This window comes from Corvus moneduloides, chromosome 11 (assembly GCF_009650955.1).
Source record: "Corvus moneduloides isolate bCorMon1 chromosome 11, bCorMon1.pri, whole genome shotgun sequence".
NCBI classification, from domain to species: domain Eukaryota; kingdom Metazoa; phylum Chordata; class Aves; order Passeriformes; family Corvidae; genus Corvus; species Corvus moneduloides.
Genome location: NC_045486.1, coordinates 21,321,066 through 21,424,961, shown reverse-complemented (window position 1 = coordinate 21,424,961; position 103,896 = coordinate 21,321,066). Strand labels below are relative to the sequence as shown.

General features: G+C 45.6%; 1 protein-coding gene across 15 annotated transcripts; it reads left to right on the top strand.

Moving 5' to 3' along the window:
- Positions 1 to 588: 588 nt before the first annotated feature.
- Positions 589 to 103,525, top strand: WNK2 (WNK lysine deficient protein kinase 2). 15 transcript variants are annotated; one of them, XM_032120542.1, is made up of 28 exons: positions 590 to 1,383; positions 38,629 to 38,801; positions 39,767 to 39,987; positions 44,353 to 44,510; positions 52,677 to 52,765; positions 53,004 to 53,223; positions 55,697 to 55,985; positions 59,043 to 59,239; positions 60,031 to 60,174; positions 63,636 to 63,827; positions 64,868 to 65,410; positions 68,354 to 68,668; positions 71,484 to 71,533; positions 72,120 to 72,285; positions 72,366 to 72,482; positions 72,635 to 72,802; positions 73,007 to 73,052; positions 73,229 to 73,345; positions 73,771 to 74,792; positions 76,254 to 76,326; positions 77,618 to 77,673; positions 77,747 to 78,438; positions 78,923 to 79,137; positions 80,593 to 80,808; positions 81,722 to 81,820; positions 87,290 to 87,334; positions 88,820 to 89,018; positions 102,374 to 102,464. In XM_032120542.1, exons 1-28 carry the CDS (start codon positions 673 to 675, stop codon positions 102,378 to 102,380), a joined length of 6,540 nt encoding a protein of 2,179 aa, XP_031976433.1. In that variant the 5' UTR covers positions 590 to 672; the 3' UTR covers positions 102,381 to 102,464. The 15 variants fall into 15 exon arrangements, with proteins under 15 accessions (XP_031976432.1, XP_031976433.1, XP_031976421.1 ...); XM_032120530.1 differs by lacking the exon at positions 102,374 to 102,464 and adding an exon at positions 94,697 to 96,886 and having other exon boundaries at positions 63,639 to 63,827; positions 88,820 to 89,073; XM_032120533.1 differs by lacking the exon at positions 102,374 to 102,464 and adding an exon at positions 94,697 to 96,886 and having other exon boundaries at positions 73,771 to 74,726; positions 76,254 to 76,305; positions 88,820 to 89,073.
- The last annotated feature ends 371 nt before the right edge of the window (positions 103,526 to 103,896 follow it).

The following is a 103,896-nucleotide window of genomic DNA, read 5'->3' as shown; positions in this document are numbered from 1 at the left end:
CCGGTGCCTTAAATGGGCGCTGCCCGGGAGCGCTCCCATTGACAAAAAAAGCGGCGGCGGCGGGGCGGGGGCTGCGGGCGGGGGGCGCGGCGGGGCTGCCGCAGGGTGCCCGCGGGCAGGGGCGCGGAGCCGCCGGGCGCGGAGCGGGAGGCGCGGCCGGGCCGGCGCTGCGGCGGGGGCGGGCTGCGGCGCAGGGGCGGGCCGAGCCGAGCCGCGCCGCGGAGCCCCGCACCGACAACGGCTCCCCCGGCCCCGCCGCGCACCCGGGCAGGCGCACGCTCGGCGGAGCCGCCCCTCCTCCGCCGCACGCCTTCCCCCGCGCATGGCGCTGAGCGCGGCAGCCGCCGGCTCCGCACGTAAGTAACGGCCCCGCCGCGCCTTTGTGCGCGGGCCCGCCGCAGGTGAGCCGCAGCCCGGGGCTGCACCGGCCGTCCGGCGCTCTCGGCCGCGCCCCTGCCGGGGACAGGGAGGGAGCCCGGTCTGAGCGGTCGGGGCCCGGCCCGGGGGCCCGGCTCGTCGGAGCCCCGGGGCCGGGGGAGGTGCCTGGGGGCCGGGCCGGGCCGTGGCGGCGCTTCAGGGCTGCGCTCTGCCCCGCGCAGGTGGCGGCGCGGGCGCGGCTCGCGGTGACTCCCCCGGGCCGGGGCGGCGGCGGGCGCTGACACCTCGGACCGGATGGAAACTGGGGGCGATGCCAGAGCGGCACCTCGGCGGGGCGGAGGCGGCGGCCGTGCCGGGGTTCCAGCGACTGCCGAGCCCGGCGCTCCCCCGGCTGCGGAGACTGGCGTGAACATGGATGGGCCCGGCGGCGGGGGGAGCGGGGCGGCCACGGCCACGGACGCTGCTGCAGCGCCGGGAGCCCCCGGGGCCCCCGCGCCGCCGCCCCGCGGCCCCGGCTCCAGGGACCCCAAGCTGGTCCATCAGCGGTTCCTGCGAAGGAGCGTGGTGGACTCGGACCAGGAGGAGCCCGCCTTCGACCTGCCCGAGGCGGAGCACCAGCGGAGAATCATCCTGCTCCCCAAAACCAGGAGGATAATCGCGGAGCGGGCGAAGGCGGGGCAGGGGTCGGCGGAGGCGGCGGGCCGGGAGGCCGAGTGCTCCGGGGAGCCGCGGGCAACGCCGGCCTCGGGCAGCGCTGCGGGCGCCGAGGAGCAGAAGGAGCCAGGCAAGGACGCGGAGCGGAGAGAGGCGCAGGATGCTGCCAAGGACCAGGGCAAGGCTAAGAAAGAGGAGCCCGAGGAGGAGGCTGATATGAAAGCGGTTGCCACCTCGCCGGATGGCAGATTCCTAAAGTTTGATATTGAACTCGGGCGGGGATCCTTCAAAACGGTCTACAAGGGTCTGGACACGGAGACGTGGGTGGAAGTCGCGTGGTGTGAACTGCAGGTAAGCCCAGCTGATCCTCCAGTGCTTTTTTTTTTTTTTTTTCCCGCCTTATAAGCCGGGAACTAAAGGCACCGTGCCGGTGTCATCCAGAGCAGCTCAGCCCTGAACAGCCTTTATGGTCACCATCGCTTAGGATCCAGTGTCTAACTATAGCGCAATATCCCCATTGGCTCCGGATCCACCACCTTATGTACACTCCTCCCACGCTTAACCCCCTCGGCCCGGCGCTGCTCCAGCCGCGGATGCCGCGCAGGACCCGCCTGGCGCAGCGAAGGTCACGCGTGGCTCCCGCGGCCGTGGGAAAGGGCGGAGCGGAGCGGGGCTGCTTGGCCCCGGCCCCAGCCCCTTCTCGGGGCAGCAGCTCTGGGTTAAAGTGACACCGACCGCCAATGATTTCGAGTGCGTTTGCAGGAGCAAAATTTCCTTTTGTGTTATGGCCTCATAAAGGCTGAGGAGCTGCTCCCCCCCCGACCTTCCCTCTCCCTTGCCATGGAATTGTCACTGTCCTAGTGAATCAAACCTCCCAATACGCCCCAGTGCTTGCCTTTTTTTAGGCATCATGTGTGCAGTGCTTTGGTTAGGTCAAAGACCTAGCTGTCCAAATACCTTTTAAAAAGGCAGATTTTTACATTAAAGTTCTAGATGTTGAGAATGAAGTAATATCATCCAGTAATAGTTGAAGCCATCCAGTAATATGTAAAGAGAATGAAGGCTTAGATGCTGTCTTTCCTTGCTACCCTGTTCTTGGTGGGTTTTGTAGCCTTTAGTAAAAATCATAGTAGTACATGCTTAATTTTTCTTTTGCTTATAGTGCCTGTTACCTCACTTTCGTTGGCATCCATTGGAATGAGACCTAAGAGAAAAACCTAGTAAAAATATTTTTTTATTTTCAGCGTGAGCTACTCTGTAACTTAGGTGAAACGAGGTTTAACCCTTCATTATAATTTGGGGTCTTTAAACTCCCACTGGGTGGCTGAGCTTTATGGCCTGCAAGAGTATTTGAAACTGACATGGAAATAACGTGTTATTATAAGACTGAGCTCCTGGGTTTTTGTTTATATTTTAATGTTGGCCCAATCTTTTTGTAAATTACTCCTGGCTGCCTGGGATAGCTGTGGATGGATGTGCAGTCACATCTTTATTCGCTGATGATTTCATTACACAACATAATCATAATTCACTGCAGCACTGCTCCCTTAATAAGAATTATGGGGAACACTTCTCTCTTCATAGTCATGCATTCCCTGGCTTTTATGGGACAGGGATGCACAATGGGAGACACAGCAGCCAGGCAAGGTATGGTGGGCTGGTGGTGAGGGGCTGAACCCCTCTCTCCTCCAGCCCGGGAGGTCTTGGAGGGTTTGTGGGGAAATGGGGGAGCCTGGGGGATTGCCAAGGGGATTTAAAAGAGGGCTGCTGGAGGGAAGCCTGGGGGCAGGCCTGGGCTTCGTCTGGCTTTGCTGGGAACTGAATCCTGAATATGTAAGGCTTCTACTTCAGCAGACTGAAATCCATGAGGGATGGTGACTGGGATGCTGTTGGAAGGCAGGTTGTCCGAAGGAAAAGGCTGATGCTGCTCCTGTCAGGCTAGCTCCATCACTGCAGAGCCATCGCACAGACCCAGAATTCAGCACGATGCCAGGTTTTCACAGAGTGCTCTGGCAGGGGGATTGACATAGATGTATTTTCCACATATTTTCTGTAATAGAACGTCTTTAATGACCAAAGACTGCCAAATGTATTGGAGACGCGGCATGGAAGTGCAAGACTCTGGGTCATGTACACCTAAGGAAGAGACTGGGAAGGCAAAACTGCAGTGTGAAAGCTTTCTTACCTGGTGAATGGCCTTCTTGTTCTTAATTACACTTGCTTAGGAATTCTTGAACTGACTGCATGTGAAGAAATCTGTATAATGCTCGAATTCCCATTAGTTTTCACTATATGTGCATCAGCCCAAATCAGATCTTATTGCTAGATATTTTCAATTTAATAAAGGATTTGCTTTAGGCCTCTAATCGTGGAAGGAAAACTATTGTTTGGCTGCTATAGAGAAATTGGTGTGAATCCCTAGGAGGCAGGGGCTGCTGGGTCTCCTTAAACTCTGCTGTGTGCAGACCAGAGGTAATGTGAGATGGTATGTGACTCTGGAAACCAATACTTTGGTCTGGATTGGGAAAGCCTCATTGAATGACAAAAGCCTTTAACGACTACAGGATTAAAGCCTGTGCCTCTGGGCTGGATTTGCATGGAGGAGGCGATGGGAGAAGGTGTGAATGGCTATGTTGTCTCCAGCTTTTTGACTTGTAGAATACTCTCTCAGTTCAGCTGGGGAATTTTAGGGAAAACATTCAGAGGGTGCTTTCAAGTAAATCACTTTATTAATGTCTTTTTTTTTTTTTTTTGTGAGCTGTGCCAGTTAGATCTGCCCCGATTTGTCTTTCTCCGCACAAATTTGAAGTTCCCTATAGGTAGCAGAAGACTGAGTGGAAGCCATCATATCACTATGCTGCTGGAGACAAAATGCCTTCCTCTGCAGCCTCACACCATCAGAACCCAGCCCAGAGCCTTTTTGTGGAAAAATTGCTGCAACCTGTAGTTTTTTTCTTCTGGAGATGCGCTTGTGCTTGTTACAGTTGGAGCGGGGAAGTTAAAGCGAGCAGCGTTGAGGTTCCATGCAGGCATTAATCCTCTGCCCTGGCTCAGCGTTTTTTCAGCCCGGTTGTGCTGTTGCCTGTGTGTCTGTCTTTGTCCATCTGTACAAAGGCCTCGCGAGCCATTCTCGTTCAGTGGCTTTATTTCATTGAAAAGATGGCTTTAGGGTTCAGAACTGAAATCATGGCTCTGATTAGGGCAGGATCCAAGCGCTAACCAAATGATCTGGGCTTTAGACCTGTCTGAAGAGGTGAAAGCTATGGCTGAATTCTAGCTAGAAAATAAGGCTATTGTTCCTTCGTGAAGCTGAAGTGCCAGAGCAGGATTAGTGTGCCCTTGCAGTTTTGGAAGGGTTTGCGTTCCAAGGTTTTCAGCAGCTGTAATTAATATTAATTGATGGCATACAATCGCTGTGTGGTGAGGCTTTGGCAAAACACTATTGAAGTGTTGCACTCCTAAGTAAAATGTTGGGTCATGAATAAGGAATACAGGCTTTGCCACTCCCCTGCTTACAAGCCAAATACTCCTTTTAGTTAGATGAATGGTTTCAGAATGCCCATCATGTTTCCCTTTGGGAATATATAGGGACTCTGCAAAGAGTACTATGGTACTATGAAATGCAGGGGCCTCATTGTACTTTATAGTTCTTGCTTTGACTGTGAATACTGACACTGTATTTAATTTTAATTTTTTTTGTTAAGAAATGAGGAAAGGTTGGGCTGTCTTATACTGCTGTTGCAGGAAGGTGGGAAATGCCTGGTGATCACCCCAGGTAAGCCAGGCTTTCTCCAGTGCATAAGGGTGCTTAGATGGATGCAGGACACTTGGTGCCCAGGTGCTCCGTGCTCTGAGAATGTGTGGGAGTCCTGAACTGGGCTCAGTCCCAAGATGCATCAAGATGTTGGATGTTGGAGGTATTTGGGCAGCTGTGTAAGAGCAAAGGATGAGCAGAGGTCAGTTCTCCTTCCACACCCAGATAGCTGAAGTGAGAAATCCTGGGTATTAGAATAGTTCTGACAGCATTTTCCAATGGCCACCGAACCGTGTGTCTGCAATGGTAAAACAGCCAGGAATAGCCATGCTGCCCTAGTGGCAGTGTTCTGCTTCCCACGCTCACAGATTTGCTGTGGGCTTCTGGTAGTTCCGCTATAGTTATGTCGGGAAAAACTTAAATATCTTTAAAATAAGTGTTTTAATTCATGGTTTCATAGCACTTTTCTGCTTTAATGTCACTACCAATCTCTTCAAACTGCTTGAACCAAAGGAAAAAATGTGGAATTACGCTGTATATTACACAATATATTTGAAGTGACTCAGTTATTTGGGAGCTTCAGGTTTTTGGAGGGCATGGATCTTAATTTTCAGTGAAGTTCAAATGTGGATGTGTTTCTGGATGTCTTAAATTATCTCTTCCCATATTAATACTGCATACGAATCAAACGAATTTTCTTGATCTCAGTTTTTGTCCCTCTACACGAGAAGCTCACCCAGACTGGCTGCCCAATTTTCATATGGCATGAATGGTCTAAAAGATGAAATTAGACTTGGTTTTGATGCAAGGTGAATAAAAGGGACATTTAAAATCATTAATGCTGAACCTGAGTGAACTTGCCTATGTTTGTTTCTAAGGCCAATAACCTTTCCTTGAAGCAAGATTTAAAGTTTGAGCAGGGAAGGGAGGAAAAGCTATTTATTTCTAAGTGTGCTATGAGAGCATGCTATGATCCCTGTATAACTATTTTCTTAACATTTTAAGCAGTGTTTTCATTCTTATGTTCATTTAGAAGATGTGCAATAGTAAGAGACATCGAGGACTATAGCTCAGATGTTTTGATGTAAGCAGCTATGTTTGCATGCTTACAAATGGGAGCCAGTGCAATGGACAGTGTTAAAGCACGTTTGCTTTGCTTTAGCTGGCAAGTCACTGCTGGCAGAAATAATGATGTGGAAGAGGGAAGATGTCTTATGCCCCTGTATGGAAATTCCAGGGTGGTTCTTCCTGAAAAGGGTAGTAACTCCAGGATTTCCACAGGTGTGGTAGTTTGGCTTTTAGTGTCCTTGCTGGCTGGCAGCATTCATCTGATGTTGAAATAGTAGCAGGTTACTATCTGTGCTGGTAATTTATTGGCCAGGTAAACTTTGTAGCGTAAATGAACAGAATAATTTAGAAAATCTGGGAGAAGAAAGGAGAGAGAGATTGTACCTGAAAGCTTGAATCTGGTATTGCTGTCTGCTCACAGTAAGTAAATTCCAAGACCAATTTTGTCTGTTTCCAGTTAATTCTTGTGAAGGTGTCGTCTGTTTAAATTGAAACAATTGGTTTAGCTGTGCTTTACAGTGTCAGTATGCAAGTGTGTGCCTGTATCACTGGTGTTTGTTAGCAGAGCTGTTGCCCTGGCATGGAGAAGCAGGGCAGGGATATGGTAGTGAACTATTAATAGATGGCTTCTCAAATTCAGTAAATGAAATAGAGCTGGGTCAGGCTTCACATTCTACTTGTGAATCACACAAAACTCCTTTCTTTTGCTTTCGAGCACATTGTGCCTAAAGGTTGGTTGTGTGCTCTTTTAATTCTGGGGAAACTCTTCATACTAAATGTGTGGATCCAGTTGCCATAAGCAGAAATGACTTCAAATCAAAACTCGGTGTAAAGGATATTTCTGGTCCCTTTGGTCATCTCATATCCACAGCTGATGGGGGGTGGAAAAAGTTGATGTTGCAAGCGGTCACCGTGGTGACCCTTGCAATTGATATGCAGCCTGACGTGAGTAACGTTTGCACTGACGGTATTGTTTTGTGGTGTACCACAGGTTTAAAAGTTCAGAGGCAATGGTAATGATGTGCTAAAAGATGCTGGCTACTGGAGTTAATGTGTTTTGATAGTCTGAATGATTAGAGATGCTGCCGAGGTTTGAAAAAGTGTCTTCTGGAAGGGTAGGTGGAAGGTAGAAGCCCTGCTGTAAGGGTTGGGTGCGAAGGCATTGTTGAGGAGAGGAGGTAGGGCTAAATCTCTCCTGCCTCAGGAGCCTACTGAAGTGGTTCCTGTGGGTTCGGGTGCTAAGTTTGGGTTTTAGATTTGCCATTGTATGGCTGTTGATGGCCAGCAGCAGGACACTTACCTGTGTGTGCATTAAGCTCTGGGCTAGGTCTGCTGGCCAGAAGACATAAATATAAGCTAAGTGCTGATGTGTTGTGATCCTTGGACAGGCTGTAGGTGTGAGGAAAGGGCAGCCAAAGGTGTGTCATGCGAGATGTGTGACACTTGGCACTCCTGCTGGAAGAGACATCTTCATTGCACTGCAACAGGAGGGGCTTGCAAACAGCAGCTGGAGAATATCCAGAAGGGTCATGTGGAAGCAGGACTGTTTTTCTTCATGTTTAAGTTTATATATGTGATATTGAAGTTGTGTTTGGAAATGTATCTTTTCCCTGAAGTGACACTGGTGGACAGCATGGGTGCTATCCCAGTGTTGATTTTGGTGTGCCTGAAACTGACGTTGGCCAAGAAGAGCAGCCTAGGATTTTCCTTGTGGGGTTGAGAAGTCGACTGGAAACAACCTTCAATCCAGTACCTTGCTATTCCTATGTAGCTCTGAAAGGAGGGAACCAGCTCCCTGCTTCCTGCTGCCCTCCTGCCTCCTTGGAAGGAGAGGTCAGCCTTCCTGCAGGAGGGGTTCACAGCCGCGTTCTTCGCAGCACTGCCTGGAGTCTGCACCAGTACAAGAGTACCTGTAGATCCTTCTAAATCCAGTTTCCACATAAACCACAAAATAGAGCCCCTTTTATGTGACTAATCTTCAAACCATAGGAACTTCCCATATCCCTGATCAAAATCTTATTGTCCTCCAAAGGAATCGGGTCTATATCTGCTTCTGGCATTATGCTTACCCAAACTCTGCTAGTTAGGAATTTAGTCCATTCAGAATTAGCTGCATAGCTTCTTAGTGGTTCTTTTGACATGCAAATGCCCATGCCCTGTAAAAGACACTGCGAGTTTGGGACAAGGAGTGGATCACAAGTCCTGCTTGTTCTACCTGTCCCCTGCCATCACCTGTGTTGTGGATACAAGTTGTCACATGCCACTGAACACCTCTAAGCCTTAGGAAACATCTTATTTCCCAGTTAGTTGTCTGTAGGAATTGGTGAACCTAGACTGAGTTTTAAATCAGCTGGTAATAAATGTGCACTGAAAACTTTCAGGAGTGACTCTTATGTGACATGCAGGTAGTGCGGGGTGATGATGTCTCTTCTACTCAATCCCTTAAAGAAATATAAGTAAACTCATACCTGTACTCAATATATATTGAGTTTTATTTTTTGGGAGATGCTCCATCTTGGTCTTGAATGGTATTACCTGTTCTTTCAGTTCGTCATCATCCCCAAAATGCTTAAAAAAAAAAAAAAAAAAAAATTACACCCTCTGGAAAATAATTGGTTGTATAGTGTTAGTGCAGTAATATGGCTGTGTGATACAGTGGTTAAATATGCAGTGGGGGTAATGGGCAAAATGAAAGGCCACATTCTGGGAATGTCCTTCTGGTTTAAACTGTCAAGGAAGGAGTCACTGAAGACTTAATACCATCTGTTCCTCAGTTGTTTGCTACAGAGGGCTACAAACCACTTATTCATGAACTCTGAGGAAAACAGATAGGAGAAGGCAGGGTCAAGTAACACTAGGGGAGTTCTAACTTGGCCATTTTATGTGAATTCAATCTGATCTTCATTCTTGACCTTTTTAACGGAAAATTAGATGCTCTTGGAATGGTATTTGATCCTGTGATGAATCTCAGCACCACCTTACTAAAGTTAATGTGAGTTTTAATGTAATTTTTGGTTAGATAAGTAAACTTAATGTCTTTGATTCATATTTTTTCTAGAAAAATGAAAACCTAAAAGGAAATGAGCATGTTTTTGTTACACACCAGTCTTGTTTTGTAATGCTTTTTTGGGGGAGGAGGCTGTACAGTAGCTGGTTACTAAAACTATTAATAAATCTTTTTCAGATTCTGAAAGTCCTGATATAGTCCATCTCTCTATTTTAAAGGCCTTTTGTTTCATCATAATTCAGAGATTTTGAATGTAAATCTGTATGGATGATGGCTGCCTTATTGTTTGTTTGGGGATTTTTTTGTTTTTAATTTATGTATTTACGTGGATTTGGGGAACTGTCAGGTATTTTCCATTAACTTTGAGCAAAGTGTGAGCCTTGATAAACCGTGGTTCTGAACTGAGCGTGGTAATGTGATGTTCTGTATTCCTGAATTAACAGGGCTTGTCCAAAGGTAGTGTCAGTGTATCTCAAATGCTTAAAACTGCCTGAAACCCAGTCAGACTAAACAGATGGAGGAAGGGATTTTTTTCTTTAGCTGAATAATAAAATTTTGTCTATATTCTATAAAAAGAGGCTTTATTAAAAAGAGCAGACGACAGTTGGTCACCTCATGTATTGAGAACTGAGTATTGATTTTACAGAAGCAGCATAAACCAGGCATTGCCTCTGTCTGCTTCTGAAGTGGATGTTCCTTTCTCTCACCAGCGTGTGCTCGAAGGATTAAAATTATGGTGTTTATTCCAGATTTTTATACAATAAGCAGCTTTTTCACGTTGCCTGTCCAGATGCTGGATTGTTTCAGTTAGAGGAGCATTTCAGGTGCCCCATTGTGCTGGCTGGAGCTGGAACAGCTGTGGTGCTTGACTGAGCAGAATCAATCCTGCTGTTCAAATAGAATCCTGGGGAGAGTGGGGGGTGGGAAAATCACAAAGTTTCCAGTGGATGTAGCTCATTGCTGCAGGCCTGTGCAGCACTCTGCTGAAACACTGGAATCAGTTTTACAAGAGCCAGATATTACCAAAATAGGTTTGTTTTGTTCCAGGCTTTGCTGATTAATTAAGGAAAACAGGCATGGTTGTGTGCATCTGAACTTGTTTTGTTTCTCTTTCGTATCACTGTGTGTTTGGAGAGCTGTTGTAGATAATAAAGCGAGTGTTACACGAATGAAATGGACTTGCTTTTATCTCAATTATGATAACACTTATATTGCCTTTGATTGCTAGTGCAGGATGAGGATATAGAATCCCAGCATGGTTTGGGTTGGAAAGGACCTTAAAGCTCATCTTGTTCCAACCTCCTGCTGTGGTTGTGACATCTTCTACAAGCCCAGGGTGCTCCAAGCCCTGTCTCATATCTTGTGGCAAACAGCACAGTTGTGACTGACATGGATGGATCTGCATGTACTTGATGCTGTTTGTGCATATAGAAAATTAGAAAAATACAAAGCCACTTGTTTTATGTCGCAGGATACAGGGCAAAATGAGTTGGGAAGAGTGACCTAGAATGGCTGTTCACATCCTGTGATGCTGCTTCTTGGATTGTGTTCTTCTGGGGATGCAGCAGCAGTCCCACTGCCCTCCAGGCTTCTAACATTTTTTTTCCTTGCATGAGTTGTGATACCTTGTGTAACATCTTTCACTGACCTTAATGAATGTAAAAATCATTGTGGCAGTTCAGCCTAACTGGAGCCCGTGATTTCCAGGAACATCCAACACAGGCAGAGGGGAGTGAGTGAAAAGGGAACATAAAGCAATATTTGGGAGTTGTTTGTATTGTAAGGGCCCTGTTGAAGCTCATGTAGTACCATTCCAGGAAACAAATGAGGATTTTTGTGTAACTTTCCTTTAGAAACAATGAGAGGAAAGCTTCTGCTGATAATCTGCTCATCCCTGAATGTATGGCAGACTCCTGAACTGGACAAAAGTCACAGAAAGCAAGTTTGAACTATAAATTCTTTTAGTCTGCTGGGATCTCAGAGCCCCATGGGTGTCAAGTAGCAGTGATTGCTTGGTCTTTAAATAGAAAACTCACTTTGGAGTCTCCATTTAAGACTTGGGCCCACATCAGGCAGTTGGAGATAAATGTGGGCATCCAGGGCAGGATCCTAAGAAGGTGGGCAGTGCCCCCTGTACCCTGCTGTTAGGCAGGGTAAGCCAGAATTTGCCTGCTGTATTAGCTCTGAGCAGGGGCCTGAGGGAGCAGATGCTGGGGGGAAGGCTCCATGCAACAGCCGGTTGCCCCGTCTTTGGACGTGTGAACTGCCTTCAAGAGAGGTCAGACCTGTGGTGAAACACTGCTGTCTGTCCAACAGCTCCAGCATTTCCTCCTGGGATACCCTTTCCTAAGAACAGAAGAATCTTGTGTCTTGAAAGCATGAAGTTGCAGGAGGTGTGCTCCTCATTCTTTCCTTCGCTGCCAGGGTGGTAGTTTAGGGGGTTTGGTAAAGGCTCCAGTGACCCTTGCACATGTGAGAGGAGCTGGGAATGAATCTCCCCTCTTGGTGTAAGTTCTTTAGCCTACGTTTGGGTGTTGTGGCAGGGGAGATGGGCAGGACCTCTTCCAGGTATAAGAGAAGAGTAGGTGCCACCACTCGGCTTTCTCTATGGGATAGGTGTGCAATTTGAGGAATGGCTGCGGAGTTAATTTCTGGGTCCCAGCTGTGTTTGCACACAGGGGGCACATACCGAGGCTGAGACGTGTGCTGCAGGCTGGAGCTGTCGCAGGCACCTCACCTTGAGGAAAGGCACAGAGCCTTCAGCGTGCTGGCAGCTGCAGGACTGGCTGTCAGAGCCCCAAGTGCCTTCAGGAGAGTGCATTTGGACCCAGATCAATTTTATGCCTTATTTTTACAGTCTCATGTTAAATTAAGCCAGCTGGATGGATTCCCACGTGATACAAGATGCTATGGAGGCACGCTGCGGCTTCCTCTGGGCTGTAGACAGCTCTCTGAACCCCTCTCTGTGGAAGAGGATCAAGCCTTCTTTTCAAAGTATAGAAGGAAGAAACTTGTAGCAAATAACTGTGGTTGGGAGAGGGAAGTGAAATGTCTTTTTAACTCAATGGAATAATTGGTGCTTTTTGGGACTTGACTGCTTGAATTTCTGTCCCCACTTGTGACCACTCTGCCAGAGCCCATTCTCCTGCCATGCAATAAGTACATGACATCCCCACAGGGGCTGCTGACAGGGAGGGCTTTGGTGAGAGGCTGACATCCCTTACCACGAGAAACAGTTAATGCTTAAAACGTGTGTGATTAAGATGTGTGTGTATCTGTTCACTTAGATGAATCTAACATGGCAAGTTTTTAACCACTAAAGCTACCAAACTATTAGAAACAGCAATTCTTCCTCTAAGTAACACACAGGCATTAAATACAGCTTCATTTACTGAAGTGTGGATATCCTTTTTTTTTTAGTTATCTCCCAGGTAGTTTGAGGGAAGGAGATAAGCTCAGGCTTATTCACCTGTGGGCTTCAAAGGAAGTTTTGCTCCATAGCTTTGTTTTCAGGCTTTTCTGTGTGAAATGAGACACTTGGTATGATGAAGCCTGGGTATTCAAAAGCAACTGCCACAAAGAGGGGACTGGGTATTTGATTTTAGCCACACAAATTAGCTATCTGGACTTTTTCTTCTTTTATTTGTGATGTTGCTGGATAACAACCCCATTTATAACAAACACTGCTAGGGGTTGTAGTCCATGGTGGGAGGGCATCTCTCAGCATGGAGCTGTTGATGGAGAGCAACTGAAATGGGGAGGTCTGTGCCTGGGGCAGTTGGCTTTGTCCAAGCAGGACACCACAGAAAATACACACTTTACTGACTTGGGACCTGCAAATTGAATCCAGCGTTGCTGCTGAACCCCACATTCTCTGTGTGTGGTGGGTGTGGCTGATGCTGGTCTGGCTTTGTTACAGGTTAGGGAAGGGTTACAGGGTGCTTCATCAGCCCCTTCCTGCCTGCCTTTGACAATTTTAGTATCACAGAAGGGTTTGGCTTATAACGGAACTTAAAGACCATTTCATTTCAATCCCCTGCCATGGGATCAGACAATTTCCACTGCACCAGGTTGCTCCAAGCTCCATCCAACCTGTCCTTGAACATGTCTAAGGATGGGGCACCCACAGCTTCTCTCAGCAACCTGTGTCAGTGCCTCATCACCCTCACTGCCTTTTCAGGAAGGCTTTATTAGTAAAATGGATGCTACTTCACAGAAACTTCCCAGTAGGCTTTTAAAAAATGGTTTAAATGACTTTTTTCCTTCTCATTCCTGCTCTTTCCTGTCTTCTGCCACCCCTCTGAAAGTTACAAGGACATGGTTCTGCTCTTAACAGCTTCTGCACTGCCATAGGGTATATGCCTTTATCCTTTTCTCACATCCCTTATTTTTCTTTAGAGGGTCATCTTCACAATTGCATGAAATTATCTCCTGTGATTAATCCAATGAGATGCCATTTCACCTGTCAGCCTCCCAGATGTGCAGGGTGTTTGTGCAGCCTTGGGACCATCAGTCGGTGACAGCTGGGACAGCATCTGGTGTCTCTGAACATCCTGATGAACCTGAGATGGAAATCAGGATTTGCAGAGAAACAAAGGAAAAGGGGGTGGCACCTAGTCTGACAAGATGCAAAGGCAATTTGTAACCTCTTGTGCAATAGTTGTTTCTGATTCTTAGCAATGACTGATAGTTGTGATCTTTCTGCCTGCCTTTTTGATGCTTTGGTACTGCAGTTCTGCTCCTGCAATTACAATCCACGTGCTGGAAATGCTTTTCTTAAAAACAAGCTTTGATAAAACTTATGTATTGTGCATTTTTGGTATGCTTTATGCTGTTTGCTATATCTCTGATTTTTACAGTTGAAATTGTAATTTATGATTTCTGTTAGAGAAAGAAAGTCATTTAAACATTTCCACAAAGCTTAATTTTTGTGTGCAAAAAGAGAGAACAATGCAATGTTTTATGAACTGTGACCTTTGTGCCTTGAAAGATGTATAGGGCATATTTCCAGATGGCTTTCTGTCAGCAGGGTAACTAATGAAATCCCCTGGCAGTGGGAGTCCTTGGTGCCTAATAGGATGTGAACTCCCTGTATGGCAGCTTCAACAGTTTGGTTATTTCTGAAAGTGCCCTTTTTTTGGGTTTTACAGCTACTAGGGTGGGGCTTTTGCTGCAGTTTTGTATTCAGTGGGTCCAACTGGAGAATTTCTCCTTCCCTTTTCTATCAAGTTTGCTGAAAATTGAAAAGTGCTTTTGTTGCCACGTGTTGCTACCCTGATTTACTCACTAAATGTATTGTGGAACATATTTTCCTCAGGAAACAAAGGCTGCAAATCAACCTTTGAATGTGTTTTTGACAACCACTAGAAATAACAAGAATGTAAGAGTAAGAAAACTCACCCTATCACACAGTGGTTAGTGTTAGAAGGGACCTTGGAGCTCACCCAGTTGCAAACCCGTCCCATAGGCAGGGGCACCTTCCACTGTCCCAGGCTGCTCCAAGCCCCATCCAGCTGGGCTTGGACACTGCCAGGGATCCAGGGGCAGCCCCAGCTGCTCTGGGCACCCTGTGCCAGGGCCTGCCTACCCTCACAGGGAACAATTTGTCCCATAAAGGAATTCTTGCTCTTCCTAAGTTCGTTAAGTTGGTGCCAGATACCAAACTCCCCGTAGTTTTGTGTGTATTTTTCTTGGAGGATACATATTTCAATAATCTATAATCTGTGACACAGGAGAGTGTTTAAGTGTGTGACTGAAAAAATTGAGAGACTGGTTTAACTGGAAGATCTTACACATGCTGGAATGTTAATTAGTCATAGAGGTCAAAGACAGCCAGATGAATAATTAGTTATGAAAACCTGTTTACCTGTTTTTAACATGATCAGTTAAAAAAAAAAAGTTAGAAAAGAAATATACTGCTTCTAAGGTGCTTGTGTACCAAAGTTTTAGCCCCCCAAAGTTTTAGCCCCACTGAGGCAGGGTTTATGCATGTTTCAATAAGCGTTCTGTCTAGCCTGTTCTTTAAGGATGTGACAGATTTTGAATTGTAGTAGCATTCCCAGAGCAGAAGCTTTTATTCTTAGGTTGCCCAAAATTCCCATGCAAATTTATCTGCTTTAAAAATAATTGCGTGCAGTGGTCGTGCTGGGATGATGGCAGGTCTTGAGAATCTGGCACCATCAGAGTGAACGCAGAGTTTTCTTTAACCGATGGGAGATATCGAAAGCATCTCTGTAGCTGGGTGGAGTATGCAGCGGGGTGTGAGCCTGGGCTGGGGCTGGAACCCCCACGAGGAAACCTCAGGGCAAAATCAGTATATTTGCAAATAGATGTATTTTTATAACATTAGGTAGAGAGTTCAGGGGGTTGACTTCTCCTTAACCTTAGATATGGAGGTGAAAATATAGGCTTGAGTGCTTCCTTTGCTTTTCAGAGAATATTCTGGTAATGCTACCTTTCTTTATGAAACTGATTTAAGGAACATTGTAGCTGCTCTCTGGCTTCATTTTTTAGTGTTGCACCTTGTTCAGTAGCTGATGTGGGATAAACCTGGGAACAACACTGTGAGTGGAGCGGGGCGGGGGGGAGGAATCCCTAAGAAGTGCCTGTGGGGGGATTTGACTGGATTTAGGTTGCTTTGGTCTCACTGTTGGGTTGCTGTTTTCTTCCATATTCATGGCAAGTGTTTGCTTTTTGTTTTCTTGGGCTTTGCTTAAGGCTTGTCCGTAAGATGGATGTGAGCATTCCTTTAGAAGAGCACACACATTTGCAGTAGTTACCGTAATAAAGTGTTTGGACAGGTGACACAAATACAAGACTCTAAATTTGTCAGTGTCCTCCTAAATATAAGAACTAATAAATGAGTTTATGGCAATGAGTGCTATTCTTTCTTAAAAGTTGTTTTGAAGTATGTGGGGTTTGAAAATTAATTGCAGTATGTGGCATTCATGGTGGAATAGGTAATGTGCTTCTGGTAGGTTGAATGATTTAAAAAAAAGTATTAAATCTTCTTTAGCTTGTGAGTTCTCAAGTGCTTTCTTTAAAAAGGACCTGGAGTCATTTAGGTGGGCTGTGAACTGGTTAGGTAGTTCTACCTAAGGCTTTTACAAACACGTGAAAGTTTACTCTGTGACTGATAGTCAGCTCTCCCTTGAGCACTGTGTGTGACGTGCTGATCATTCTCATACTCTAAGGTGCTAGAAAGTTAAGAAATTTGGGTTTTAAAATGGAATTGTAGCTGCAATGAAGGCTGTGCTGAAACTTTTGTTTCATTGCAGTCAATAAATTTTTCATGACAGTTCTAATTTTGAAAGCTCATGAAAACAAAGCTTTAAAATATTTTAAGTGAATTACTTTATGACTCATAAGTTTTTTTCCCATCTTGAAAATGTCTGGGGCTTTGTATGGGATGGTAATCCATGTCTAGATCTTAATGTTTTATTATTATTATTTTTGTGATATTGAAACCATTGACTTTCATGGAAATCAGCTGAATCTGCTGGCAAGACTAATCCAGCCTCCTGCTGCAAGAAGTCCTTTGCTGAATCCCTCTGATCATCCTTTCCTGAGAGATCTAGAATTCAACTACAGCTACTTGGAACCTCTTAGAGCTCCAACCTGTACATTTTTCATCTTGTAGACTAAAATAATCTACAAGAGTTGGAGTATTTAGTGTATTTTTAATCTTGTAGACTAAAATAGGGATACCAAATACAAACCCCTGTTGTAAAGGGATCCCAGTTTACTGATGCCACAGGTAATATTTTAAAATACTCTACCTGAATTTTAGTCTTGCAGACTAAAAATACATGCTTTAGAAAAAGACTGCTATTTGCAGTAAATCGTATTCTGTTTGTTTCAAGAGTGCTAACACAAACTGAGTGTTGTCTGAGAACTTTCTCATCTAGAGCTTGATGAAAACCAAGCTTTTGTCCAGATGAAAGGCTCAGGATGGTGTACTGCTGATACTGAATCCCCAGGGAGGCTGCCCACTGCTCTAGTTCTTTGCACTGCAGCAGAGAAATGCCACAGATTATTTCTATAATCAGGTTAATTGAAAGAGTGGAAAGGATAAGGAGAGATTTTCTGGATTTATAGTTGAGGGAGAGTGGGAAGGACTGATGTGGCCCATGCTGTGTCTCTGTAGCCAGCAGCTGGGCGTGCATGCTCGGGGCCAGTGCCTGGAATGCTCTTTTAATAACATATTTTTTACGTGTACATTATTGCAGTGGGAATTAATGTGTTTTTGTCCCATAGAAATGTCTTGGGAGAAAGGTGTGATAAGAAAAATCTCTTTAGCCAGCCTTGTCTCAGTTTCAGGGAGAAAACTTCCAGACTCTCTCACTTGAATTTCTCCCACTCTAGGTAAGGTGATGGGAATTAAACACAAAAAAGAAAGTACCCTGGGGTTGTTCAGTTTTTTTCTTTGAAAGTTCAGTAGGTAAGGGCATTTATTTTTCACTCTGTATTTCCTGGTTTCTTTTAGAAGCTGCAGATCGGGACTGGTGTTTTATCTTTATCACCTGCCCAGTTGAAAGTTGGAAATACTGAATCCTATTCCAGGCTGAGCTCACGAGATTTTTAGAAGAAATTGGTTGTGCATGTTTATTAAGTTGCAAAATCTTATTTTCATGTGAAGTGTCTTAGTTTTGTGGTGCATGGTCTTGGTGTTTGGTTCTTGTAGGGCTCCAGGTCTATCATAGCAAGGCCAAAGACTCCCCTTGGTTGTCCACAGGGTGCATATCTGGGAGATTTGTCAGTTGAATCACAGCCCAAACCTCTGTTGATGTATTTGTTTACTATCCTATTTTTTTTCTGTTTCATTTGAAACCATTTTTATTCAGGGTAATGTTCTGGAGGACCTAATGCGTAGTTAATAGATTAAAAAAAAAAAAGAAAAACCAACTAAAATGCCCCATTGGGAATGAGGGGTCATCACAGAGCTTTTAATTTCATATCCAACCAAGCAGCCGTGGTATTTAATCCATCCTTGGAACAGCAGCCAACATATAAAAGCCATAATAAGAAAATTATTAGTTATATCCTCTTCTCAGTTTAATGGGATGTCCTCTAAACTAACCTGTATGGGCCTATGGTGGCTTCCTTTAAATATGGTTTGGTTTTTTCCTCTAAGTTTTTAGTAACTAATGAGAAGCTGTCTGGGCTTTGCAGGATAATTCATTGTGCTTCCTCTGTTTATTTCCAGATAATTATTCTTCACAATGGGTATCCCTATTGTAAGGGATTCCAATTACTAATGCCACAGAAAATATTTAGTTATTCTGAACAGACCTATTCCTCTAGTTTCTTCAAAGTCCCATTTTAAGTTAGTTAAGTTCTGCTGAGTTGAATTAAGAGGTGTTTTTTATTCTGGTTTTAAGTGCACACCTATTTTTTGTAAGAGATCGTTTATATTCTTTCCATCTGTTTTGCATAATTTTTTGGTTGAAGTATTCCTGAATTTCTTTTTCAAGAGTCTGCAAATTAAATTGAGTGAGGAAATCTTTTCCTCACTTTACATAACAATTTAAATAAACTGTTACGTCTCAAATCAAACTTTTATTTTAATGAATGCAGGGTGCATCATAAGATGTGGCTGTGCCGTATAATACACTGCAGTTAATGAAAAATCTTCTGTCTGAAGTTAAAAATATGAAAAAAAATCAAGCAGGTTCTTCTATGACAGACAGTAGCTCTTCGGAGCATTGAAACCATCTTCGGAGGAATGTATTCAGATATCTTTTTTAATCATCAGAAATGAAACATTGGCAGAGGTGGCTGCAAATGTCTCTGGTGTGCAGGGTGGGCTGGGCCAGGAGCGTGGGGGGCATCTGCATGGGACTGAGCTCTGTCTGCAGGGCAGCAGGCTCAAGGAGAGGGGTCTGGGAAAGCATGGGGCATGGAGCAGAGCAGGAAAGCAAGGATTAGTTGGGTTCCCTGCTGTGAAATCTGTTGGTTTAGCAGCATGTGTGTAGGTATTCTGGGGATGGGAGATAAACCGTGGTGGGATCAGTGGGTCCTGCTGGGGCTGGGTACGTGGTGATGGCCGCGAGGCTCCAGGTGGCCCCGTGGGCACTGCCCTCCTTCTCTGTTCAACTGGCATGGGCAAACAGAATCATAGACATATAAGGTTGGAAAAGATCTCTTAAGATCATCAAGTCCAACCATCCCCAGCACCACCACCATGTTCACCACTAGACTATGTCCCCAGGTGCCAAATCCACACATTTTTTGGGCACTTCTAGGGATGGTGACTCCACCACTGCCCTGGGCAACCTGTGCCAGGGCTGAACAACCATTTCTGTGAAGAGTTTGTTCCTAATATCTAACCTAAACCTCCCTTAATGCAACCGTAGGCTGTTTCCTTTTGTCCTCTCACTTGTTGCCTGGCTTGTTACCTGCATAACTCGTTGCATGAATAACTTGACCTGTTTGGAAACATGGAATTGTAACAGAGCCTCTTTTAAAGCATAGCTGCAGGTCAGGCTGCCATTAGGGCCTTTTCTTCCCATGCACAAGTTGTTCCTACACGGGCTGTTTCTCAGTTGCCTGTGCTATTGAGGAAGAGGATGATTCATAGGAGAGAGTTCCTAGTGTTCCTTCTTCTCAAAACTGCTGTGAATGTGCATGGGGAAATGCAGTCAAAGCCGGTCGTGGAGAGCTCTGTCCACATGCAAAGGCACAGTTACATAATGTGGGCATGAAGAACAACAAGAGCTGTTGTCTGCAGCGAATTGTAGGACAGCGAAACTGTGAGTAGTTGGGAACAGCAAGCTTGGCATTCCACACCAACACACAGGGCAAAGGGAGTGGGATTATCCCAGACACCGATTGGTTTGCTTGATCCCAAGCGTTTGCATAATATTCAGTACTCTTTGGACACAGCAGAGGGAAAATGCAGTGCAGGAAAGAGTTAATCAAGGTCTTAAGATGAGTGAGCTGTGCACTGCCTCTGCCTTGTCAGGCACGCCAGGGCTTTCTGCCCAGCTGGTTTGCCATGAGCGGGTTATCCTTAGAGCTCTGCAGTAGCCTGGGACCTGACACACACCCAGCTGGTGTCAGGTTGAATTTGGGTTGCTGCTGGAAATCATGTTGCACTGACTGGCTGTTTGGTTTTGGGGTTTTTTTTCTGGGAGGTAAGGAATCAAGTAACGTCAGTGCAGCGGAAAATTGAGATGGAACTCCAAGTGTTTTTCCAGGGAAGATATGGTAAATGAATGAATGCTTGCAGGAAGGGTGACTCAGGGACTCAGGATGACTGAGGGAGGAGAGGAAGGAGGAGTTGGATGTATTGGGATGGATGGTTGTGGAAAGGGACAAGCTCACAGGTCAGGAGCTGCCAGCAGCATGCGGTCAGAGCAGGGATGCCTTCTTATCCCCCTCTCTCCTGGGATGTCTGAATCCTCTCCTGGTTCCTTCACCTAAGTGGAGCTGGCTTGAGTCTTCAGTGTAAGATGGGGCTTGGAGGATTTCTTCCCTCTGGGTAGGATTTTGCCTGAATTACCTTCTCCTTTTGCATTACATTTGCAGTGAGTTGTGGAGAAAGTCCTTGCCCTTTCTCTGCCTTTCAGGTGGGATGCAGGATCGATGCTGCCCTTCAGCTGCTGCTCTGAGCAGCACCTTTTGTGTCTGCCTGGCCACTTGCCTTGCCACGGTGGTCAGGAACAACAGGCACCACATGAATAGAGCAGTGGGGCTGGAGGGAGATGCACACGAGTGGGCTGGCCCAGGTGGCTTGGATGTGAACACAGTTGCTGGGAGAGGAGGATGCAGAACCTCCTCTGAGGTGTTGGTTTAGGAGGGATGTATCTAATTGGGATGTATGAGCCTCCTCAGGCCTTTCTGAAAAGCTGTTTCTGTTGAAAGATTAATATCCCAAATGCTGCAGTGCCTGTAGCCTTTCCTGCATTTTCCCTCTAATTGGAGTGCCTTGTCCTGTGGTTCTAAGGCAGAGTGAGTGCACCAGGAAATGAGTTAGAGCTGTATTGTGTACCTGGTCCCACAGGTGAACTAAACCTGTGCCTCGAAGTCTGAGCACTCACATTAACCTCAGCTGGTGCTGAGTGTTGCAATGCAATGTCTGCTTTTCAGATTACTTTTAATTAAGAATCTGTTGAACACCTGCTGGGGCTCTGCTCTTCCCAAAGCTGGTATATGTATCAGTAGGGGAGTTGTGAACCATGAACTCTGCTCTCAAAAGATGTTCCCCAACCTTATTGTACAAAATGTTGGGCACTTCCCTTGGGTAGCTGGCCACGTGCTATCTGGTGCAAACCACTGCATCTCACTTGAAGAAAGATATGGACTGGTCCTTCAGAATCCAGCATGTGATTATGACAGCACAGAGAGATCTCAGGTATGTGGCTGGTAGTGAGAGATGGTTTGTCCATTTGAAGAATAGTATCTGAAAAAAACCACAAATACTTTCTTAAAGGAGGAGTTGAGTGAATGGCCACCATGTAGAGGCAAATAATTAATGGGCTCAAAATGAAACTAAGGACATGTAGGTTAGAGAGCAGGGAGACCTTTCTAACTAAGAGCAGTTAGGCATTGACAAATACTCCTTAGGCAGGCTCACTGGAGCTGTGTGCAGGTCTGTCAGGAATAGTTTAAAAATCATGGCTCCTATCTTGGAGCAAGGGAGCAGACTGGTGATATTTCCTGGTGACTTCCAGATCCACTTGCTGCAATTCTCTTACTCTACCCTGTGGCATTGGTCACACACTCAGTGTCACAAGGTTTGCATTGACATTGATATGGCCAGTCCTGTGAGCACTGTTATTTCAACCAGCACATGGGTAACATAAGTTTGGTTTAGTTTGGTAAGGAGCCAACCTAAACTGAATAGCCAGCTCATCTTTAAACTGAGATATTGGCAAGTTCTGTTTACATTTATTTCATAAAGAGTGGGTTGAACTGGTTTGAGATCATGTAGGGCTTATGCTGCATAACTGCAAATAACAGCCAGTCAAAAAAACTGTCCCTGTTCTGCTCCGGAGGAATCAAGCACCTGAGAGCAGCAGGGACTTGTCTGGGTGCATGGACTGCCCTGACAGTTGTCTTCAAAAAGGAAGAACGTATCATGAAGGGCCACCAGAGTGAGTAAATGAAAGGAGAATCTTGCTTCTAAAGCAAGGCTGGACCTCAGCTCAGTTAGCCTGGCAAGCCAAGAGGTCTGTAATAACTCTCTAGAAAGGCCAAGGGAGGGAAAAGTCACTATAAGGAAGAGAGCTGTGAAGGCTAGAGGATGAAGTTGGCTCAAAGGACTGTATCTCAGCTGACTTCCAGCAAACTAAACAAGGAGGAGGAATAAAGGTTTAGCACAGCAAGAATTCTTAATGTTTTAATATGAAGATTGCTAAGTTTATGAACAAGATTGATTATCTGGCATGTCCTGCACTTGACCTTGGTTGTTCTCATGTAGGAGGCTTCCACAAGAAGAATCTCTTTCTTCTAAGACCTTGAGCTACTGCTTGTCTCTTTTGTCAAATGTCAGGAGCATATTGTCACGATTTTTAGGTTTCATCCAACACCTTGTACTAGTGCAAGGTGGAAACTTCAGAAAGAGAAAGATTAAAACCCCCCCACTTTAATTTGTAAATATCTTTTTTAAGTGCTCATATTGCTTCTGAATTGCGAGGTTTTGCCTTTTTTTTTTTTTTAAGATCTGTAGTATCTTGAAGTCATGCCAAGTTTGCAACTGCATGAACCCTTGAGTTTTGAACGTACCTGTAAAAATAAAGATTTCTGTTTTCCAGATGGTGCTTCCTATTTAAAAAGAAACAGCAGAAAAGGCTCTTTTTCTGCTCATGAGCCTTGGTGCCTCTTGGGTTGTTCATTTACACTCTTGTTTATAGGTTTGATTTTTGTTGGAGTTGTTGGTGACAGCTGGAGGCTCAGAATCAGAAAACTCACCCAAGTGTCTGATGCCGGTGGAGCCTTGAACCTGAAAGCAGAGATAAACTGGTGTGACCTGATAGTGGTTTATCCAGCATGGAAGATCTGGGCAGTTTTTAAGCAGAATATTGCTCTGCACAGGTAGAGGGTGTGACTTGTCCGGTATGCAGAGATGGTCACGGTGCCTCGTCAGCTGAGGCACTGAAGCCTCGGGACAAGGGGGGGCAGCATCAGTGCTTGGCCCTGGCTCTTGGGGTCTTGCCATTCCTCTGGGATTTGCCTTCCAGCCCAAAGTGATGGTGTCATCTGTGAACTAATTTTGTCATCTTTACTTGTTCAAGCTTCATTGTTATAGCTGTGGAAGTGATGTTAGGGTGTTCCTAGATGCTGATGTTTCATCCTGTCTTTCTGATCTTTTTTAAATGGCCTAGTAGTGGTGATTCTTTTTTCCTTTTCTTTTTTTTTTTTTTTTTTTAGTGACAGGGTTGATAAAGGTTTTCAGCCAGTGTTTCTATGACTTAATTTGCCAGGGTAACTGCACATCATACAGAATCCTGCAGAATGAAGGAGCCTTATCTTGATACCTTCTAGAAATGCTGTGTCTGGGAGCATCTGCCAAGGTCACTCTTGGTAAGAACACAATCTTCCCAAGGAGGCCGTATCGAATGTCTTGCTACTTTCTGCTCAGCGTAATCTGAAAGTGTTGAGCTAGTGTGGATACTGTCAGAACATACGTGGTGGGGTTTGGTCATAGCAGAGGAAAAATGCAACACTTAAAATCTCAAAAGCAGTGAAGCATTAATGTGTCATTTTTGGCTGTGGCTGAAACACTGAGGTTAATGCTTGTTTTTCCGCAAAACCTCATCTCTTGAGAGCAGGTCTGTTCCTGGCTCAGTGCGTATTTAGTGAAGCAACCAAGTAAATAGACTAGAAGAAATCGTTGGTTATTAACTTAAGGCTGGTAAAGAGAGACAGTAGTAATAACAAAAGAGGAGCTAATCTGATTTGTTGTAGTGGTAAATCAGCTCTAAATTGGTTACTGTAGTATCATTATGTTGAAGGGGTCTTTTTGTGAAATAATAACACTTTATTGGAAAGATTATTCAATTATTACGGTTTTTACTAGGCATTATTTTAACACACAGTATGGTTTCTGTAAGGACACAGAATGAGTGTGTGTTTGCCCTCCTCCCATCCTGACTTTCTGTTACAGTAATATAATTGCTTTTCTTTCTTTTTGATATAGCCTGAAATGAAATGGAAATGGTGTTGCTGTTGTGGCCAAGGTTTACAGTTGTGAACCATCTCATCAATCACACCTGCTTTCCTTCCAAATGTTTCCTTTGGCAAGAACATCTGTTGAGGGAGAATACCATCATTCCCTAGGGCACCATTTTCCATATGCTCCCATTTCAGGATAAAATTAAACCAGTGGACCTTGACAGTGTTTTCTTAACCAGAAATGGGTCCTTGTGCTTCTGTTAGCAGAACACAGACAATATTATTTAATAATGGCATGAATCACTTCCACTGGTGGTCTTCTGGAGAGCAGTGCTGGCTGGCTGTGAGTGGAATTGCTCTTCGGCACACGAAGCAGATGGTGTTTAGTCACAGAAGTGTCATGTGTCCAATCTGGTGCTGCGTGGCTCACTGACAGGGTAGTGATTTGTAGAATGAAGAGCTTGGAGGTATGGTTACCACCAGGAGGAAGAAAACAGGGCTCCTGTAGACTTCCTGCAAGGCTAGTAGAGCTGTCAAATGCCCAAATTTCCATGGGCATTTCCTTTCGGTGAGTCTGTACATATTGTCCAGGAAATTGAGGGCTCCCTGCGTGATTGGCAGGGATCTGAGGCGAGTGGGCAGGCTGTGCTCAGCCCAGCTCTCGAGTGTGGGTGTGTTAGTTTACTGTACATGCACAGCAAGTCCAGCCTGTTCTGGGCGATGACGCTCGCAGGGTGGGCTCAGGCTGACATCTCTGCCTGTGTGGGATAGACCTGTATGGAAGCCATGTGGAAAGGCACAGCCCAAGTGGGTTCAGGCTGCTGGTCATTCCTCACTGCATCTCTCTCCTCCTGCAAAACCGTGACCCGGCAAAATCAGCATCTGTGAAACCCCTAGTGATCCTGGTGTGGATGTGAAGTGAACACTAAGGCAGTGCACAGGATCTGTAATAAGGCTTTTGTTTGGAAAGGAGTGTGAAGGCCCAGAAATCCCTGGCAGCTTTCAGGGAGTGAAGCCCATTGAGAGAGTGTGCACACGAGGATAAACAGCTGCCACATTGCACTGTGATTTTTTTCTTTTTTTTAAAAACAAACAAATCCCCCTTTCATTTAAACTGTGCTTTCTGAACTTTCTCAGTACCTCCCCCACAACTACACATCAGCATGAGCTGTGAAGAAAAGCACAAACTGCTATTCCTGACTTCAGCTGGACTTCAAGGTGGACTGAAACCTGTGTGTGCTTCGCACTTGGGTACAGTCCATGGCAAGTGAGGGTGTGGCCTTGGGTTTTAATGTGTCAGTGAGTTTTAAAGACAGCCCTGCCCTCTTATGTAAGCTTTTAAGGCATTCTCATGCCTTATTTGTGCTATTTATCATGGTGTCTTACCTGCATTTCCTCTGCAATATACAAAAAGGGAGAGTGTGGAAGGCATTGAGCAAACTATTGGGTGAGAATTGATGACAAGACACTTCTGATGATGAGTTGAATTAGACTCTAAAATTAAATTAATTCATCCTTTCTCTCTGCTGTATCTTGTATTAATACAGGTCTTGCTGAAATTTCTATAGGAAATGTGTAAAGAAATAAACTATAAAAGAATTAATACAAAGATAAAGTGGGATTTTAAATATCTAATTTAAAGGGCTGAAAATATGGAAGGCTGTGAATGCCCATGCAGTGATGCTAGACAGTGTCCCTCCAGAGATTCTGAACAAAAGCATTTAATGCAAAACACACACTTCACCAGCGGGAGTTTACCTAAGTGAGAGGGATCCTGTGCGAGACAGCACTGAAAGCATTACTGAAATCCAGAAAGATTTCGTCTGCTGGCTTCCCCTGATCAGCTAGGAGGGTCACCGCATTATAAAAGGAAATGAGGTGTGACAATCCTCAGCCTAGCCCTCGTGTTTTGCACCTGTGGCTGCTGAGGACCTGCCCTGCCACAGGAGCGTGGGCACCACGGGCTGGACGTGGGGGCAGCTGGGGCTGGGTGGGGGGAAGGCAAAGCTGAGTTCAGCTTACAGAAACAGTGACTATTGAGAGTGAGGGAAATAGAATCATTTGAGGGTATCTCTTTTGCTTTTAATTTCAGTAACTGTCTTGACCACTTCCCTGCAAGGTTCTATCCTGCGTTTTTTTCCCAGGGTGATGCGGTTACAAGTGGAACGTGGTTAATGCACTGCTTGCTTTTGTTTCAGCCCACGCTGCAGACGTCTGCGCCTTTGTTTTCCTGTACAAGTACCGTTTTCCCCAAGACTGCACAATAACTTGTTGACTGATGAAGGCCTTTCATGTACTCACCTGTCACTTATCCTGGGGACTGTGGGAAGCACAGTCCCAGGATTTTCATTCTGTACAGTGCGCGTCCATTACTGCTGGTGATTAAAAAAGTCCTACTCCAACTGCTGGTTCTCTTTCACTGGTAATTAGGCTGTTGTTTCACAGTAGGAAAAAGCTTTTATTCTGTGCAATCACAGGGACCTCAGAGAGACCAGCCTTTGCAATCTTAAATGGGCATAATTATTGGTCTTTATTAATAGAAAAGCCTCTAAGGAGAGATGAAGTATGTGAGTTTTGTACAGTTAAAAAAATAATTACAAAGCCTTTTAAAGTCACATGAAAGCTAGGCATAGTTCCCAGGTCATTTTTCCAAACTGCTAGTCATGTTTTTCGTGATGCTATTTTTGTGATGTATTTTAAAAGTTTTACTGAGCAAAGAGATCCATCATCAGAGAAACACTACCAGTAGTGTTATTTATGGATTGAATATGGAACCATTTTAAGGTGCACTGAACCAATGGTTTTTCAATCCTACATTTTGCTGGCAATGCAATTTTCTTAAAAAAACCAAAGAACCAAATACAAGCAATCAAATGAAGTGCTGTTCATTCCAATTAATATGATATGTATTTGCACTACTGGTTTTTTTCTTCAGCTGTTTAATTTTAAGAGATTTTAGTCCTTTTATTTACTGAAATTGATAGAGAAGGGCAAATCCTTCTGTTGGGCTGTTTCTCTGGGGGTGGGTTCTTCAGTTCCACAGTGCCTTGTTGGTGTGCCTGAAGTCAAACACCAGCCAGATGGGAAGGATTTTTTATTTGCTTTGCATAGGTACACACCAAGGCAGCCAAGAGCAACGTCATCTTTATAGATCCCCTCTTAAGGGAGTTGGTAAAGTCAGTTTTTGCATTTTCTTCCTCTCAGCTGAGTGTTTTGTGGGAGAGAGAGAGAGAACAGAGAGTGGAAGGTTTCTGTATGCTTTTCTAACTAGTATTGGGTTTTATGAGTGTAGGAAACAATATGTGATTAAACATACAACAAACCTTTTTTGGTAAATAGTCTCTGTAAATATTATCTTCTTGCACTACTCCATGAAATCTGAGTGTGAAGCTCAAGCTACCAGGCAGTTCTTTTCCATAACCTTTCCATAACCTAGTTTTCCCATTTGGAAGTCTTTTGAGTATTCTTAAGCCATCTGAATCTTGGGCTGTATCACCAGCAGGTCGAGGGAGAAGTTTCTCTGGTCTACTCTGGTGGGACCTGGAGCACTGCACCCAGCTCTGGGGCCTCCACATGAGAACAATGTGGAGCTTTGGGAGCCAGTCCAGAGGAGGCCACAGGACTGCTCCCGGGGCTGGAGCCCCTCTGCTCTGGAGCCAGGCTGGGAGAGCTGGGGGTGTTCCCCTGGAGAGGAGAAGGCTCCAGGGAGATCTCAGAGCCCCTTGCAGGGCCTAAAGGAGAGCTGGAGAGGGACTTGGGACAAGGGCTGGAGGGACAGGAGCCAGGGAATGGCTTCCCACTACCAAAGGGCAGGGATAGATGGGATATTGGGGAGGAATTGTCTGCTGTGAGGCCCTGGCACAGGGTGCCCAGAGCAGCTGTGGCTGCCCCTGGATCCCTGGCAGTGTCCCAAGGCCAGGCTGGACATTGGGGCTTGGAGCAGCCTGGGATAGTGGAAGTGTCCTGCTCATGGTGGGGGAACAAGATGATCTTTAAGGTCCCTTCCAACCCAAACTATTCTGTGATTCTGTTCTTGAAATCTTTCAGAAAATTATATGTAGTGTTTCCTGATTTTTGGGGCTTTCTGTAGCATCTCTGTCTGATGTTGTTTGTTAAATACAGTCCATGTAATAATTCTTGCATGACATTATAAAATCCATACTGCTGTCGGCCACAGATTTTAAATTACCAAACAGCTGTGACTGAGGAGTTTGAACACACCAACTCATAAGGAATGTGTCTGTGCCCACCAGTTGGGAATCTGAGAGTACAAGACGAGGGTTGTTTTGGTTGGGGTTCTTTTGCTTATCCAGTTTTCAAATTCTTGTCATGATGGGCTGCAGGGACTCCTATCACTGAGCATCACTCATGTTTGTTTGGATTTGGGGCTGCTGACTTTATGTTTTCATAGGTCCTGTTTAGCCAAGGTTTGAACTTTCTTGTTTGCATTTGTTAATGGCCATTTGAATCAGTATTTTGGGCCTGTAGCCAAGGTCATGTGTCTGGTAACATAACTGGGGCTGTAACAGAATGGTTTCACGGACTTCCAAGTCACAAAGTACCACTGTGGCCGTCTGGTCGAGTCTCCTCTATGTGCCTTGCTTTGTAAGAGTTTCTTCAATGGATCTGGTAATCCCTGGCACTCTCAGATAAACTGTGCAGCCCGAACTCCTTAGGCATGGACAGCATGGGCCAATGCTTCACTGGCTCTCACAGCCCATCCTTAAAGGCTGGGTCCATGCTAAGGGGCACAATGCTCTCTGCACTGGGAGGTGCCCTCCTCAGCAGGAGGGGACCTCAGGCTCTGCTGGTCTCCCCAGCTCTGTTGGGATCAGGCCACGGCCAGGCATGGTCCAGCCCCAGCATCGTTGGGCTGCTCACATGCAGTTTACACAAGAAGCTCAGTCCCTGTTTGTGACCTGTCACTTTTATGCTGCAACACTCTCCTAATTCTTTCTAAAGTGTAGCATTTGTTACTAATGATGGGCTTTTTTTCACAATTCTTTGTAAAAATGCAAATCACTTTGTTAGCATAAAACCTGAGCCCTGCAAAACCTCATGAAAATCCTCAAGGATGTGTATTTTTATTGCTTACCCAATTTTTAATTAATTTATGTAAACAGATATTTTCTGTTTCATTACAATTCTTAATGTGAAGCAAATGCATTGCAGAAATATGAGTTTATTATGTCAATGTTATTATCTTTATCAGCCCAAACATATAATCTCCTTGGAAAATGGCCCAGATCTGTTTCTCACATACCCATGTTGATGTTACTCTCTCATGCCTTGCTGTCCCAGGGATGGGGACTTCAATTTTTAACTCTTAGTGTGTTTTAGTTAACGAGCTCCCGTTACTCTTTTGAGCAGGGCTACAGAATGTCAAGCTTTGCAGGAGGGAAAAGGAAGAAAAAGGAACTATTTTGTTACAATGTGATGCTTTCAGCTTAATTCCTACCTATTATGGGAGACTGCGATGAATGTATCCTGTCCGGGAGTGCAGCATTTGCCTTGGAGTGTTTCCTAACAGGTTGTCAAGTGGTGTTAGGAATGCACCAGAAGTGACAGCTCCTTTCAGCACTTAGAAAGGTTCCCAGGAAGGCATTTCCAAACTCCAGACACATGGCTCTGTTAAATGTTTAGGAGCTGGGATACCCCAATCTGAAGAGTGGCTTTGTGACAGTGAAAAGTCCCTCTCCTCACTTTCCCAGAGCTTTGCAAACATTGCTGCAAGGAATGCTTGTCCAGTCTCTTGAGTTGTTATAGCAGAAAGAATGGGCTACTGGCTTTTTCCTTCATCTCCACGCTATATTCTTCCCACACATCTTTTCTTTTGAATTTTACCTCCAGCAGCAGCAGTGAGCAGTTGGTCCTTTCTTGGGTGCTGCATGCTGTGGAGCAGGGCTGGAACCAGAGCAGAGTGTTCCTGGAGCAGCTTCAGGGCCTCTGAGGCTCAGGACTTTCCGGGTGTTTATAGGAATCACAAGATGGTTTGGGTTAGAAGGGACCTTAAAGCTCATCCTGTTCCACCCCTTGCCATAGGCAGGGAGATCTTCCATTAGACCAGGTCACTCCAAGACCTGTCCTGCCTGGTCTTGGACATTTCCCGGGGAGTTGGATATTTGCAATTATCTGGCCCCCTGCAAAGATGTCTTTTTAAAAGCAGAAAGAGCAAATTATGTTAAAAGAATATTTTCCAGTATTTTCCCCCCAAAGGTCCCTAGCTAAAACTAGAAGTAGGTTGGGATGAGAAGAGCTCTTGATACTGCTGGTTAGGGTGCTGCTCTTCCATAGATCTCCAGGGTGCACCGAGGAACTCCTCATCCTTTTTCTGTGTGCGTTAGAAATGCAAACCGTGGGCACAGAAGCATTAAATGACTTGGTGTAGGAGGCTCAGCAGGCCACAGTGTGAGGGAAGAGCTGAGAAAGTTTCTCTCCAGGATCCATTAAGCCACTCTTAGAGTTTAATTTAAGATCTGTGCAAGGACACATCACTTTTCTGTTTTCTAGCTATTTTACATTCCTATCCCTCAGTGTAATTAAGTCCAGCATGACTGTATAAAGGCACATATGAACTTGGTCAGTCTTACATGTTTTGTGGAAACAAGGGTGTGAAAAGTTCTGAGATGTTGAACTGAAGGCTGTGTGGGCAAGTTTTCCATGCTTGCCTGGCACCAGGACAACTCTTCACTGGGAGCAAGATAAAATATGTCCAGCTCAGTAAGGCTGCAGTCATTGGGGTGATAAAAGACATGGATGGTACAAGATGTTCTCCTGCACAGGGAGCTGGAGGTATCTGCTGCAGCTCTGCCCAGCGAGGCTGATGATGGTGATGATAATGGTGATGATGAGAGACCTCATTGTGGTCTGCACCTTCCTCCGGAGGAGCAGGAAAGGGGGCAGGCACTGATCTCTTCCCTCTGCTGATCATTGATAGGACCTGAGTGAACCAGCATGGAGCTGGGCCAGGGAGGGTTAGGGTGGATATCAGGGAAAGGTTCTTCCCCCAGAGGGTGCTGGGCACTGCCCAGGCTCCCCAGGGAATGGGCACGGCCCCGAGGCTGCCAGAGCTCCAGGAGCGTTTGGACAGCGCTGCCAGGGATGCCCAGGCTGGGGTTGCTGGGGGGTCTGTGCAGGGCAGGGGTTGGATTCAGTGATCCTTAGGGGTTCTTCCCAATGCAGGGGATTCTATGGTTCTGTGACCAAGAGGATCTCTATGCTCAGTGCTCTCCTGGGCTCAGCACAGAAGCAAGTGAGAAATGGCTTTTGAGTGCTGCTTTTATGTGACACGTGGTGATTTTGTGAGACGAGTGATCACATTAGAGGTACATTCACTGTGTGTAGGAGCAATGATTTGAGGAACTCTGAAAATCTCGCCTACAGTTTACTCCATATGTCTGGTTTGGTGGGGAATCTTGGGGTGTCTTGTGGGTTTGTGGTGGTTTTCTTACTAATTTGAACTTCTTTGAGGTAGTTTCCTAAAATAAGTGTAATTTAGATTAATTAGTCTATAATTGAAGACTGTGACGACCCACCCTTAAGGGGATGCCATTACAAAGTCTGAAGGGGCTGTTCCATGGGTATCTTCTAGGACTGGTAAGGCTGCCTAACTTTGGGTTCACTGACAAATGCAACACAGTCCAAGGGCTTTATTTGAGAGGCAGAAAACACATCTTCTACTCTTCATCCCGCCACAGAGGGTAGGGGGAAACAGGGGAGTGAGAGAAAGCAGCTTGGAGAGTCCCTGTGGAGGAACCAAACCGGGAAGTACCATTCCTGAACCACAATCTCAGACCAACTGAGCATCCTGTTCCCTGCTTAGGGTTGCTGGTGAATTGTGATTAATTCACTGGTAAGAATATTTAAGGGTGTTTCGCAGGCTGAAGTATGCAATTTCTAGGTTATAACAAGATGGGAAATGGTAGCAATAATAGGATGAAAATGCTGTTTGCTTGTTAGAAAGGCAGGATTGAATGCTACCTCAAGATTAAATTTGCCAGAGCAAAGCTAAATCAAACTCTGCTTGTTCTGCTAATTCTTTGTACTGTGTTAATTTTGGTTGGTGAAGCTCATTGGCCAAGGGAGAATTAATGTTTGAACACTGTTTGATAACAGAGCATGGTTTGGGTGCCTCCTGGCAGGCTGCAGAGGGTGGTAGGAGCTTCTCTGGCAGGGTCTCTGGTGGGCAAGGGGTGGCATTCTCTTCTTTAGGAAAAATACCGTATCTGTGTAGCAAACACACAGAAAAGAGAGTCACAGAATCCTTGAATGGTTTGAGTTGGAAGGGACCTCAGAGATTATCTTCCAACCCCCATGACCTTCCACCAGACCAGAAAATTTAAGGGGATTTCATACCTATAAAATAAGTTAATTTGAAAACTGCCCTAGAGTAAGGAGGTAAGATGGAAGAAGCACAAAGGGGATAGCTCCTCTCAGCGTGCAAGTCCCTGCTGCTGGACTGGTGCTGGGACAGGTTTTGATGGTCACAGCACACTGGGAAGCACAGCCCTTCAAAGGCAATGGAATCTCTCTGGCTCTTGTCCCCCCTTTCCACCTCTCTGAAGGTGATTTTTTTAGGCAGCAGCACTGAAATGTCTCCCTCCACTCCTGCTGTGGGCCAGTCCAGGATTGAGCCTCCAAGGGATGGCTGGAGCATCCCTCCTGTGCTGACAAGTCCAGCACTGGAATGAGGGTAATTTTCCTGCCCAGTTACTGCGTTTATGGGTTACAGGAAGTAGGTGAAGCAAAACGCTTGTTTTTTAAAACACAATTAATTGCTGCTTAAACTTCAGTGAATGTTGGGCTCAGAAGGGATTCCAGAAAATACTGAAACACCAGGTTCTCATGACATGCCTGGAGTGGTTTTTTTGTGGTGAGGGCTTTTTCCTTTCAGAGGGGATCTGGTGTCACAGTTTGTCCAGATTTTTTCACACACTGATTTCTGAGTTTCCTTTGAAAAAGGTGTTTTGTGAGGCAAGTCAGAACTGTTTTGGTATTTCATATGCAGTCACAAGCTTAAGTGAAGCCTGTGAAGCGCTGGTAATTAAGGAAGTTAAGGAGGTGCTACCTGAAATTAATTCAATTGCTCATGACAAAGAACTTCTTTTGTTTAAGCATTGGTTGTCATGGTGTGGTTATGCTGGGAGGTTTTCACCTGTAAAACACACTCTGCCCATGTTGTTGGGAGGTTTTCATCTATAAAAAGCATGCTCTGTCTGTGGTGTTGGGTTTCTTGGGTGTTTTTGTGGTGCTTGAGTTGGGATTGGAGATTTGGGATATTGACTCCCATTCTTCCTGCCCTTGCAGGATGAGCTGCTGAAGTTCAGTAGAAGATGTGAATCCCAGCATTACTCTGCTGTAGGGCTTTGACATGTGCCTTAATCAATTTAGAAAACAACAAGGTATGATTGCATCCAGCAAAAAAGCATGCTCAGCCTTTTCTACCTTGCCAAATTTAGCCATAAAGGTCTGAATTGAACTCCTAATTTTCCATAGATTTCTAGCAATGACTCAGGCAAATAAGTAAATCTTCCTCAGCCTGTTCCATAGCTCCTGTTCACTGAATTGTGAGTATCCATGGGGACAAGGACTGCTTTTATGCCTTTGGAAAATGAGTTCCCCCGGGAAATCTCCCTGCGCTTCACTAGCGCCGCTGACAAATAGCAGGTTGTAACTTCGCTGAGGGTGACTTAGTGGAGAGGAATGTTGGCTGGATTCTGATACGGAATGAAGCTGTAAAATTTTTTTTCTTGATTTGCAAGTTGTCTGATGGCATCTGCTGTTTGTTCACAGAGAGGGGATTTTATCCTTTAGGATTGCTCCAAGTGATAAGTGCTTATAACTGAGTGTACAGGGTGTGGGAATGAAAGGTCCTGGATGCTATAAAACATGTATTGCATAGGCAGGATAACACTAAAGACACAGAGCTGGTGCATGGGAGCAGAACTGTGCTCCTGTCCGTAAATCCATGGACAGGCAGCTCCACAGCTGGCAGTGGGTCCCGTGACTGATTTCGTACTCGAGGCCATCTCTGATTAGAAGTGTAGCTGTGGTACATGAGCAAAAGTACGTACTTGGAATGTAGATGTGAAAATGTAACGATCTGAACAGATGTTCGTTCTGCTGATGTAGGTATTTGATTTCTGTCTCTGGGTCAGAAGTGCCTCTGGTTTTTCTTTCTTCATCACTGATGTGGGTCAGGGATGTTAGAGCTTCTGTGTGATGGAGGTGAGCCCTGGCCTCATTTGCTGACCTAATGCTCCTACTTGCCCTACAGACAGGCCTTCATCTGTTCAAAATGAGATAAAATTAAATAACCATCAGTAAATGCAGCTATTTAAGAATTTTAAAACAAAACAAAACTCTCAAGAAAACAGTATTTGTTGGCTAGCTAGACACAGAAGCCCTTAGGCCAGGAAGTAGGTAAGATATCCAAGTGTTTAAAGTAGTTTAAATTTTTTTAACATTAGTGAAAATTCAAGACTTTAAAAGGAGAATATTTTAAAAATTCTGAGAAACTACAAAGCAGCTTTTAGTTGGCAACAGCTGTGCTCCAGACCCTGCTCCTACAGGGTTCTATGCATTGATTGTGAAAAATTTGTGTAGTCTTGTTTGAAAGAACCCCTTTCTTCATGGGGGGGGAATGGAGTTGATTCCCAAATCTGTTTGCCCCTCACAAGGAATTAGGCAAGAAACTTGACCTCGTTTGTTAATCTTGGAAATCTTCTGAAGGCTCAGGTGAAAGCCAATCTCCTGCTTGTATAATTTTCAGATCCTTAGTCAGAGCCCATATGTTACAACCTGGAGGAAATGATGCTTGGGGATGACTAACTGAACATGTTCCTGCTGTTAATTTGGGTGCCATTCCAGAAATTTAATTTGTAAGTTTTCCCTTTCCTTTTGTTAACACATTTTCTTAACTAATTCCTGTCTTTGCTGGTGTTCCCCACTAAGGAACTTAATGAAGGGATAAATTTTATATTAGCAGAGAGAGGCATTTTTTTTTGTCCTGCCTGTGATGAGTAGGGAGAAGCAGAGAACATACATGTGTTGGATTAGCAGAACTTTGATTATAGATACAAATAAGTGAATATCCTGTCTTCCTGTGGCAAACATCATGTTAATCCAGTTTGAATGGTTGTGGGATTTACAGAGATTGAGGCTGTAAAGTGCTATTCAGAAATTCATGGAATCACAGAATGGTTTGAGTTGGAAGAGACCTTAAATCCCATCTTGTCCACCCCTTGCTATGGGCAGGAACACCTTGCACTGTCCCACGCTGCTCCAAGCCCTGTCCAGCCTGGCCTTGGACACTGCCAGGGATCCAGGGGCAGCCACAGCTGCTCTGGGCACCCTGTGCCAGCACCTCCCCACTCTCACAGAACAAACATGTTACTGTGAGGTTGGTGAGGCCCTGGCACAGGTTGCCCAGCTGTGGCTGCATCTTATCTTGTTGCTGAGTAGTAGACTTGAGCAGCTTTCAGTTCTTTGAAATGGAATTACAATGTCACCTCTGGAGTCTGGACTCTGTGTCCCAGCAAGGAGGGAAAAAGCCAAGAGATGTGAATGTCTTAAAATGAGGGACAGTGTGTCAGTACCTGCAAAGTGATACTGGTATCACCTGAATCACACTGAGAAGAATGTTTTCCTCCAGCTCATGTCTGGAGGAAGGCCAGGGTAGCAGTAGTGCCCTGAATGCAGTGTAGCAGACAGAGCACTGAACTGGTTTGTCACTCCCTGTGATGCCACTGTTAGATGTGGGAAACCAAGGAGGACCAGGGCTGTTGTGTATAACTTGGCATCCCCAAGATTCCTGTCCAGCAGCGGAAAACATCTGCTGCATCAGAGAGCACGGAGATTGTGACTCCTTGGATGAATCTGGAAACTCAATTTATTCGTCCAAATTTTGATAAATTTGAGTTATGCAAAGGATGCCTTAAATCCAGTTGAGTGGATTTAAGCCAGGATGTATGGGGCTGGAAGCAACCTGGTCTAGTGGAAGGTATCCCTGCCTGTGGCAGGGAGTTGGAATCAGATGATCTTTAGGGTCCCTTCCAACCCAAACTGTTCAATGAGTCTATTTTTACCTTTCTTTGTCATGACCTTTCCAAACAATCCTGTTCTCTATCTTAAAATGTAATGCCTGGAGGTTGTTTCAGGCTTACACTCTTAGCTTCGGGATGAGGACATTTTACCTTGTGTGGATTATATGATGGGGAATAAATGTCTGTGACCCCAGTGAAGGTTTCTTGGGTTTGGATTAAACCCTGAGTGAGTCATGCAGTTAAACAGGTGTTTCTGCTGCTTCAGAGTAGAAAACACTTCAACCCTTAAGCCTTTTTGGAATCAGCTTATGTTTTCGCCAGCGACTCGTGTCAGGTTCAGCCTGGAGGAATTTAGAGGAGGCTGATTGAGCCCTGATGGCACCAGAGACCCCTCCCGTGGTGGAGGCTGCAGCCGCAGGCGTGGCAGCTCTGTCCTGGCCCTTGCCTTGCCTCTCCAGCTGGAAAACAATGCTCAGATATCAGTCTGAGGAAAAAAATCCGGATTTTATTCTACTGTAATTACAAATAAAACACACATTTGTCTTCCAGAATCACTTTGTTGCAGTTGCCAAAATGACCCTTGCTCATAATATGGAGACTATACAGAATATATAGTCTATATAGTCTGCTGAAGGATAGTTTTAAAAGTTACCAATAAAGTAGCAGTGGAAAAGTTCTCACAGTGCTCAGAAACCTGGAAGTGAGAGTCAAGGACTGTGGTAATCTTTTTTTTTCTTTTTTTTACTTGGAAAGTTTTTGCAAATCTGCTGGATCTGTGTGGCCACCTTTCCTTTTCTCTGCCAGCTCCCACTCTGCTCTTCCTGCCTTACACAGGGACTTGCTCCCTCTCCCTAATAGCAGTGTGTCTGATTTATTCTACAGGTTTTAAATTAGATGGAAACTCAGCAGTAGGGAAGAAGTGGTGGATTTGAGAGCAATTCTGTGGCTCTTCTTGCCTGACTCGTTAGACAGCCTGGTTTTTTTTCTTTAGGGAAAAGGCAGCTGGTGCAGAGCAGCAGGGGTGCTGCCTGGCTCGGCTGTGGGCATTCTGTGTGCCGCTGTCCCTGTGGGGCATGGGGTGCTCCTGGCTGCCCTGGGACCCAGGCCTGGTCACCACAGGGCACCCTACACTGCCCATCCCGAGGGCTGCTGCTGCTGCTTGGGCAGGGTTTGCTCTGATGCTGCTCCACGGATTGCAAAGGGAACGGAGAAACCCCTCAACAGCCCCAGTACCAGGGGAAAAACTCCCCCCAGGCACACAGAGCACCGTGGCAGGGTTTTGTCATCCACCAAGAGCCTCATCACGGTTCCAAGCCTGTGTTTCCTCTGACGAAGTCTCTGTGTGAGGCTGACTTGTTTGTAGCTGTGGGAATTCTCGTTCCCATCTTGAGCTGTCTGGGGTCGTGGGTGAGGGCAGCTGTAGAAATGGCGGTGGCTGATCCTTTTGCATCTTGGCTACAAGTCAGCTGTGTTCCCACTTAATTCACTCCGTGTACATAGGAGTGCAGCTCCTGTAGATGTGCCTAAGTGACTTGAGAAAAGGAAGATGTCTGAGGTTAAAATATGAACTAAATAATCTTGGTGATTGGCGAGGGTTTGGTTCTCTGAGTAAGAGTACCTTCTAAAGATCCCAAAAGCTCCATTTCTAGGGCAGGGGTGGGCAACGCTTTGGCCAAGGGGAGCAAACCAGGCAGGCACGATTGTGGGGACTGGGGTGGAACTCCCCTGCTGCTCTGTTTCGTCATCCTAAGAGGTCGGAGGGAGTGTCTGAGCTGCCTGTTGGAGGTTTCCATGTGCTGGTGAGGTCCAGGCAGCCCTGGAGCTTCTGTGGAGCCGTGGGAGGGGCAGAGAGGCTCTGCACACGCTGGGCAGGGTCACGGCACAGCCCGGAGCTTATGGCAAATGCCCTGAAATTTCTCTAGGAAAACCAGAGTAGTAGAGCATGACATTTCACATTTCCAATCTAAAGAATTTCCATGCATATGCAGCCTGTGGAAGAAGCTGAAGGACAGCTGGAAACACTTCCTTTACCAAAAAGGAGAAAGTCTGTAAAATGAAGCAGAACAGCAAACACATAGAAAAATGGATGTGTTTGGGTATTTTTGGAAGGTGATATGGTCTTAATTTATCCTGAGGTAAACGGGATGGGCTGTAGAGCCCAGTGTGGTGAGCAGGGACCTCAGCTGGTGGTCTGTGCCAGAGCATCCCAGGAGCAGCTGTGGGCAGTGGGAGCTGTCCTGGCTGTGAGAACATTTGTACCTGGAAATGACATTCTGTGGGTATTAATACCTTGGATAATGAGTCTCAGAACACCCAAACATGAAGAAATAGCTGAGGGTTGATCCATCATGCCACGGGTGTGTTCATGGTGCCTGAAATATTAGTGCTGTCACGAGCATGGCGTAGCACAGGCATCTCTTTGTCTTCTCAATGCTGGATTTAGGCCGAGTGCCCTAGTTCATGCATGCTGCTGCTCTCTTACATAAAAGATTTTATAATTGCTCTTGACACAAGCATAAAACAAATCTAAAATTCTGAATACCCTGGCAATGCAGAGCCTTTATTTTTGTCCATCACTAATAATAATGTCTCATTTTGGCTTATAGGACAGAAAACTCACAAAAGTAGAGAGGCAGAGATTTAAAGAGGAAGCAGAAATGTTGAAAGGTCTGCAGCACCCAAACATTGTGAGGTTTTATGACTTCTGGGAATCCTGTGCAAAAGGCAAAAGATGCATCGTGCTGGTTACCGAGCTGATGACCTCTGGAACGCTGAAGACGTAAGTACTGCGCTCCCGGCAAGGGGGCTAAGAATAGCAGCAGAAATTTATAGCAAAATCCTACTTTCATATGCTGAAAAAAGCCATCTCCAGATAAAAGCAAAAAATGGAGCTGTTCTCTGGTGTCTGTCATTTGTCCCCGCATTTGAACTGCAGTGATTTGACAGGCAGAATTTTGGCCTCCATCTCTCTCTGCCTGCTTCCCTGTTTCGGTTATGCAACTCGAAGCTGTTCTCTGGTGTTTCATCTTCCGCCTGTGACGTTCAGATTTGTCAGGGTGTGTTTAGTGCTTGGTTTTGTGCTTGTATTTGCATGTTTTGTTAGGGACTTCAAATGGAAGAGCACTTGAATGGTAGAATCTCTTAGAAGCTGAAGGTGCTCTAGGTTATCTCCTAAACAATATTAATTAATAGCTTCTGATACTGACAGTCTTGTTAAGGTTGATATAAAGCAGTTGGCATGAATTCTGGAACAGATTTTCAGCCCCAATGGGAGAAGTACTCAGCCAGTGTGCTACTCAGCCAGTGCATTAGCAGGCCCTACATCTTCCCCAAATGTCCCCTCCCAACCAGCGCTTCAGGTAAATGGAAAGAAATGCAGGTGCATGGTAAAAAAGTCAAAGTCTTGTGGCTAAAATTGAACTTCAGTATTCTTCTGATTTGAATATATGAACATATTCTAAAACTGTTCTCTGCATGCAGTGAATTGCTGAGCTATTAGACTTCAAAATATTTGGTTGTATTTGCACCAAAAATGCTTATTATCATCCTCCATAAAACTGAATGCTCTAATTCCTGCTTTGAAAAGAACTGTTTCTTTCAATTTTGGGATATTTCTGTGCTGCTCTTGTGGCATCTAATAAGGAGCTTTTATCCATAATGGAGTTTCAGCTGTTAAACCCCTCAAATCTCTAACAAAATGTTTTCACTTCCTTTATTCCCACTTCTATGTATGTTGTGCTCTAGGTATCTGAAGAGATTTAAAGTGATGAAACCTAAAGTCCTGCGGAGTTGGTGTCGGCAAATCCTGAAGGGTCTTCTTTTCTTGCACACAAGAACTCCACCAATAATTCACAGAGACTTGAAATGTGACAATATTTTTATTACTGGACCAACTGGATCTGTGAAAATAGGAGACTTGGGTCTGGCAACACTCAAGAGAGCTTCATTTGCCAAAAGTGTAATAGGTAATGCTCCTGTTCTCCTTGGCTTCCCTCGATCAGTATTGTGGCTCTGTTTAACATCTTCCTTTCCCATTTTGAATTAGTGGTTTTTAAGTTCCAGATTGGTAGTGGAGGTTAAAGTGGGTTTGGGACTGTTGCCTTTATACCACTGTAAAAATGGGAATCAGTAGGTAATGATATTGTAACTTCCTCTTCTCCTTCCTCCTGTATCACAGTGATAAAAAAATCTTTTCTTGGCTCTTTAAATGGAACATTACTTGATATCCACAAATCCCTCCCTCTCCTTCACTAGGAGCAGCAAGGGTTCAGCAGCTTGTGTGTCCTTTGAGAACAGGCTCAGTGCCTGATTGGAGGGAGAATCGAAAGCACAGGGAAGAGGAAGGATACCCTGTGCCCTTCCTGACAAGGAAGCCTGGGAAAACCCTGGGATACATTCTGCCTCCAGTGGTGCTGGGGTGGGGCTGGCTGCTGATGCTGAAGGTTGAGACTGTGGTGCTGGTCTCCTCTCCGGGGACATTGTGGGGAGCTGGAACATCATATCCCAGTGCTGCGGCACAGGCTGCAGCACTGGTCCTGCTGCCACGCTGGCCTGGTGGGGTCTGCTGAAGCCAAGGCTGCAAGTTACTAAAAAAAATATCAGTAGGTACAAAATGTAAAGAATTTTTCACTTCAATTACTTTCAGCACCTTCTACAAGAAGGCAGGAGAGGGACATTTTGCAGGGTCCTGCAGTGATAGGACAGGGGGAGCGGCCTTAAACTGAAGGAGGACAGGTTTAGAGCAGATACGAGGAAGAAATTCTTCCCTGTGAGGGTGGGGAGGCCCTGGCACAGGGTGCCCAGAGCAGCTGGGGCTGCCCCTGGATCCCTGGCAGTGCCCAAGGCCAGGCTGGACATTGGGGCTGGGAGCAGCCTGGGACAGTGGAAGGTGTCCCTGCCATGGCGGGGGTGGCACTGGATGGGTTTTGAGGTCCCTTCCAACCCAAACTATTCTGTGATTCCATGATTCTCAGATATACCATATCCAATACCCATATGAGAAGTGTTAGAACTGAGGTTTACTTGAACTGGGAGAACATTTTCCAAGTGACTGTTGAAGACATTTTCCCTTGTAAAAGTTACACGTAAGTGTTTTGGGTCCAAATGGAATGTTTTCCTGAATTCTCAAACAATTATCTTTTTCACCCAAGCTTCTGTAGCCAATCTCCTTTGTTCAGACCCATAGATGATGGTTCTGGGAAGCTGCTGCGAATTCCTGAGGAATGTGTCTGGAAGGGGAGGGGGAGTTACCATGCATGCAGGCATATTTCAGCTTACAGTATTAACGGAAATTAGATTCTAGGCAATAAAAGTTGGCAAACTGATAGTGGCAACCACTGGTCCCTGACTAGATATGAAAATAGTACCTGGTCTTTCAGGTAATACTTGCTTAAATAATTGCTTTAAAATCTCAAATTTTCGGATAATTCTTGTTTAATTCTTTGCACGTACTTGCACAAAAGTATCATCCTTAATGCATAGGGAGCCCAGGATCAGTGAAGTCAAAACGACAGAAATTTCAGGTACATGCTTGGCTGCTGTGGGTCTGCTTAACCTCAATGATTTTAGTGACCTCATGTTTGTTTATATTTAAGTTTCTCTAGTTTTTAACTTCTGGTAATTGGTGGTCTTTTTCTCTGTTGAGGGTCAGTATTTCTTGAGATAATTTTTTTTGCAGGATAACAGTTGTTCATGGGACATAATGGAATAGTATCAATAATAACAATACTGGGAATAATGTAAGTAATACCAATATTGGGAATAATTCCAGAAGTACCAATACTGGGAATAGTATCAGTAGTACCAATACAAGGAGTAATATCAGTAATACCAATATTGGTAAGAATATTAGTAATACTAATACAGGTTTTTGTAGAATCAGTTGTGAACAGAACACCATCAAAATACACTCATGTCAGAAAGGAATTTGATACTGGAAGGGCTGTAGGATGCTGGCAAAGTGGCTGCATTCATTTTGGCAATAAAACTGAGCTTACAGTTTTCATGAGTAGTACTGCTCCAAGGAGAGAATTAAGAAGGCTTGGAAACACTGCTGATGAGTAATTCTGCACCCTCTGCAGAGGTAGTGGCTTTAAAGGCATATTAGTAGCTGCAATTTTACGTTGGCTCAAAGGGATGAGGTCAGCATGGCTGAGCTCCAGGCCCGGCCTCGCTGCGTCCGAGCCGGCGCTGGCCTGACCTTGCAGTGTCTCTGCAGGAGCCCAGCCAGGGCAAACCCTCCTGCCAAGAGCAGCTGAGTGGATGCTGAACAGCTTCACGTGTAGGTGGTCTGTTATGTTGAACGATGCTTGTAGGTATTCCTTTCCACCTCAGCGAATGGGGGAAAATGTCATTTTTGTCTTGTTTTGGAATGGTGCCAAATTTTCCATTTGCTTCTTAGACTATTGCTATCACTTTTTCAGATTTGTTTTAAATGCTCTGTAATTCATGAGATTCACTGCTGCTGCTGAATTGTGTTCCTTCTAAAGCAAGGCAGCAGCTCCAAAATCATTCCCTGTGGCAGCTGTTAACCCTTTCTGAGCAGCAGCCTCTGCCTTGGTGACAGCTGGGGGAGAGGGACTATGCTGAGCCTCCATGACACGGGTCTGGCTGATCTGCTAAGGCTGGACAAATGAGTGTCTTCGAGGTGGAAGGAACATAGACAAGGGAAGAGATCAATCCTAAATTTTGCAAAATTAATTTTACAGAAATGCTTGGTTCACAAGTCAGGCTGAGTCTACTTCAGAAGTGTGTGCAAAAGCAGACTCTGATTTCGAGGGTTGTCCTTTTTGTTGCCATTAAGAAAGTTTAGGACAAGTCAGAGAATCCTAGAACCCTAGAATGGTTTGGATTAGAAGGGATCTTAGAGATTGTCTTGTCTGCCATGGCTGGGACACCTTCCACTAGACCACTTTGCTCCAAGCTCCGCCCAGCCTGGTCTGGGACTCTTCCAGGGATGGATCTTCCTCAGTTTCTTTAGGGAGTTGGGTGATGGCTTTTAACTGGAAAAGGGGAGATTTTGATTAGATATTAGGAAGAAACATGTTACTGTGAGGTTGGTGAGGCCCTGGCACAGGGTGCCCAGAGAAGCTGTGGCTTCCCCATCCCTGGAAGTGTCCAAGGCCAGGTTGGATGGGGCTGGGAGCACCCTGGGATAGTGGAAGGTGTCCCTGCCCGTGGCAGGGGGTGGATGAGATGATCTTTAAGGTATCTTCCAATCCAAACCATTCTGGAATTCTCTATGCCAGAACTATTTTTTCTGATTGTATGTTACTTTAATTACAGTTGTGCTTTTGCTGCTGATCAGAGATGTCGTAACAAAGCACTGATGGGATCTGCCAGGGCTGGGAGCAGTTTGGGTGCTGAGGCTGGACAGGCAGAGTTTATCTGGGTCTTTCTCATGGTCCAAGACTTGCCACTCTGTTTTTGGCATCCCAGCAGCTTGCTGCTCCTGTCCCTTGACACACCACGGCATCGATCTCTCTTCCTTCATCCTTTCTACATGTAAAAAGGAAATAAACTAGTCATTACTCCTAAGCATGAATTACAGTATGAGATACAGTTCCTGGAATGAATTACCCAAGTGTTAATAGTTTTCTGTTTTGCTTGATAAGCCCCCCCTTTTCAGAGTAGTTTGCTGTGCAAATGTTGTAGGTGTTAGAAGTTGCTGCTTTTCCCCAGGCTGCAGCTCCCAGAGCTTCATTTCATATTTACCCAGTTCCATCAGATTCCTGACGCCCTAATCCCTATTGAGTAGGACCTTATTCTGTAAGTAGCCTCATTGATTTGTCCCACTAAACCAGTGACAGAATTAGGTTTGATGTTTTGTGCATGACTCTGTAGGTGATTTGTGATACTACTGGCTTTCAAAGTGCTGTCTGCTGGTGGTTACTCTGTATCTCTGGAGGAAACAAAAGAATTCAAATTTGCACTGATAAAAGCAAGAGTGACGGTTCTTGGTTCTTCTCCCCTTTTCACCTCCCCAGACCTGTATACATCCTTCTCTCCAGCCGGCCAGAAACCATTCCACCACTTCCACTGGCTGGAAATGAGCTATAGCTCATTTTCTTGTTCATTTTTGAAATTTTTCATTCTTTTTCTTCCCCCTCCCCCGCACCCTGCTTCCCCCCTTTGGATTATTACCAGCAAGCCATGAGCATGGAAGTGCGTGCGTTGGCCTTGGATTTCCTCCCTGGGGGATGCTTGAGCTCTTGTGAAATAATCTCGCATGCACCTATACACAGTTGTACTGGGCATGCTTCCTACAGGTGAAAAAGCTTGTGGTTTAGATTCCTGTAAAAAATCAACATTATCTTTGTGCATCCCTGTAGGTACACCAGAATTCATGGCCCCAGAAATGTATGAGGAACACTACGATGAGTCTGTGGATGTCTACGCGTTTGGAATGTGCATGCTGGAAATGGCTACCTCAGAATACCCTTACTCAGAATGCCAGAATGCTGCTCAAATCTACCGGAAAGTAACCTGTGTGAGTACACGTCCTTAATTGGTATTGGATCTTGTCATTTGGAGGTTTAAAAGCATATTTTGATGAGGTGTCAGTACTGCTGAGTGTATACTGCGTTGCAGAAGTTGAGGTGTCTGAGCTTTGGGTTACACAAACCTGTTTCAGGCTTATGCATAAATTTAAAATTCTGCACTTGGGGTATATTTGACTGGATGCAGCTACATGAAATATTTTCAGTAATCTTTGTCACTGATTTTATCTCCATCAGCCACAAATACAGCCCAGTGGGCTGCTGCTTGATAGTTTAACTCTTCTTAGAGCATTGCTTTCAACCCAGAGCCACTCAGAAATAATTTTAAAGCCCACAAAGGCCTCAGAAACTGCTCAGCAGTGCAGTTATCTTCATCTTGTGTCTGGAGCAGCTTCCTTGGCATTGCAGGGAGGTGAGTGTGTGCAGCCATGGATCTGCTGGCTGCTGACCATGCTCTGTACCATGGGCTTGCTGAAAACCATGCTGCAGCTTCTCAGAGACATGGAATGGGTTTGATGGCTCAGGGGAGTTCCTTGCCTTTATCCTTGTTATTCAAGGCTAGGTTGGACAGGGCTTGGAGCAACCTGGTCTAGTGGAAGGTGTCCCTGTCCATTACAGGGAGGTTGCAATCAGATGATCTTTAAGGTGCCTTCCAACCCAAACTATTCTGTGATTCTGTGATCCTAGAGCCACGTGGTTATTCCATGTTGTTACTCTGTGGTTCTTTATCACAGTGTTTATTACCTTTGGCACAAGGGATGTTGGCTCTGTTTTGGTATGTAGTCCTTCAGATATGGCCTGAATGCTACCAGTGTGGGCAGCTTAGGGGATACTTCCTTGGACTCTACAACTTCAGAGTGGCTACAAGAGGCTCTTCTGATTTTAGGCTCTGTGGCCTCATCTCGTGTGTGTGAGACCAGTGAGGTACCCAATATCACTGTGGGAGTGGCCGGCATGGTTGGCTGGTGTTACTGGGAATGTGTGTGTGCACCTGGAGCCACGGAGAACATCGAGCTCTTCATTGCTCCATGTACCCAGAGAAGCTCTGTGTACACCTCTTAGCCATCTGGAATATTGGTAGTTAAGACTTTGAAAGGCTCCTAAGCTTCATTTATCAAAGCAATATCCAAGATGGCAAAGAATAATGATTAATCAGGGGATTCCAATTAGATGTTATATTTCAATTTGCAGACTTAAGTAGCTATTTTTTTAAACACTGATGGCAGCCTGAGCCAACTTGTTTTCTATGGCAGTAACCTTTACATGGCTCAGGATTAGATGGTAAATCATTATAATTTGTATTTGTAAAACTGGCTTTATACTGGCAGCTTCGGAGAGTGGGAGATGATGTTTATCACATAGAACAAGCACTGGCAGAGAAGCTGTTGAAAGGTCGTTGCAAGGGGTATTTATTTTTGAAGCAGAACTTTCTGGCGGGGAAAGCTGGAGACAAAAACATCAGGTACCAGCACGGAGGGTGTGCAGTTTTTGTCTGAATTTGGGGTAGTAGCAGTGGGAGCAAAGGCACCAGGATTCCTTAGGTGGCAAAATTGGCATTGCGGTTTTTCCAAGGAAAGGGTTAACCAGCTCCCTGTGGAATGGAGAAAGCCCAGTCAAATGCCATGAGCTGTACTACTGTCAGGCAGGAAGGAGGAGCAGGGGGTGGACCTCTGGGGTGAGGGTGCAGGAGGAGCCTCATGTCCTGGGGAGATCCTCTGTCCCAGGAGGAACCTTCTGGTGGGCTCAACAGCTTCCCTAGAGGAGCTGCTTCTGCAGGAGAGCTGCCGACAGAAGGGACCCTGCTCCGACCTGCGTGAGTCGCCTGCGGGGTCTGAGGGACGCAGCAGCTGAGGAGGAGGTGTGGAAGTTCGGGGTGTGGGGTCCTGAGCCAGCACGATGCAGTGGGCTCTGCCCTAAGCTGGGCAGTGACTGCACACAGACAAAGTAACTCTAAAATCACTTGGATGAAGAGTTAGGGTTGGTGATGCAGCAGCTTGTGCGAGCCTTGGGGCTTAGAGACTGAAATACAGTCAGAAATGGATTGTAGACTAAACCCAAGAGGCTGAATTACTGTTTTCTTCCAGTATTAGATTAGGTTTGGGGCTCTCGCTAGAGCAGAAGGTGGCTCTGACCTTCTTGGGTGGAGGTTGCAGAGCCCCTGAATGCTGCAGCTCCTCAGTGAGACATTTATGTACTTTTTTATGAAGCTGGGGCTTTTTTGCACCAGAAATATAAATACTGTTTCTAGTGTTTTAAATTGAGGGTCAGCACATTGTAAAAATATGTTTGCCGTGTCTAGCTGCCTGATGCCTTTATTTAAAAAGGATAAAATAAAATACCTTTCTTTTCATGCCTTGGGCTCAGCATTGCAGTGGCAACCACCGGAGGTGTTGATAGCATCTGCAGGGTTGGAATTGCTGGCTAGAGTTTGCATCAAGGAGCAACAACCAACAAAATCTTTAGACTACCTACCTTCTGTTGGGTCTCACTGAGCTGGCATTCCCTCCGCTGCCCAGCACAGGCAGGGCATGATTTGGGTTTTGCCACTAAAATACCTTTTTCAGTAGTTTCTACTCTGTGTCCTAACACTCTACCAAGCCCGTGCCTGCTACTAGGGCATAAGATACACGTCAAGTCCTGGCTGTCCAAGTCACGCACACTGATGGTCCTTATCAGTGTAGAAAATATAAACACTACCTTTCTGAGACATTATTATTTCAGCATATGTCACATTCTGCATGTCTGTAGTGTAAGATTATTAAACTTTATCCATTTCAGTAACCTTTTATTCTGCCTGACCATATTCTCATGGATTAATTGCTGCTTTAATTTTTGAATTCCTGTTTTTCCACGTGTGCCTGTGTTTGCAGTTGTCCAGGATAAGGTGGTGGTCATGTTTGGAAATGTGCAGAGGGGCTCATTTTTCTGCCAGACAAGATGTGCTTGTTCCAACTTGTCACCTCTCTCTGCCCTTTCAGCCTGAATGATGGAGTGTAAACAATAAAAAAATGGATATGTACTGTAAATAGAAAATACATCTTTCCCAAGCAGTGGGGCCAAGCCACATTTACCACAGTTCACTTTGAAGGGATTTCCTGGTCAGCATATTTGCAGTGCCCTTCGTTCTGATGCCATAATCTCATTTTTCATGCATAACTTGATGGTTTTTCTTACTCAGATTTTTTTTGTGTTTAATCATTCTGCCAAGTGATTTTGATGTAGACAATAGTGATGAAACATTGAAATCCGTGACCTTCCCAGGCGGCTCCAGCCCAGTGTTTTCTTAGGGATGCGCTGCAGAATGCACAGCAGAGCAGCTGCATCTCCAGGGAGTTCCTGGCCATCTCCTTGGATTTAGTGGTAGAAACCTGTGCTTCAGAACAACCCACCTTGTTACAGTGTTCTGGTTTTCATTTAAAGCTTTCATATTGTTTGTTTTCATCCACTATTGAAGGTTTTCTCAGCATTTGCAGGCTGTATGCCATATTGCACACACTAAATAAATGCTGTGGCTGTGGCACAATGACAGCAGGCAAACAATGCTGTGAATGTCATTGCATGGACTTCTTGTGGCTTTTGGAGATCATCTTAGATCTGCAGGTAATCCTCTTAGCTTCGCATTAAGATGGAGCACCATTCTGGAGTGAAACAGAGATGAGTTTATAATTGCACACAGTGATGTCATGGAACAAAATCCTGGTAAAACTGAGAGCTTTACCTTTATTTCAGTGACTTCAGAGTGTGTGTGCCAGGGTGGTTTCAGCTGGAAACATGGCTCCAGCTTTTTTGGTAGAAGGTTTTTTCCTTTTTTAGGAATGACATGAGCCTACAGATTTACCTTCAAGTGGGAGGTGGGGTGGTAGCCCAGAGCAGGCTGTCCTGGGGTGGAAGGGCACCTTCTAGGGGCCAGGAAAGCCTCTAGAAAACTGACTGACGTGGGTCAGACGTGCCGTTGACTTGTGTGGCATTTGCTGTGTCCCTTCAAAGCATCACGTGCTGCTCTTCCAAAGTGTGCTCTGCTGATGGAAACTGGCAAGTGGCTGTTTTTAGACCCTGCAAAACAAGCAGCACGTTTTTTCCCTCAGCATGAAGGCTACAACTTTCATGTCTGTATGTGTCTGGCTGTAGACTCAGCTGCCTTGTACTGGAGGGCAATGGATCACAAATCTAGTTGCTTCAGAAGGAAGGGGATGGGAATAAGTGCTGGTGAGGGAGTCAGAATAAATCATCCTGTTGGGGACAGGAATTCTCAAATGGGAAATTATTTGATCTCTCATTTTGCTTGTGGTTTATATATGTGTATCTATATTTTAACATTTAAGGACCTTGTGTTATCCTTATGCCCCTTATGCCACCCAGCGAGCCCTGCCTTTCACATGTGGTGGTGTTGAGTTTATTTTAATTTATAGCAGGCTGTACAGCTTTCGAGCCATCATGGGTAATTTCTTAGCTAATACACTTTGAATTTTGGTGCCATGTTTCCTTGGGAATGCTCAGGGAAGACAGATGGCTTTTGTTGAAGTGAATGAGATGGCAAATAGAAGCCCCCTTCATTGTCAGGGGCACAGTGCTGCAGGGAGGGTTTGCAGCATCCCAGTGAGATGGCCTTGGAGAGTTTAATGAAGAGTAAGAAACAAAAGGGCCCTATAGCATAGGGACAGGGAGAGAACACTTCGGCAAAGCAGCTCTGTTCAGTACTTCACTCTCCGTGTTTTGTCCTTGTTTGTTTTAGTCTCTATTCGTAGCTTAGCTGTTCAGCAGACTAACACAATGGATCTTTGGAGAGGAGTCGGTGTTCCATCAAAAGATGGTGAAAATAAAGTGTTGGTGGAAGAGTTACTTTTTTAATTTGTAAAGTCAATATTGGGAATCAGTCATCGAGGTTCTGCTAAATGGACTGTTTTCAGGCAAACCTGATTTCTAGATGCCCAACATGTCCCTCCCTGCTCCATCCCAGTCATCTCAGAGTTAAGGTTGAACCATGTACCTGAAGATTATTTCTGAATTCTCAAAAAAAAAATTAAATTGGATGAAACTCTGATATGCCTCGTGCTATTTGTGTCTTTCATAAGTTCATTTTGTGTAAAGATACCTATGGAATGCTTACAAAAATTGTAAAAAGCAGTTGGCAGGATTCCTTGAGTGCATAGAGATGTGAGCAATATATTCCTCTAGGTAGTTGGAAGCTCTGCATGGTATGGTCTAAGTTGTCTCTACTGTTTTTTCGGTTTTTTGGATTTTGTGTGTGTGTGCATTTTCCCCCCATTAAATGGGTACTGACACATGTTTGTGGGATATTTTTCAGTAAACATTAATCTATAGCAGCTGGTGGTCTTTCATAGAATCATAGAATGGTTTGGGTTGGAAGGGGCCTTAAAGCCCATCCCATTCCACCCCTGCCATGGCAGGGACACCTCCCACTGTCCCAGGCTGCTCCAAACCCCAATGTCCAGCCTGGCCTTGGGCACTGCCAGGGATCCAGGGGCAGCCCCAGCTGCTCTGGGCACGCTGTGCCAGGGCCTGCCCACCCTCCCAGGGAGGAATTTCTTCCTTATGTATAATCTAAACCTGCCTCTCTTCAGGCTAAAGCCTTTATTAGGTCTTATTACCCTTTCTTCGTAGTGAGTATCACACTGATACGGAAATCAGTTTTCAACAGTTTTCAATCAGCAAACAACAGTGTACTGAAATGTACAGATTTGTCCTTTCTGTTTTGAATTGATAAAGTTTTCATGCAACTCCTCCTCACTGGAGAGCACACTAGGCTCCTGTAGCTTAAAGGTGAATTGGGGTACAGAGGAGTCCTGCTGAAAATACGTTTTAGTGGTGCTTTGTTTTCTTTCATTTCTGGTTCAGGTATCAGAGCTCTCCTAAGAGCTCTCCTTGGCACACTGGAGCCAGCCTGGGCACTCCAGTGCCTTTTGACACATTTTTCTAATACACAAAACTTGAACCCTCATCTCATCAGTAAGATTTAGGGTTGCTTAAGCAAATAATTCTTTTTAGTGGGTCACAGCCAGCCACGTGTACAGATTATTTTGGTTTGTTCTCACAAAAATGGGTTTCTTTGGCTCTCTGCAGCTTTCTGCTGAAGCACAACCGGGGAGCTGAGTATTCGTGTGACTATTCTGCATTTTTATTACTATTTTTTCAAAATTTATGGTTTACATATTTCACTCTAGAATTTTAAGACAAATAGGGGGTTGTTGACCTAAAATTACTAATTAATAATGTTTGAAGTAGAATCTGAGGCTTGTATAGCAACAGGATGTGCATAAAAGGATAAAGTATAATCTGATGCTGGAATATTCAGAAATTCTCGAAGAGGCTCCAGCCGTCACTGAAATTCATCCATAAAATTTACTGAAGACTTAATTCAGTGTATTACTTGCAGACGCTCCCTGAAAATACTTGTTTTCTTTTTTTAATCCACTGGGTGAACCAAAAGTCCATTCTGCAGGGCTCCTTATCTGTGACTGCATGAGCCATTATTTACTGTTATTCCAGGGTGAAACTTTAAAAGGATTTGAATGGAGCTAAATGTCCAATTCCCATTCAGTTATGTGCTTAATCACATTCTGGTTTTTTAGATAAAGGAAATTGTGTTTCCTTTTTGTTCTGCTTATTGACTTCATTGGAAGTACTTGGGTCCTTAAGTGATAGGGTCTGACTGCATCATCTCTTCTCAAATTAATTTTGTCACATTTTCATCTATGTACATCTTGGTTTAGTAGGCAGAGGTAATAACGTGTTTTTGAAAGGGAATCAATTAATTCTGTGATTTAAGCTGGACATCACAAATAAACAGAAGACCTTCTTGTGCTGCCACTTGTCATGTGTAGCTGAATACATACATGGAAGGCATTCACAGGAAACCTCCTGCTGCTCTGGGTGGAAGGAGGTGCGAGGCGCTGGGGGCTGGTGAGGATGAGCATCCTTTGACAAGAGGTTACTGAGGTGGCCTCGCTGGAAGTGGCGGCTGTTCCTGTTGGAACATCCCTTCCTCCTTGTCCACAGCCTGGAATCAAAGGAAATTATCACCCTGGGCTTTGCAAACGCTCAGCCCCACATCTGTAGCTGTGCAGGTGTTCCCCATCAATATTTTTTTGGTATATTTGGATGGTTTGTACAGGGTGATGACGTCATATAAGAACAGCTCTTTAGCCTGAGGCTAGCATACCTCTTCTCCTGCAGTCTCTCCTTATGGTGGTAAGGTGCCTGTTGTTTTAATATTATATGTTATTTGTGTACCCTGAGGGGGATCATGCTGAGTTAAGATCTTGGTCCTGAAACACTAGAAAGTAGGGAGAGCTGACCTGTGACTGTCCTAGGAGTGTGCATGTGTCTGTGTCCCTTTTAAATCCTCTCCATCTTCTTAACACAATCCCACCTAACCTTAAAAAAAAGCAGACTCTCCCTGCTGTGCCTGCGTGGAGCTGAGCTCCCGATGTGGGGATACTGAGTCTGCTTCTCCAGGTTTTCTTCTGCAGTGGGTAGCTGGGTGTTCTCCTTGAAAGGCTGTGCTCATAGGTTGCTGTTCCAAATCTGTTCCCAGCAAAAATGCTAGCATTTGACAGAAATTTAACTAGATTTATAGGTTACACCTGCTCTACCACATATTCCCAAGGGGTTTCTAACAATATCCTGGGAAATTCAGGAGCGATGCAGAGCTGTTGAGCATATTCTCCTGCTTCCCTGCTTGGTTTTTGACTCATTTTCAGTACTAGCTATCTGAAGAAAACTGTGATTATTTGTCTTTATTCATTTAGTGCTTTGAGGGTTAAGGCGAAAACATGAAAGGAATCATTTCAGAAAATGGTTATTTTTGAAATTTAAAATTAGCTATTTCTTGAATATTCACTTCAGAGTCCAGAGGATATAAAGGTAAAATTTGCAAAGGTTGGTAAAGAAAAAGGGATACCTGCCCTGTGTATGGCTTAGCTCGTGCAAGGTAATGTACTAATTTTGAAGTGCAATGGTATTTAGAAATATAGTAGCCCTAAATCCTCAACTCAGTTTTGCATTAAGACTAACAACTTAAAAGTATTAGTTACTTCCCAGGTTGAATTACCGTTAAAATGCAGAGAAAATATGCTTAATTTAGAGGTATAATGTAATTCTTTTTCACATTAAATTGTTTTTCTCTGTGCTTTTAGGGTATAAAGCCAGCAAGCTTTGAGAAAGTTACTGATCCTGAAATTAAGGAGATAATTGGGGAGTGCATCTGCAAAAACAAAGAAGAAAGGTTTGTGCTTGTGGTGCATGAATATTGCTAAAGCTTTGGGAAATGGGAAATGTCACTTTTTCAATTTCCTTTTCAATAACATGGGAAATCCCATGTCTTTTCAAAAAGAACACTAATTCATTATGGGCGAACACCAAACATACTGTAAATGTTTCCACCTTTAACAGCAGTTTCTTGTTACAAACCTTTCTGAGATTGTTGACTTGCAGTATTTGAATCTTCTTTATATCCTTTGCAGATATGAAATTAAAGATTTACTAAGCCATGCCTTTTTTGCTGAAGATACTGGGGTAAGAGTGGAACTTGCAGAAGAAGACCATGGTAGGAAATCCTCTATTGCCTTAAGACTCTGGGTAGAAGATCCTAAGAAACTGAAAGGAAAACCCAAAGATAATGGAGCCATTGAGTTTACTTTTGATCTGGAGAAGGAAACTCCTGATGATGTTGCACAAGAAATGGTAAAATACACTTCTGACAAAAATGTGTCTATATAGAAAGTAGTGCATAAATCTCAAGGGACAACAGGAACGAGTTGGGTAAAGTAACTTCTGCTTGAACCATTCCAGGTGTCCAGTTTAGGCACTTTGCATTGACTTTGGAATGACTACTGCAAGAAAGGGGCAAATGGGGAAGAACTAACTGAAACATGTTGTTTGAAAAGAGATGCCTGAAATCACAATTTAAATAGCTTAGGGACTGTAGAGGTCTGGACTTCTTTTATATTTTGCAAGCTCCTCTGCTGGTTTCTATAGGCTGTTGAATATATTTGAATTTGTTGGAATCTGTTTAGTTCCAGACAGCAGCTAGAAATACATTCGAAGAGTTCAGAAGTTCAATCACAAAATATTCTGCATTGAATTCTCCCAAACACTTTTTCCCATCTTTTCTGTTGGTGTTCCTTAGAAGGAATGTAGACGAGAAAGGTCTGTGGTCAGCCCCTCTACCCCCAAACTTTGATAGGAAATTGGGTTCACTGAGTTAGGAGTAAGCTTTGGATGTTTTAACAGGTAAGTTCCACGTGCTGTATTTCTGTATCTTTACAATTCTGGGCTTTTGTTAGGGAATCTGTGTTCCAGTTTCACCATGTTTTCCTTGAGCTCATATTTTAATGGTGTCTTTGCTGCAGTTGTTTTGGTGTTCGGATGTCACAGAGGCACAGGGACAGTGAGCACTGAGCCAGGGGTCTGAACGTTCCTGTGCTTGCAGAAATGTTCCTATTAGACTCTAAATCCCCAGGGATCCCATTTAATGATGTCATTACCACTCTTGTTCTGCTCAGGAGGCACTCATTTTGGTAATGCTGCCTTGCTCTGCTGGAACTCATCACCATCTACAAGTTTAGTGGGAGGAATCTGGGCTCCTTTGTCTTCTTGTCGTTAGTTTGCAGTAGGTCCAGTGTTTTTCCAGCAATATATCATTACAGACCTCATTTAGTTTATAAATTGCTCTGGTGCCATTACTTGCTGTTATATTTTGCATTTAAATATTGATGACAATATTTGGAATTTTGAAGTTCTTAGGTTGCTTGGTCCATAGTTGTGATGTTCTATTTTGCAAATGAAATAATTCTTGTGAAAATTGTATTTAAAAGGATCATGCCCAGACTACAGTGACACTGTACCCTTTCCCAGATAATTCCCAAATAATTTTAAAATCTGTATTCTACATTAATACTTACCTAAGTGACTGCCCATGGAATGCTTTCAAACCTGAGGCTGTTGCAGGGGCAGAAAAGGGGAACATTTATTCCTAAATGTCTTTTTCTAGTCCTTGTGAATTGTGGAACACCAAAGCCATGTGCTTTCATCAATTTGTTGCCTTATGTGCTGTGGAAGAGAAGAGTGCAGGAGACCTTCTGAGTCCAGGGAATTATTTATCATTACCGGTGGGTTTTTGGTAGTCAGGCAATCCCACCTGCCTGAAGGATGTGGGCAAAGGGAACTCAAAACCTTCTAGTGGGTTTGGAAAGTGAAGTTAGCTCTCCCAGCTAGTGGGTACTGCAAAGGGGCATGGCTTCATTGAAATGAAGCTGTGTTTTAAGCTGCTTTGCACCCATTAATTTTAGCAGTGAAAATCTAAGATGTGAAACTGCCTTATGTTTGGGCAAGAGCAAAACAGGAAAGCTTCTAGATTTCCCCCATGGTTGTAAATGCTTTCAATCTGTCGAATATGCATGTTAAGAATGCAGGGAGAGCAGACAAAGCTCTGGTAGGTCATTATTAAACGAAAATTCATACCCTGCACTGCAGGAGATTATGCAAACAAATAGTATGAAGACAAATTTCCATTTTATCTGTTGAGCAGTTGAGTTCTGAGAAGCCTTGTCCCCTTTTCCATCAAGTGGGAACAGTCTGCTTTTTCTTTGTTGAAGTCAATCAATACTGACTGACTTCACTATTTAAGAGAAGTTAATTTGAGACATAATTCTGTTAACATCTTGTCCTTCATGACTTGCTGTACTATCAAGCAGAGAAATTTAGAAAATGCTGTGTGCTGGAAAGGTTAAGGCAAAAAATTCATATTTAGAGGCACTTTGATTCACTCCAGGTGCATTGTTCAGGGATTCTTTTTCCTGTTTTGTCTATTCTTTTAGTATTGAAAAGAAAAAAAAAAGAGGGGAACCCGTCTGTGATTAAACTTGCTCTCCTCAATGGGTGTTTAGTGGGGAACGGTTAGAGCCAGTACATATTCAGGTCTTAGAAATTACATCCTGGGGTTTTTTAATGCAATAGGAATAGAAGTTTTACTGAAAAAGAGCCCCACCCCATCAAGCTCTTGAGTTCCTGTTCTTGTGAGAAATAAACCTGTATAAATTCATGTTGTTTCAAAATGATGTTTTCTTATTAGGAAGAGGTTTGAGTATCGCGTGTGTGCTCGTGTGGTGCCCAGCCACGTGCACGGGACCGTGCTGAGTGTGTGCCTCCTCTCTAGATTGACTCGGGGTTTTTCCACGAGAACGATCTCAAGATCGTGGCCAAGTCCATACGCGACAGAGTAGCGCTGATCCTCTGGAGGAGGGAGCGGATCTGGCCGAGGATGCAGTCGGAGGAGCGGCGGGACTCGGAGTGCCTGGAGAAGCTGAAGGCACCGCAGGCACAGCAGGTCCAGGTCACCTACCTTTCCCACACGGGGCACCACATCCTGTCGGAGCCTGAGGAGCCGGAGGCGGACCAGCACCCCTTCCAGCAGAACCTGCCCACCAGCGTCACCTCCGTCGCGTGTAAGTCCCGTGTTGGCTCTGGGGGCACACGGGGATGAATGTCCGAGGGGGGAGCCCACAATGATCGGAGCTCAGATGAACTCTGTGTGATTTTGCACAGTAGCTCAAAACCCACAAGCATCCAGGACCAGATGCATGACAATTATGAAAGCAGTGAAGGTTCAAGAAAACAATGTTATATAGATATCTCTATATAACTCTGCCTTGGTAGCAATAAATGCCAAAACCATAACATATTTGTAAATGGAAAAGCAAGACCTGCTGCTCGACACAAAAAATGCATGTTTTCTATGCCAGGTGGTGGGATCAACACTTTTAAGGTTGTGCAAAGCATGATTTCAGAGCCTGCAGAAATTGAATTGGCACCAAACTGATTGATGATCCTTGTGGGTCTCTTCCAACTCGGAATATTTTATGAGTCTGTGATTCAAACTGGTCAAAGTGACTGGTGGCTCTTTCAAATTATGTTGGCCATGTGGAAATGCTCATTGGAAACCAGACCTTACTGAACCAAGGCACTGCAGGCACTTGTGTTTTGGAGTGACTCTTGATGGCTCACATGCAGTTTTTTGTGACGCTGTGCAAAGGTCTGCAGCAGAAAAAAAAAATCCATCTCTGGATGTGACATGATATAATTTAAGGTTTCCCTGCTTTGTGGGAAATACCAGCTGTGTTTTGGTCAGGCATCTTGGGAACACCAGCCGGACCTCTGGACTGGCATTGTAATCCCTGGGGGCTCCTCAAGTCATGGTCAGGGGCTTACCCTTGTTCCCCCAGGCTCTCTTTTGTCCCAAGCTCGTGCCCTGAAGCCAGAGGCTTTTGGTAATGGGCAGTTTGATCTTCCCTCTGGCAGGTCAGAGTAGGGGGTCACTGATCTACCAGCCCTTCAGTCTGCCCTGGTTCTGGCCCCTAAAATCCACCTTTGTTACTGACTCAAGCCCTGGTACTGAAATTTGGATCTGTGTGTATTTTTAAACATCTTGAAGGAAACATTGCCAGACACTTTAGCTACATCTGTGGAAATGTTCAGGGCCAGGTTGGAGCCAGCTGGGCTAGTGGAAGGTATTCCTGCCCATGGCAGGGGGTGGAATGGGATGAGCTTTAATGCCCTTCCAGCTTGGAAGACTTGAAATTTTGTGGGAGTTCTTTTGTTTTTTCCAAGACAGCTTTTTTGATAAAATCTGATGTGCATATTTTGCTACTGAACAATTATCATAGAGTTTCTCTTTTACTGTTCTGGGCTTGTATGGAAGCACATTTAAGTTAAAGATTCATTACCTTTAGCAAGACACAGCTGCTGCTTCAATTCAGGTATTGTATAAAGGGCTACACTGAGGTCTGCTTTGAGTACTGAAATATCCATGTGTGCCTGTACAGGAAAAGTCCCTTAACATTATATGAGAAATAGCCACATTTGCATAACACTCACAATATTGCCATATTCACAAAGCTTTTTATCTGAAGCTAAAATGAGCTCATTTCATTTTTATGGATCATATACTTATTTCATGCTAATTCCTTTGAGGAACACTGCAATTATGACTCTCTGTTTCTAGTGCTGCAGTGAAGTGACTTGTGGCTCTGCATGGCTCTGCTGGACATGAGTTGGCAAAATTTTATACAAATATAAGCCCCACAATTTATTTCCTACTCCTCCTCAACTTTTAACCAGTACTTGGTATTATTTGACAATTTACCATCAGATTATTTGAACATTTTCTTAGCATAGGACCTCTGTAAATTAGGGTGGTACCCGTTCATATAATTTGAGGTGGAATGTAAAAGTGGAAATTAATAACTTAATGCGTGCAATGTACATTCTATAAAAACCTGAGACTGACTCACAGCTTTTACTTTAGCACTCTACCATTAGACTCTCTTTTTTCTTTCCTTTGAGGTCCTGAATAATTGTTTGTAATAAAATGGAATTTTGTATGCAGCAGAAATCCCATAATGAGAATAGGGCTGTGTTGGCTGTTCAGAAATGAACTGAATAAATAAGAGAGGGGAGTTTAATTTTGGAAAAAAAAAAAAAACTGTTGGGAGAATAGTTTGGGAGTACTGAAGAGAAATGTCATCTCTGGTGCTATTAAAAAATAATTTATTTGAAAGCCAAATAAGTAAAACTTTATTTAGAATATGGAAAAATAGACAATGGAAAGTGTTGGAAAAAGAAATAGTATTTAAGCTTAGCTGTAACTTTAGATGGTTTTTTAAACTGTGTTGATGTTTTCTTTCATTTTTGAATTTTAAATCCCTATTAGAGGCTGTTTGTACTTGGGATACGTCCGGTTGCAGTCTGGTTGTCTCACTTCCTTTCTCAAGTGGAGAAAGCAGTAACTTAGGCTCAAACAGAGCTGGGCACTTGTACTTTACCACTTTAAAAGCCATGAAAAGACATTTTAAAATCAGTAATGCCAATATTTCCAGTTGATAAAGGACCCAGTGCTTGCCCAGTGCCTGTAGCTGTGCAGTTCTACAGGTTAACTGGGCAAATGCTCCACAAGAAACTCCCACAGAGCTCTGAGTGTGCCAAACTCACTGGAACCTGCACATGGGTTTGTGTCTGACCTTCAGTTGCACAACACTCAAGCAGGGCATCGCTTGCTGGACTAAAATCATACAGCATAAAGAATTCTGTAATTTTCATTGCTGCTAATAAAAGCAGTGTTAAAGTCAGTGCATCCCTAGAAGCTTGAACTCTAAAAGACCCTGTGATCTGCTCTGAACATGACAATTGGGGTTTCCTCTCCTTTCATCCTACAAAATCTATAAACATCTGCAATTCTTAATGTCAACCTTATGCCCTTTAAAGGAAATACTAATGTGCCTAAAATATCAGTGTGCACAGAAATCCACAGGGATGGGTTTTGGCTTAAGAGAAGCAGTGTGTGCCTTTTGTAGGGAATAACACTGGTGTTGTATAATTTATTTATATAACAAAAGGGTGAGAGTAGTAAAAGTGCTAATTACATAAACCATGGCGACCTTGCTCTAAAGTCATTACTTGAACATTTGGAGTTGTTGAGCTTTTAATAAAAATGACTGTTCTTGCAGCTGACAGCACGTTTGACAGCGGCCAGGGTTCCACTGTTTATTCTGACTCCCAGAGCAGCCAGCAAAGTGTCATCTACTCGTCGCTGCCGGACACGGTGCCTCCGGCCATCCAGCGGGTGTACAGCCCCCCCCTGAGCGAGGGCCAGGCCGTGCCCCACAGCCTCCCGCAGCTCAGCCACTACCAGCAGCCCTCTGCAGTAAGTCCAAAGCTTTTTCAAATAATTCTGTATCCTGGGTTGTATTTCATATTATCATTTATACTCTTGTTCCCAGAGGACATGGATTCCAGGGGTCTCTTTATGTATTCCTTGCTCACCTCTGTGGATGGTGACCTGCTCAGTTCCTTATCAATCTCTTGGCACTGAGCTGCTTTAATGGCTTTGCAGTGGAGCACTAGAAGGACACAGACCTGCTGGAATGATCCAAAGGAAGCCACAAAGATTCTCCAAGGGCTGGAGCCTTTGTGCTCTGGAGATAGCCTGGGAGAGCTGGGGCTGGTGAGCCTGGAGAAGAGAAGGCTCTAGGGAGACCTTGGAACCCCTTGCAGTGCCTAAAGAGGCTCCAGGAGAGCTGGAGAGGGCCTGGGAACAAGGGATGGTGGGACAGGACACAGGGAATGGCTTCCCAGTGCCAGAGGGCAGGGATAGATGGGATATGGGGAAAAGATTCTTCCCTGTGAGAGGGCAGTGAGATCCTGGAAGAGGTTTCCCAGAGCAGCTGTGGCTGCCCCTGGATCCCTGGCAGTGTCCCAGGCCAGGCTGGACATTGGGGCTGGGAGCACCCTGGGATTAGTGAAAGATGGTGTTGTCCATGGCAGGGGCTGGAATGAGATGATCTTTAAGGTCCCTTCCGACCCAAACCATTCTGGAATTCTGTGATTCTGTGTTTAATCTCCTGGCCATAGTTGAAAACTGTTCCATTCTGATCACTGTTGTGGAGGCCCACGTTACTGGTGGCTGCCCTCCCTAACGCCGCTGTCTCTCCGCAGCCTGTCCTGCCCGCGGTGCCGGCGCCGCCCGCCGTGGTGCCCCAGCACTACCAGGAGCCGGCCATGCCGTTCCCCGTCGTCCCCACCACCGTCCCCTCGCTCCCGCTGGGGCAGCCGCCACCACCAGTGCTAGCTGGCCAGCAGGTGAGAGCACCTTGTCCCGTCCCACCCCTTCCCCGTGTCTGCTCTGGCTCACACAGGGTGCCCAGAGCAGCTGGGGCTGCCCCTGGATCCCGGGCAGTGCCCAAGGCCAGGCTGGACGGGGCTTGGAGCAGCCTGGGACAGTGGAAGGTGTCCCTGCCCATGGCAGGGGTGGAAACAGGATAAGCTTTTAAGGTCCCTTGTAACTCAGCCATCCTGTGACTCTGTGATACCTGTAGTGAGTTTGAGGTGTTTGAAACTGTTCCATTGCATTTTGAGAGTCTTAGGGATGGGGAAATGAGTGTTTGGCTTAAGGGATGAGTAACAGCCTTGAGAACAGTCATGAACACACTTTGGCATGTCTTGGTAGAGTTTGTCTTCCATCAAGGCTTCCCAGCATCAGCCTGAGGCTTTGCATTGGTATCAGTGTGCTGTCTTGATGTGTAAAATCAAGTATTTTATTAATTTTGTTTTATTATTTGTGACCTCCTTTCTAAACATTTAGAAAGAGACTCTTAGCCTGGTAACTGTTGTCTCTGAATCCTCAGCAGTGCTGCTGGATGCGTTGTGCAAATACAGTGTTAACACAGTTCAGTGCAGGCACCCAGCCAGGAACTCCATCTCCAACAGCAGTCTGGCTCTCTGCAAGTTGTCTCCAAACAGTAACTCTTGAGCATTTTGAATTATCAAATCCCACCCCAAACCCTGCATTCCTCAAAGGTATTTCCAAAGGGGCTCTCCCCAGCAGTGGAGGGGGGTGCTCTTGTGAGGGATGCAGCCACAGTTTGGTGGGATGTGGCAATTCATGTGGCTCATTTTGGTGAATTTACCAAAAACTTGGTAACTCTTCTTTCAGTAGAAAGTGCTGCAGGGGCAGGGAGTGTCTATACTTTGTGACTGGCACGAACCATATCTCTCCAAGCCTTCTATCAGCATGTATCTCACAGGTTGCCTTTAGGTTTTTTCTAACTTGCTGCAATCTTCTCAAAGCATCAATAATGGGGAAATGTCATTTGGTCTCCTTGAAAAACATACCCTTATGTGAGGTTTTGTCATGTAACAGGTTTTCTTCTAATGGGTGGGGATATTCTCATAGTTCTCTCAGCCAAAAATTTTACACTCAGGCAGATTTAGGACCTCACCATTTGCACAGGTCTCATTGTTGGCCTCTGGATCTTTATGCTGACAGTTCCAAATCTGTTGTTTATTTTCCACCATGAATAAATTCTGGTTTGGTATAGTAGGGTAAATACCCAACTTAATTTCTTTCACATGCCCTTTTCTCACAGCATTTCTGTCTCTTGGAGTAGTTCTATCCCTGACAACAAAAGGATTTAATGACCGGTCTGTCTTTGCTTTCTAATCTCTCCAGAAAGCCTAATAGGGCACTGGCTTTTTACAGTGTTATTTTTACAAAGATAGGTAAAAATGATCAAGTTTCTCTGCAGAACTTCCCAGAGTACTTATGTGCCTCAGAGACAGCAGTGTCCAGTGAATGTCCATGCTAAGGAGGGTAGGGAAGGACAGCAGAAGAAGGGGAAATTAGGGTGAGAAATTCATCTGCCTACAGAATGAATTGCATTGATCTTGTATCAATATACACTGGTGGATCACACATGTGGGCTCAGTGTTGTATCTCCTAACTTTTATTTATTTTTCCAGTTTGGATGTCTGTGCATTTATACTTGCTAAGGTTATAATGAGGCAGAGTTACCTAATCTACCTGGATATTTTCCCCTCCCTGTGCCTTATCCAATTCACAAGTATTTTCTAAGACACAAGCTGGGTTTGAGAGGGAGGTTTTAGGAAGCTGCTCCATTCCCCAGCAGTTCTGCCGCACTGATGCGGCGTTTCCGGTCGCTGAGCCACACGTGCCGGTGCCCTCTGTCTCCTTGGTGAGCTGTGGGCAGCTGTCTGAGCTGCAGATTAACCCAGCTGGGGCAGAGAGCGGAGCAGGCACTGGGAACCAGCAGCTTTATGAGCTCAGCCCAGTGCCGTGGGCATGTGGCTGCTCCACCCCAGAGCTCAGGCTTGGTCTGGCAGGAGTTCCTCCATGGAGTGAGTGGGGTCCCCCCATCCCAGGTGGGATCTCCCCCATCCCTCAGGCAGCCTTCAGGTGCCTCCACCTCAGCTGGTTTGCTCTGTCCCATCAGCAGAGCCAGGCCAGCCCCCGCACTGCTGTTCCCTTGGGTTTGGGGTTGTAACTGGGAAGATGCCACCTCTTTCCCAAAACATGAGGTGGCAGAGATTCTGTGTGCTGCAGGGCTTGGTGAAGCCACCAGCCCTGTGGTCCCAAGTAGGTCACCCTGAGCCAGCCTATGCCTCAGAGTCATCCTTTTGAACCAGAAGGGTTTTTAAAGTACTTCCAGAACTGATGAGAGGAACTGAAGATACCACTAGCACGTCAAATGCTGATGATTTCCAGCTTTAATGCAACTTTTTCTCTCTATTCTGCTGCCCAAAGCCTGGCAGGCCAGGGGAGCAATACTTTCCCTGGGAAAATTAAAGCTACTTTTTTGACTACCACATTGTCACTACAGTACATCAGAAATAACTGGAACCTAGCTTTTGCTGCAATTATTGTGGATTATTGTGTCTCAGATAATAAGTGTTGTACTTTCCATGCCTGCTCCATTATGTAGTGGCTTCTGCTTGCCAGGATGAGCTGGGTATTAACTGCAATGGGGAAGTTAGTGGGTGGGGATTTCACAGGGCCCACTGGAACAATCTCTGGGATTTAAAGAATCTGAGTAATTACAAATAACCTCTCCAAGACAGTCAGCACTTGTCATTTTAGATAATATACCTTGCATTTAAATGTGTTTTAAGCATGGGCTCCTGTGCAGTGTTTGAATTAAGAGTGCCAGTCTCTGCTGGGAGCTGTCCCTGCTTTAGCATGTCCTGATGGGCTGGAGTGTGACCAGGGCAGGGAATGGAGGTGAGGAAGGGGCTGGGGCACCAGGAGCGGCTGAGGGAGCTGGGAAAGGGGCTCAGCCTGGAGAGGAGGTGGTTCAGGGGGGACCTTATGGCTCTGCACAACTCCCTGACAGGAGGGGACAGCCAGGGGGATTGGGCTCTGCTCCCAGAGAACAGGGACAGGATGAGAGAAAATGACCTCAAGCTGTGCCAGGGAAGGTTTAGGTTGGATACTGGGGAAATTTTCTTCACTTGAAAGAGTGGTTAAGCATTGGAATAGGCTACCCAGGGGAGTGGGGGAGTCACCAACCCTTGAAGTGTTCAAAAAACGTCTTGATGTGGCACATGGGGACATGTTTTAGTGCTGGGTTAGTGGTTGGACTCAGTGATCTTAGAGGTGTTTTCCAACCTCAATGAGCCTGTGGTTCTGTGCTGCACGTGCCCGGCCTGTCCTGGCAGTGAGCTGGAGAGAAGCGGGAAGCGTGGCCGGCCTTCTGGCTCTTTGTAGCACACCAGCAATAGCCTTTTTTCCTTCTTGTCCCTCGCAGCAGCAGCCCATGTCGCAGCCAGCGTCGCTGCAGCAGGTGCTCAGCAGCCAGCCCGTGTGCCCGATGCCGCCGGCGCCCCACCTGCTGCCGCAGTTCCCGTCGCAGGGCTCGGCAGTGGCGGCCAGCAGCAGCCCCCTGAAGCCCCTGCAGATCTCCACCGTGCCGCAGCTCCCGCCCGTGGCCCCTTCCCAGGTAACGCGCTGGGAGCCGGCGTGTGAGCGCATCCGTTTGAGGAGAACTTTCCAGCTAATAATTAACATGATTTGCAGGTTTTGTGTGGCTATTTTGACTGCATGCCAGTTTAATTAGGCGATAAGAATATTATTGCTTTTTCCTGATTCCGTGTATTTTCTTTACTTGTTTGGTGAATCAGAAATCTCCATGGCCCAACCCTGTGCCATGCAGTTAATGGCAGTTCCAAAATGGCAATAATTTTTTGGGGGTTGTTTTGGTTTGGTCTTTTGTACTGTCACCTCTGGCACAATCTCTTCTTCCTCCCAGGCTTGAGAGCATGAGCAGTTGCCCATTTTTTTTTTCTAATTTCTGACCTCCTGACTTCACCACTTCCCCCAACACCTGCCGTCCCTGTCTGTGTCGTTCTGCTCTGGTTCTGTTCTCTGGAGCAGGTACAAACTCTTCCCTTGGCCTGGTAGGGTGGATGGTGCTGTCACTGTGCTTGGTAGTGACAGGCACCATGATGTGAAGCAGCTTGTGCCAAAGGGCAGGAGCAAGCTGCTGCCGTCATGCCAATGTCTGCTTCATCACTGGGAGGTTTTGATTGTAAAACCCTTTTTCTGGGCTCTTCTGTGCTGCCTGAGTTGCAGTTTGTTTGAAAACAAGGGTTTAAATTGCCTCACTTATTTTTGCATGAAAGAGTTTTGCGTTAGGTCTTGCCTAATTCCTTTCAATTTCTGTTAAAATGAAAGCAGCTTTTAATTAGGATGTTGCTTGAAGGCTTCGGGCTGGTGTTATAAGTAGTTTTAAGCTTCTAAGGTATAAAAACGTCCCCCACAAATGAATTTTTTTTTTTTTTTGCTTTTACTAATGATTTAAGCATAAATCAGTTTTTATTACTGTTTGTGATCCTCAGGGAATGAATGGAAGTGATTAACAAACAGACATAATTATCCTCATGGCACAGGTGGTTTTTATAGGGACTTTTGTGGCAAATGAAACTGCTTTATACCGTCAGTGAAAACATGGGCCATTTATGCGATATTATATTTTTTCAGATTCCTCAGTTTCCTGTCATTCCTGCAATTACTCCTCTGGCAGGGCTTGACAGCCTCCCTCCAAACCTCTCTGACATACCTGCTGCAAACGTGCCCCCCATTCCTGCTCCCTCTCAGTACTTTGCTCCGGCCGTGATCCTGCCCAGCCTGCCCATGAACCCCACACTGCCCATGGCGCCCAACTCCCCTGCCCTGCCCATGCAGGCCGTCAACCTGCCTCACACCACCGTGGCTTCCTTGGTCCTGCCCTGCCAGCCCATAGTGCCAAACATGCCGGCGGCCACCATCCCGTTGCTGGCTGTGGCCCCGCCGGGGGTGCCCACGCTGCCGCCGCACGCCGCCGTGCCGCCGCTGCCGCAGCAGCCCGTGTTCCAGAGCGCCTTCCAGCAGATGCTGCCGAGCGACGCGCCCTCGCCCCACCACATGCAGAGCTCTCAGGCCGTGTCCCAGCCGCAGCCGCCGCCGCCTCCTCCTCCGGCGCTGCAGCCGAGCATAATCCACCCTCCCGAGCCGGCTCTGGCCGCTCCGGGGGCGGCTCACCAGGTAAATCCGCGGGGCCGCGTTCCGCAGGGCGCTCCGTGGCACAGCCGTTCCTGAGGCTCTCTTCCTCACAAGCATTAATCCTTGGTTTTGAGATGTTTGGATGACTTCTTGACCTCAGTTCTGGAGGTGGCGGCTGGAGCTGTGAGCTGTGGGGTAGCGGGTGATGTCTTCCCCCAGGGACAGGGGTTATCCGGGGTATAGGGCATAGTCCGACAGACTTTGGACAGCGAATGAGCAGGAGCACTTTCTGAATTCCCTCTTCCTTCTCTGTCTCAAACCCGGGGAGGTGTGAGCTGTGGTTCTCCCGGCCCAGGAGGGCATGTCAAGCCTTGCCAGTGCCTGTGCCCTGGTCTGTGTGGGATGCAGGGGCTGCTGGGTACACACAGCAGAATACGGGGGAGCTGGCGGGAGCAGTGGAGTTGTTTTGATGTAGAACATCTTCAAAACAGGGACGTGGCTGTCTGGCAATGACTCTGGAGTGGAAGAGCACTGTCAGACCTGCAGGGTGGGGATGGATTCTCCTGCAGACCCTTTCCCCCCCTTGAAAGAAATGGAGCATAAACGGAGCTCAAGTGTTAGCAGTATTTACACAGAAACTGCCTCAGGACTCTAAATTGACAGTCTGTAAATACTTCTCTCACCACATCTGTGGTATGTCAACGTGAAACACAGTCTGACCAAAGCAGGAGAGGGCATTCGATCTGTTAATAACAGCATTTGGAAAGTCTGTATTCTGCCAGATTCCTTCACCATAACACACTGATTAAAATTTGTGACATCCCATCCCAACCTGCCATGTCATGGCATCTTCAGAGCAGTACATAGTTTTTAAATTTCTCTCTTTAGCTGTATATTTGGTACAGAATTACTGTCATTGAGAATGTCGGGAGCATGGAGCCTGGGAATGTTACTCAGTGTGCCCTGTGGCTTTAGAAGGAATTAGGTGCAGTGAGCATGGCAAATACCAGAGCTGGAGAGCTGATATTCCCAAACCATCCTGACACAGTCATTAGCTATCAAATATGTGTGGAAAAGTTGCATATGGAAGAATTTAGGATAGAAAATAGCTATTATGATGTGCCGAGGAAAATTTTAAAATACATTGTTCTGATCAGAAGACTTCTAATGGAGAGGTATTTCTGTGTATAATGCTGTGCTGTTTTCACAGCTGATGTTTAGCACCTCTGAGTTTTGTTTTGCCTGGGTATGTCTGTATGGGCCATTCACTGAGGAGTTGGACTTGATGATCCTTGTGGATCCTTTTCAAGTCAGAAAATTCTGTGATTCTGTGATTTGATATCAAAATATTTTGTGAATTATTTTAGTTAAATAAGATTTAAAATAGAACCACCCTTCAGTGGCATTACACCACAATTGTCAGTCTAACCACCCCCCCTTGGGCAGCCATGTAACTCTGAGGTGTTGTGAAGCACATCCTGTCTTTATGTTTATCCACATTAAAACCTGGAATAATAGTTTCAGCTCATACCCAGAACCTGCAGAGAGCATGCAGCAATGAAATCATGTGGCCTAGTTCTCATCTGAGTCTTACTTTTTTTTTAATGTATTTTCCAATAGCCTTAAGTCTCTCTGTGGTGATACTTCAAAAAAAGTAAAAATTGGGCACACTTTTACCTAGTACTAAAAGTCTTTTTTCTTCCATATGCTCCTTTCTTTCCTTCTTCCTCTTCCCACAAGCTCAGTCCCCCTGGAAAAATACATGATGTACCTAAAAGGAGAATGTTCTGTTTTTAAATGTACAGCTCAGAAGGACTGTTATGCAGAATAACAACCCAGTCTCTAAGGTAGCTGGCATCCTGTCGCCTCGGTCTGGTTCCCACCAAGCGCTTACGCACTCGAGTTATTTTAATGCTCTGGAGAAATCCACTGAGATAAATGAAACTCCCTCCATCCACATGGAAATGTTGGCAGGATTGGGGTCTTGGGGCTTGGCACATCAAGGGTTAAACTATGACTTCAGTGTGTAAACTGCACTAAACTGAAGTAGGACACTGGTGTATGTTCGGTGAAAATGAGTTAATGGTGTCATTTGTACCAGGTCCTGGTTCTACATACATGGCAGATTTCTTAAAATATCCTAAGTTAGGTTATGGGTAGAGCGTGTTTTTTTCTGCATGGAGAGTGTGGGCTTGTTGAAAGCAGAGCAAAGTATTCAGGAAAATGAATTCATCACCTAAGATCTTGAAGCAAGTCCAGAGGAGGCCGTGGAGCTGCTCCGAGGGCTGGAGCCCCCCTGTTCTGGAGCCAGGCTGGGAGAGCTGGGGATGCTCACCTGGAGAAGGGAAGGCTCCAGGGAGACCTCAAAACCCCTTCCAGGGCCTAAAGGGGCTCCAGGAGAGATGGAGAGGGACTGGGGACAAGGGATGGAATGCCAGGACAAGGGGGAATTAATGGCTTTCCACTGCCAGAGGGCAGGGTTAGATGGGATATGGGGAAGAAATTCTTGGCTGTGAGGGTAGTGAGGCCTTGGCACAGGTTTCCCGGAGAAGCTGCAGCTGCCCCATCCCTGGAAGTGTTTCAGGCCAGGTTGGACAGGGCTTGGAGCACCCTGGGGATAGTGAAAGGTGTCCCTGCCCATGGCAGGGGCTGGAATGAGACAAGCTTTGAGGTTCCTTCCAACACAAACCATTCTGGAAGACTGTGATTTTTCATTTCTTAGGAAAATCTGCCTTTGTCCCTACTAATAAACTAGTCCCTGAGCAATGCACGTTGTCATAATCGTACAGAAAGAATCCTTAGTTTTTATTTGGTTATTTCAGAGGAAGTTTAATCTCTGTAGTAGTTACTGAGAGCACCCAAGCCCAGTCGCACTGCAGAGTTTGAGTCCTTCCTTCGTGAATGCCGGTGACTTTGCTACCTTGTCACATACGTCCTGAGCCCTTGGAGCAGAGGTGTGTGCTAACAGCTCTCATTGTGTTGCAGCCCATGCCTGGACACACTCAGTTTGCTCTGGAAGCTGGAGCCCAGGTGCCTGTGCTGCCGGTGCAACCCTCGATGGTCATGTCACCGCCACTGCAGCTGCAGCCAGAACTGGTGCCGCCCTGCGTCACTCGCGAAGGCGTTCCCCAGGTCCATGGCAGCCTTGCCACGGCTGCCCCACCTGTCCCCATAGACCCTGGCCTGCCTCTCCAGTCCTCTGCTCTGCTGCAGCTCCAGCCTGATCTTTCCCAGCCACTGGGCCAGCAGCTCCCAGCTCCCTGCTCGGCTGTCTCGGCAGGCGCAGAGACATCTCAAGAGGTAGAGCCCTTCCTCTGAAGTAACTCACCAGCCTCAGCCTTAGTCTTCATAGTTACTCCTGTGTGAAACAGTGGGCTCGTTGCACAAGGGAGGTTATCCCCTCACTGCGTTGAGCTGCTGCTCCTCGATGCCAGCAGCTCTGGGTCAGCAAATAATTGGCTATTCCAAATGAAACCTCATGTTGTACCTCAGGAAATGTCTCATCGAATTCATGAGTCAGCAGGACTAAGTGCCTCCTTGTCTGTAGCTGAGCACAAACACAGAGATAGAAATTAAGAAATTCTCACTGTGGATGAGTTAGAAGATGTTCTGTGGAGTTTTACCCATGTTTTGTCCAGTCTTGTTTTAAATGTCTCAAGCACTTGTTCAACCAACCATCATTTGCCTTAAGAAACTGCTCCACAATCTGAGTCTTTGTAATGTGAAAGCCCTTCATGCTCCTCAGCTTGAGCCCAACTCCCATTTCATTTGGCATTGTATCCTTGTGTATTGCCTGAAGTCTACTGTAGCCCTGGGATTTTTGTTTCTTCAGATACTCATAGGCGTTGCCAATTCTCTGTGGTCATAGAACCAGGACACTTTTTGTTGTTTTCCTTATAGAACTGTCAGCTCCTCCTGTCTGCTATTTTGACTTTTCTTTCCACTCCCATAATTGTTTAATCTTCAGTCTTGACAGACCATCACAGAACACTTCCTTCTCTTCAGCTCCCCATTAACAAAGCAAAACAAAAGCTTTGGCATTTCTGTCTGATTTCAGGAAATAAGTCTGATTTGTTCTCCACTCCTGGATGGAAATGTCCCTCTGTGATTCTGTGTTCAGAGTCGTTTCTCTTGAGTCTCTGTTCTGAGTTTCCTTTCCTCCCAAAGTATGTATTTCACCTTTTCAAAATCAATCTCTTGGTTTTGCCCATGTTTCCATGGCTTGTCACATGCCTTCACTCCAGTGCAGCCTAAAATTCCATTGGAGGCACAGCTCAGTGCTGCCTCCAGAAGATGCTCCGGAAGGGCTGTGCTAACACTAAACATGGATTCTAGTTCCCCATTTTTCCTGCCCATCAGTGACAGTTTAATTCTTGCCAAATCAGCGTTCGTGCTGTGACGTAGGATGTTTCCTGGTGAATGTCTGTATCCTGTTGGTTAGATGTAGCAGGAATGGTAGAGCCTGTCTGTAGTGCTTCACCTGCAGACTCCCCAGAAAAGCTTGGCTGGGTCAGGCATATCCATCACTCAAGGTACTCCTTCTCCAGCTGTGTTTTTTCTGAAGGCACAGCTCATGGCAGGGTCAGTGCTGGCACCTTCAGTGCAGGGTCCATTCCTTTAGAGATTCTGGAAATATGAACAAACCTCATTTTGTTGTGCAGTGTGGTATGGGGGATACAAGTTGTCCTGAGAAACCCATGGCCACTGAGGCACACGTCCTGTCCATTCATGTCCCACACCCCTTGGAACATTTGACCACTGGTTTGCTAACTTCATTCTCACGTCCATCTGTAAGTTAACCCCCTTCTCTCATTCAGTTTAAGAAATGAAGCGAGCACCAATCCACGTGCTCTCCATGCTGGTTTTCTGATGTACCTTGCTAAAGTTTTCTTGGGTGTAAGAGAAGTTTCACACCTGTCTGTATAATCAAAACACCGCATTTTGTTGCTACTCTGCCATGACGTTTTTATCTCTTCTGTTGTGTTCAGGTGCGTGGCAGCACTTGCATCCAAACCAACCTGGTCAGGCAAAAGAGGTTTTGTAAGGCACTTGCTTAAGTGCATTACCAAAATGTAGATACATTATGTCTGTGTTCTCACTGTTCATTGATTCTGCAGTTTTATTGAACTGCAATTTAAGCTTGGCACGGCTTGTGTGGTGTTACAGCCAAGGAGTGGGGGCTGACTGGTTAACAGCAGAGAACCAGTGGGCTGACTGGTTCCCCAGTGAGCTTTTAACCCCAGCCCACCACTGCTTGAGTGCCAAGTGTAGCGACGGCAGTCGAGGGGCTTGTTTCTATAGCTGTGTGTCTATAGAAGGATTTTATAGATGTATGTTTATAAATATATATAAAGTTATATATATTTATTGATGTATCTGGTGGGTGTGTATAGCCACAGGTATATACATGCACGGGTGTGTGTCTTTGTGTACATACATGGTAAGTTTGTTACAGCAGGCAGGTAGCAGGGTCTGTAGCACTGTCACAAATTCTGTGAGAATGGGTCTACCCAATGAGAAAATCATGCTATGATGTCTGTCCCAGAGCTGCAGCCAGTGAAAGGGGAAGCTTTTAGGGGAAATTTGTGTAGAGGACAAGAGGACATGATGTGAGGGTGGTGTTCTTAAATGATGAATTTTCATCTTTTGTTTGTAAGTTCCTCAGAAATTTTCCCACTAAGCCAAACACAATGAAAATACTGAGCATATTTCAGGAAACCATATAAAACAATGAAAATTAGCAAATAAGCAAAATAAGCAAAGCAAATTAGCAGATACATTCAAAAATAAAAGCCAGCGGCTGCTGATGTGGAATTGTCCCTCAGGTTTTGCCACAGTGGTGAGAACTGTTTTATTCCTTTCACCATCTCATCTGCTGGACGCAGAAGAAGGGAACTGGCAGGTTAGTGGCTCTGTCTGAAAAAGTGGTTGGTGCCTTGAACAGAAGTGATGTTGGAAGGGTAAAATAGGAGATTTATTCTATTTCCAGGTTCCAAGAACTGGTTAAACAGAATGGTTTTAGAGTTACTGGTGTCAACAGCAACACCTGTCTTAAAGGTGTTTTTCATCTGCCAATGTAATGTGTTTGCTTAAATGACCTTTTCTTGCATTTTAGGAGCAGGCAATACAGGACAAACTCCAAGCTCTGTCCCAGAGTTGCGAAAGGTATTGTTACCACCTCTTTGGCATAAGAAATGCTTGCTTTTTGGAGGCTGTTTTTTCTGACCTGACCAGAAAGAGATGGATGGGAGCATGTCTAGGGAGAAGCTGACAGTGTCCTGTGTGCAGTGTGCCCATTCTGGCACCTCCAGCTCTTTTAATTCCTTAGTTTGGGTGCAGCATCCTAGCCTTGGTGTATGTACAGCTGTATGGAACTTCTCTTTTCCTCCCTCTCCAGCAAACCTAACCTGTTTGCCCTTCTGCTGGGAGGGCAGAAAGACAGGAGCTGAGAAAATGTCACCTTAGAAAAGAAGGAACTTGTGCAGTTCAGAGAGGGACTGTCAGGACCCCTGAAGTGAAAGGACTGGGGGATGTAGGGATATATTCAGAGTGATGGAACTTTTGCTGTGTTACTGCCAGAAACATTAATAGATCATTTCTTGGTAGTTGTATCTTCCAGTTTGACTCAGTCCTGGGCCAAAAAATGTGCCCTTTTTCGCAGCCTCTGTTACGTAGCTTACATGTGATGCATGACTCCATTGCATGTAGCTCTGGCTTTATTTTGGGGTTGTTCTTCCTTTGCCTTGCTAAGCTACATGAGTCCAGATGTTGCTTCTGGTAAAGAGATGAGTGACAGCTTTGAAGGAGCAACAGGAAGTGGAAAGCAAGAAGGAAAGTCTTCAAAGAAGCATAAGAAATCCACGCGTGCTCGTTCACGCCAGGAGAAGTCCAACAGACCCAAACTGACCATATTAAATGCAAGTACAACCTGTTGGAGGGTAACTTTAGGGTTCCTTTGGCTTTGCCAGGAATAAGGGTTGTTAATCTCTGCATGCAGGTGTGTAACACAGGGGATAAGATGGTGGAGTGCCAGCTTGAAACCCATAACCACAAAATGGTGACGTTCAAGTTTGACTTGGATGGTGACGCCCCGGAGGAAATTGCTACTTACATGGTGAGATGTGGCTGCCCTCGGGCTCTCAGTGCACCCAGTTGCTTCAGGCAGCTCCTTGTGTGTGCTTGTTGCCTTAGCTGTCTGGCTGCTGTGGAATGAGGCATTAATTAAAAAATGACTGTTTTCCCCTTTATTTTGATGTCCCCTTCTAGGTGGAGAATGAATTCATCTTGCAAAGTGAAAAAGAGACTTTTATTGAGCAAATGAAGGATATAATTGATAAAGCAGAGGATATGCTCAGTGAGGATACAGAAGGAGAGCGAAGCTCTGACCAGGGAACAAGTCCTCAACAAGATGCTGATAGGCTGGAAATGAGCGAGGTAAATGCTAAATAAAGATTGCTAGTTTGATTCCTTTTTCTTAACAGCCAGATGCTTAAATTAGTTTTGCATCTTGTGTTAAAAGAAAAAAAAAAATTCCTAACTAGAAAAGTAATGCTTTTTCAGTGTTAAGCCTTACAATGTGAGTGGGATGATGCTCTTCTTGCACTGATCCAGCTATTTCTCCTGTTGTTTCTTTAACAGGAGAAGCGTCAGTCTCAAATGAAGACACCCATGTATCAGCAAAATGGTAAGTGTGCCTTTGAATTTCTAGTGGAAGGTGTCCCTGCTCATAGCAGGGAGTTGGAACTAGATGGCCTTTAAGGTCTCTTCCAACCCAAACCATCCTTGGAAATTAAGACAAAGTCATGATCTGGAGACAATAGAAATTCATGAGTTTGCGTGTTATTTTCTTTTCATCCCTAGTTTTGCATACTGGAAAAAGGTGGTTTATTATATGTCCAGTGGTGGAAAAACCCTACTACGGATGCCCTGAGTTTTCTCCCCCGGTACCTCCCAGTGCCCAGCCGGCGGAAGGGCCAGGTATCTCCAAACTCTATAGCAAATGTCTTCTCCAGAACTGCTGTGTTGTTTCTCTTCTGTCCTCATGTCACTCAGCTGTGATGGTTTCACTTGATTTAGTCAGAGGAAGAAAATGATGAATTTTGTTAAGCTGTACCTTTATAGTGTGTTCCTGGTGTTGAACCAAATTGGGAATCTTTATCTGAGTTTCAGTAAAGTGTCAGTATTTTAGCTATACCTTATGCTGCAGAGTAGCTGAAATTCTCATCATCGTAGTGTCTTTTCAGTGAAATTTTTTTTTGCATAATTTGAAAATTCTCATTTGATGTGCATAACAGCTGTTTTCTGGTGGGAATCGCTAGTGGGTTGTCCCCGCAGCTGACTGGGGGGCTTGGCAGTGATTTCCTCTCCTTTAAAGGTTCACCTTTCAATTGTGTTCTCTCTAGACCTGGAGCAGTCGGATGACCAGCCAGTGAGCTCTTCAGTGACAGAGGCGCCCGGGGTCGGGGCTGGCCAGCAGCTTCCCCTGCACACAGGGGTCAGTGACAGCCCCCTTGGAGCCACCCCGTCCTTGGCACCAGCTCCTGCTGCAGCAGCTCCTGCCAGCGTACCGAGCCAGACAGAGTTCCCAGCCCCAGCACTGCTGGCATCTGCCCCGAGTGTCGCAGAGCCCGCGGTGCCTGGCGGGGGTCAGCCAGAGTACCCCCAGCCCGGCCCCCCGGCCCCCCGAGCCCCAGGGCTGGAGGAGGCCTCCGATGCCACGCCCCCAGCCCTGCTCCTGCAGCCGCAGGTGGACGAGCCCACGTGTGTGCCCGACGTGGAGCTCGCCTGCTGCAGCGTGGGGCCGCACAAGGCCGTGCCGGTGGCTCCAGGGCCGCTGCCCGCGCTGCCGGATGCCGTGGTGCTGGAGCGGCAGCCGGCGCCGCAGGTGCCGCACCTGCCAGAGGGTGCCTTCGGCAGCCAGCCCTTCCCCGCGGCCGCCGGCCCCGAGGCCCTGGGCTTGGCGGGGTCCCAGCTCCAGAGCCCCACGCAGGCGCTGCTGGCCGCGCCCCAGCAGCTGCCGATGGCGCAGGGTGCCACAGGGATGGCCGGCCCCGGGACAGGGGTCAGCCTGCTCCAGCAGCAGAACCCCCCCGGCACTGCCGAGTCCGACGGTGAGGGACCCCCCAGGGTGGACTTTGTGGACAACACGATTAAAAGCCTTGATGAGAAACTGCGCAATTTGCTGTACCAGGAATATGTTCCAACTTCTTCGGCATCGGCAGGGACACCGGACACCTCTGTGCCACCTGAACAGGGCGACAGTGAATTTACCTTACCACCCTTTCCCGAAGAGCAAGCTCCTGCCCTGGCGTTGGACGGGAGAGAACCAGGCTATAGCATCCCGGACACCGGCCAGGAGGTGAAAGCTGCTGCCGAGCCACTGGTGCCCCTTGTGCCCTCGGAGGTCTTGCCCTGCCCACCACTGGTCAGTCCCCCAGCGGCTCTGCCCTTCATCCCCTCAAAGCCAGCCTGTAGGGCCGGCACCATGGCAGGGCCCAGGACCCACTGTCCTGTGGTAGGACACGTGTAGATCTCTTGCTTCCCTAAACATTTCATATCTCTGCTGCAGGGTATGTTACCTTTGCCTGCTGACTGCTTTCCACTGTGAAAGCTCACTTAAATTTTTCTTGTCAGATGCATCCCAACTCATTTTTCAGAAATGCTTGTTAGTGAAAGCCAGACTTTCCCTTTGGATTTAGAAGTGGTATAATACCGTAATTCATCTCCTCTTGGGTCCTGTGTCCGAAGCAAGCAGAAATGTGTCCATTTCTTTGTAGTTTGAGTGATATAGTCATTCTAGTTCTAATGAAGATGATTTGGCTTCAATTTTAAGTATAAATGAATGGCAGTGGTTGCAATTACTGCCTTCCAAGTCAGCCTGGATAAAGCAAACACTTCAAGTGCCTTTGCCTTGTCCACATGCTGCAGCCAAAGGCAGACATTCCATTGGCAGGAGTTTCTTCTGTTTCCTGTCATAGTTTCTTTTGTCTTCTCCTGACCTTGGTAGAGCAAGACTGCCATGGAAACCTCTAAGCAAAGAGGTAATAGGTGGGCTGGGGCAGTTGTTACTGTGTGACTCAGTTGAGCCCCCATGTTAAGTTTATTCAGATAAAATCCTGAGTTTATGAAATCATCAGATTTGCAGCACATTGGGCTTGGAGCAACCTGGGATTAGTGGAAGGTGTCGCTGCCCATGGCAGGGGGTGGAACGGGATGAGCTTTGAAGTCCTTTTCAACCCATGATTCAATCTTATGATTCTATATCTTACTTCAAAAGTGGCATTTCTGGAGATAACTCCATCCCCACTAGCAAGGCTGAGCCTGTTCTGTGTAGCATCAGCTGGAGGGATCCTATCAACTCCTCGAGGGATGCTGTATGGTACAGGAAACCAGCTGCACTTGAGTGACTCTTCAGAGCGTGTTGTTTTCTAATGATAAATAACTTTCTACAGCAAACAAAATTCACTCTCTGTGAAAGGTGTTATGTCTCTCCAGTAACTGGAATTTGTCCTATTAAAATCTGTGCCAATAAGGAAGGAGACATAGAACTTCTGAAGACAGACATACGGATGAGGAATATACGGTCTGGCTGGAAAAGCAAACAAGAACAAAACCCCAAGTGTGTGTGTATATATAATACACTGGTTTTCAGTAGCTTGGGTTGCAGTTCCAACCGTGATGCTGCCACTGCTTTATTTCTTCCAAGGAAGGAGAAAAAAATTGGGGGAGTTGGAGGCAAAACTTGAAGGCCACCTCCACAGGCACTGTGAAATAATTCAATATTCCCTGGTAGTGCCACGGCAGCAAGGGCAAGTGAGGGAAGGAGAACACATTCTGCTGTGTGAGTGAGACTGAAATTGTGTTTCTTTTTTCCTTTTACTGGAAGTGTGACAAGTTGGAGGTCACTGGTGTGGGTGCTCATCCCTCAGAGGCAAGAGGTGGGTCAGCAAGCGGAACAGGTAATGCTCCTCCGGCCATCCTGCTCGGTGTCCCCTCGCTGCTCCCCTGCTGCTGACTGCAAGCATTGCCCAGCACTGGTGTTCTGATCCTGCTTGTGATACAACCCATATTAAACATCTCCTTTCTGTTGACCTTCCTAGAAAGTGCCTCTCAGGCAGATATATTTTAACCCATACATGCAGTTCCTGTCTGTGGTATAGGTGTGGGGTATTCACATGGAAGGCTGCATTCCCAATGATCAGTTTTCCCTAAAACGTCCCTCCAAATTCCTGGGTTTCATAAACACATGTTGACAAAAGTAATATGATCAATGGTTGCATCTCTGGGGGAAGCCTGGCAGATTCTTGGGGGAGTTCCACAGAGCACTAGTGAAGAGTACTGGTAGCCAAATGACCCTTCCTGTAGTAACATAGTAGAAGCCATAGAAGGAGGGGTATTTATTTACCTGTTTACATATTTCTTTACCTCCATTCACCTATTTATTTGCCTGCATTACCAATTAATTCTCCTCCATTTACCTTCCTTGACACGCACGGGAAGTTTTATGGGCTGAGGAGTCTCTTTGTCTCCCTACAGGCAGAGAAGAGAGTTTACAAGTGGAATGTAGCACTGTGTAGTAAAATCAGTGTATCTTAGAAACCACTGATGTTTGTCACCATTTCAGAGCTCCAGATCTGGCCGTGTCCTTGCTCTGAGCAATGTGCCATGTGAACGCAGCGTTCCCAAAAGCTTGGGTGTATTGGTCTGACTCAAAACCAGCATCCAGGGTGTGAAATGATCATGGGCTTGACTCCCGCCACTAATACTGTGCTTCTGGTGTGATTCTGTGGCCTGAATGACCAGTTTTGGGCTTATGATTTCCACTTTCAGCAGCGTGCGTTTAGCTTCATTTCAGGCCCCTTGAGGTGTTGGTGTCAGTGTGTGTCAATGGCAGGGGTGATGCAGCATCCATCCATGCTCAGCAGCCCTGTGTGTCTCTGAGGCACCAATAACACCAGAATAGTCCAGGCCCAATGTATCATGCAAGTTTCATTCTTCTTCTGTTTTTCTCTTTAATAATTTTCAACTGACTAATGAAATTCCACACTCCTATTATTATTTGAGTTCCCCAAATCACTAGATCTGCCTACCTGCATATATTTTATATTGCTATTGCCTCCTGCATTTTAGATCCTGTATTACAAAGATTATTCCTCACTGGTACACTTCATTTTATCACAATAAAAACATTGGCTTTTATTATATTAAAGCTTTCCAGACATAAATATTTTTTTCCCAACTTTAAAACAGGTCTAGCCGCAAGCATCACTTCAGCTCCTGCTGCTCCAGCAAAAGGCCTCCTTCAGGTAACCACAACTAGGAGTGGTTTTCTGCTAGATTGTTACAGTTACTTTCGTTAAGCTCTCTTATTTTCTCCAGGTTGCACCTACATCATCGAGCGCAGCTCCACAGATGGAGACTTCCCAGAGGAGCGAGGAGGCAGAGAGGACAGCTTCGCCTGCGCACACGGAGAGCGTAACGCGGCGAGCGACGGCAGATGGGGTGATGAGTAACTTCCACAGGGATGGCTCTCCAGGCGCTGGTTCCTATGGAAAACAGGCTGAGGCTCAGGAGAGTGGCACACCAGCCAAAACGATTGGCAGGTTTTCAGTCATCAGCACACAGGATGAATTAACTTTAGCGGCACCGCACTGCCTGAGGTTCTCGGCCCCCCCGGACGTCTATCTGGACGAGCTGCCCTCCAGCCCGGACATGAAGGCTGCTGTCCGCAGGGTCCAAACGGCCTCTTCCGTCGACGTCCTCTGCGACCAGGCTTCGAGCGACTCGGCTGATGAGCCCTTCCCTCGGCCCCCTGCTGCTGCTGCAGCTGCCCAGCTCTCCCCCCCCAGCAGCAGCACAGCCACGGACTTAATTAAAAAAGCAGCTGCTTTTCTGCAGAGGTCTGGCAAAGGCGGCTCACCCGGCCCCGAGTCACCCAACGGGCAAGGTGCGAAGATTCCTACCATCAACATAACGTCCTTCCACTCACAGTCATCCTACATGAGCAGTGACAATGACTCAGAGTTTGAAGATGCTGATATGAAGAAAGAATTGCAGAACCTGAGAGAAAAGTATGTTGGGTTGCAAGCAATGCGAGGGAAGCTTGTGTTACCTTGCCTTGGCAGCAGCTCAGCTTAGGATGAGCAGAGCTGTAAGGAGTAAACCGGTTCTAGGCAAATCAGGCATTGCCAGGACCTTCCCCCACAGTGCATTCTGCTGTGCATTGCCTCATCTGCCAGGTCCATTTAGAAGAATAACTCATAGAATCCCAGAATGGTTTTGGTTGGAAAGGACCTTAAAGGTCATCTCATTCCACCCCCTACCTTGGGCAGGGACACCTTCCACTACTCCAAGCCACATCCAACCTGGCCGTGGACACTTCCAGGGATGGGGAGTCACCACAGATAGATTGTTGTAGCTTTGCGTACTTGGGGATGAGCAGCTGATTGTTTTATAGCCAACAACTGTTTTGTTTCTTCTTCTACAATTAATTACACTGTCAGGATGTGGTGGTTTATCAAATACATTGCTAGCAGAGTTCTTTTATTTTTTTAGGCATATGAAAGAGATTGCTGAGCTCCAGACACAGCAGAAGAATGAGATAGAGGCACTGTATATTCGGCTGGGGAAACCCCTTCCTCCCAACCTGGGCTTCCTTCACTCCGCCCCACCGAGTGGCCGTCGCCGAAGAACCAGCAAAAACAAATTGAAAGCTGGAAAACTCTTAAATCCTCTGGTCCAGCAGCTCAGGAGTGGAACATCAAGCACAAGTAGGTGCTGCCCTTCGCGTGTTGGTTGTGGCTCTGCTGTGTGATGGCTGGGGCTGCTGGAAAGGATGGAATTTTTGTTGGTTTTGAACTGGCAGTGGCCATACCTGCCAGCTCTGCATTGGCTACAGTGCTTGGCAGAGGAATAATATTCCACTTTAATTTGGAAAACAGCCTGGTTACATCTCCTCCTTCCTCCAAATGCAATTTACTGATGTTTGTATTCACTTCTTAGGTGCTGTTATGCTCTATTGATTAGGTGCTGTATCTTGTTGTTGTTTACTTTTTCCTCCAAGATGTCATATAAAAAAAATGGGATTGCATTTGCTCCCCCAAAGGATGGGAGGTAAAAGCTGTTATAAAACCATGATGGATGCTTTGACCAACTGAAGTGGTGTGAGATTTTCACACAGCACTACAGTCTTGAGCTGTTATCTCTTGGAAAAGTACAAAAATATAATTTACCTGGGAAATAATGATAAACCCCAGCACCTATTTCTTCAGCAAAATGTAGAATAGAATGAATAATTTTTCTTCAGCTTAGTTCATGCTGTGATTTAGGGGAGCAGCAACATTTCCAGCAGTCACCCTTTATTTCAGACCTGGTGGCTCTTGTTTTCAGTATTACTGCATCATATGTCTCCTTTGAATTTCCTTGCATCAGTCCTTATAGACAGGGTGTTGAGGAGGTTTTTGCTTTTAGCTAAGGGTTTCAGCTAGGTTGGGAAAAACAAGTATGTTCAGAGGCAAAAAGTTCTGTGGCCCATCTTGAGACTGAGTGTTCTTGCCCACAGGGACTGAAGCAGTGTTTGATACTGTCTGTACTTCTACATCTATCTAGATATTTATGTATTGATATTTATCTGTAGATATCTAGGTAAGTGGCTCTATCTGTACTTCTGTCTACACAAATATCTCAGGTAAAGAGGCTTAAAAACCAAAATACTTTTGCAATCGTGTTACGTGAATTTATCAGCAGAAGTATCTAACAGTGGCAATGACAATTATACTTAAATAGCTATAAATAAAAAGTTTCTTGTGTCTTTACTGCAACTTTTTATTCTTCTCCATTTGCTTAATTTCACCTTTGGTGTTGGAGAGCAAACATCTGTGTCCTGCTTTGTCATTCTGTGCGTTCATCCTCCTCCTCAGCAGCTCTCTCTTTACTCCAGCAGTGCTCCTTCTGAGGCTCCTGAAAACACAGAGGAGAAACTGTAAAAATCAAACCTACTCCAGGAGCTTCTTGGAGAAACAGGATCAGGGATAGGAGGTGTGGATTATTTTCTGGTGCAGGCTGTCCCCAAAGGTACTGTGTACTGTGTTCCATCCAGTACAGCAGAATGGTGAACAGCTCTTCCTCTTGGGGTCAAGACATGGATTATTTTTAGGCAGGGATTTTTTATTCAGAGATTTCCTAGCTTTTGCCATTGCACGTGTTCTGTTTGTTTGCTCTTTCAGGTAACCTTTCAGACTCTAAAGACTCACCCCACAAAGAAACAAGTAAATCGCAGCCGGGCTCCCCCGAAGCCGCCGCGGTGCCTCCTGGTGCAGCCCCCGCCTTTGGGAAGGCTGTGCAGACCCAGCAGCCCTGCTCTGTCAAAGCCTCTCTGTCCTCTGACATCTGCTCTGGCCTGGGCCCCGACGGAGCTGATGCCAACGCAAGCTCTGGCCAAGGTGATTTTTCCTGCCGGCTGTTCTCTGTCTCTTCCAGCACATGCTAAAATTAGTTCCCTTCCCTTAGGCTTGAACTTTTTAGGAGTGATAGAGGAACGTGAATCTTTGACAATCCAAATTACTGGCCTGTCTTTAAAAAGATCATTGCAGTATTGTCAGAAGAGCAAAATTTAAGTATCTTACTGAGTGTTACCAACACTCAAGAAAGCATGCCCAAGACATCCTTAATTTTTAGGAAAGAAATACCTTTCAGTTTTGCCAGCAGTGGCTTTATCCTAATACCTTCTCTGGAGTCTGCCTTACAGATTCCTGAGAAAAAATGAAAGGAAAACAAAAAAGATACAGAAGGCTAGGAGTTTGTTTCCTTGGTTTCATTTTTTTTTAGCCCCTTGATTCCAGTAGACCCAAAGTTCCTCATTTTAAACTATCAAACCATCTTGGGCATGAGAGAAAATAAAAAATGAAATTAAATGAAAACCAAACCCAGGGGACCAAGTTGTGTTTCCTTTCTGTAAGGGGTTCACTTTGTGCATAATTTTGGAGTCCCAGCCACAGGACTGTAGACTGGCTGCACTCCCAAGACCCCAGCTCTGAGACCTCTGTGTATTGCCCCCATCGTAGGCTTTGACTGAACTTGTTGCCATGCATATGGGAAGTTCCAATGATGATTAAAATACCTTCTTCTCATTACACATCCTGCCAAACTAATCTACAAAATATCTATCTGTCCTCTTCTGCTGTTATTGCATCCTTTGTGTATGGTCAGTGAACTTGCTCCTCTTTGGCAAAGTTAAGGGGGAGATGTGGAGGTTTAACTAACAAAGCTGATTTGACTGATGGTTTAGGACATCTGATCACAGCTACTTGTACTTTATAAGTGTCTTTGTTTTCTTCCCTTTATATTCATTTACAGGCTGGACGGTTTTCCACCAAACGTCTGAGAGAGTGACCTATAAATCTAGTAGCAAACCTCGTACCAGATTCCTCAGTGGACCTGTGTCTTTGTCCATCTGTTTGTATTTGTTCTTTTGTATTTTATCACAGTCCATCTTTCTTTTACCCCCTTTTTCCAATTCCATGGTTTATATCTCTAATATGTTTGGCAGGATGCCCCTTTTTCTGAACCATCTTTTCTTTCTTTTTCTCTTTCTTTTAAGTAATCATCATGAACACACCTTATTTATATTAATTTTTCATATGAAAGCTTTTTTTGCACTGCTTTTGGCTCATGCCTGGGCACCAAAAGCATGTGTGGAAGATGTCATCATTTATTATATATAGCCTGATGGTAAATTTTACCCTGGACTTATCAAAGCTTTTGTACTTTATGTGATTTCTGTTGAAGTAATTTTATTTGCAATGTGGCAAATATACATGTCTGCTGTCCCGGTTCCAGCGACAACAAAATGAAATCCATCCTTCTGTAGACGAATGGTCTCTTTCACACATGTTTGGACTCTGAAGACATGCATGTAGCAAGCTGATACAATTCTAGAAGGTCACTGGAGGGTATAACTTCCATACAAGGGCTGTATTAACACAATATACAGTACTGTTTATATCCACTCTATTTTTCTTTAATTTTTTTCCCCGCTCTTTGCATGTGGAAATGCTGAGACAACAGTGCTCCAGCTAGTTCTTTCCAAATCTCTGTCCTAGGTGGGCTTTTCCCCATGCAGTCACTTTAATTAGTTTAAGTGAGCAATTTTTTTGATGTACTCGTAAGCAGCAGGAAGATCTGGTTACTCTAAGGGAGAGTCCCATCAACTTTTTTTGTGTAAGCTGATCTGGCTGAAGCACTTGACTCAGTTTATTTTCTTATGACCTTATGTGACCTCAGAGATGAAGTCAATTAGCAGTTCATCAAAGCATAAATAAGTAAAAAGCAATATCAGATTTTCAGATGATACTTGGAAATGGATTGCTAGGATCCAGGAGTTTTGTCTCAAATAACTGTGCACCTTCTATTTGTACCCTATTTGTCTGACTTCTAAAGTAATTGGCAATTCCACCAAACGATATCAAGCTACTTAATGAAAAAATTAAGACGTTTTTACCCAATTGTAGATGCTGCTTTTTAGGCAAACGGATTTTGCTTGTACAATAAAGATATGTTGTGCTGAACAGGTACTATAGGCCACTTACATATAACCTTAGAGGGGCTGATAACGTTCTTGACAAAGTGTTTGGTTAAATAACTGTGGGTTTACAGTAGTATCAGATCTCCCCTTGGAGTTCTGCATTGCTCATTACTATCCAAGTGGTTCAGGTCAAAAGCACAAGACCACTCCAATACACTCCTCCTAATTTTATAAATAAACAGTATTTTAAAAAATAATCTTGATTTTTTTTTTTTTTTTTTGTTTGAGCTCCCTGAAAGCCCAAACACTCAGGTCACTGACGTTTACAGAATTTATTACCATGTAAGCTTTTAACCACTGGTGAAGTCATGAGACAGTTTTGCATTTAGGGATTTTTTCTGTGAGAACCTGAGGGGAATTCTCAGCTCCCAAATGTTCCTGTTTGGTGTTAGAGCGGCCACAGTTATTTCTTCCTCTGCACATGTAATTCCCAGAAGTTGTTTCATTAATCTTCCATGGAATTACTATTCAGTAGGATGCAAAAAGTCTGGGAGATGGCAATTAAAAACCAGTGTATTAAAAGTGTTTGGGTGTGTGGATATTGTGAATGAATCCAAGGGAATATGTAAATCCTTTGAATCGTGAAGTTTCCTGATGCTTAAATAACTCAGCATGACTAATTTCTCAGCCCATGTGCTCTCTCAGGTTCTTCTGGGCGAGTGCTGGGGAAGGTTTGGCCTCTCCCGTCCCTGAGTCACAGCAGGAGATGGGTGGCAGTTCAGGCACTCCACGTGGCACTGCAATCCTGGGTCACCCCTGAGGGTTCCAGCCCTGAGAGCACAGCTTGGCTTCCAGGGGTGCCTCTCCCCTGGGGTGCTGGGCAGGTTTGGTGGGGCAGGAGGTTATTCCAGCTTGTTTTCCTGGTGAGCCCAGCAGGTAGGCTGGGTGTGAATGAAGGGCTGGGGCTGTGGGCAGTCCTGTCCTTCCCGAGGCGGCTGGGGCTGGGACTGCGGCGGGCAGGACGGACAGCAGGACGTTCTGTCGAGCTGGTATCCAGAGCAGCCCTTACTGCAGCCTCAGGAAAAACAGGGCTTGAGGAAGGCTGGGTTGGATGGAGCTTGGAGCAGCCTGGTCTAGTGGAAGGTGTCCCTGCCCGTGGCAGGGGGTTGGAACAAGATGGGCTTTTAAGGTCTCTTCCTATGTAAACCATCCTTTGATTCTGTTATTTGAAGGTGATGATGATGGCAATACCAGCTGGCTGATGTTCCTTCCCCTCTGGAAGGGATGTCAGTTTACCCAGCAGGTAGGCAAAGCCAAGCATTTGGATTAGTTGCTAAGCACGTTTGCATCCGTGCCCCATCCCTGGAAGTGTCCAAGGCCAGGTTGGACGGGGCTTGGAGCAACCTGGGGTAGTGGAAAGTGTCCCTGCCCCTGGCAGGGGGTGGCACTGGATGGGATTTAAAGTCCCTTCCAACCCAAACCATTGCAGGTAGGATTCCATCCTCTGTGCAGTTTACAGGGCTGGGACACCGCTGTCCAGTGCCAGCAGCTTGGTGGCACATCCAGCCAATTCAGGGTCCTGGGTCTGCTTCATAAGTCAAGGTTTCCCTGGTATTTTTTTATTTGAGAGCTGTTGGGAAACATTGTGCTGCATTTTCAGAAATGCTCTGAATCTGTATGTTTGGTTCAGGAAAACCAACCCTTTGCCGAGGTGGGATAGGCCAGCAGGAGACCTGCTTCACTGGCAGAAAAGTTGGCAACAACTTTAAAACTAAATGTTCAGATGGATTAAAGACAGTATCACAAGGATCTTGCTCTGTTTACAAGATCCAACAGACTCGAACACTTTCACAGTGTTCTCCAGGACTTTTTGATCTGTTCCCGATGTCCAATATTGACTTCACCTTTGTATGTTTAATGAAATAAAATATTTTTGATGGGCTTTGGCATAATTTTATCCTGAGTTCCTTTCCTGGGTTAAACTGCAAGGGTGCCCTAGGGAAGAGTTTCCACTGATCGTGAGTGGAATTTTCAAAGCTCCATTTGACTTAGGCTTGGAATCTTGTGTAATGCAATTTTTGCCAGGTCTGTAGCAATTCATATACTGTATGTGCATATGCAATTATGGAAATGGTCTGGCAGTTTATTGCCATTTCCATTTTTTTGTAGCTTTCCAGCTTTTTGGCAGCTGTTGAGTGCAAATATGGGACAGTGGATTTTTTCTGTTCTGTATGATATAATAGCTAGTTAATTCCTCAGATAAGAGATCTGGAATTGGAGGCAAAATGCTCTGCTAAACTTTAGCAGTCTTACATTAAATCTTAATTACGATTCATCTCCTTAACTTTACAGTTCTTAAACACGTTAATTTTAGCCGTAATACAATTAATCTGGTGAATTAGACCTACAAAGTGAATTTTTAATTGAATTTGAATTCATAACCAGCCATGGCCGATGGCTGTCTGTCCCTGCTTCAGGCAGTCTCACCGCTTAGGGAATGTTTCCCATCTCCCACTCCCCATGCTGGAGTGATACCACTCAGAAGGAGCAGCTCTCTTTTTGGTGACTGACTCTCCTGTGATACTTCCCTCAAAGCTGACACCCCTCACGCGGGTGTTTCATGAGTGTGTTGAGTGCTGCCACTTTCTGTCACTTCCCTGGGTCGGATTTGGCACCTGACGTGCTGGGAAACCTGTGACTGGGTGTGCAGGAAGCAGAGGGGTTGGTGATTAAAGTGGTTTTACATGCATTTGAGCACGTACTGCAGTCAGCTGCCTGCTTTTATTGCTCGCAGGCAGATGCTTTCCATTTGCATTCATATTGTGCTAAGAACTGCCTGTTGCTGCAGGAAATAGCCTTCTAGGATTGCTGCTGTGGCCACTGCCATCATGGGGAGTTGTTTCCATTATGGGAATTCGTAGCTAACTTTGGGATAGGCAAGGTAAGGTATATCTGAGGGAAAAGAGGGCAAAAGATATAAGAATACAAGACAGATGGTTGAGTCGTGAATTTGACTGTGTTTGTTGCCTGGGCTTTGAGATGAGAACTGAACTTGGTCATGCTTGCATTGCTGTAGTCATGTCCTTCTGATTTGCCCAGGGTAGAAACCTATATGAACTATATGAAGTAATAAGAAATTCTTTCAAAGCAGTCCTCTGTTCCTCATGCCACCCACATCTAAACACAAACATCTCTTCTCCCTTACTTCCTCCCTCCCTCATTTCTTTACTTTCTCTTTCTCAGTCTCTGACTGAAATCACTTCCTTCTCCTCTGAAGACTCATTCAGGGCCTGTGTCAGCCTGGACCTGCAATCTCTGAGTTTAAAGCTGCATTTCTGGCACAGTAACATAAAATGTTACACCACTGTTTAGTCTAGAGAAAAAGCACATCCATCCTCTATCTTACTTTTTTTGCCCCAGTCTGATTTTGCTCATGGTTTCAAGTGCTTCTTCCCAATGAACTCGCCATAGCCCATGTCAGACACTCATCTCCCCCATACCATAACAATATTCTTCTTATCAAGTCCAAAATACCTTTCAGGAAATTTGGCACCCAAATAGCAACGGTGCCGATGTCTGGCAAGATCTGACAGTCGAGTCGGGGTCTCGGCACACTTCTGGCACTCTGCTATCAATAGACTGTAAAATCATGATGAAGGATGGAACGAGGCAATAACGAAAAGAACACATAGTTCAGTTAAATTAAAACTCGGCTACCCTGATGGATTATTTTTCTGCACTTGGATAAGGCATAAGGGAAACTCATTCACAGTTCTGTTCAATTGAAGTTCAGAGTCTCACATTTAGACACAAATCCTACAAATAAACTATTTGGAAACAATTGGCCTCAGACCTGCAGAACAATGTATCTTTTTGGACTCGTAAAACAGGATTTTTAGGGTTGTTTTATGGTTTGTCTTTGCAGCCAGACTAGCTTGACTTGTTCCTGAAAGCATTTTTGGCCTCCAATCACAAACTAAATTGACATCATTTCCTGCATTAATAGAAAACAAATCAAAACTTTCTATTAGGAAGCCAAGGCAATTTGGAAAAAAAGAAAAAAAAAGGAAAAGAAAGAAAATCAACCAAAAAATTTTTTTTAAAAACCAACCGACCAAACAAAAAAACAAACAAACAAACAAATGCATCTTTAAGTCATGAGCTCTTGCTTTTGGCATGCTGTGGTACTTTCCAAAGCTTTTGAATGGCTGCACATTAAGAAAGGTTTGAGCTGTCCAGTTATTTAGGCTTCCTTTACTCACCTGAACTGCTGACTTTGTCTGTCCTTTCTTGCATAATAACTACTTTTTGATTGCTTAAAAATACAGAAGCTTGTCCGTCCGATTTGTTGTGTTTAGTCTTACCTAATTCTGTGTGTCTTGTATTGTTTTACCTTGTAGGGTCCACCTTGAAACGACTATGTCTAGGCAAAGATCACAGTAGTAGTAACTATCCCATTTTTGTTTCTCAGTATTTCCTTCATGGCATGGGATGTTCTTTGCTTTTTTATTATTATTATTTTTTACTAAAAGCTAGTTGTTTAATAACTAGAGCTGATGCACTTCTATGAAACTAGACTGTATAAACTGTGGTACTTTGAGACTAATGCATGTGCTGTGATGTCTTGGGAACCTCGCATGCTGCAAGAGAGTCGTGGTGTTCTGTGTGTGAGACCGTGCACGCATGCGGCCAGGAAACTGGGTCCAGTGTCTGTCTCCGAAATACACACCTTTATATGACTGCAGTTCTCTGCTGGAGGAATTGATAGCTTAAAACCATCCCAGCCACCTTGAGCTGCATGAAATATTAAACACCAATTGAAGAACTTTCCTCTTAAAATCCTTACTTTTCTCACTTTTACCCCAAGTAAAGGAAAAGGAATTGAGCAGTATTCACTTAGAAGTGACGTTGCAGGTTGAATGCATGATCATTTAAAGGTTATTAATGTATTTTATATAACTGTAGGACTAATTAGTGTACTGTTTCATTGGCTGGTAACTGATTAACAGAGAAAAGAGTAAATGTTCATGTTTGCTTATATAATAATTTTACTACAGTTCTATGAACTTTTTGCTTGGAGAGATGGTCTTTATTTCCAATCTTTAGCTATCTCAAATATGTTAGCTGAGACATTACTTTACATTTTCTGCTTAGGTCAGATCCAGACTCCTTCAGTTGCAGTCCCCTGCTGAGCTTGCTGTGTCAGACTTGTAGTCACTAAGCAGAAAAAGGACAGAAAATTTTGGTTTACTAGCTCTTCTAGAAAGAAGTGAACATATAAAATTAAATCTCTATCAGTAGTCTTCCTGGCTGCTTTTACCTATACTGAAAGTTCTCTATCTTTGTCTCAAACAGTCACCCCACTCACTACATGCTCTCTCCTCTCTCTTGTATACTTTCATGGTCCTGATGGGGTTTTTTCCCCAAAAATATGCAAACAGCCACGTGAATGGTCCTGGCATCATCGAGAGAGGTGGTGGGTTCCCAGAGCCTCTGAGGCGCAGGAACCAGCCCTGCCTGTAACCTCTATGACAATGACAATTTTCCAGGAGGACAGTAAACTTATGCAAATAAAATAAATGGTAAATTCATTTTATAAATGCTTGCAGTGTTAGCAATAGATCCCACCTCCCATCTCTGAGGAGATGCTGTATGCCCTGGGATGTCAGCATTACAGGGCTGCATTCCTGGCTTCACTCCTTGTCCTTAACTTCACCCAGGACAAGTTAGTGGCCAAGGTAACATGGTGTGATAGAAAATGCAAACCCATTGGACTTGGACCATTTCTTTAAGCAAAGGTGTTCTGCAGCCAGGAGGGGGAGGGTTAGGAGTCCGAAAAGCCACCATTGGAGTGGCAGTAGGTGAGAAGGGGTTTGAGCTGAGAGGTGAGGCAGAGACACCATCCCAACTCTCTGTGTGTGATTTTCCAGGATCCTCGACCAACAGCCTGGTGACGTGTCCTGAGCCCCTCCCGCAGTCGACGCTGCAGGTTCAGGCCAACAACAGTAACAACAAGAAAGGGACGTTCACAGACGACCTGCACAAGCTGGTGGACCAGTGGACGAGCAAAACTGTTGGAGCTGCACAGACAAAACCTTCTTTAAACCAACTGAAGCAGAACCAAAAAAGGCAAGACATGGAGCCAAAGGCTAACCCCATGCAAACGCAGAATGAGACATGTGGAGTAAGTGGCCCTCCTTGAAGGACATACCTTTTGCTATGTGTCTGACAGCCTTTGCAGAACTCAGATGCGCAGGAGGACATAGACTAAAATTACTCCAGATAAATGCTTTCTATAAATGTCCAGCTCTTTTCATTCAGTACTAAATCAATTTTTTTTTAATTGTCCTTTGGAATAATCTTAAGGGGTATATGGGCAGCAATATATATAAAAATATATATTTTTAAATTCCAAACTGCTTATTAACAGCGATACACAGCAATACTCATATTGTTACCATCTCATCTGTTGCTCAACTTCAGTTTCAACTATTACTAAAGTTTTCTTTTTGGTATTAACCTTCCTTAGAACAGGGGCTATGGCTCAGTGGTTGCGAGCCGTTGTTTGAGTGGAATTGGAGTGAGTCCTGTGCTGGGAGAGGGGACAGCTGGGGGTGTGCTGACCCCTGCTCCTTGTACTGGGTATCTGGACAATACCATCCTCAGAAATGCTGTCAAAATATCCTACAACAGACAGGGAATTGGAAAGCCCCCATTCGTCCCTTCACGTTCTCAGCAGCAGGACAATGCCCTTGCAAGGCGCGTCTGTGTCTGCGTTCGGTGCTGGTGTCGCGGCTGAGGGCTGATACAGAGGCACACAAAGGAATGGGCACACGTCCAGAATCCCAGTTTACCCTTCTATCCCACCTGGGGCTGGATTTCCAGACCTCTTCCTTCTCACAACTGGAGATTCCTTGACTAGTAATTTTTGCTTAGTTCATTTTCTTGGAAGACTGCAAATTGAGCCAAAATAGAGGAAAATAACAGCAAGGAGCTGTTTTGTAATCACTCAAAAGCAAAAAAATTAGATCTGGATAGTAAACCACTGCCTTTCTGGCATGTAGAAGGAAAAAATCTTGTAGCAGTAGTAGCTCTGTAGTTGTTGGTGAGGTGAGATGTACCAAAGCAGGAACCTCACCAGTGCCTCTGCTTTGGTACCTGCTGGTTCCTGAGTGAGTAAATAATCGTTTTACACAGTAATGGTTTAACCAGCTCTGGAGTAAGCAATGCCTGCTTAGGACCCTAATATTTCTCATAAAATAAGTCAAAGTTGGTGCTAGTAAGCCCAAATAGAAGATTTCCATAAAGTGGTGGGGAGGGCACAGATTTTAAGTCACTTCTTGCTCTCTTTTGATGTGCTTTTTGCAGCATTTTGGTGTTTTTCCCCTGAGACCCCTGCAGAAGTTTGAAGTATTTGATGTGGATGTTTTGCCCACCTGTACCTCTGGAGAAACAAATGGTTATATTACTTATTTAAATCACCTTTTAGTATCAATTTAGCGTTGATTTTCCCTCCTGCAGTCTTGGTGTCTCTGTCTCAAAGCCTGTGGAGAAAGTGGAGTATCACTGTGAGAGCAGCAGGAATGTCCCTGTCTCAGTACTCTGCTCTTAGAGGGTTTGTATCTTTCTCAACCATGGCAGTTGTTCCAGGAAATCAACAAAGCTGACTGAAGTTTTTGGAGGTGAATTACTAAGAGCATGGAGAGGTTGGGATTCCCTGCTCTTCAATTCTCATCATTCCTTGTTGCTCAGAGGAGTGGCATCAGTTGGAGCCCTGGGGTGGGTTGGGGCATGAAGTCCTCCTAGGGACTGTGGTGGCTGCAGCAGAGATGCAAGGGCAGATGGCAAACATGACTGGTGTAGTTCTTGTTGAGTGTTTTGGCCATGAAGATGGCACAGGATGCTGCAGGTGGCAGAAAACAGGGCAGCATATATATGATACATACCATAGCATATGGTATGATATAGAAGAGTTTGACAAGGGTTGGTTTGGGAGTTAAGCATCGTTCTGCTGTTTGTACCCTTTGAAATTCACCCTAAAGGGGAAGTTGAAGTTGAGGGAGAAGAGGGTGGCATGGTGTTGGGAGAGAAATGGCCAAAGGAGGAGGAAGGGAACAGCGTGACAGGACTCCTAGTGTGGACAGCTGGACAAGTGACCTGTGTGTCAGTGTTGGAGGGATGAGGTTCTTGGGGAGATGTTACACCTGTGCTGAATCACAGCTGAATCAACTGGAAAGACAAAAAGAACTTGGTAAATCACATAAAGGATGGAAAAAATAGCTTTCCAACAGGGAGAATCTGAAGGTCGGGCTGTAGTTCTTCAGTTCATCTGGTAACACCGTCTTTTTTGCTGCTTTTGATCAAAAATGCCTTTGCAAGAAAAGAATACGGAGCATTAAGCAGATTTCCAGCCCATCAGAGAAGGTTATAATAAGGTTTTATGTTGGAAATAAAGGCTGGATAAGTAGGAAACAAAGTGATTCTTACGCCTTTTGTGGTTTTTTCTTGGTTTTTTATTTTTTAACTGGAACAAACTAGGACGGAGCTGTTAGGGTGGGTTGTCTCACGTGGGCTTGGTTTTGGGAAAAGCTGCTGTTGTTCCCATGTGATGGTCAGAAATGAGGGGCTGGGGGTGGCAGGATTTGTACCTTCACTTCTGCATTGTCTCTGGGGGTTATTGTAAATAGAAATGCCTCCCTAAAGGGTTTTCATACAGGAGTAGTAGTGAAGGGCGTTGTCCCACGATGAATAATACATTAAACAATAAAAAAAGATATATAAAATATCAACTATACATTTAAATAGAAAAATGCATTTTTTACGTTAAAATTTTCTCTTACTGTTCACCCACTGTTATGAATATGCAGGGCAGTTGTGTGGCTGACTTGAAATCTTTTCTTTCCCCCTGGAACAGAGGACTCACTTTCCTGAGTTACCTCTTTTTTACTCAAGATTCCTTCTACCACCAGCAGCAAATTGTTTGCTCTGAATACAATGTATTATTTTTTAACTTAGTCAAGGCTACTCTTTAAGGCTGGAAATAGAAGAGTAACTTGGGAGTGTGTTTAATAAGAGTGAGTGGTTTTCATTCTCTGTCATCAGAAGTGTAGACAGCAGTAATGTAATGGGGATGCAAAGGATTCTGCTTTGTTTCTGTGGAAGTTACTACAAATCCTGATTGATCATATTAGAAATTTGGGGGGGACCTTTCAAAGGGGGAGGAACTTTCATCCAATTGTGTCACAGGAGCGCTGAAACATTCCTTTTCAAATGGTTTAATGAAGTATGGAAATGCAGATTCTCATCAACAGTAGTTTGAAACGCAGTAGGAAATATTAGAAAGAACTTGAGGTCAAGCTGCCTGAGTGATTTCTCTCTTTGTGATCTTTGTGAAGATATGATGAAATAATCATTTTTTACAGGTAATTCTGGTTAGCATTTGTCATGGAGTAAGCTTAGGAATGTGAGCTGCCTTCTCTGCAAAGAATGCTGAATATTGTGTATTTAAAAACACTATTTGGAGATGCCTGAGAATGAAGGGCTTGCCAAAAATGTTTTCTATTCTCCATACTGTTGTGTAGCTCCATGGGTTTTAGAGAAAAAAACGTGACCCCAGAAAAGCTTAAACCTGTTCCCAGTGCACAGTGAGGTTGTTTCTGAGAACACAGGGGTCTGTGGCAGTGGGTGACGTGCACCGGGGGCTTGGACACCTCAGGAGCATCTGAGCCTCTGCTGGCATTTCCTGACTCGTGGGCTTGGGCTGCCAGGAGCAGCTGTGCTGGACATGGCCACTATGCCAAAACCAGGCCACAGCACCTTCACTGTGTCTTCCCTCTCCATTGGATTGGGAAAATAAAAAAAAAAGAATCTGTGTTTGAAGCTATTCAACACTGCCTTGGTCTGAATGGCAGAACGGTTTTCCAGGGAACTGGTAAAGCACACACACAGATCTTCAGGACTGCCTAATAGCTTTGGGGTTTTAGCAAAGCAGTCAGAAGTGATTAAAGAGATGGATTATCATCCTTGCCTGCTCGTGTTGGCAGCCAGCTCTGACTCTGCCCTGCCACTCAGTTTCATTTCAGCAGTAGCTGGTCCACACAGAAGGAAAACACTGATATTCGTGGGGTAGCCAGCAAAAGAAAAATCTAAATCCTGTCACCTGACAGTATTGGAGCTGTGAGTATCACTGGGGTGGCACTTTGAAAGTTTGCCTGGTAAAGCACAGGAAAAATTAAAACAAGTCCAAAGAACAAACTTGGGATTTGTCATAGAACCATAGAATGTCCTGAGTTGAAAGGGACCCACAAGGATCATGGAGTCCAACTCCTGGCCCTGCACAGGGCACCCCAACAGTCCCACACGTGCCTGAGAGGGTGGTCCAAAATGCGATATTTTCACAAACACCTGTTGGCATTCCTCACGGGTGCTTAGTTTGATGGAAACCATCATTCTGAGGATGTTAAAACAAGAATCTAATAACAGCTTACAGAAGTCTGCAGGTCTTAAAAATATATCCTTGGTTCCTGTGTTTCTTGTTCTTTGGTTTGTGTTAATTTTGGTGGGGTTTTATACATTATTGGCGTTAAATTCATGATACTGAAGCATCTCTTTCAGTTCAATGTTCACCATCAGATTCAGGTTTCAGGTGAGAATGGGAGACAGGGAAGTGAAGGAGGGTATCAAATAGTTCTTTATTTTTCTAAAATTGCTCATGGAACAGAGGTTAATGCCCCAAAGTGGAACATTGCTATTTTTATTGTTAATTGAGAAGAGATATTAAAATCAGAAACATGGAGTAAGCATCCCACACAGTCTTATACATACATTCATTTTTTCTGCTGAAATTTCACCTTCATACCAATTTTATCAGTTGAATGTGAAATATCACATTGTTGGGAGATTCCCAGAATTAAATAACATGCTTTTTTCCTTATGCCACCAATAGGTGATGGCCTGGTGGGAGCCCTGGCAGGGAGCTGTAAATTCTGTGACATGAAAAATGTAATGAAATGCTGCAAAGGTTTGGGGTAGCAGCAGTTCCCACGGCATTGTGCAGGACGGAGTGTGTAATTTGGGAAGCTCTGCCATCCCATATTGAGGGAGGAGAGCTCTTTCTCTGCCCCTCACAGGCAAAAGATGAATAATTGAAGTGTATGTTAATAGATCTTTAGAAAACCAGCTGGAATTGGTCCTGGCAGCCCACGAGGCAGAGCCGCCCTGCTGTGTCCTCGCTGGCTTTGCCTCACCTGGGCACAGCCACCGCGAGAGGTCTCCTGCCACCCTCGACATGCTCAGTTCCCTGGGGCCGGCTGAGACAATTTAGTACAGAAATAAGGGCTAGAATTTTTAAACCTCTTTTGAGGCTGGCTGTAAGAGAGTGAGATTTGGGTTAATTCTGCATTTAGTGAAGTTTATTTACTTCTATGCACAAGTTAACAGATACTTGAGTTCCTTTGGACATGCAAGGGCATTCATTTTCACTTGTTTAATGATGCTTCCTGCCTTCTTAAAGAATGAGGTTATATTGAGGTAACATTCCCCTCTGCCTCATATCAACCTTTTCTATTAATTTCCAAATATTCTGTCTTTAAAAAGAAAAAAAGAAAACAAAACAAAAAAAACCCCCAACCCCCCAGCCAAAGTATGAAAGGAAAAAAGAGACGAACCCAAAAGAAAGCCCCAAGGACACCGCAGCACCCCTGTGCCTGTGCCCCCAGCTGCCCGGGCCCCGGCGTTGGGCCGGGATGCTGCTGGCATGGGGAGAGCAGTGCCCTATAGCGACATTTCTTGTATTTCTCTTTTTGTAGGTAAATTCGGTAAGGACAGGACTGGGGAGCAAGTGCACCGTGCCGGTGGCTTGCCCCGTGCCCGCGGGATTAGCTCCTGGAGCCGCACCGTCCCTGCCAGTGCCTGTGCCCGGGCCCGCCCTGGCGGGCGCGGTGACCCCGTACGTGATGCCTCTCTGTCAGTACGGAGCCGTGTTCCCTTCGCCCGTGTACGGAGTGCCGTGGCCGGGGCCAGTGGCGCAGCCGGGGCTGGTGCGGGGGCCCGGCGTGGTGCGGTTCTCGCCGCTGGGCCGGAGCTGCCTGCGGATGTACCCGGTGCCGCTGCAGCGCCCGGCCCGGCCGCCCGGCCCGCGGCTGCGCCTGACCTAGCGCGGGCCTCGCCGCGGGGACGGCCCTGGCCATGGTGGCCTTGCCGTGGGTGACCCCGCCGCGGGTCCCAGTGATTTCGACGCCGTCACGTTGGAGTGTTTGCTCTGTAAATGCTATGATCCGTGCGGGACGAGGCGGGGCCCCGGGGCACCGCCGCACCCTGCATCAGCAATCACTGTGAGGCGGCGTCTCCACAGATCGTTTGTCGTTACGGCAATATCTGCTTCTGTTCCATTGCTGAAGACACTTTATTCCTTGTGTTCTGTTTCACACTTGCGATCCTTAACATCGATGTACTTGAATTGATAATTAGCAAATTGTACTAACCCTGCAGGAGTTCAGTGCCTTGAATCTCAGCTTTCCAGTCCCAGCTGGAAAGAGATGTACAATTATTTGAAAGGTGTGTTTTATTTACAATCTGCTTGTGAGTTGGAGTTCTTTTTATTTGCAAAGATATCGAAGGTTTACAGTTGATGTTCCTCATCAGCTTCATTCTGCTGTAAATGCTTTTGTTTTTATTCACGGGTTGAATTTTCATTTCTGAAGCTTTTAGAAATAAGAATTGTGGGGTGAGGTTTGTTTGACACGTTTGTTTGATGCAGTGATCGTAAAATTGTTGGTGTTTGTGCAAGGAGTAGTGAAGTGCGCATTGTAATGTAGGAGCATTTACAGAGTGATCCAAGGAAGGTGTATACAAGGACAGGGAATGGCTTCAGGCAGCACTGTCTGCTCTCCTTCCCAGCCTGTGGTAAACTCATTGTAGATGGCGACTTAATTCTGTAACAGGCAGCAAATGCTGTTTTCCTCTGGATCAGCAGCACACTGGATTTCATTTCCTTTCCCTATCTGGGCTTTTAGTTAAATCACAAGCTCATGCATGTGCCATAAGTGAAGACAAGTAATGGAACTCTTGATCATAGGAGAACATATCTCCAGATGGCTGTAAGACCCGTGCAAGCAGAGCACGCGCACGTGCCCTGGCTCTGCTCGGCCGCTGAGGTTGAGGGTGATGTCTGGTCCCTGGTGTGCCAGCAGTGTTCATGCTAAAACAGAATAAAAATGTGAAGCTGTTCTTTCTCGTATCTGACACTTCAGGTTTGGAGTCTCACCGCCTTCTGTTTGGAATTATTTATTTATTTATTTATTTTTATTTTTACCGAAGTTTACGCTCCAGGTGGCACGGACACCTCTCTCCTGTTTGAAAGTTGCTTTTTGCCCATTTTACTGTGCATAGAGCCTCCACCTGCGCCTCAGTGTAAAGGCACAAGGTAACCACTAGAGCTGGTTTGCCGCTGGTAAGTCTCCTTCCCTCCCAGAGCCCCACGGGCAGCGTTACAGGCACAGGACCCGGGTGCAGCCACCCCCAAAGGCGCCGCGACGACGTTTTGTAACCCTCTGCTGAGGGGCAGCGACGTCCTGTGCTGCCAAGCTGTGAATTGTATAGTTCTATTGTACTTCGAGCATTATACCTGTCTAAATTATTTTGTTTGTACCCTTTGAATATATTATTTCATCAATTCAGTTAGAATTGAATTTTATAGACAATTATGCAGAGTCTTCTGCCTGGGCAAAATACTTACTGCAGTAAGAGATTTCTGTTCTCTGTACCATGTATCTTTAATTTGTTTGGGTTTTTTAGATTCATGTCTGTATGCTTCATGAGCAAACATGGAAAATATGTTCTCACACTGGGTTCCCTTCGGCTCGCACTGAATCCTACAGTTTATGTCGCTATTGCCTGTATAGTCCATCCCTTGTATACTGACAAAGTCAGTGGCACTAAAAGCCCCAAGAAATTGTATAGATTAAAAAGAAAAATAAACATTTTGTGCTTGAAAATGGTGTGAAAAACCCAGTGTTTTTCTAAAATGTAGAACAGTGTCAATTTCCAGCTCTTCCAGGTTATTCTGTGTTTGTTTTCCAGACTCACTCTTGTCCCTTGACTGTGTAGCAGGAGCAGATGCGGTGCCTCCAGCAGTTGTTGGGTGCTCCCCGCAGCGGTGCCCCAGGGGTGCGTGCTGGCACCTCATGGGCACCGTGCCCTGAGCCCTGCCCGTGCTGCTCCCGGTGCTGGGCTGCTGCAGAGCAGAGGGGTTCTGAGCACGTGACGATGCTCAGTTTGGCAGGTGGGAAGGAGGCCCATGAACTTTGTCTCTCCTGAGCTGCAAAGCACTAGGGAAGCCCTTCTGAAGGATCTTGGCATCATTTAATGTGAGGAAGCTTGGTCCTGCTGCCAGCACTCTCTTGGCAGTCACCATCGTTGGGTTAGGCTGCAGGAGGAATGAGAGAAGGGCATGCAGGTGTGACACTCCTGTCTGTCCATGTGGCTTTGCTGTCTGTGCTACGTTTGTTGGGAAGTCTCTGGTCCACGCTGGTGCCCGCCTGCCCCACCGTGGCTGCATTGCATGGCTGTGCTCCCGGGAGAGGCGGGGGTGGCTGGGGAGCAGGGCACGGATGCAGCTTCCAGGGCCTTGGTGGGTGTGCACCTGCCTGTTGCACTGGGGCCAAGCAGTAGCTCAGAATGTGTTGCTGGCATTGTTGTACTCGTGATTTTTAATTTCCTGATGGCCCTCTTGGCTGCAGCTCTTCTGGGTGTTCACTTCAAGCCATGAGTTTTTTGCCCTCAGTTGTGAGGATTGTTTTGACCTCAGTGGCAATTAAGCAAATGATACGAGATTAAATAGATGGAGCAACTTCTTAAGCAAAAGGTGAGCCAAGGAGTAAGAGGGAACTGAGGGGTCCATACTGCACCATCAGACCAGGAAAACTGCACCCCAGAAGATCCCCCACAGATCCCAGAACTGAACTCATTCCTGACTCTGAATGTTGCTTCAATGTGCAGCAAATGGGTCAAACCTGCTGGTAGAATTCCTGGCCTTGCTGGTTCCAGTCCTGCATGTCCTGTAGCTCTGCCATCACCCAAATTCCCAGCCAGCACTGTGCTGCAAGGACATGTGGGAAATCAGCACAGGTGCTCAGCTTTGAATACCAGCTTTCAGTGAGGGAGCTCACAGATCTAATCAGACCCTGATTTTCAGTCTTTCAGTTACAGAAATTTAATACAAATCTTGAAAGAATGTTTTAACCCCCAAAGTCACTCACCCAGTAGTAGGAAAGTTTTGAAGTTTTCAGTTTGGGAAGTTGGGAAAATAGTTGAAGTTCACCTGTGTGCCATTCATTTGGCTTTCTGATTGCCTTATGTCGTGATGGAGTATCTTAATGCACAACCACATCCTGCTTTCCCACTGCATTCCCAGCTTGCTTGGAGTAAGACTGGACATGGAGAGGAGCTGCTGCCGCTGGCACTGCTCATCTGCCACAGGGATGCAAAGCTGGGCACTGGAGATGGCAGGAAGAAGCACTGGAGTGGTTTAAGGCTCTTTTGCAAATCTGGATTCAACCTCCCTGGCACAGATTTCGCTCAAAGAACTGATGCAGCTCTGTCCCTTGCAGTTTGTTTGCCTGTTTAACTCTGGTCTCCATTCCACAACTTTAAAGAGGGATTTTTTTTTTTTTAATTCCTTTAAAAAAGAAAAAAAAAATTCTTTAAAAAGTTCATTTGAAGAGGAAAGATTGGCCAGAGCAGCTGTGGCTGCCCCATCCCTGGAAGTATCCAAGGCCAGGCTGGACGGGGCTTGGAGCAACCTGAGACAGTGGAAAGTGTCCCGGCCCATGGCAGGGGGTGGAATGAGATGAGCTTTAAGGTCCCTTTCAACTCAAACCATCCTGGGACTCTGTGATTACTTAACCATTGCTCCATACCTGTCTCCACACTGCTCCGTTCTTGCCTTCTACTTTTCTTTGAAATACTTTGCATTAGCTGGGATCAAAGGCATGGCAAGGGACTGAATGGGTGAGACGTGGCAGTCTCTGTGCTCCCACAGAGATACTTGTGCTGGGGAACTGGGTGCTAAGAGTGGATTGCTGGAGTGAGCTCCTTCCTCCATGGGCAGGTTTTGCTGTTTGGGGTTTGCAGAAGGAAATCACTAATACTTTGAATCGTTAGTTTAACTTGGCTTTGTCAATGGTAGCTCTTTCCCTTCAAGCATTTTTCATGATCCTAGTGCATTACTGTCAGGTCTGGGAACATTCAGAATTTTTCCCCATGGACACTTTGTGGGTCCATGTTGATTTTGTCCAGTGTGCGTGTGTTTGAGCAGGAAAAACATCTGTCCTCACACATGCCTTGGGAGTTGGCTTTGGAGAGTTGTAATCAGAAGTCTCCCTTTTGAAATTTATATGACTTCAGTGTTGCTTTCCCTGTCATCCCCACTCTCCCCACCACCCCTGCTGCAATGAAGGAAAAGGTTCAAGGCTTTTGGAGTGAGATTGATGTTACTCATAAGATATTAGCTTTTATGGCAAAAACTTGCCTTGTTTTCTGCCTTGCTGCCAGCTGGTTCCCCCCAGGTTTTCCATGGCTGCTGTTGAAAGTGTTGGCTCAGAGATAGTCACCCATGAAACAGTTTCTGACTGTGTGTAATGTACAGTAAGGTTGCCTTGCCCTCTCCAGTTCTTTGTCTACCCCCCCTCTGTCCCCGATTTCTGGTGATTCCTGTGGGGAAGTTTGGGCACGGTGTCTCTGCAGAGCTCTTGTTGTCATGGGTAGATGAATGTCTGATATGGGATTGAATTTATATAACAGCAAAATGTGATTGTGTGTTATTTCTGGCTATGGTTATTTATCATGGATTGGTCCTTGAGGAGCACCTCAGTGATTCGTGGTGTCGGACTGTGCCTGGCTGGTGCTTGGGCAGGCTCAGCTTCAGTGGAGTTGTCTGATGTGCTGATCTCTGTTATTATTTTATCCCTGACAGTCATTTTCCTGTCTGTATACCCCAGAAATGAACCAGTTTGTTGATCTGATGGGAATTGTGCTGTGACTCACACGTGTCGGCGCCTTTTGGCAGGGGCAACACCTCTGGCTGTGGAGTGATCCCAGTAGGTTCAGCAGGACAGGGATGCTCCAGCCCTGACCGTGCTGCTGCTTTTATTAATGCAGCTGAGCTCCAGAAGTGCAATGTAATGAGATGGATTTTAGAAGCTGTCAGGTTACAAATTTTGCTTTATGAAGGAATTTGTTGCTCAGAGGGGTTTGGATGTGCTGCGCTGCTGACGTTGGCTGTGTCAGCACAGAGATCACTCACACCTGATTCAGCTGGAAGTTAGGCTTGGACCAGGAGGTGGCTGCTGTTGGGAATGATGTGGTCCTCTCTGCTCCCTTCTCAAGGGTAGTTGTGTGCTATCAAGGCTGTTGCTGCATATGCTTGGATCTATAGTTGGTTATTAAACTTCTCCCTTGAAATAACTTTCGTGTGAGGAGTTTAGGGTCTGCATGGGTCGAGCCTTCAGTCTGACACACAAAGCCTCGGGAAGCTTTAGGGCTCCCTTGGTCACTGTGGAGAAGCTGTCCATAGACAGTGCCCCATGATTCGATAAAGTATCTATTATAGCAGCGAAATTCCTGTGAGAAGCTCTTGGTTTTCCCAAATCTGGTGAGCGAGGAGCACTTGGATGAATTTCTTTGTGCAACAGGATGAATGCATGGTGAATATTGAGCACATTGCTGTAGTCACAAGGCAGAGGGAAAAGTTAGGATTATTTTTTCCCCTCAGAAAGGAGCACATCCCTAAACTTCACCTTTCTTTATTGAGGCACCACTTGAGCACCTGCTATGGCAATGTGGCTTTTGAAGAGCTGGGCATGGTGAGAGCCTCTCCAGCCACTCTTCAGGGGACTTCTTTGGGCCTGTTGCAGTTTTTGTGAGGTATTCAGGGGTCTGATGCCTTGTAAAAACTTAGGAGATTTAGAAAGAAATAACCAGCTGCCAGTCCTTTTCAAATGGGGATCCTCCAGGTCTGACATAAAATAGCTCCAAAAAGCGTTTACTCTTGTGTTGTTTTTTCAATCACTTTGCAAATAAGGTAAAAACTTCTCAGCATTTCTAGTTTGTTTATCAGACTAGACGGACTGAGTGCAGTATCTTTGTCCCCATTAGGCAGCAGCTGCAGGCTGTGCTGTGACTGCCTTTCCCCACAGTTCTGCTGTCACCGAGCAGACGCCGGGGTAACCGCGCTCCCCGACCTCGGCAGCACTGCTGCCCTCTCAGCCTGGGAAAGCTCAGGCTGACTGTGGAGTACGAAGTGAGCACCTGTGGGGATTTGTTTGAGGAGCCAAGTGCCCAGGGAGCTGGCTCTGCTCTGGGTGTTGTGGCTGACCCACTGCTGCCAGATGTTTTGTCGCAGTTACCTAGAGATGGTCAATTTTGTCCTGTCTTGCTGGATGAAACTCCATGCCAAATGCTGGGTATCCACAGTGAGCAGGGAATACAGGAGGGGGAAAGCTGGGATTGTGTTTAACAAATGCAAAAACCACAGAGACCCAGCAGGAGCTGGGCCAGACCCAGGCAGTGTGTGCACCATGCGCTGTCCCCAGCGCCCCCCGCCTTTGCTGCTGCTCCAGGGACTCCCTGCACGTGCTCTGGGTGCACCCCGAATCCGTCTGCTCCATCAGGCCAGTCTGTGGCTACCACCCCACAGCAGTGTGCATGTGTCTGTCTGTGGAGCAGTGCCTGGGTGCATGTCCCTGCCAGCATGTCCCCAGCACAGCCAGTGCATGTGGTGGGCGTGTGCTGCGGGCTGGGGGCACACAAGGTGACACCCTGTGCTGCTGCTGCTTCCGTGATGTGCTGCTCCTTGCCTTTTATCTTGGTCCTGTCACTGCTGTGCTCTCCCACGTCTGTCCAAGCACCTTGCCCCGTGGTCTGCTCCTGTGGCAGGCGGATGGATCCCATCCCTGCCGTGGGGGGGCATGGCATCCCTGGGGCTCGCTGCAGGGGGGTCTCTTCCAACCCAAACCATTCTGTGCTCTGTGACCCGAGGCTTGGCTCGTTTCCGTCGGACAGGGGAGCCAAGCCTGCAGGTGTGGGGAGCACGACCTGCCCTGGCAGCTCCACAATCCTCTGACACATCCGCACATCCATCTCCCCTCCTCCCTCAGCGGCAGGGACCCAAAACACTGAGCCAAACTCTGGGTGTCTCTGCTGGCTCTGTCCATCTCTGCCTCCTGGGAGCCTGGCTCTTCCCCCATGGGAATCAGAGCTCTGCTCTGAGGGCCCTGCGAGGTGCTGAGGTTCTGCCACCAAGAGAAATGGTTTACACACCTGAGCTCTCAGCACAACAGCCCATCTCTGTTTCCCTGTGGGACCGGGAGCGCGCTCTGGCAGCAGCACCTCCCACACACTTGGGGTCCACCAGCTCACATGGCCCTTTTGGGTTTGGTTTGGGTTCTCCTCGATGTGAAATCCATATATGGATTTTTTTCTTTTAGATTCTGAAAGTGAGACCATCAGCGACTGACACGTGGCCCCCACAGCTACGGTGCCAAGCGCGAGGCCCTGCCACGGCTGAGGAAGAGGAAGATGGGAAATGATTTATCGTGTGTGAGGAATTCTGTGCCGTTCTGGTCCATTCAACACAATTTTGTAACTTCTTTCTAATCATTTTTTTATTTATAGTTGGAAATACAAAAATGTTATGCAATAAAAAATAAAGGAGAATTATTTTGGGGGAAAAGGATTTTGTTCCAAATTGTTCCCTTCCGTTGTGAGCCAGGTTTCCATGAGCAGCAGATGGAGAAGAGGGAGGAGGAGGAAGAGGAGGAGGCACTCCTTCAAATGCTTTTTGTTTCACACAGTTAATTGTCATTTAAGCAACTTTCCAAGCGATAAGCTAGGCATGCATACAAGAAAGATAAGTTCCAGTTCCATTTAAATTTCTCACTGTTCTTTTTTAAAGATGGGATTCTATTTTAAATCCACTTAAATCAAGTAAAAAACCTCCGGATCCTGGACTGGAGAATGAGTCTGCTTGTCACTTCCCTTTTTACCTCTCTCTTTTTCTCATAGACTGGCCACATTTTCTTGCCAGACTTAAATACAGTCTCGAGTCACTGCTGATTTTAAATGTAAGACTGAAAACCTTCCACACGTGAGTGGGTAATTGGAGCCATTTTTAAGACACTAAAGTGCCTTCAATGATCTAAACTGATGCAGTGGGGGTTTCTTTCTCTGGGTTCACTGGAGGTGGGTTTCAGCTGTCTCCTGGACTGAGGTGATGGACAGAGTAGATCGTAGCAATAATCTCATGAGCAATCATTTATCGAAGGACTGCTCACCTGGTTTTTAGAAAGCTGGGTTAGCACTGTCCTAAGGAGTGGGAAAATGCTGCTCCTGCTGTTACATCCAGGCCCAAAGTCTCTGCACCCACGGGCCTCCCTTGCTGCTCCTGCATTCCCAGCCCAGGCTGTTCTCACCCTCTCACTCTTGTTTTTGACACCAGAGCCACAGGAACTCCCCCCTGCCTGTCAGCCTCTCGGTACCACCCTCCCTTGCAGCTGGAGCCTGGCGTTCTTTTTTGTTGTTATCTGCCATGTCTGTCTCTTCCAAATCTTGGTTCTAAACAATAAATCTTATTTTGATGCTGTTGTTCCCTATTTCCTTTCCACCTCGGCCCCTCCTGTCCACCAGCGGGGATGAGGAGACTGCAGGTGGAGGTACGTGTAAAGCTCCAGAGCCATTCAAACACTTGGTTAATTCAGAGATTTTAAGCCCCAGGGCCAAAATATACATATTTATGTTAATTTTCTGCTTCTCTGGGGTGCCTCCTGCCCTGTCCTTTTCCGAGGAAATGGGAAGCATCACCTGCACAGGAGCAGGGAGTGGGTAAGTGGTAAAGGCTAAATCATTGCTGGCCTTGGGCTTCTCTGCTCACAGGAGGGACCAGACCTCTGTCCCTGCCCCAGGGGGTGGGAGAAGGGGATCCAGGTGAGCGGGGCACCTTCCTGTTTCCCTT

Bases quoted from the DNA above. Each gene is read 5' to 3' on its own strand.
- WNK2 (XM_032120529.1), top strand. From the start codon at position 673: ATGGAAACTGGGGGCGATGCCAGAGCGGCACCTCGGCGGGGCGGAGGC. The intron at 60,175-63,635 runs GTGAGAGCACCT...TGTCCCTCGCAG, and splicing joins CAGTGCTAGCTGGCCAGCAG to CAGCAGCCCATGTCGCAGCC. The intron at 76,327-77,617 runs GTAATGCTCCTC...ACTTTAAAACAG, and splicing joins TGGGTCAGCAAGCGGAACAG to GTCTAGCCGCAAGCATCACT.